Here is a 135,440-nt window from a genome sequence, read left to right as displayed (position 1 = left end):
TGAGACTGGAAGCTTTCTAGGCAGCAGGTGACACTTCCACCATTAAATGACAGAGTTTGATGTCCAGCAGTTCTGAGGTGCTGGGCTTGTAGAGCATCTTGAGCAATCAGCACAGCAAAATGTTGGTGATGCATCTTTGCTCAAGCTGTAGCACCAGAAACGCTTCAGCCTCTCACAGATCACTGACAAGTGCTGCTCAGGAGAGCACACCTTGGTTCTCCAGCTTTGCCACATGCTGCAGCAAGCACAGGGTGGCAGGGGTGGGAAGCCCCCTGCCAGAGCAGGGTCACCCAGGGCAGGGCACACACAACACACCCAGGTGGGGTTTGGAAGCTCTCCAGAGCAGGAGACTCCACAGCCTCTCTGGGCAGCCTGCCCCAGGGCTCTGCACCCTCACAGGGACAAAGTTTTGCCTCCTGTTCCCCTGGCAGCTGCTCTGCTCCAGCTTGCCCCCAGTGCCCCTGGTGCTGTCCTTGAGCCCTGAGCAGAGCCTGGCTCCAGCCAGTTTCCCCTCCTGTTCCCCTGGCAGCTGCTCTGCTCCAGCTTGCCCCCAGTGCCCCTGGTGCTGTCCTTGGCCAGCCCTGAGCAGAGCCTGGCTCCAGCCCTGCACATCTTTATCCCCAGCACTGAGGGCAGCCCTCAGGCTCCTCTGCTCCAAGCCCCAGCCCCCTCAGCCTGGCATCCCAGGGAGATGTTCCACTGCCCTCAGCAGCTCTGTGGCTCTGCACTGGACTCTTCCAAGCAGTCCAATGCCTGATTGTAGGCAAGTTCCCATCCCTTAAATCCTACAGATTTGGAGGCACTTGAAGAAATGATCATCCCTGTAAGCAGCTGGCTTGAAAGGCAGCATGAAACAAGGGAGCAGCCAGGAAGCAATTGTGTGAGCAGGAGGAAAAGTTACATTGTGAGGTCACTGAGAGAAACTTCTGACCTTGTTGGGTTTGTTTTTTCCACCTTCCAGGCCATGGAAAGCAAGCTGCTGGTGGGGGGCAAAAACATTGTGGACCACACAAATGAGCAGCAGAAAATCCTGGAGCAGAAACGGCAGGAAATTGCAGAACAGGTACAGGGGGCAGCAGTCCTTGTTCTGCACAGACAAACATGGTGCAGACCCTTGGGAAAGTCTCCTCTACCATCCTAGAATGGGTTGGGGTTGGAAGGGAGCTCCAAAGCTCACCCAGCCCAACCCCCCTGCCCTCAGCAGGGACATCCTGCCCTGCAGCAGCTTGCTCACAGCCTTCTCCAGCCTCCCCTTGCACAGCTCCAGCCATAGGGCCTCAGCTCCCTCCCTGGGCAACCTGCTGCAGTGTTCCAGCAGCCTCCTGGGGCACAACTTGTTCCTCACCTCCAGTCTCAATCTGCTCTGCTCTCATTTCAAACCCCTGCCCCTGCTGCTGTCCCTGCAGGCCTTTGGGAGCAGTCCCTCTGCAGCCTGCTTGGAGCCTCCTGCAGCTACCGGGAGGCTGCTCTGAGGCCTGCCTGGAGCTTTCTCTTCTCCAGGCTGAACAAGCCCAACTCTCTCAGCCTGGCCTTGCAGCAGAGGGGCTCTGGCCTCCTCTGGCCCCAGCCCAAGAGGTTCACTGTGGTCATGGGCACTGTGTCACCTTCTCCAGAAACGCCGTGAGCGAGAGATCCAGCAGCAGATGGAGAGCCGGGACGAGGAGACGCTGGAGCTGAAGGAGACCTACAGCTCTCTTCAGCAAGAGGTGGACATAAAGACCAAAAAACTCAAAAAGGTGAGATGGTGCCACGATTCCTGCTGGGTCAGGAGTGCAATCAGCTTGGGTGGGGAAGGGAAAGGAGCCTTGGCAAGTTGTGACTTTGGCTCTTGCCTGCCTGCCGCAGTTGTTTTCCAAGCTGCAAGCTGTGAAGGCAGAGATCCATGATCTCCAAGAGGAGCACATCAAGGAGCGCCAGGAACTGGAACAGACCCAGAATGAACTTACCAGGGAATTAAAGCTGAAGTAGGTGCCAGTGTTTCATCACTTACCATTAAGAGAACTCATGAATGGCTCAGGTTGGAAGGGACCTCAGAGCTCATCTGCTCCAGCCTCCCCCACCACGGCCACTGACACCTCTCAACTGGAATCAGCTGCCCAAGGCCTAAGCTACAACTTCAGCATTTAGCTGTCCCTTACCCCCCTAAAAAGAAGACCTTCCTCACCACCACCCTCCACTGCCTCTCCCATTTGTGACACTGACAGCCCAGGGCTTCTGCACCCCCAAGGGTGGCAGTTTGCATCACTCCCCCAGTTGTGGCCTTCCAGAATCTGAAGGGGGCTCCAAGAAGGCTGGGGAGGGACTGCTCAGGCTCTCAGGTAGTGATAGGACCAGGGTGAATGGAATGAAGCTGGAGGTGAGGAGATTCAGGCTGGACATGAGGAGGAAGCTCTTCCCCATGAGAGTGGTGAGGCCCTGGAATGGGTTGTCCAGGGAGGTAGTTAAGGCCCCAGCCCTGGAGGTGTTTAAGGCCAGGCTGGCTGAGGCTCTGGCCAGCCTGCTCTAGTGTGGGGTGTCCCTGCCCATGGCAGGGGGGTTGGAACTAGATGATCCTTGTATCACAGTATCACAGTATAACTAAGGTTGGAAGAGACCCCAAGGATCATCAAGTCCAACCTGTCTCAACAGACCTCACGACTAGACCATGGCACCAAGTGCCATGTGTGGTCCTTTCCAACCCTGACTGATGCTATAATCCTATGAAGGCCTCATCCAACCTGGCCTTGAACAACCCCAGGGAGCAACAGCCTCCCTGAGCAGCCCATTCCAGAGTCCCTTTGGATAGGCACTGGAGGGGCTGCTTTGCATGTGCTTGGGGAGCAAGATTGCAAGAGGAGAAAACTGAAACCCTCCTCCTTTTCCAGAGCTGTTTGAGGTCAGAGGGAGAGGAGCTGGGGGGAAAAGTCATCTGCTCATTGTGTTTCTGATGTCCTTCTCATTTTTTGTGGCTGCACCTAGGCACCTGATTATTGAGAACTTTATTCCCTTGGAAGAAAAGAATAAGATCATGAACAGATCATTCTTTGATGAAGAGGAAGATCAGTGGAAACTGCACCCCATAAGCCGTCTGGAGTAAGCCTACCTCTGACCTTTCCTTGGGGTGGGATTACAGAGTCAGGGAAAACCCTCTCCTGGGAACAAGAATCCCTCACAAAAGAGGGGACTGCAGTGGGCATTTTAAAGCAGCCCTCCAAAGCTGGTGGCTTCTTGCTGCACAAGAAAGTAAAGCAAGCTCTTAGTGGGTTTGAGTGAACCAGGGATGCACAGCTAGGGGGAGGCTGGGGGAGATGAGGCTTGGCTTGTAGGGGAGCCAAATAATGATGTGTGAAATGCATCTAATGGCATGGATTCCCCATGAAAATGGCAGCAAACCCCTGCCCTGCTTCCCTCCTGTGAGGGGAAACAAACTGCAGCCCAGGAGGTTCCATCTGAACAGGAGGAGAAGCTTCTTTGGTGCGAAGGTGCTGGAACCCTGGAGCAGGCTGCCCAGAGAGGTTGTGGAGTCTTCTTCTCAGGAGATATTCCAGCCCCAGCTGGCCATTGTGCTCCTGGGCAAGCTGCTGTGGGTGCCCTGCTGGAGCAGGGGGTTGGATGGGTGATGCCCAGAGGTCCCTCCTGGCCCAACCCACGCTGGGATTCTGGGATTCTTTCCTGCTCTAGGTTGGAAAGCTCTTGACAATAACTGTGGTGAGAGCTGTGGCTAGAGCCTGCCTCTCTACACAGAAAGTTCTCTGCAGCAGGTTTAGAAAGGTGGCTGCAGCTGTGGTCTGTAGAGTGGAAAGGTGCAGAAGTCCTGCCCTGTGTGCAGGGAAGAGGTGACACAGGGGCACTGTCTTCTCTTCTTGCCTCTGCCTGCAGAGAGCTCTTCCTGCCGCCGCCGCCGAGGTCCTTTCTGCTGCCTTGCAACAGCTTTTCTCTGTGCAGTTGGCAGATGTTTTAGCTCATAAATTCCAGGAGGAGTCTGCTTTTGGTGTGTAATACCCCAAATAATTTTCCCTAGGAACCAGCAGATGATGAAGAGACCAGTCTCTGCTGTAGGCTACAAAAGGCCACTGAGCCAGCACGCCAGGACCTCCATGATGATCCGGCCAGAGACTCGGTACAGGGTAAGCCTAGATGGGGTTGCACCCTTCATGTGCTCACCCTCACCACCTGGCCAGTGGAGTTCTGCAGGATTCTTTGTTCTCTGGCATGGGAATTGCTGGAGAGGCCCCAGAGGAGGCCACGAAGATGATCAGAGGGCTGGAGAACCTCCCCTGTAAGGACAGGCCTGGGAGAGTCAGGGCTGTTCAGCCCAGAGAAGGGACAGTTTCAGGGAAACCTTAGAGCAGCCTTCCAGGGCCTGAAGTGGGCTAAAAGAAAGCTGGGGAGGGACTTTTGACAAGGGCTTGGAGTGACAGGATGAGAGGGAATGGATTGAAGTTTGTGGAGAGGAGATTGAGACTGGGGATGAGGAAGAAATTCTTTCCAGTGGGGCTGGGGAGACTCTGGCACAGGCTGCCCAGGGAGGCTGTGGATATCCCCTCACTGAAGGGGTTCAGTGTCAGTTTGGATGGGGCCTTGAGCAGCCTGGGCTAGTGGAAGGGTTGAAACTAGATGATCTTTAAGCCCTTCCAACTAGATGACCTTTAAGGTCCCTTCCAACCCAACCCATTCTATGAGCCTATGAGTCTGTGATTCTTTTACAGGGCCCTGCATACATTTATGAGGTATAGGAAGAGTGGAACTGGGACTCAAGTTGCCCCAGGGGAGGTTGAGGTTGGATATTAGGAAAAATTTCTTCACTGAAAGTGTCATCAGGCTCTGGCCCAGGCTGTGCAGGGCAGTGGTGGAGTTCCCCATCCCTGGAGGGGTTTCAAAGCCCTGTGGATGAAGAGCTCAGGGACGTGGTCCAAGAGTGGGGTACAGGGAGGTGCCAGGTTATGGTTGGACTCAATGACCTTAAAGTCTGTTCCAACCAGGCCATTCTATGAGTCCATGATCACTTCAGACAGAGCTTCTGGAGGGAAAAGAAACAATTGTTCTGTAAATGAGCAGCCTTGGGTCCTGCTTTTGCTGTCTCAGGCAGAGAACATTGTGCTGCTGGAGCTTGACATGCCCAGCCGAACGACGAGGGACTACGAGGGGCCAGCCATCGCTCCCAAAGTCCAGGCAGCTCTGGAGGCAGCTCTGCAGGATGAGGATGAGATCCAGGTGGATGCTTCAACCTTTGAGAGCACTTCCAATAAAAAATCAAAGCCCAGGTGAGTTGGACTTTGAGGTGAGAGCAGAGCTGCTGCGTGTCAGCGTCGCTCATCAGGGACGTTAAGGGGAGCTGGGCTGTAAAGTAGAGACATGAGGGAGAGAAGAGAAAGCTGAGAGTGGGCAGAGAATAAGCCCAGGAAAACCAGCTCAGCTCTTGGAAGGTGATGTTTGGTGAGGCTCAGGTGACTTTAGACTGGAGATGAGGAAGAAATTCTTTCCAGTGAGGGTGGGGAGACACTGGAGCAGGTTGCCCAGGGAGGTTGTAGGTGCCCCCTGCCCGGAGGTGGTCAAGGTTGGGTGAGGCCTTGAGCAAGCTGTCCCTGCCCATGGCAGTGGGGTTGAAACTGGGTGGTCTTCAGGGTCCCTCCCAACCCAAACTATTCTGTGACTTTGTGAGGGGGGGGTTGTTTAATTTTGTGTTCCCATTTCTACTTCTCCAGGCCTAAAACTGGAAGGAAATCAGGGGCTTCCTCTGCAGCAGGCACCCACAGCTCTCAGCTCTACCCACAGTCCCGAGGGCTGGTTCCAAAGTAAAGCCAGCAAGGTCCTCTCCAGGGCACGGACAGCCTTTGCCTTCTGAGACCAGAGACAAGAACCAACCTGCAGAGTGAGCTCCCAGCCCCTTCCCCTGGAGATGGCCTCTGCTCTTTGACTGCCCTGTGCTGGCCAGGGTGCAGCAGGCTCCTGCTCTGCCACTCAGCCTCTGTGGGAAACAGATTTTAGTTAGGAAATGAGAAATGCATGAGGTACGTTCAAGTGTGTTAGAAGCAATGGGGAAGCATGGGGATCACCTCACACCATCACCATCCCTCCTCCTGCACTGGCCCTCTTCCTGCACTGGGCTTTTCTTGCTGTTGGGCAATAAGAAGAGCTGGAAGTCATCTCAGCTGAACTCCATGGTGAGAAGCAAGTGAGGCTAAAGCAAGCAGAGGACCTGTTCAAACTCGCCTGGGTGCTTAGTTTTGCCTCTTTCCCGCTCCAAAGCCTGGCGTCATCGTTTGGGGTGGAGAGGTGGACCTGGCAGGCAGGCTCAGCAGTCAGTGTGCACTCCCAGCAGACAGCTGTGCCTCCCTCTAGGGCTGTGGGACACACAAAGGGTCTGGAAAGCAACTTTGTGCTCTCTGGAAAGGCAGCAGCAGAAGCTGAAGGCCTTTCTTTGTTTACAAGCATAAGGAAGAGCTTCTCTAAAGCGACCTCCTACAGACCTCATCTGCACCAACAGGCAGCACCTTGTCAAAGAACAGACCTGCACACCAGTGCCAGCTCCACCTTTTCTTCTCCTCTCTTGCCTCCATCTTTACCCCTGGCATCTGAAACCAGTGGCCCTGTGCAGCCTCTCGGCCGTGGGCTGCTGCATGGCCGTTTTCTCACCCCTCCCACTGCTTAAATGTAGCACTGGCTCAGAGCCTTCACCCTGGCAGGCTCCTGGGGCTGGCTCTGCTCTCCCCTGTGTGCTGGGCAGAGGGTAGAGCAGTGCCAGGGGGAGCTGCCTCTGAGTGCACTTGGCTGGTTCCTTCCCTTGCCTTCGAGGGAGGTTCAGCATTTGGTACCTTTTGTGCCTCGCCCCTTCCACTTCGGGAGCTCTCCCTTGGCACCTCCCAGCCCCTGCAGAGCCTGCTGGGAGGGAAAGCTCATGGGGCTGAGTCTGGGTGATGGAATCTGGTATACATTCCAGGGGTTTTACTTGGAAAAACAAGGGAGGAAGAGCTCCTGCTTTTGACAGTCTCACTGCCAGGCTGCCCTAAGGCTCAAGCAGGCTCCTGGAGCGCTGGAGGCTCGTGTGGCAGGGTGTGGGGAGGTGGAACTGCCACACTGAGGACAGTAAGGTGTCCCTGGCTGGTGTCTCACAGCTCATTTCTTAAGTTTTAGTTCACTGTACATTGAGACCTGGGATTTTACTTTTCCTGGTTGCTGTTGGCTGTCCCCCATGGACTTTTTTAACCCATTTCCCTCTCTGCTGCCCTGTGTGACTGAGCAAGGGCTTGGCCTGCTGTTAGCAATGCTCTCATGTCTGGACTCTGCCTTGTGAGCTCCCTAAAGTGAAGTCACCCAGGCTGCAGGACCCTGTCCTGTGTGACCCCCAGGAGCAGAAGGCACAGAGCAGAAGGCTGGGCACAGCACAGCTCACCCCTGCATCCTGTGGGCACCGTGCCTTGGTGAGCTGGCTGGGCCTGCTGAAACCCTAACCCAGCTGCTCAGCTGCTTCTCTGGACCACAAGATTAATATATATATATATATATAGGTATTTGTACACACATCTCTGTGTGTGTGTAGAAATATATATACATATATTAGTTTTGGTGGAGGAAGGAGGAGTTTGCTTCTCATTGCAAGAGCAGGCAGCTGACAAATTTCTCCCCCCCTGAAGATGGGCCCCTGGCATCCCCTTCCTTTTTATAAAGCACTCTTGGTGCACCAAGAGCCTTTTAACTGCTTCATGTTGCATAACCTAATGTCACCTTCTCTTCCCTCGCCTCCCTCCTCTCTCTAGCACATCACCTCCTGTCCTTGGCCATGTTTTAAAGGATGATTGTACGGGGTTGAGTGCTCCAAGAATTGAACTGAAACAATGGAGAGGGGGTGGAGAAAGAGAGGGGCTGTGTCTAAAACCTGAAACAGCAACACTTTCCCCACATCCACACCAAGGCAGCTGTGTTGTAGGTGAATAATGCAGAGGCAGAGAGCTCTGTGCCTGCACAGGCACACACTTCTCCTTCAGACACTCCCAGTTCCCTAGGGAATTCTGGATTGGAGTGACATGCTGGAAACTCCCCCTCCAGGGCAGGATTGGTGCAGTGGAAGTGGCTGTCCAACCCCACACTCCTCTCAGTTTAGTGTTGGGGAGCTAGGTGGTGACTGCCTGGGAGAGGAGCTGCTTCTAATGCTGTTAGAAACTCCTTAGCAAGGTGAAAGAGATGTCCATAGGAGTGTGTGTGGGGTGGGGTGGGGGGTGCTAAAGCAATTAAAGCTGCATCTTTAGTCATTGTCTGTAAGGTGGAGATCTGGGTGGTGTGCCCTGGGCAGTCAGAGAAGCTTTGAGAGGGTCCTTCTGCTGGACTTGCACTGAGCCCGAGGGGGGGGGAGATGTCTTAAGCTGTACAAAACGTGCTGAGCTCTGGGCTGAAGTTCTTTCAAGACATCCCTGCTGAGTTTGCCACTCTCTGGGTTGTTATCTGACCCTGCTGGGTTTCCTGCAGCTTCCTGGCCAAAGGCAGGAAATCCAACTGCCTCCTGGAACAGGCCCTGGGCCACTCCGTGCCCTCACAGCCTCCTCACGGGAGCGTTTCACATCCTTCTCCTCTCTGCTCCGCTCCGGAGCCCGAGAGCTGCGCTTAAAGAGTGGCCTGGGGCAGGTGCTGGCCCTGGGCACCGCATGAGACTGAAGCAGAGAAATGAAAGCACTTTGTGAACTCTGCCCGCGGATCCGGCGCCTCCTCCGAACTCATCTGCATGCTGCTTGAGCCTTCTCGGAGACAATACCTCTGCCCCAGCACCTCGGGCTACGCCAGCGCCTTACACGGAGCACACCAGCCCCCTCCCCAGCGGGGTTTTGGTGTAGCAAAGCCTGCCCTCGCTGCACACGCAGCACGCCCCGAGCCTGGGGGTGAGGCTGGATCTGTCCTCTCCCTCTCCGTGCCATCCACACGCTCCACGCTGGGAGCAGAGCAGCGCAACCCCTGCAGGGCTGGGAAAGGACAGCCTGCAAAAGCCATAGGGATGGAAGCGAGGGGAGGAGACAGATCCAGGCACTTCCCACCCTCCTCAGGCCCCTCTCTGCCTGCCCAGGGCTCTCCCGGGGGCACAACCCGTCCAGATGAGACCCTGCAGCTCCTCCCAGCTACACCCATCTCCACCTCCTCCTAGGTGATCTAGAGACAAAAGGAACCTGTTGATAGTTCTGTCCATAGTTTTACAGCTTGTATTTATTTGTATCATCTCTTTTGTCTAGGAATGTAAAGTGACCCTAAAATACAACGTGTTAATAAAGTCAATCAAGATTTATTGCATCTATCCAAAGTGGGCCTGGTTTTCATTGTCGTTTTGTGAAGCAAGGGAGGGTTCAGCGAATTCAAACTTTACAGAGCCCTACGAGCATTTTTCTTCCCAAAATTGAGCGCCTGGGCAAACTGAATTATTATGAAGCAGTAAGATGTTAAGTAAGAGTTAAAAGTGCCGAGCGTCGTGCAGATAGGCGTCTGGCACATGGCCCTTGGGAAGCTACAAGCGCCCTGCCCGGGCCCTGCAGGCCCTGGTGCTCCTCACTAGAGGGAGGCAGCGAGGGCAGCGGCGGGCACGGGGCTCTGAGCAAGCGCTGTCGGCTTAAGTCCAACAGCGGCGGCCTCTGCCCTTGGCCCTGGGCTCCGCGGGGGGAAGAAGCACCTTCAGGGGCATCACCCGGCTCTTGAGACGCCCAGAGCCGGAGCCCTCAGCCAGGGAGCGGCGAGAGAGCAGGGCCGACGCCTTCGCTTCCCGCAGCACCCGCCGGCACCGCGGCGCCTCCCCCGCGGGCTCTCCCGCCCGGCCAGAGCCGAGGGCGCCGCTCCCACGGCCACCCTCGGCCCGGCCGCCGCCGCTCCCGCCGCCGCCGCCGCCCGGCCAACACGCGCCGCCGCCGTGACGCGGAGCCCGCTCCCGGCACGCGCCGCGCCGCGCGCAATGCCCGCCGGGAGCTGCAGTGCGCCGGCCGCGGCGCGCCCCGCGCCGGGCCCCGCCGCCGGCACTACGACTCCCGACAGCCCCCGCGCTTTGTTTTCCTTCAAACCGGCCCCGGGCCCCGCCCTGTCGCCGCCCGCGCGCGCGCGCGCGGGGTCCCGCCGTGTCCCGCCGCGGCCACCGTCGCCGAGCTCCGCCCACTTCCCCCCTCCCCCCCCCTGCCCCGTGCTCCCGGCCCTTTGACCCCGTTGTTATGTCGGGCCCGAACTGCCGCCGCCGCCGCTTCCCGTAACGCTTCCCGGAGACGCCTCCTCCTTCCCCCCCCCGCCCCCACCCCACCCCGCCTGGCGCCCCGCCCGCCCCGCGCGCTCCCGCCCCGCCCCCGCCGCCGCCGCCGCCCTCCCGCCACCCGCGCGCGCCTAACGGTCCGCGCCCGCCCGCCGCCGCCCCGCGCGGGAGGAGGAGGAGGAGGAGGATGAAGGAGATGAAGCAGCGGAGGAAGAAGGAGCGCACGTGGGCCGAGGCCGCCCGCCTGGTGAGGGGGGGGCCCGGGGTGGGGAACCGGGGAGCCGAGCCCCGCCGCTGGGGGCCTGGGCTGGGCCCCGGGAGGCGGCGCGGGGGCTCGGCTGGGCCCCGAGAGGCCTTCTCCCCCCACCCCCGGGGGGGGGCTCCGCTCACCGCCGCAACCGGCCGCACCTCGAGTAACGGGGCCGGCGGCGGGGACAGGCCCGGGGCCTGGGCTTCCCGGATCCGGGGCCGGTGTCGCCAGGTCCCCCCCGCCCCGGGTCCCGGGGCCGGCGTCTCCTCCCCGGTTGTTTTTCTTCCCGAGCTGAGTGGGAAGGAGCAGAACCCCGCTGGGGGGGGGCGCTGGGGCGGTTGAGGCGCAGCCCCCAGCCCGCCGGGAGGGGTCTGGAAGCAGCTGCCCGCTCCTGCGGGGGTCCCTGCGGCCGCCGCCTCCTTCCGCCAGGCCCAGGGCGGCCCGGGACGGGCTCTGCGGAGCTTCCAGCCTGCCCTTTGCTGTCTGCCGGCCGGCTTGCTGCCCTCGGCCGGGGCTCGGGGCGGGGAGGGTGGCTCCAGGCGGGGCGGGAGGCTCCGGCCTGGCCCCGGGGCAGGGCTCTGCCGCTGTCAAAACTTTCTGGGTTGTCTCCTGAGGCTTCTTCCATGCCCCAGCTGCAGGCCGGGGGGCAGCAGGGACTGCCCAGGCCACAGGGTCAGGCTGGCTGTGGGCAGGCATCGTTTGGTCCCTTGGGGGAGGGTTGGGAGATGCAGCTGTGGGGACGCTTCAGTTCTTTTTTTGTCTTTGAGAAGCTGCTTTGAAAGCTTCAACTTCCAGCCCCCAGCTTTGTGCAGGTCTGTTGGACACTGCTGCTGCTTGCCCCTGGCAGTGGGAGGAGGATGCTGGTGATTCCCCTCCAGGAAGTGTTTGAGCCATGTCTGTCTTCAAGCCCATCTATAGACTTATCAACCCCCCCCCAAAATAACTTGAGGGCTTCCAGGTGGTGAGTGGGAGCTGCTCAGAAGTTTTACCTAGGGGTGGACGTGGAGGTGGTTGGGCTTGTTGCTTGGCACCACCAGGTGCTGATGGGCACTGCTGCTGCAAGGAGCTTGCTCCCTTCAGCCTCTGCCTGGGAGTTGGGCACTCCTGGGGGCACAGACCTGTGCTGGGGCACAGGGTGAGGAAGGATCCCACAGGCTGTGGCCAGTGTGAGCAGCTCCCTGCAGTGTCCTCCTGGTGCTGGGCACTCCTGGGGGCACAGGGTAAGGAAGGATCCCACAGGCTGTGGCCAGTGTGAGCAGCTCCCTGCAGTGTCCTCCTGGTGCTGGGCACTGCTGGGGGCACAGGGTGAGGAAGGATCCCACAGGCTGTGGCCAGTGTGAGCAGCTCCCTGCAGTGTCCTCCTGGTGCTGGGCACTCCTGGGGGCACAGGGTAAGGAAGGATCCCACAGGCTGTGGCCAGTGTGAGCAGCTCCCTGCAGTGTCCTCCTGGTGCTGGACACTCCTGGGGGCACAGACCTGTGCTGGGGCACAGGGTGAGGAAGGATCCCACAGGCTGTGGCCAGTGTGAGCAGCTCCCTGCAGTGTCCTCCTGGTGCTGGGCACTCCTGGGAGCACAGGGTGAGGAAGGATCCCACAGGCTGTGGCCAGTGTGAGCAGCTCCCTGCAGTGTCCTCCTGGTGCTGGGCACTGCTGGGGCACAGGGTGAGGAAGGATCCCACAGGCTGTGGCCAGTGTGAGCAGCTCCCTGCAGTGTCCTCCTGGTGCTGGACAGTCCTGGGGGCACAGACCTGTGCTGGGGCACAGGGTGAGGAAGGATCCCACAGGCTGTGGCCAGTGTGAGCAGCTCCCTGCAGTGTCCTGCTGGTGCTGGGCACTCCTGGGAGCACAGGGTGAGGAAGGATCCCACAGGCTGTGGCCAGTGTGAGCAGCTCCCTGCAGTGTCCTGCTGGTGCTGGACACTCCTGGGGGCACAGACCTGTGCTGGGGCACAGGGTGAGGAAGGATCCCACAGGCTGTGGCCAGTGTGAGCAGCTCCCTGCAGTGTCCTGCTGGTGCTGGGCACTCCTGGGAGCACAGGGTGAGGAAGGATCCCACAGGCTGTGGCCAGTGTGAGCAGCTCCCTGCAGTGTCCTCCCCACAGCCCTGCCAGTGGCACTGGCTGGGGAGGCTGTGCTGCAGGGGCTGTGTGGCATGTGGACACCTGGAGGATCTGAGGCCCTGGAGGGGGTGCTGATCCCTTGGGGTTTTGCTTTTGTGTGTGCTGGGTTTGGTTGTGCCTGGCCAGGCTGTGCTGCTGGAGCACACACACATTGCAGGGAGCACTTGGGGTGGGTCCAGCTGAGACTTGTGGCTGGAGCTGGGGATCTTCAGGGTAGGTCTTGGTGCTCCTTCTGAGTAAGATTTGCTTGGCTGTCAGAGTGTTTTCCTAGGGCCTGCCAGGAGGAAACCTAAGCAGCCAAGCATCTCCCTTCCAGGGACTTGCATAATGCTTTGTGTGGCAGTGGCAGTGTTTTAGCCCCACATGGCTGAGCTGGGGAGACTGGAGAAGGGCAGGAGCTGGCCACTGGAGCTCCCCTGCAGGAGCAGGTGGCCACTGCCATGCTGCCTGCTCCCCTCTGAGGCCTCTGCTTCTGCCAGCCCAGCAGCCTGGCAGGGATGCTTTCCTCCCAGGTGACCTGTGGGGCAGAGGCTGTGCTAAGGTGACCTGGCTCAAAATCACCTGATTGGAATCAGATCAAACAGCAGATGGAGAGAGGGGATCCTGCCCCTCTGCTCTGCCCTCACCTGCAGGGCTGGGCCCAGCCCTGGGGCCCTCAGCACAGGAAGGACCTGGAGCTGATGGAGAGGGCCCAGAGGAGGCCATGAAGATGATCAGGGAGCTGGAGCAGCTCTCTGTGAGAACAGGCTGAGGGAGCTGGGGGTGTGCAGCCTGGAGGAGAGAAGGCTCCAGGCAGACCTCAGAGCAGCCTCCCAGCACCTGCAGGAGGCTGCAGGAAGGCTGCAGAGGGACTGCTCCCAAAGGCCTGCAGGGACAGCACCAGGGGCAGGGGTTTGAGATGAGAGCAGAGCAGATTGAGATTGGAGGGGAGGAACAAGTTGTGCCCCAGGAGGCTGCTGGAACACTGCAGCAGGTTGCCCAGGGAGGGAGCTGAGGCCCCATGGCTGGAGCTGTGCAAGGGGAGGCTGGAGAAGGCTGTGAGCAAGCTGCTGCAGGGCAGGATGCCCCTGCTGAGGGCAGGGGGGTTGGGCTGGGTGGCCTTTGGAGCTCCCTTCCACCCCAAACCATTCTGGGATTCTCTGAATGGTCTCAGGTCTAGCAGGTGAGAACCTCCCAGTGTCTCTGGGCTGCCCAGAGCAGCACTGGAGCCTTTGACTCTGAAGCAGCCTCCTCATCCAGCTCCTCACCCTTGGCTGGTGGCAGAGGGACATCTCCACACCTTTCCTATCACCTCTCTGGGCCAGAGCCTCAGGCAGAGTGGGTGCTTGAGGTGCCTAAGCCTCCACAGCACCTTAGGGCTGTGGATGAGCCAGAAATAGCCTCACCTCACACCAGCTCATCCACTTAGAGAGCCCTGCAGCTGCCCCTGGGGCTGTGGAGCTGCCCCTGCAGCTGCCCCTGGGGCTGTGGAGCTGCCCCTGCAGCTGCCCCTGGGGCTGTGGAGCTGCCCCTGCAGCTGCCCCTGGGGCTGTGGAGCTGCCCCTGCAGCTGGGATCCTTGAGTCCAGCCTGGTGAATTAATTCATAGGATTATAACATCAGTCAGGGCTGGAAGGGACCCCAAGGCTCAGCCAGTCCCAGCCCCCTGCCATGGGCAGGGACCCCCCCCACCAGATCAGCCTGGCCAGAGCCTCAGCCAGCCTGGCTGCAAACACCTCCAGGGCTGGGGCCTCAACCACCTCCCTGCACAGCCCATCCCAGGGCTTCACCACTCTCATGGGGAAGAACTTCTTCCTCCCCTCCAGCCTGAATCTCCTCACCTCCAGCTTCATTCCCTTCCCCCTGCTCCTATCACTGCCTGAGAGCCTGAGCAGTCCCTCCCCAGCCTGCTTGGAGCCCCCTGCAGATGCTGGGAGGCCACAGCTGGGGCAGTGATGCAAACTGCCACCCTTGGGGGTGCAGAACCTGGGCTGTCAGTGTCCCACATGGGAGAGGCAGTGGGGGGGGGGGGGAAGTCTTTTGGGGGGGGTAAGGGACAGCTGAATGCTGAAGTTGGAGCTGCTGGAAGGCTGCTGTGGTGCTGGCAGTGTCAGGATGGAGACTGGGCTGTGGGGGGGGGAGCTGCAGGATCATCTCTTCCTCCCCCCCCCCCCCCTCAGTTCTGCCATGCAGCAGCCTCTCCACTTTGTTGGCTGGAAATTGTTCCCCTGAGCAGAGATTCTTTTATCTTTATGTAAATGCTGCTCCAGGCTGAGGTTTTGGGGCTGGCTGTGGCTGTCACTCCAGAGGGGGCTTGCTGAGCTGTGGGAAGAATGCCTTTCTTTGCCACAACATGTGCCTTGTTGTGGCTCCCCAGCCTGGGGAGTGAGGAGCTTCCCCTTGGCAGCTCCCTGCGCCCTCTGAGTGGCAGGGGAGAGGTCGTGGGCAAGGCAGGAAGCATCCCAGGCTGCAGGGAAGGGAGGTTGGATGGGGGGGGCAGGGGGTGGGGGGGGGAAGTGCTGGAGCTGGATGGACTCAGAATGAGAACTGTTTGCTGCCTGGGAGGGAGGCTGAGTGCTTGCTTTGATCTTTGCTCTTCAGCCCCTGCTGGGGTTTATCTCGGGGACCTCCCACACTCTGTCCCCTTCCAGGGCAGCAGCAGCAGCCCCAGGCAGCCAGCTGGGAGCTCCAGGGGCTGCCTGCATCTCAGTTAAGAAATTGCTCTGAGAACACAGAACACAGAATCCAGCAGGTTGGAAAAGGCCTTTGAGCTCATCCACTCCAAGCCTCTCCCCCAGCACCATCTGAGCAGCTCAGCCATGGCACCAAGGGCCTCAGCCAGGCTAAACACCTCCAGGGATGGGGACTCCACCACCCCCCTGGGCAGCACATCCCCAGGGCCAATCTCTCTTGCTGGGAAGAACTTCCTCCTCACCTCCAGCCTGAACCTCCCCTGGCACAGCTTGAGGCTGTGTCCTCTTGTTCTGGTGCTGGGTGCCTGGCAGCAGAGCCCAACCCCCACCTGGCTACAGCCTCCCTGCAGGGAGCTGCAGAGAGCAAGAAGGTCTCCCCTGAGCCTCCTCTCCTGCAGGCTAAGCAACCCCAGCTCCCTCAGCCTCTCCTCCCAGGGCTGTGCCCCAGACCCCTCCCCAGCTTTGTTGCCCTTCTCTGGACACCTTCCAGCAGCTCAACCTCTTTCCTGACCTGAGGAGCCCAGAGCTGGCCACAGGACTTCAGGTGTGGCCTGAGCAGTGCTGAGCACAGGGCAGGATGAGCTCCCTGCTGCTGCTGGCCACACTGCTCCTGCTGCAGGCCAGGATGCCCTTGGCCTTCTTGGCCCCCTGGGCACACTGCAGGCTCCTGTTCAGCTGCTGTCAGCCAGCACCCCCAGGTCCCTCTCTGCCCCCAGCCTGCAGCTGAAGTGCAGCCCTGCAGTGCCCTGGCTTGGCTGCCTCTCCCCTTGCAGAGCCTGGAGGTGGCCTGCAGATGCAAATGGTTTCCTGCAGCCCCACTTGGGTGGGTTTTCCTCCTGCAAGTGGTCTGTTCCTGCCACTCCAGAAGGCAGCCTGAGGCTCTGGGCCTCCCCACAGTGCTGCAGTGACTCAGATCTGGATGGTGCTGAGAGAAATGTGGCATCTGGGCTCCTCTGTGGGCTTCTGCCACAGCTCAAAGTGAAAGGTGGCAGCCTGGCTGACAAAGGAAGTCAGGGCTCTGCATCCCCCTGGCCCTTGCAGCAGGGGAATTCAGAGCACAGCACCACCAGAAAGCTCCCAGGTGAACAGCCCCAGGCTGCTGCTTGGCTGTCCCAGGCCGTGTCCTGTGCCTTGGGGCTCAGCATTTGTGCCCCCTCAGGCCTGCTGAGTTCCACCTCCTTGGCATTCAGCAGGCAGCACTCTGCCTCCCTGGCAGGCAGCTGCAGGGGGCTCTGGAGGCACAGGGTGGCTGACATCCACTGCAGCTTATTTTGGTGCCTTGCTTCCTGTTTGTGTGGGAAAGCATCCCCACAGAGGGGTCCCCTCCTCCTTCCCAGGCCTTGGGCTCTTGCTTTGGAGCAGGCAGTTGCACAGCCCTTGGTGGAAAAAAGGCCTCTCTGCTTTCCTCTGATGGCAGAGGCAGCTCTCAGGGCCTGGGCAGGGGATGAGCTGCTTCCTGCACTGCCTCTTCTTGTGCCTGCTTTCAAACAGCCCAGGGCTGTGCAGAGTGTCTCCAGCCACCCCCTTTGCCCCATCCTTCACTGTCACTTTGGGCTGGGGCAGGGCTGCAGCTGCTGCCTCAGGGATGTGCTGATGCCTTTCCCTCCTCTTCTTCAGGCCTTTGGGGATCTTTCCTCTGAAGCTCTCTTGTCTTGCCTGGGCAGCTGCTGAGGGTCCCCTTCCCATCCATTTCCACCCAGGGGCCTGGAGCAGCTCTGGGAGCAGCAGAGGCTGAGAGCCCTGGGGCTGAGAGCCTGGAGCAGAGCAGCCCCAGAGGGGAGCTAAAGGAGCTGTGAGGGGCAAGAGGCTGGGGCCAGGCTCTGCCCAGTGGTGCCCAGGGACAGCACAAGGAGCAATGGGCACAGAGTGGCAGCCAGGAGGTTCCATGAGGAGAAAGTTGTTTGGTGTGAGGGAGCAGAGCCCTGGAGCAGGCTGCCCAGAGAGGCTGTGGAGTCTCCTGGTGTGGAGAGCTTCCAACCCCCCCTGGGCACTGTGCCCCTGGGCAGGCTGCTGTGGGAGCCCTGCTCTTGGGCTGGGTGATCCCCACAGGTCCCTTCCAGCCCCAACCATGCTGAGGTTCTCTGAGCTCTGCCCTCCTCTGATCAGAACTCTGCCTCCTACCCTCTGAGCTGAAGCAAAGCCGAATGCAGCAGGTCCAAGGCTGCAGCTGCTGCCCTGGGCAGTTGTTGTCCAGGAACACTTCCATGGGCAGGAAAAGAGATGCTGGCTGCTTCTGCACAAGGCAGGCAGCCCCAGGGAGGGCAGGGAGAGCATTCTGCATCCCCAGAGGTCCCAGTGGCTGTGACCCAGCCTGGGAGGCTGCCTGTGGCAGCAGCCTGGGCTGAAGCCTGGCGCAGAGCTCCTGCTGCTTGTGCGCTCTGGGGGCCGGGCCAGGCCCTGCTGCTTTTCTCTCTCCTCCTTGTTCCATTAAGGAGCAGGTTAAGGGCAGCTTTTGGGATGCTCAGCCTGCTGTGGTCCTGAGGTAGCCCTGAAGCTTGCAGGCTGCCTTCTGCAGTGGCTGACACTTGAAGAGGCTCAGTGCCCTGGTCTGCGGCGCCGGGAGCGCAGCGGGGCGCTCGCTGCTGACACCTGGCCCTGCCTTCTCTTTTCAGGTGCTGGAAAATTACTCTGATGCTCCTATGACCCCCAAACAGATCCTGCAGGTCATAGAGGCTGAAGGACTGAAGGAGATGAGGTTAGTATTGCTGCTGTTGGCTGGGGGAGGCTGCCCCTGGCGGGCTGCTTCGTGCGGCTGTGCTTCATCTCCAGCCCACTGCTCCTCTCCTGCTGCTTCCCTTGCAGGCAGCTCAGGTGGCAGGAGAGGCAGCTCTGCACAGGGGGGGCTGGGGGGCTCTGTTGGGTGCTGTTTTCTTTCCTTGGCAGTGGCTGGGAGCTGCTCTTCAGGTTTGCTGATGAGAGAGAGGGTCCCCTTCAGCCCCCTCCTGTGGAAGCAGTGCCTGCTGCCAGCCAGGCCAGGCCCCTGCTGCAGCTCCTGCTCTGTTGGTGCTTCCCACCTCCTCCTGGGGGTCTCTCCTGAGTGGCTCCTCCCAGTGCTTTCTGCTCCTCTGCCTCCAGTCTGGGCACAGTTGGATCCCAGGCTCACAGCATGCCAGGGGTGGGAAGGGACCCAAAGAGGTCACCCAGTCCAAGCCCCCTGCCAGAGCAGGAGCAGAGAGTCCAGCACAGGTCACACAGGAACACAGCCAGATGGGCCTTGAAAGGCTCCAGAGGAGCCTCCCCAGCCTCTCTGGGCAGCCTGTCCCAGCTCCCTTGCAGTAAAGAAGTTCCCCTGGTGTTGGGGTGGAGCCTCCTGTGCTGCAGTTGGAAGTTTTGTCTCCTGTGCTGCTTCCTTTCTGGAGCAGCCTTGGTGGCTTCAGGAGTCTCCAGCAAGTTTTGTGTCTCTCTCTGCCAGCTTCTGCTCAGATGTGTGAGCACTGTGGCAGTGCAGCTCACACCCTCCTGGCATCATGGAGGAGATGCCCATCCCAGGGGGGCTTTCCTGGCCAGCAGAACCTGATGTGGAGTCTCAGCCATGGCAGGGGTGGGAGGCTGTTCTCCTTGGTGAGGCTGCTGTGAGCTTCCATCTGCCCCTGGGACAGCTGTGGGAGACACCCAGGGTGCACAGAGGAAGCAGGCAGCTGTGGTGCCCCAGGTGCCTCAGTGCCATGTGGCCAAGACAGGAAGCCTGAGCAGCAGGGGCAGACAAAGCAATCTCTGCCTGCTGCCTGTGCACTGACTCTGCTGAGGCCTCACCTGCAGCACTGCCTCCAGCTCTGGGGCCCCCAGCACAAGAGGGACCTGGAGCTGCTGGAGCAGGGCCAGAGCAGGCCACAAAGATGGTCAGAGGGCTGGAGACCCTCTCCTGTGGGGCCAGGCTGGGAGAGCTGGGGCAGTTCAGCCTGGAGAAGAGAAGGCTGCAGGGAGACCTTAAGAGTAGCCAAAGGGGCTCCAGGAGAGCTGGGGAGGGACTCTGGACCCTTGGAGTGCCAGGCTGGGGACAATGGCTGTGAGCTGGGAGAGGAGACTGAGGCTGAGGAGGAGGAAGAAATTCTTTCCAGTGAGCCTGGCACAGGCTGCCCAGGGAGGCTGTGGCTGCCTCCTGCCTGGAGGTGTTCAGGGCCAGGCTGGATGAGGCCTTGAGCAGCCTGGGCTGGGGGGAGGGGTCCCTGCCCATGGAGGAGAGGATCTCTGAGGTCCCTTCCCCCCTGAGCCAGTCCTGGGTTCTGGGATTTCTTTGGTGGGCTCCAGGAGCAGCTCAGGGAGATTCTGTCTGGTGCCAAAGCCTGTAGGGCAATGTGCAGAGCTGGAAGGCTCTCAGCTGGGGCAGGAGGTTGGTGTCAGCTTCCCATTTGAGAAGGAGCTTCTCTGAGAGGCTTTGTGTCCATCCAGCCTCCACTTTCACCTGTGGCAATGAAATCAGCCTGGCTTTAGTGGCCCCTTCCAGGTAGCTCTGTGGCTGGTTGGCAGAGCCCAGGTGAGGTGACACTCAGGAGTGGGAGGGCTCACCAGGTGAGTGCACCAGAGCTGTTCTCTGCTGGTGCAGAGCCTGAGGCTTGCCAGGGAGCAGACCCCAGGGTCCCAAGGTGGTGGAGCTGGGAGCTGCTGCCACAGGCAGCCTCCCAGGCTGGGTCACAGCCAGTGGGACCTCTGGGGATGCAGAATGCTCTCCCTGCCCTCCCTGGGGCTGCCTGCCTTGTGCAGAAGCAGCCAGCATCTCTTTTCCTGCCCATGGAAGTGTTCCTGGACAACAACTGCCCAGGGCAGCAGCTGCAAGCCTTGGACCTGCTGCATTCAGCTTTGCTTCAGCTCAGAGGGTAGGAGGCAGAGTTCTGATCAGAGGAGGGCAGAGCTCAGAGAACCTCAGCATGGTTGGGGCTGGAAGGGACCTGTGGGGATCACCCAGGCCAACCCCTGCCCCAGCAGGGCTCCCACAGCAGCCTGCCCAGGAGCACAGTGCCCAGGGGGGGTTGGAAGCTCTCCACACCAGGAGACTCCACAACCTCTCTGGGCAGCCTGCTCCAGGGCTCTGCTCCCTCACACCAAAGAAGCTTCTCCCCAGCATGGGTGGGGACCACTGCTGCTGAGTAAATCTGGGTGCTCTCTAAAATCAATCCAGCTCAAAGGTTCAGGCAGACAAAGGGAGGAAATGGGTCATAGAAGTCAGAAAGGTCTGAAATGAGCTGAGAGCATCTTCCAAAGTGGTGCAGCATTTCCTGCCTGCTGCTGACTGCTTCACTCTGAGCCGAGGCTGGTGTCAGGTCAGCAGGGAAGCAGCTCTGCTTGGCCCAAAGAGGTGGTGAGGCACTGGCACAGGTTGCCCAGGGGGGCTGTGGATGCCCTCTCCCTGGAGGTGTTCAGGGCCAGGCTGGATGGGACCTTGAGCAGGCTTCAGCCAAGCTGCTTAGAGGGTGAGGGCCATGATCAAAGGGCTGGGGACCCTTCCCTGTGCAGAGTTGGGGCTGTGCAGCCTGGAGGAGAGAAGGCTCCAGGCAGACCTCAGAGCAGCCTGCCAGGACCTGAGGGGGCTGCAGGAGAGCTGGGGAAGGACTTCTGACAAGGGCTGGGAGTGCCAGGCTGAGGACAGTGGCTTTGAGCTGGGAGAGGGCAGATGGAGACTGGAGATGAGGTCACAGTGAAGGTGGTGAGGCACTGGCACAGGTTGCCCAGGGGGGCTGTGGATGCCCTCCCTGGAGGTGTTCAGGGCCAGGCTGGATGAGGCCTGGAGCAAGCTGGGCTGGGGGGAGGGGTCCCTGCCCAGGGCAGGGGGTTGGAGCTGGATGAGCTTGAAGGTCCCTTCCAACCCAACCCATGGGTGGAAACTGCAGCACAGGAGGTTCCACCTCAACACCAGGGGGAACTTGTTTGCTGTGAGGCTCCCAGAGCCCTGGAGCAGGCTGCCCAGAGAGGCTGTGGAGCCTCCTGCCCTGGAGCCTTCCCAGCCCTGCCTGGATGTGCTCTGTGTGACCTGGGCCGGATTCTCTGCTCCTGCTCTGGCAGGGGGCTTGGGCTGGGTGATCTCTTTGGGTCCCTTCCAAGCCCTGACATCCTGTGGCCTGCCCCAGGCTGTGTCCCTGCTGGGGCCCTTCCCTGAGGCTGGCTGCTCTCTCTTGCAGTGGCACCTCTCCCCTGGCCTGCCTCAACGCCATGCTGCACTCCAACTCCCGGGGCGGCGATGGCCTCTTCTACAAGCTGCCTGGACGGATCAGCCTCTTCACACTCAAGGTAGGGGCTGGGCTCCTGCCCTCAGCTGGGCTGGGAGCTCTCCTTGTGCATCACTGGCTGCTTAAACTGCTCCCTGAGCAGCCTCTGAGCTGCCTGTGAGCTCATCGTGGCCGAGAGGGTCTGGAAGTGATTGCTCTGTCTGAGCTTCTGCCCCGCAGCTGCCTGCAGCCCCTGGTGATCAGTTCCTGCTGAAGCAGCCCTGCTCATTCTGGAGTGCACAGGGAAGGTCATGGAGTCATGGCATGATTGGCCTTGGAAGGGAGCTTAAAGATCACCAAGTTCCCACTAGCTCAAGGCCACATCCAGCCTGGCCTTGAGCGCTGCCAGGCTTGGAGCCCCCACAGCTTCCCTGGGCAGCCTGTTCCAGAGCCTCCCCAGCCTCCTGGGGAAGAGTTTCTCCCCCATGTCTGATCCCAATCCAGCTCCTTCCACTTTGAAGCCATCACTCCTCACCCTGTCACTCCATGCCTCTGTACAAAGTCCCTCTCCAGCCCTCCTGGAGCCTCCTTCAAACACTAGAAGCTGCTCTAAGGTCTCCCTGGAGCCTTCTCTTCTCCAGGCTGATCAACCTCAACCCTCTCAGCCTGGGCTCGCAGCAGAGCCCTTCCAGCCCTCCCAGCATTGCTGTGGCCTCCTCTGGCCCCACTCCAACAGGTCCCTGTCTGTGCTGAGGACTCCAGACCTGCCCCAGCACTGCAGGGGGGGACCCAGCAGAGGGGCAGAATCCCCTTCCTGCCCCTGCTGTCCACCCTGCTGGGGATCAGCCCAGGACATGGCTGACTCTGGGCTGTGAGGACCCAGTGACAGCTCATGGAGAGCTTCTCATCACCCAGCACCCCCAAGTCCCTCTCCTCAGCACTGCCTGGATTGATGATTGGGAGCCAGCTGCAGCACCTCCTAAGATAAATCCTCTGGTTGCAGTACTTGGTGGCCAGCTCAGGTGGCTGCTGTATTGCTGCTGCTTTATTGCTGCTCCTCCTCTGCCAGGCAGGAGGCAACACAACCAGCCAGCAGATCAAACTGCTCTGAGAGCTTGGAGCTGCAAGGAAAGCCTTGCTAGGAAGGTTCCTCCTCCTGGCTGGTTGCTCTGTGTTCTGCAGCTGCTGTATATTTAGCACCACCATCTCCCTCAGATCCTTGAGGTCTCTCTGGGCTGTTTATTTTTGGCTGGGTTTGGGTTTGTTGTTTGTTTGGGGTTGGGTTTTTTGTTGTCCCAGCACTCAGAAACGTTGGCAATGTTTCTGCTCTGAGGCTCTGCTTCTGCTTTGTCCTGTGCTGCTGGCTTCCCTGCTGCACACCAGCTCGGTGCAGCAGCTGAGCTACCTGCTTTCTCTTTACACCTTTGCTTTGCTGCTGTCAGAAGGTGCTGCTGAGCTGCAAACAGATGGAAATGAAATGGCTTTGATTCCTACAAGTAGTAAACACATCTCCTCAGCTTACTACCTTAGTAGCTGGCTGCTCAGCTGCTGCTCTGCTCTTTCCTAGTAAGGCTGAGATGCTTCTCACCAGCACAGAATGGTGAAGGGTTGGAAGGGATCTCTGGGGACTGAGTCCCACCTCCCCCTGCCAGGGCAGGGTCACCCACAGCAGGTCACCCAGAGCACAGCCAGGTGGGTTTGGAATCTCTGCAGAGATGGAGACTCCACCACCTCCCTGGGCAGCCTGCTCCAGGCCTCCAGCAGCCTTCAGTTACAGAAGTTCCTCCTGATGTTCAGCTGGAACTTCTCATGGTGCAGTCTGTGCCCCCTGGCCTGTCCCTGGGCACCACTGAACCAAGCCTGGTGCCACCCTCCTGCCACCCAGCCTTGCAGTGTTGCTCAGCAGTGATGAGCTCCCCCTCAGGCTGCTCTTCCCCACACTGAGCAGCCCAAATCCTCTCAGCCTCTCACAGAGAGGCTCCAGTCCCCTCAGCATCTCTGCAGCCCTTTGCTGTCCCCTCTCCAGCAGTTCCCTGAGGTCCTTCTTGAGCTGGGCAGCTCAGACCAATTCCCTTCATCAGGAGCTGCTGCTGTGTGGAGCAGTGCAGTCAGGACCCTTGATGAGCTGGGATGTGCCTGGGGTTCCTCAGCCAGGAGGTGTCTGGGGAGCACACTGGCAGCCCAGCGGAGTTCTGCTCCACTCTGAGCCCCAGCCAGGGTTAAGCCAGGGGAAGGTTAAACCCCAATGGCCTTTACAAGCTCTGTGCACTCCCCCTGGTGGTGGAGGTGGTGCAGGGGGGGCTGCAGCCATCCCATGGTCTCTGCCCCCCTCAGAAGGATGCCCTGCAGTGGTCCCGGAATCTCTCGGTGCCAGAAGGGGAGGAGCTGGAGGATGCAGCGGATGCAGAGAGCTGTGGGTCCAATGAAGCCAGCACTGTGAGTGGTGACAATGATGGTAAGTGTCTGCTGGCCTCCCCCTGAAGCCACAGGGCTGCTCCAAGGCTCTGCCTGACCTCTCCTCTCTTTCAGTGTCTCTCGATGAAACCTCCTCCAACGCCTCCTGTTCCACCGAGTCCCAGAGCAAGGCACCAGCTGCTGCCAGGGAGAGCTACAGGACTGCCTCCCAGGTAGGAGAAAGTGGGAATGCTGGGAAGCACCAAGCCTCTGAGAGAGACCTTTCACTGCTGGGTGGTGGCTGGGGGAGCAGGATGGGTGCCTCAGGGAGTTACAGGGCCTGCTCCTTCGGTGGGGTTAGCAGTGTGGGCAGGGAGGTGGTGCTGCACTCCCTGCTGGGCACAAAGGTGGCACCTGAAGGGTTACTTCAGAGCCAGGCAGCTCCTCAGCCAAGCTGCTTAGAGGATGAGGGCCACAAAGATGATCAAAGGGCTGGGGAACCTTCCCTGTGCAGACAGGCTGAGAGAGTTGGGGCTGTGCAGCCCGGAGGAGAGAAGGCTCCAGGGAGACCTTGGAGCAGCCTGCCAGGACCTGAAGGGGCTGCAGGAGAGCTGGGGAAGGACTTCTGACAAGAGCTTGGAGTGACAGGCTGAGGACAATGGCTTTGAGCTGGGAGAGGGCAGATGGAGACTGGAGATGAGGAAGAAATTCTTTCCAATGAGGGTGGTGAGACACTGGCAGAGGTTGCCCAGGGAGGCTGTGGGTGCCCTCTCCCTGAAGGTATTCAGGGCCAGGCTGGATGAGGCCTGGAGCAAGCTGGGCTGGGGGGAGGTGTCCCTGCCCAGGGCAGGGGGTTGGTACTGGTTGATCTTTGAGGTCCCTTCCAAGCCAGACTGTTCTGTGAACCTCTGGTTTTACCCCTCCATAATGCCTTTGCTCCTCTGGTTTGTTCTTGGCTCCTCCCTGGGCTGCAGGCAAGCAAACAGAAGAAGAAGACTGGGGTGATGCTGCCACGTGTGGTGCTGACGCCGCTGAAAGTCAACGGAGCACACATGGAGTCTGCCTCCGGTGAGCCCTGCTCTTGGGGTGCTCCTCTCTACTGACTGCACAGGGAGCTTTTCATCACTTCTCCCTAATTACCTGCTGCAGTTTGCCTCAGGATTGCCTTAACACTTGCTGAGAATGCCTGGGGCTGTGGAGAGTTGTGCTGAGCTCCAGCAGAGGAGCAGCTCAGTGGGCAGCACCCTGTCAGGGTGCGTCTGCTGCCAGCAGATCATTCTTGCCTCACACCTCCTCTCCCAGCTGGGTTTCTGCTGCTCCTGGCATGGTTTTGTGAGGTTGGTTTGCTTTTAGGCTTCACAGGCAGGCATGCTGATGGGGAGAGCAGCAGCACCTCCAGCAGCAGCAGCAGCTCCTTGGCCCTCTGCAAAGCCTCCTTGCGCAGCAGGACGGAAATCAACAGGGACCCTCCGCAGCTGCTGAGGGGCATCCGAAAGCCCACAGCAGGTTGGTGCTCTGCCTGTGGTGGGTACAGGAGCAAATGGCCATGGACAGGGCAGTGGTGAGGTCCCTCCATAGCTGAGACAAGAGCCAAGGTTCTTTTCCTTCTGAAGGCAGAGGATGATCTCGAGGCTCTCAAGCCAGATCTCCCTCCCTGAGCCAGCTGAAGTTTGTCTCCTCCGGACTGCACCTGAATAGCATCAGGAGCTGTACCTGAATGTGCCAGGAGTGTGACCTCTTGTCAAGACTCCAGCTGCACAGCCCTTAATCACTGTGCTGGAGAGTCAGCTTTCATGGGATCAGAGAACTGCCCTCTGAGAGCATCCAGTCCAACCAGCAACTCAGCCCCACGTGGCCACTAACCTATGGCCCCAGTCCAGCCAGCAGCCCAGCACCACCATGGCCACTAAACTGTGGCCCCAGGTGCCATGGCCACACATTTCTTGAACCCCTCCAGGGATGGGGCCTCCAGCACCTCCCTGGGCAGCCTGTGCCAGCCCCTGACTACACTTTCAGGAGAGAAATTCTTCCTCATCTCCAACCTAACCCTCCCCTGGCACAACTTCAGACCATTTCCTCTCCTTGTATCACCTGAGACTAGGGAGAAAAGACCAAGCCCCACCTGGCTCCAGCCTCTTTCCAGGGAGTTGTAGGGAGCCACAAGGTCTCCCTTCAGCCTCCTCTTCTCCAGGCTGCACACCCCCAGCTCCCTCAGCTGCTCCTCCCCAGCCCTGTTCTCCAGACCCTTCCCCAGCTTTGTTGCCCTCCTTTGCCTCTCAATGTCCTTCTTGGAGTGAGGAGCCCAAAAGTGATCCCAGGATTGAAGGTGTGGCCTCAGCAGTGTGCAGCACAGGGCAATCCCTGCCCTGCTCCTGCTGGCCACACCACTGCTGATCCAGGCCAGGATGCTGGTGGCCTCCTCGGCCACCTGAGCACGCTGCTGGCTCAGCTGCAGCCGGCCGTCAGCCAGCATCCCCCACTTCACCCTCCGCTCCTGCTCCTCCTGCTGTTGTACCTGGGTTTCTTGCCTCTGGTGCTGCAAAGCTTCCACAGAGCCAATGCTCATTGTATTTCCCTGGCCTTGCACTGCAGGGCAGATGAAGAGAAACCGTGGTGAGGACATTGACTTTGAAACCCCTGGCTCCATCCTGGTCAACACAAACCTGCGAGCGCTCATCAACTCCAGAACCTTCAACGCCCTCCCCTCCCACTTCCAGCAGCAGCTGCTCTACCTCCTGCCCGAGGTCGACAGACAGGTAGGAGGGGCTGCAGCTAGGGGGAGGTCTCCATTCCCTGCCTTGCCTCTGGAGGGCTGGAGGCCATGCTGGCTGTGTCCCATCAGGTGGGGGCCGACGGCTTGATGCGGCTCAGCGGCAGCGCTCTCAACAACGAGTTCTTCACCCACGCTGCCCAGAGCTGGAGGGAGAGGCTGGCTGATGGTGAGTGCCTTTGCTTCTCCTGCAGGAGAGCTCCTCACTTCATGGCATCTTTCTGGGGGGGTTCACAGGCTCACAGGGTGTTAGGGGTTGGAAGGCACCTCCAGAGAGCGAGTCCAACCCCCCTGCCAGAGCAGGAGCAGAGAATCCAGCACAGGGCACACAGGAATGCATCCAGATGGGTCTGGAAAGCCTCCAGAGAAGCAGACTCCACAACCCCTCTGGGCAGCCTGTTCTAGTGCTCTGGGACCCTCACAGTGAAGAAGTTCCTCCTCCTGTTGAGAGGTGGAACCTCAGATAATGGAGAGGAGTGGCTGATGTGTTTCCATTTGGGACCTACAGAGCCAAGCAGTGGGGATGTAGAGAGTGCCAGACTTACCTTCATGGAATGGTTTGGGTGGGAAAGGACCTTTCAAGGTCATCCAGTCCAATCCCCAGGGACATCACAGCCCCAAAGGACCTGACCTGCAGTGGTGCCAGGCATGGGGCAGCTCCCAGCCCTCTGGGCAGCCTGGGCCAGGCTCTCCCCACCCTCAGTGTCAAACATTTCTCCCTTCTCTCCACACTCAATCTCCCTCTTGGAGTTCAAACCGCCACCCCTTGTCCTGTCCCAACAGGCCCCGCTCAGAAGTCTGTCCCCAGCTTTCTGATGAGCCCCTTGAAGCACTGCAAGGCCACCAGAAGGTCTCCCTGGAGCCTTCTCTTCTCCAGGCTGCACAACCCCAACTCTCTCAGCCTGGCCTCCCAGCAGAGGGCTTCCAGCCCTCAGTGGCCTGTGCCTTGCTTGAGGCTTTGTGAGCATTGCCTTTAAGGAGCTGCAGGCAGTGTGTGGATGTGTGGGGCACTGACAGGGAATGTGTGCTCTGTGCCTGCCCAGCTGCTGCAGAGTCACCAGAAGCTGCACCTGCAGAGCCAGGCCTGTCAGAAGCTGAACTTCAGTCTCTTGCTTCCTCGTAGGTGAATTCACTCACGAGATGCAGGTTCGAATCCGGCAGGAGATGGAAAAGGAGAAGAGAGTGGAGCAGTGGAAGGAGAAGTTCTTTGAGGACTACTATGGACAAAAGTGAGACATTTTACCTCCTCTGCCCTGGTTTCTTGGGGTTTTTGTCTCCTGTGCAGGTAGCAAAGTGTTTGTGCTTGGCAGGTCCCTGAGAAGACGAAGCTTAACCCCCTGGCCAGACCCAGCTTGTGGGGTTGCTGCAGCTCGGTGGAGCTGGCTGGCTGACAGCAGGGCTTGCATCCCAGGGAAGCTCCCGTCCCTGCTTTCCATCACACATCTTGCAAGGCCTTCCCTAGGTTTTGCTGGCTCCCTGTGGCAGTGGGGTGGGCTGGGAGGCAGTGGCTCGGGGAGGGCTCAGCTTCGCGATCGCTGCGTTCCCGCGTGGCGGGCTGCAGGCGGGAAGCCGCGCTGGCGCCGGCGGCCGGGCTCCGGCTCTTAGCTCCTTGCTTCCATTGCCCCCACAGGTTGGGCCTGACCCAAGAGCAATCCCAGGAGCAGAATTTGGCGCAGGAGGATGCGGAGAACAGGACGGGGCCGGCCGCCAAGGGGGAGGCTCGGGCGGCGCGCGGCCCCGCGGCCCGGCAGCGGGACGGACGCTTCCGCAAGCGCTCGCGGCCGGACCTGCGCTGCAGGGCCAGGAGGAGCCTCTACAAGCTGCGGGAGGCTGAGCAAGCAGAGGCCTCCAAGGAGGCTGCCCCTGCGGCCCCGGATTCCTCCCTCCACAGAGAGCCCCAGGCAGAGCCCAGGGAGGACGATCCGCTGAGCCCTCCGGCCGCGGCGCCGAAGCCGGAGAGCTCCGAACCTCCTCTCGCGCCGGAGGCTTCCAAGCCCGAAGAGCCCTCCCTGGCAGCTGCCAGCAGGATTCCCACCTTGCCCCAGGAGAGTCCTGCTCGGGATGCCAAGGAGCAGAAGAGGAAATGCTTTGAGGAGGCTGCCTCTGCGTCCTTCCCCGAGAAGAAGCCCCGGCTTGAAGATCGTCAGTCCTTTCGTAACACAATTGAAAGTGTTCACCCAGAGAAGCCACAGCCTACTAAAGAGGAGCCCAAAGTCCCACCCATCCGGGTAGGAAAGGGATCACTGATGCTCTGGGGAGGGCTTCTCGGGGCTCTCCTGCTCAGCAGCACCAAAACACGAGTAGAAAAGTGGCAGGGGGCTCCTTGGCAGAGCTGGGCAAGTGCCCTCTGCCCCCCACTGTGTCCTTCAGGCAACACCATTGAAGTGTTCAGCCAGAAGAGCCCCAGCCTGCTAAAGAGGAGCCCAAAGTCTCACCCAGCTGGGTAGGAGAGGGATCATTGATGCTTTTGGGGGTCACTCAGGGCTCTCATGCTCAGCACCTTGTTAGAACATGGAGTGCTGGCATCCTGAGAGAGGTGGCCAGGCTGGGGAGGTGCCCTCTGGTCCCCTTTAGGCAACACAACTGAAAGTGTTCAGCCAGAAAAGCCCCAGCCTGCCCAAAGTCTCACCCAGCTGGGTAGGAGAGGGATCATTGATGCTTTTGGGGGGCACTCAGGGCTCTCATGCTCAGCACCTTGTTAGAACATGGAGTGCTGGTGTCCTGAGAGAGGTGGCAAGGCTCTCACTGGCAGAGCTGGGGAAGTGCCCTCTGCTCCCCACTGTGTCCTTTAGACAGGCACAGAAGGGGAAAATCACTCCAAGGTCTTTGCAGGAGAGCTCAGGGTGATCTTGGCTCTGTTGGGTCACAGTTCTGTGGGTGCAGAAACCACTTGTCCTGAGCCTGGTGCAAAAGAGACCTTCCAGTGGTGGTCTTCATCCTGTGTAGCTTGGCAGTGCCTTTGGGGCAGACTCTTCTGACCTGCCCTACCCTGGCTGGAAGCATTCACCACCCCTGCAGGGTTGGTGGTCACCCTGCTGTAAAGATTGAATGAGAGGAAATGGCCTGAAATTGGGCTGGGGGAGGTTTAGGTTGGAGACCAAGTGAAATCTCTTTGCTGCAGGAGTGGTCAGGGCCTGGCACAGGCTGCCCAGGGAGTCCCCAGCCCTGGAGGTGATCAAGAAACCTGTGGCCATGGCACTTGGGGCCGTGGTGTGATGGCCATGGTGGGGCTGGGTTGCTGGTTGGATCTTGGAGGTCTTTGCCAGCCCGAACAGTTCTCAGGTTTCTATGATTTTGGTTTCTGGAGGTCCAAATCCAAACTGCTCATTCTGGAACAGAACCACAGAGTTCTTTGTGTGGGGAAAACCATCATCTAAGTGCCAAGTCTAGGGGAGTGTGTGTCCCATGGGCTCTGGTAGGCCAATCTCAGTGGAGCTTTACCTGTCCCGTGAGAGAGCACACACAGGCTCCAGGGACACAGCCTTGCTGCTCCTCTGCCAGAATCAGCTGTTAAGTTGGAATTCTCATTTTTGTGGAAGCCTTTGAAGCTGAGCAGATGCCACTCAAACATTTTGCCTGCAAGGGTTGGGGCTGCTCAGCCTGGAGAAGGCTCAGGGGGGGGACCGTAGAGCAGCCTTCCAGTACCTGAAGAGACTACAGGAGAGCTTGGGGTGGGGGGCACAAGGGCTGGGAATGACAGGGTGAGGGGCAATGGATTGGAGCTTGAGAAGGGCAGATGGAGTCTGGAGATGAGGAGGCAATTGTTGACAGTGAGGGTGGGGAGACACTGGCACAGGTTGTCCAGGGAGCTTGTGGCTGCCTCCTACCAGGAGGTGTTCAGGGCCAGGCTGGATGAGGCCTCGAGCAAGCTGGGCGGGTGGGAGGTGTCCCTGCCCAGGGCAGGGGGTTGGAGCTGGCTGATCCTTGGGGTCCCTTCCAACCCAAGGCATTGAGTGAGTCTCTCAGTGGCAGGACTGATGTGCTCTCCCTCTCTCTGCAGATTCAACTTTCACGTATCAAACCCCCCTGGGTGGTTAAGGGTCAGCCCACTTACCAGATCTGCCCTCGCATCGTCCCCAGCACGGAGCCCTCCGGCCGGGGCCGCGGCGGCGCCAGGACCCTCGCAGACATCAAAGCCAGGGCCCTGCAGGCCCGAGCCCAGCGAGAGGCTGCTGCAGCCGCTGCCATCGGAGGGGGTGGTGGCCCAGGTGGAGGGAGAAGCCCTGATGAAGGAGGTGGTGGAGGAGGAGGAGGAGAAGCCAGCGGGCGGCCCGGGCACAGGAGATCCAAGAGGACTCACGGAAAGCGTGCGGCAGATCTGCAGCGAGCACAACTACTGTCGCCTCGGCAGCTGAGGGGGCAGCAGCTGCTCCCCCAGCTGCCTGCCTGGGAGGATGACTCCAAGGCCTTCCTCTCTTCCAGACAAGGCTCCCTCTCCTCAGCCGGTGAGGGAAGTGGAGATCCGGAGCACGGTGCAGGCGCTGGCTCAGGGCCGCCTCAGCCTGCTGCTGGGTCACCCAGGAGGGTCTCTGAGGATTTGACTGGGTCAGCAGCTTGTGAGAGACAGGAGGAGGGCCCTGAGCAGCTCCCCTCTGACCCAAGGACCAAAACCCCATCCTGTGGAGCGCCACAGGAGGGGCAGAGCAGGGAGCCAAGCGGTGTGGTTCCTGCGGTGAACGGCCTGTGGTGTGCTCAGGTGCAGGGAGCTGCCGTGCTCAGTCCTGGGGCAGGTGGGCTTGGCTCAGAACTCAAAGCTGCTGGTGGTGCTCCTGCTGTCCAGCTGGCTCAGCACTCCAGCCCCAAGGGAAATGCCTCCAGCTGTCCTGCTCTGCTGCCAGAATTGTCACCAGCTGGTAAAGAATGCCACCAGCCAGAAAGGGTGCCTAGGTTTAGGTTGAATGGCTCTGAGACACTGGTGGAGCAGGGTGGCACTGGCAGTGGTGACTCCAGAGCAGCGGGGCAGGAGGTCCCTGTCCTGGGCAGCTTCGCAGACCTGCAGGCAGAGAGAGCGAGCGAGGGCGAAGTGTGGCACGAGGAACAGCAGATGGAGTCTGGGGTGGACCCTCCCCACGATGGCCTTGTTTCTCAGAACAGGATCAATACCTCTGACAATCTGCAGCTGAGGGCCAGGTGCCCCAGAACAGGACCAGGAGATGCCCATCGGGGAGAGCCTGAGGAGCTGCAGCCAAAGGGAGACGCTGAGGTGCAGAGCACCCACAGCGAGACCACAGACACCGCTTCCGACCTGGAAGCTGAGGAGAGCGCAGAGCTGGACGCCTGTGGCAGAGGTGGTGGCTGCAGGGAGGTGGCTGGGAAGGGCTCCTCCTGTGGCAGCAGCACCCAGGGCTGCGGCAGGATCGGCTCGGGGCCGCCTGTGGCAGCAGGGGGCCTGGCCTGTGCCGGGGGCTTCGCCGCGGCGCAGAGGTGGGCGCCGCACGCACCGCTGCCCCAGGACGCTGAGGGAACAGCAGGTCCTGCTCGGCCTGCGTCCTCCCTGGAAACCAGCAACCCCCTGGTGATGCAGCTGCTGAAGGGGAAGCTTCCTCTGGAAGAAGCCCTCCCAGGCCCTCCCGGCAGCGCCAAGCTGGATGCCGCGCAGCCGGCGCCGGACACGCAGTCGGAAGGCCTCTCCCTGCCGGTGGAGAGGGGCAGCGGCTGCTGTTTGGCCAAGGAATCTCCTCCAGGTGTGGGAGTAAAGACAAGTGCCCTGAGCAGGAGGGATGACTTCCACCCGGTGAGAGCTTCTGGAGATCCCCAGGAGAAGGGTGGGCCAGGGGCAGCGCTGCCCAGAGCTGAGGGTGCGGAGGACCAGTCTGTTCGAGATAAACATTCCAAAGCTGGGTCAGCTTCAAGCTGCCAAGACCAAGTGGCAAACGTGGCAAGTGCCTCTCAGAAGCCTGAAGACCTGGGACCTCTGGGAAGAACATTTTCCTCCTGTAGCTTCGAGGAGCAGAAGGAGTTGCCCAAGGTCCCTCGGGTGCCACAGCACAACCCCTTAACAGGCATCACCACCAACAAAAGCCCAGAGAAGCTGAAAGCATCTACAGAGCCTCAGTTTTTATCTCCAACTGTCCCTTCTCCTGGTCCAAATCAGACAGGGGGTGCATCAGGCAGTAAAAATTACGTTGGGGTTCAAGGCAAGAAGCTCTTTGGGTCTGGCTTCCCTTGCAGCCCCAGCGTCCGCCTGCAGCACCCCAGGGCTTTAGATCCTGCCTCAGCCCCCAGGAAGCAGAGTCCTCTGGAGAAGAGCTGCGTGCCGGGAGAAGGCACGGTGCCTGCGAGGGATGGGTGGACCTCAAAGCAGCACGGCACCCCCCTGGGGGCAGGCAAGACCGAGAAGGGCTCAGCGTGCAGCAGCCTGGCCAAGAGCAACGCCGAGAACAGGAGGGGCGCAGCCGGGGCCGCCGCGGACCCGCGGGAGGCGTCGCAGGGCGGTGCCCTGGCCAGGGACCTGCCCTTCCTCAAGCTTTCCAGGGAAGCGGGGAAGGCGCAGAGCCAGCCCTTGGAGCCTTCCTCCATCCCCTCTCAGCTCAACATCAAGCAGGCGTTTTACGGGAAGCTGTCGAAGCTGCAGCTGAATCCCGGCAGCCTGAGCTGCTCCCCGGGGGCTCCGGCGTTCCCCCGCAGCCTGGCCGGCAGCGTGGTGCAGCTGAGCCGCAGGGCCAGCCGCGGCGCCGCCCTCTCCGTCCAGATGTTCGCCGACAGCAGCAGCATGGAGGAGATCTCCTTCAAGTGCTCCTGCAGCCTGAAAGCCATGATCATGTGTAAAGGCTGCGGGGCCTTCTGCCACGACGACTGCATAGGACCCTCCAAGCTCTGTGTACTGTGCCTTGTGGTGAGATAATGGCTGCTGGCCCCGGGCCGAGCTGTGTGTTGTGTGGTGTCTTTTGGTAACGACCGACCCTGACCTCCCGTACACAAAATCCTCTCCCGTTCGTAGTAGAAACGCTGTCACGCCCTGGCCGGTGAGGAGAGCTGAGCTGAGCTGCCCTCCCGCCGGGCTGCAAAGCCCTTTCTTGCTCCCGGTGGAGGGATCTGGAGGGATCCTCCTGCTGCTGCTGCTGCCGCTTCCCGCTCCGGTGGAAATCCCGACCGTGCTCTGCTGCGCGCCCCCCAGAGGGGGAGGCCTGAGGAGAGGCAGCTTTGCTGCGGCCACCCGTGGAGCCTCTGCCGAGGAGGTGTTGCCATCCAGAGGAACTGGAAGGAGGCGTTTTCTACTTCAGGGCTGCGCTAGGTGAGGCCCTTCAGTCTTCCACTCTCCCCTCCTGCCAGCTCCATCCCTGGCCTGCGTGGGAAGAGCCCCGACCAGGGCAGCCTGCGAGCGAGGAGCTGCTCGGCAGGGATGGTTTGAGTGGTGCTTGGGGCGCTGCAGCAGGAGGTGGTGCCCAGCCAGCGGCGCCCTGCAGGGGGCTGCGGAGCCGGCCCGCGGCCGCCCCGTGCCGCACGGAGCCCCCCGCGGGGGACGCGAGGAGAACGGAAAGCAAAGAAGCACAGCAGGTGCCGACCCAATGCCTTCTGCTGGTCTGCAGGATGATGATGATGATGTGTGGCCCTGGCTGGACTCCCCGGCCAGCTGCTGGGACTGCCTCTTGGTGCTGGCTTCACAAACTGAGGTGAAACCTTAGGAGGTTCCCTCCCCTCCCCCCCTGCCCCGAAGCTCCTTCGTGTGGCGACCTCTGCACCGCAGCCCTGCCCACGGGGGTGGGGGGGAGGCCTCACCTTGCCCACCCTGGCTGTGCATCTGTGTGACCAGCAGTGACCAGCAGCTGACAACTTCAAGATTTCAAGCAGTGTTTGGGTTGTTGGTTTGGTTTTTTTTCCCTCTCCCTTTTTTTTCTTTCCCCCTTTTTTTAATGATTTTTTTTTAATGATTCTTTTTATTCCTTTTTTTTTATTATTGTTATTTCTTTCCTCTCTTTTCCTTCTCTGGATGTACAAAGTGAATCCTTTGGCTCCTGTAAGTACCCTCTCTGCATCTGTTGGGTCATGTATTTATATGTTGTACACAGTACTGGCCAACTCTGTAAATGGATGTGATGTACATAGGACATAAAGGGGGCTCTCTCTCTTCCTCTCTCTCTCTTTCTCTCTCTCTTTCTCTCTTTTCTTTCTCTCTTTCTCTCTTTCTTTTCCTTTCCCCCCCCCCCCCCCTTTTTCTTTTCTTTTTGGTTCCCCCCCCGTTGTTGTTCCCCTCCTTGGCTTTCCAGGCTCTCCAGCAGTATTGTATTAAAAGTGGTGGCAAAGAACCAACCTTGCACCCCCCGGGCTGGAGCTGCTCTTCTGCCCTGCCCGCCTGTCAGGCTCAGCACCACCAAGGAGCCTCTTGGTGTCTCCCCCCCGCCGCCCCGGGCTCCTTGCCGCAGGCGGAGGGTGAGGTGGGCGCTGCGGGGTGGGGGGGTTGTGGAAGCTGGGTGGACCTCCACCAGTTGCTCCTCTGAGCTTGCCTTGCGAGCTGCTGGACGTCGCTGCGGATGGAGAGCGACGCCCTGGCTGCTGCTCTGCAGAGCAGTTGCCGAGCAGGAGGGGATGGCTTCGGGGGCGGGTGGGGAATGGGGGTGGGGGTGGGAATCGGCTGGGTCGTGGCGGCGGCAGCAGGAGCGGTGGGGGGTTGATGTTTCGTTCCTCTTCTCGTCCCTTCTCTAGCTCTATCCTACCTCCCTTGACCGTGCACTTTTGGGTTTCTGGTTTAACCGTACAAGTCCCTGTCGGAGGTGCAGCCTAAGGGATGCAACGAGTTGTAGTCTGCAATGGTTTATCCTGAACACGTCTGACAGCCTCCGAGTGTGGGGGGAGGAGGGGGACCAAGGCAGCCCGGGCTGGACGCAGCCACGGCGCTGGCAGCAGAGCTGGGGGGTGTGGAACCTGCTTACCAAAGATAGGGGAGCGGAGCCAGGGTCTGGCTCTGCCTCCTTTGGGGCCACTGTAGTGTACAGCTGGAGCTGGGCTGGTCTGGGGGGCCCTGGGGGGGGCCCTGCTCTCATGTATGTCCCTTGTGGTATTGGAAAAATAAACACTCTGTAAAACCTGCAGCTGTGCTCTCAGTCCTTCCTGCAGCCCTCCTCGCTGCTCCGGGGGCACTGCTTCGCTCTTTGTCACCTGGGGGCAGGGGGAGGTTCCAGAGCTCTGCTCGGGAGCAGGGCCAGAGGAGGACACAAAGATGAGCCAAGGGCTGGAGCAGCTCTGCTGTGAGCACAGGCTGAGGGGGCTGGGGGTGGTCAGGCTGAAGAAAAGGCTCCAGGGGGGACCTCAGAGCTGCCTGCCAGGACCTGAAGGGATCCTGCAGGAAGGCTGCAGAGAGACTTTTCATGAGGGTGCCAAGGGGCAAGGCCAAGGCTCTGCTGGCTTCAGAGGTGGTGGGGAGAAGGCCAAGGGGCAAAGCTGGGTGTTGTGGTGTGAAGAAAGCTGTGTCCCTGGGAGAAGGCTTCTGCTTTCCACTCCACATGGCTCCTGTTGGGAGGTCAGGTTGAGCTCTGTGGCACCATTGGGCCCTGCAGTGGTGGGGACTGACCCTCGGCGCTCTGCCAGCCCTGGGCACCTCCAGCACCCGGGGGCACAGGGCAGGGGGCAGCCCTGGCACAGGCGCTGGGGCTGGCTCCTCCATCAGCTTTTGTGGAGTTTTTTTGGTAGCTCCTTGGTGTTCTGCTGACCTCTGGCAGGCTTCAGGGTGGTTAAAGCTCTCCAGAGAAGCCAAATATGCTAAAAATGAGGGATGCAAAACAACTCCTGAGGCTGCTGCTAAACCAGCTGCCAGGGTTTGTGTTCTGCTGGGGTCTGGGTGGTGATGTCAGGCTTGGTTGCTCTTGGAGCAGGGGAGCTTGGAGCTTTCAAGGGTCAAACCCAGCTAGAGGGAGGATGTCACACAGAGCAGAGAAGTGAATGGGGTTCTCTGAGTTAATTAATTTCCTCTCCCACAGACCATGCTGCTGGGGGCTGATTCTGATGCTCTGAAGTGTCCCAGCTGCAGGCAGAGGGGACTGAGCCATTCTGTGATGACTTTCTGAGCTGCCCCAGACCCCTGTGGAGCTGTGGAAGCAGCAGGAGCTGTGTGCCCAGGTACCAAAAGGTGGTTTGCACATTGGTGTGAGGCAGCACTGCCTCACCCCCACGGCTGCAGCCAGCTCCCTCCAGCCCTTGGACGTTCAGGAGCAGCTTATCCAGGGGCTCAGTGTCACCAAACCTGTGTCAAGGAGCTGCTTTGCCTGTGTGTTCTGCAAGCCCTCAGGTGAGCTCTGTGCACACTCTGACTGTGAGAATCACAGAATGGTTTGGGTTGGAAGAGACCTTGAAGATCATGGAGTCCAACCCTGAACCCAGCACTGCCAGGGCCCTCAGCACCACACCTCTGAAACCCTTCCAGGGATGGGGACTCCACCTCTGCCCTGGGCAGCCTGGGCCAGACCTTGACAACCCTCAAAGGGAAGAAATTGTTCCTCATGTCCAACCTAAACCTGCCCTGGGGCAACTTGAGGCTGTTTCCTCTTGTCCTGTCCTTTGTTCCCTGGGAGAAGAGCCCAAACCCCCCCTGGCTCCAGCCTCCTTCCAGGGAGTTGCTGTGGAAGGTCCAGCTGGGCCCTGCTGTCCCATCTAGAGACACCAACGTTCAGGCAGGGCCTTGGCCAAAGTCCTGCCCTATGCCTCCAGAAGTGAAGCAAATCCAAGCCCTCCAGAGCTGCAGCTGATGGCACTCATCCTTCTGGGCCCTGCTGACCACCAGGCACTGAGGCAAAGGAGGAGCTTTGATCTACACAACACCTTGAGGCAAGCACCTGCCGGAGGCAGAGATCATTCCCCTGGTAAGGAAAAACCCCCAAGGAATTCCCAGGAGGGAGAGGGAGACCTTCCCACAAACCTCAGTGAAAGCTCCACTGGTGCTTGGCTGGGGCTTTGCTTTCTTTGGTTGGGTTTTTTCTTTTCACAAACCCAAACACTTCACCAAGTTAACAAATCCAAGGGGAGCACAAAGTTGGTGCCCAGCCCCACCTGTGGGTGCTGCCAGCAGCCCTCTGAGGTACCCAGGGCTGTTGGGAAGGAATGGGAATCACAGCTGATGGCAAAAGGACCCAAAGGTGGGGGGGTGGGAGGAATGGAGTTTTGCCTTTTGGCATCTGAGCTTAGATCCTGCTCTGGTGACCACTGGGGTAAACCTCTCACTCAAGGTGTGGGGCTCAGGAGGGGCTGGGATGGGGTGAGGGGCAGTGGCTGGTGCTGGCTGTGGAAGGAAGAACCATGGCCAGAGGTGGAGAGAGGGGATCCTGCCCCTCTGCAGGGCTGGGTCCAGCTCTGGAGCCCTCAACACAGGAAGGACCTGGAGCTGATGGAGAGGGCCCAGAGGAGAGCCACAAAGAATCTCATGGGGGCTGGAGCAGCTCTGATAAAGGGACAGGCTGGGGGTGTTCAGCCTGGGGAAGAGAAGGCTCCAGGAAGATCTCAGAGCAGCCTCCCAGCACCTGCAGGAGGCTCCAGGAAGGCTGCAGAGGGACTGCTCCCAAAGGCCTGCAGGGACAGCACCAGGGGCAGGGGTTTGAAATGAGAGCAGAGCAGATTGAGATTGGAGGGGAGGAACAAGTTGTGCCCCAGGAGGCTGCTGGAACACTGCAGCAGGTTGCCCAGGGAGGGAGCTGAGGCCTGGAGCTGTGCAAGGTGAGGCTGGAGAAGGCTGTGAGCAAGCTGCTGCAGGGCAGGATGCCCCTGCTGAGGGCAGGGGGGTTGGCCTGGGTGACCTTTGGGGAGCTCCCTTCCAACCCCAACCATTCTAGGATCCCATGCTGCTTGTTATACAGTGTTTATTAAGTAGATTCAGTCTTATATATGATATACAGATCCAAAAGGAAAACAAAACCAAACCAAAACCAAACAAACAAAAAGAAAGGAAAGGGGGGGAGGGGAGGGGAGGAAGAAAAAGAAAACCAAACCAAACCAAAACTAACCCCAAAAAAAAAGAGTAGAAAGACCCAAAAAAAAAAAGAGAGAGAGGATTCCACATAAAAATCAGTGCATTTAGCAGTAATACCATGGAGAGAACAGCTTGATTAACAGCTCATTGGTCTTTGTTAAGTGAGGGGGAGGAGGGGAGTTGGCCTGTGCTAATCATTCCACAAGGAGAACAGAACTGGGTTGCATCACAGAGGGGATCGACACAAACGTCCTAAGGGGCAAAACCTTCAGCCACAGTTACTGGAGGAGTCCACAGGAGAGAACACAAAGAAGCTCTTCTCGAGCTCGTTGAGGAGGAAGTGCTCATCTGCTTAAGAGCCACGGTAAGTTGCATAGGTGCCTGGCTGCAAGAGAGCTCCTTTCCCAAGCAATCCACCGAGGGAGCAGTGAAGTGTCGCCTTCAGAGCTGGCCTAAGTGCCAGAAGCTTGCTGCCTGGCCCTGGGGAAAGCACAGCTTCCCAAGGGAACCACTGCAGCTTCCCAGGGAGCCACTGCAGCTTCCCAAGGAAGCATTGCAGCTTCCCCAGGAGCCACTGCAGCTTCCCAAGGGAACCACTGCAGCTTCCCCAGGAGCCACTGCAGCTTCCCCAGGGAGCCACTGCAGCTTCCCCAGGGAGCCACTGCAGCTTCCCAAGGGAGCATTGCAGCTTCCCCAGGAGCCACTGCAGCTTCCCCAGGGAGCCACTGCTGCTTCCCGAGGAGCCACTGCAGCTTCCCCAGGGAGCCACTGCAGCTTCCCAGGGAGCCACTGCAGCTTCCCAGGGAGCCACTGCAGCTTCCCCAGGAGCCACTGCAGCTTCCCAAGGAAGCATTGCAGCTTCCCAAGGGAGCATTGCAGCTTCCCAAGGGAACCACTGCAGCTTCCCAAGGAAGCATTGCAGCTTCCCAGGGAGCCACTGCAGCTTCCCAAGGAAGCATTGCAGCTTCCCCAGGAGCCACTGCAGCTTCCCAAGGAAGCATTGCAGCTTCCCAGGGAGCCACTGCAGCTTCCCCAGGAGCCACTGCAGCTTCCCCAGGGAGCCACTGCAGCTTCCCAGGGAGCCACTGCAGCTTCCCAGGGAGCCACTGCAGCTTCCCAAGGAAGCATTGCAGCTTCCCAGGGAGCCACTGCAGCTTCCCAAGGAAGCATTGCAGCTTCCCAGGGAGCCACTGCAGCTTCCCAGGGAGCCACTGCAGCTTCCCCAGGAGCCACTGCAGCTTCCCCAGGAGCCACTGCAGCTTCCCAAGGAAGCATTGCAGCTTCCCAAGGGAGCCACTGCAGCTTCCCAGGGAGCCACTGCAGCTTCCCAGGGAGCCACTGCAGCTTCCCAAGGGAGCCACTGCAGCTTCCCAGGGAGCCACTGCAGCTTCCCCAGGGAGCCACTGCAGCTTCCCAAGGGAACCACTGCAGCTTCCCCAGGAGCCACTGCAGCTTCCCCAGGGAGCCACTGCAGCTTCCCCAGGAGTCACTGCAGCTTCCCCAGGAGCCACTGCAGCTTCCCAAGGAAGCATTGCAGCTTCCCAGGGAGCCACTGCAGCTTCCCAGGGAGCATTGCAGCTTCCCCAGGAGCCACTGCAGCTTCCCCAGGAGCCACTGCAGCTTCCCAAGGAAGCATTGCAGCTTCCCAGGGAGCCACTGCAGCTTCCCAAGGGAGCATTGCAGCTTCCCAAGGGAGCATTGCAGCTTCCCAAGGGAACCACTGCAGCTTCCCAAGGAGCCACTGCAGCTTCCCAAGGGAGCCACTGCAGCTTCCCCAAGGAGCCACTGCAGCTTCCCCAGGGAGCCACTGCAGCTTCCCCAGGGAGCCACTGCAGCTCCCCAAGGGGCCTCTTGCTCCACAGGGAACGTGCTCCCACGCTCAGCCACAGCAGCAGTGGCCAGCCTGGGTGCTTCCATCTGTTGGCTCCAGTAGGTTCCCAGTGCTGGAGCTGTTTCCCACCCTGCCCTCACAACCCCCCCTGGCTCCAGTGCTCTCCTGCCTGGGTTGAACCTGCCCCACGCTTGCCCTCCCAACCTTGTGAGGGGAACTCTGAGCTCCACCAGCCCTGGGGCTGAGCCTCAGCCCAGCCCTAAATCACCTACTGGGGCAGGGGGGGGGACAAACCAAAAAACCCCAACCCAGAAAAGCCCCAACCCACCAAAAACAACAACTCCACCAGCTTGTGCAAAACCCAGAATTGCTTTGAAGGGCTCCTCAGTTTGGTGGGGGTCTTCCTCGGGGGGGGGGTGGGTGGCAGGGGATTGGGTGAAGCTGTGGCTCGGTTAAGCAGACGAAGCAGGTGGGGGGCAGCTTCCTCTCCAAGAGCAAGGTCTGGCAGAACACAGAGAGGGGGGAGGGAGGGTGGGGGAGGGGGGAGGTTGGGGTGGGGTGGGGGTGGGGGGAGTTCTGTACATGTAAACAGTACACTTCCACTGAGTCCAAAATGAGGAGCAAAAAATACAAAGGTTCACATTGGTCTTAGGTAGATCAAACAGGCGAAGAACCGAGCTGGGCAGCTCCCAGACCACCGAAACCAAAGGTTCTCTAAAAGCACCACTAAATGATATAAAAAACCAGAGCATGGAAAGGGGGGGGGGGGGGGGGGAGGGTCGAGAGGTTGGGGGAGGGGGGGGGGGAGGCTCTGCTACCTTGTAAAAAGTCTTACAAAATAATTACAAAGCAAAAGTCTTGTTACACCTTCTGAGTTCGAAGCAGCAGTGCTGGGGTTGTGGTTCGCCCTGAACCCGACGGCCGCTGGCGGGGGGGGGGGGGGGGGAGGGAGGGGGGGAAAGAGACCCTTTTTGGGGGCAGGGAGGGTACAAGGTTGGGTCTGCTCACCAGCCCATGGAGGAACCACCATGGGAACTGCACAGCCAGGCTCGGGGCGGGGGGGGGGAGTGTTTCCAAGGAGATACAATTAAATAAGGACAAAGCAAACTCTTCTCTTCTCACCCAGGGCTCAGCTGCGTCCCAGCCGGACCCCAGCGCACCCCGAGCCCGCTGCTGAGCCTGCGCCCTCCCCTCCTCCCCCTCACAGCACCCTGAGCAGCTGCTGCCAGCCTGCTCCTGCTCCTTCCCTCGTCTGGAGAAGCTGGACAGGCGCTTCCTGAGCCCATCCTGAGCCGGGGATGGGGCTGGGACGCAGTCCTGGAGCACGGAGGGACCGCAGCCGAGATGCCTGCGGAGCTCGTGCCGAGGAAAGCAGAAAGCTGCAGCTCGCCAGGGAGGAAGAAAAGAAGGGGAAGAAGAAGATCCCTGACAGAAACTTGCAGTCAGTCCCATTTGTCTCCTAATGGGTCACAGAGGTGCCTGTCCCCAGGGCTCTCAAGTCCTGTGGGGAGAGGGTGGGCTGGTGGCGACCTTCCTCCACAACCAGGAGCCTGAGCTGTCTTCTACAGCAGTTAACCAAGAGTGAGAGCTACAGAACTTCAGCAGGTGCTAAGAGGAGCTCAGAGGGGACCTGGGACCCACAGCTCAACGTGCACAGCTCCAGCTAACCAAGCTGTGGCTGGTGGTGACCTGTCCCTGAGGCCCAAGGGCCACCTCTGTGCCAGCAAACTGGACGGCAAAGTATGGCTAAACCTTCTGGAGGGGCTCTGCCAGGGAGGGAGGCACTGCCCAGGCTGGGAGGGTGCAGGGAGGGAGGAGCCCTGGGCAGGGATTGTCTCTGCCTCCCCTCCCTGAGCAGCAAAGGGCTCCCCCAGCCGGTCCCAGGTTTGCTACTTCATGGTATCCACACAAAAAGAACTATTTACAGAGATCCCCAGGAGGGGACGAGGCAGGGGGCAAAGCAAGCAGGCTCCTGAAGTGCTGGGGAAAGCCTGAGGCTGAGCCCTGCCTCCAGGGGGAACCAGTGACCCCCCCCCCAGAGCCCGCTGCAGGCAGTGAGGGGATGGGGGCTCAGCCCCCCATGATGCTCCCAGTGTCAGCATCAGCTGCACCTAAGGGCCAGGGGCCAGGTCCCTTTTCTCCAAATGCTATGGAAAGCTTCAGGTTTGGGGAAAGCAACCCAAAGGTGAAGGCCTTCTGCTGCTCCTCAGGGCTGAGGCTAAGGGCAGGGCAGAGCTTTTGCTTCTCTTCCAGTGTGGGGGGAGTGAAACAGGAGGGTAAAGGCTACTGAGGAAGCTGCCTGGGTCTGCTCCTGGCTGCCACCAGCTGCTGCCACTTCCCCCAGCTCAAGCTTACACCAGCAGCATCAGCTCCAAGGAGCAGCAGCCCCCAGCCACCAGCTCAGAGAGCCCCCAAAAGAAAGAAGCTGGATCCAAAGAAGGGATCACTGTTTAAAAGGGCTGTACAGGGGGCTGCACTTGGCAAGTCAAAACCTTGTGGTGAGGACTCCAGCCAGGGCAGGGGGGAGCTGTCAGGAGGAGCAGGGATCCCCAGCAGCTGGGCTCCAGGAGGAGAAAGGATTCCCAGCAGCCAAGCTCTGGGAGAAGCAGAATCCTCAGCAGCCAGGCTCCAGGAGGAGCAGGATCCCCAGTAGCCAGGCTCAAAGGAGCAGGGATCCCAGGAGCTGGGCTCTGAGAGGAGTGGAACCCCCAGCAGCTGGGCTCCAGGAGGAGCAGGACCCCAAAGCTGGGCTCCACATTGCATTGCCTGGCTCGGTCCCTGGTTTAGCAGCACTGGTAGCAGGTATTGCACTGAGCAAAGGGAAGTGCATTCTTGGGGGTGGGGAGGTGGGCAGGGCAGGACGGGTATCTCACTAGGGGGTTTCCACACTTTGGGGCTCGTTCCAGGACTGTGAGCAAGGAGGATCCTGGGCCCAAGAGGTCTGTGTCAGTTCTGCTGCCGACTGCTGCCCATCTCTGCGCTCTGCAGGGGAGGCAGCGGGGCCCCAGCCCTCGCCTTCGGGGCACCCCTGCTGCTCCTCACCGGTTGATTCTTCTGGTGCTGGCCCAGGGCTCGTTTCACAGGGACTGGAGTGAGCTGGGGACGGGGGAAGGGGGCGAGCTGCTGCCCAGCAGCAGGATCCCAGCGGATCCCCTGGCTCTGCCGGGTGGGTTCCAGCCTCCTCGGCAGGATCCGCGCGTCTGCGACACTCACCCTGCCCCCCCCAGGACCAGCTCGGCCGCTCCTGGAAGAAGCCCACAACGGAGCGTGAGGTAGAGTAGGGATGGTGACCACAAGACAGTGTTTCTCAGGTCCTTCCTTCCATCCTTCCTTCCTTCCTTTCTCTGCTCTGCGGGGGCTGAACCGAGCGTGAGGCTTCCTCCTGGCCGCAGGTCCTGCTGAGCTTTCCGAGTCGCCGCCGCGGGGAGGGCTCAGAGCCTGCCGCTGCCTGGAGCAAAGGGCTGAGCAGGACACCGGCTTGGGCAGCTGCCACCGATGCTCGCTGGGGGCGGGGATGAGGGGAACAAGCAGCCCCCTCCTCCCCCAAGGCTGGGGGCAGGGGGCTGGATGGTGAATTCGCTCCCCGTGGGGCCGAGGGCTGCCCCCGAGGGGCAGGCAGAGCTGCCTGGGCGTTAGCAGCGTGGGGCTATGGAATGTGTGTGTGTGGAGGGGGGGCGGGGGGGGGGGGCGGTTTGGTTGGTGGGTTTTTCACAGAGCAAAAAGCCTTCTGAGCAGACAGACACAAAACTGGCAACCTGTACAAACTCAACAGAATCCATTTTCAGAAAAATAAATTACTAAAGGGGGGGAGGGGAGGGGGAGGGGGAGGGGTCCATTTTTTTTTCTCTCAATAAATATGTGATTCAGCTCACCTAAGACTTGGAAATCATATCCGGGGAGGGGGGGGAAGGGGGAGGGGAGTCGGGAGGGGGAGGGGGAGGGAGGGGGGGGCGGGGACGGACGACGGGAATCTAACATTTGGGTCCACAAAGGTGATCCTAAATACATCTGCAGCCCCAAACCTCCCCAGGCTCCCTTCTGCCCTCGGCAGTCCCCACATCCTTCCAAGGGTTGGCTTCTGCTCGGGCAGTGGAAGGGGGCAGAACGTGTCCTTGTGCCTCAAGTCCCAGGTGCTTGGAGTGTAAAACAAAAGAGGTCTTTAGGGTTCCACCTTCTAAAACTACGAGTGCCCGCCGCTGGACGGTCCTGAGCAGGATGGGGGTGGGAGCCTGGCTCGAGCAGGTACAAATTGTCTTCTGGAGAGAGGAGGAGGAGGAGGAGTTGGAGGAGGAGGGAGGCAGCCCCGGGGAGTCAGTTCTGCTGCAAAATGAGGTTTTCCAGTTCGTCTGCGGAGCGCAGCAGGAACGCCGCCGACTCTCGGTAGCCGGCGATCAGCTGCCGCACGGCGCTGATCTCCGTAGGGCTGAGCTGCGCAGCCTGCATCCCCCTGCTGGTGCTGTTGGAGGCGGCCGTGCTGGAGGCCCCACCTTTCATGCTGAGATCGGTTGGACCTGCCGAGGGAAAGCGAGAGGGAAAGCTCAGGCAGGGCAGCTGCGGCCGTGGCCAGCCCGCTGCCTGGGCAGGGAAAGCAAAGCCAGGAGGCAGCCCCTGGGGAAGGAGAAGAAGAAGGAGAAGAGGAGAAGAAGAAGGGGAGAAGGGGAGAGGAGAAGAAGAAGGGGAGAAGGGGAGAGGAGAAGAAGAAGGGGAGAAGGGGAAGAGGAGAAGAAGAAGGGGAGAAGGGGAAGAGGAGAAGAAGAAGGGGAGAAGGGGAAGAGGAGAAGAAGAAGGGGAGAAGGGGAGAGGAGAAGAAGAAGGGGAGAAGGGGAAGAGGAGAAGAAGAAGGGGAGAAGGGGAGAGGAGAAGAAGAAGGGGAGAAGGGGAAGAGGAGAAGAAGAAGGGGAGAGGAGAAGAAGAAGGGGAGAGGAGAAGAAGAAGGGGAGAGGAGAAGAAGAAGGGGAGAGGAGAAGAAGAAGGGGAGAGGAGAAGAAGAAGGGGAGAGGAGAAGAAGAAGGGGAGAGGAGAAGAAGAAGGGGAGAAGGGGAGAGGAGAAGAAGGGGAGAAGGGGAGAGGAGAAGAAGAAGGGGAGAAGGGGAGAGGAGAAGAAGAAGGGGAGAAGGGGAGAGGAGAAGAAGAAGGGGAGAAGGGGAGAGGAGGGGGAGAAGGGGAGAGGAGAAGAAGAAGGGGAGAAGGGGAGAAGAAGGAGTCCCTGAGGTCGTTAATCAATGCAAGCTGCTGGAGCAGTTGGTGATGCTAGAGAAAGGCTTCAGGAGAGCTGAGCTCCTGCTGGGTGCCCTGACAGGGCACCAGGGACACCAAGCAGGGGACTGGGCACTGGCAGCAATTCCCAAACCAGGACAGGAGAGAGCAGCAGCACCCCCAGGCCAGATGGGTCCCGTGGGGGAGGAGCAGCTAGGAGAGGAGAGCATGGCCCCGGGGAGGGAAGGGTGAAGGAAAGGGTGAAGGAGAGAAATGCTGGAGCAGCCAATGCTGTGGGAGGAGTGGCACCAGCAGAGGACTTCCACCACAGGCTCATCAGGCTGTGAAGGAGGGGAGGAGGAGAAGGAGGAGGAGGAGGAGGAGGAGGCTGTCATGCGAAAGCAATTTCACTGGACAGAAAAGGCAGCGGAGCTGTTTCCTGGCTCACAGAGGGGGAAGGAGCTGGGAGTGGGTTTGAGCAAGAATTGCCTGAGGTGGGGGATGGAAGGAGAAGACACTCCTGGGCGGCAAACCCCTGCAGGCTTCTGCTCACAGAGGCAGGAGAAGGGACAGCTCCTTGCCGGCAGCTCACTCTTGCCGCTGAAGGAGTGGGCAAGAGCTTGGGCGAGGGAGGGGGGAGGGAAATGAAGGTGAAGCAGAGGCATGAAATGCATCAGCAAGGAGCCCAGCGCTGCTGTGGGCTACACCCAGCACCTCCTGCTCCCCCCCGGGGCTGCTCTGAGCTGCTTCTGCCAAGGAGCCCTCGCTGGTGGCTGGCTGAGAGCAGGGCGCCAGGCGGCGCGGGGGCCCAGGGGTGCCAGTGCTGCTCTGGGGAGGAACCGGAGCTGCCTCCAGCATGGCTGCAAGGATTAGGCCTCGGCAGCTGGAGGCCAGGGCGGGATCTTTATTCAGGGTTAAGAAGCATTAGGAAGGGATGATAAGAGTTAATCCCAGACAGGCACTGCTCAGGGCTCCGGAAATCACATCCTCCCAAATCCCACCTCCCCTCGGGGCGGGCAGGGACAGGCCAGGAGTCCAGAGTGGACTGGGGCAAGCCAAGGCAGCCCAGAGATTGCTGAAGGACCAGTCGAGGACCAAAGGACCAGCCAAGGGCCAAGCTGGTGGTCTCCAGCCCTTCCTGCCACCACTGCTGGGAGGACAAAGCCAGCAGGCTGTGATCTGAGGGCAGAGCCTTTGCTCCATCCCACATCTCTTTTGTCTGGGTGCCAGGGAGTCACCAGGCACCACGATGGCATCTCCCCAGGCACCACGATGGCATCTCCCCAGGCCACTCTGCTCTGGCCACCTGCTCTTAAACTCAGCCAACCCCTCAAGACCTCAGTTCTGTTCTATTCTATTCTATTCTATTCTATTCTATTCTATTCTATTCTATTCTATTCTATTCTAATTCTTCTTCAGCCTTCCCACCCTGTACCCTCCCCTGGACACTTCTCACAGGCAATCGCCAGTCCCTCACCACCCTCCCAACCTGTGCCAGGAGCTTGGCTGTGCCCTGGGTGCTGCTGCAGGGCCCCTGAACTTCACCAGCCCTGTCCCCATCCCTGTGTCCCTGTCTCCAAGAGCAGCCAGCACGGGAAAGGAAGGACTGAGAGCAGCCAGGAGCTGAGGGCAGCGACAGGCGCCCGCCCCTGTTAATTATTAATGGCTGCTAGAGAGTCTCTTCTTCCCTCAGTGACACTCCTTCCCTCCACCAGTGCCACCCAAACAGGCCTCCCCACTTCAGTTCAACAATTAACCACCTCACTGAGGAGGCTGGGCAGAGGCTGCAGGGGAAGAAGGGGTTTGGAGCAGCCCTGCGCAGCGGTGGCAGAGGCTCTGCCGTGCCCAAGCCTGGCACGAGCCACGGGAGCAGCCCCTGCCCTTCCCCCAGGGCCCAGGCTGCTGGGGAGCTCTCAGAACGGGCACAGGGCAGAGCTGATGGCTGGGGAGGGGGTGGGGGCCCAGGGCTGGGCACAGGGGGTGGGCACTCACCGTTACTGTGGTTGCCTGTCTGGAGGGAGGCAGGGGGCTGCAGGCTGCCCCCCAGGGAGCCGTAGCCACGGTAGCTGTAGTTGAGGCTGCCGTTGATGTAGACTGGGTCTTGGGAGTAGGATGAAGCTGGCAGTGAGTAGGAGGAGTGGGTGATGGCTGTGGAGTCTCTGGAGTGCTGCTTGTCCAGAGCGATCGGCTCGTCCTGCACAGGGCAAACATAGACTGGCTCCAGCCTGGGGCCCAGCTGGGAGGGAGGCACCAGCCCAAAGCAGTGTGCCCCCATCCCTGCCAGTGAGGCTCATGGGGCCCTGGCCTGCAGCCCCCCTGAGTTTTACAAAGGCTTTACAAAATGCTTCCCCCAGTTAGAATCCTGGAATCACAGCACAGGTCTGCTTGGAAGAGATCTTTAAGACCATGGAGCCCAACCCTGAACCCAGCACTGCCAGGGCACCACCAAACCATGGCACCACCAAACCATGGCACCACCAAACCATGGCCCTCAGCACCACAGCTTTGAAACCCCTCCAGGGATGGGGACTCCACACCACTGCCCTGGGCAGCCTGGGCCAGGCCTGGACAAGTAATTGCTCCTCATGTCCAACCTAAACTTCCCCTGGAGCAACTTGAGGCTGTTCCCTCTCATTCTGCCACTTGCTCCTTGGGAGAAGAGCCCAACCCCCACCTGGCTCCAGCCTCCTTTCAGGGAGCTGTGGAGAGCCAGGTGGTCTCCCCTCAGCCTCCCCTTCACAGAATCAATAAGGTTGGAAAAGACCTCAGAGATCATCAAGTCCAACCTGCCACCCAACAGCTCATGGCTAACTAAACCATGGCTCCCCCAGCTCCCTCAGCTGCTCAGAGGCATCTCTCTTCTCCCCTCCACCCCAGCCCAGGCTGCTGCTGGCTCCATCCCTCAGCAGCTGCAGCCAGCAGCACCGCACCTGGGACGTTTGGTAGATCTCCAGCCGCATCCTCTTGGCTGCTTTCCGCGTTTCGCTCTCGCAGGCGGCAGCCAGGATGTTCTCCGCCATGGCTGAGGTCAGGTGTGGTGGCGTGGGCCTGGTCTGTGGGGACACAGGCAGAGGGAGGTGCTCAGGGGTCCCTGCCGGCCCTGGGGGCAGTGGGCAGCAGCAGGGCAGCCGGGGGGAGGGAGGGGGGCAGCTCACCATCTCCATGCCGTTCTTCTTCATGCGGCGGCAGGACTTGAGGTAGGTGCGGATGCGCTTCCGTGCCCGCTCCTGGAACTCGGGGAACTGCCTGCTGCAGGACTCGATGATGGCCTGGATCTTCTCCTTGGGCTGCTTGGAGATGGGAACCATCCTGTCCAGGTTCTCATCCACGAAGAGGCGCACGAACATCTGCCGGGGGGGGAGAGCGCAGGCGGTGGAACACCGAGGCGGGAGGTGGGGATCGCCCTTCCCTCCTTCCCCACCCCCCCGGTGCTACCCTCCCTACATTGAAGGCTTTTAGCCTCTCGGGGTCCATCCCCTCCGAGTCGTTTATCTTGTCGTTGTCCTCGTGGTCATCGTGGTCATCGTCGTCCTCGTCGGCCGTGGGGGCCCTGCCCACGGTCAGGTCCTCGGGGCAGCCGCTGACCTCTGTCTTGATGGAGTCGTAGCTTCCAGAGCTGTATGGGGGGGACTGAGAGGAGATGGAGAGTTACCACCAGCAGCCCTCGCCTGCCTGCCCCTGCCCAGGTCACGGGGAAGGAGCCCTCGGTCCTTGGCTCGATGCTTCTCGATGTCCCCCTGGGAGAGGAACCCAGGGCTGGGCTGCTCTGAGTGCAGAGAAGGCTCCAGGGAGACCTCAGAGCAGCTTTCCAGCACCTGAAGGGGCTCCAGGAGGAGCTGGGGAGGGACTCTGGACAAGGGCTGGGAGTGCCAGGATGAGGGACAATGGCTTGGAGCTGGGAGAGGGGAGACTGAGACTGGAGATGAGGAAGAAATTCTTTCCAGTGAGGGTGGGGAGACACTGGCACAGGTTGCCCAGGGAGGCTGTGGATGCCCCCTGCCTGCAGGTGTCCAAGGCCAGGTGGGATGAAGCCTTGAGCCACCTGGGGCTGGAGGGAGGTGTCCCTGCCCAGGGCGGGGGGAGGGGGGCGGAACTGGGCGATCTTAAAAGGCCCCTTCCAGCCCAGCCCCTCACCGCGATTGCCTGCCCCGTGCCCGGCTGGGTGCCCGCCCCGCGCCCGCCCTACCTCGGCCGTGCTCTTCACGGCGTACTTGACCCTGCTGCGCAGGCCGTCGGCGCCGCAGCCGTCCGGGGGGTAGGAGGGGGTGGCGTGGGCGGGGGCCAGCTTGTCGCAGAGGTTGATTGGCTGCTCGTCGGCCGCCGCCGTGAAGTCCATGGGGGCCGCGGGGCCATTGCCGTTCATCTCGGGGAAGCTGCTGTCGCCCTGCGTGCTGCTGGAGGTGGAGGGGTTCAGGGTGGAGGAACCATTCCCGCTGCAGCTCTCTGACGAGGAGTCGTCTGCGAGGAAGGACACGCGGTCACCCCCCTGGCACCCTGTGCTCGCCCCCACTGGCACGCTGCTGCCACCCCCATGGCACCCTGCAGCCACCCTGTGGCACACCGTGGCCACCACTGTGGCACCCTGCAGCTTCCCCTATGGCACCCTGCAGCCATCCTCTATGGCAGCCTATGGTCCCCCTCTATGACACCCTGTGGCCATCCCCACTGGCAGCTTGTGGCCACCCCCATGGCACCCTGCAGCTTCCCCTATGGCACACTGTGGCCCCTCTGTGGCACCCTGCAGCCACCCCATGGCACACTGTGGCCCCCCTGTGGTACCCTGCAGCCACCCCATGGCACACTGTGGCCACCTCCCCAAGCGACACTGCAGGCCCTGGGTCATTGCCATGGCTCCATACTCTCATCCCTGAAAGCCCCCCTGGGTGCTGCCATGCCCCGGGTGCTGCCATGCCCCGGTGCCCAGGGCCGCTTGTCCCCGTGGCAGGTGACAGTCCCCACGCCTCCGCCCGGGGCTTGAATAAGAACTTTGGAATTTGGTCCTTTTGGGTTTCTGTTTGCATTGCAGGGAGGAGAAGAGGCACTGCCCCTCCCCGCCGTGCCCCTCGCCTCCTGGCACCCTTCTCCCGGCCCCCGCTGGGTGGCAGCCCCAAAGCTGGTGGCCTGGGGACTGCAGCGTCCTGGGGTGCGGGGACAGCTCACGAGGACACCGGGGTGGGCAAACTCTGTGCTGCCTGGGAGCAGCCTCAGGAGCTCTGGGCACAGTGGGCACACTGCCTGGCAAGCCTGCTAGCTGAGGGGACAGGGGATGCACCACTGCCCTACTCAACACCCCAGTGACCTCCTACACCCTCTGTGGGCACTCCTGTGCCTGTTTCCACACCCCCCAGAGTACCCCTGTCCCCCCTCATTGCCACCCCTTTCCTCCACCACCCTAACAGGCAGAGCCCACAGCCCACGGGTAATGCCCCCCGCCCCCTCCTCACACACAGCCTAGCTCCTGCTTGGTGCCAGTTCCATTCACACCCCCGGGCTCCTGGCACCATCCCCTGCCCGTGCCCTGCTCCCACCAACCTCCCCAGCCTCACACTGCTGCAAAGCCCCAGCCTGGCAGCGGCACACCCTGCCCGTCCCCATGCCCAGCGCCGCCAACAGCCGGCCGTGCCCGTGGCCAGCTGAGGAGCCGCGGCCCCGGGGCCGGGCAGGACGTTGTGGGAGCCGCCGAGGCCGTCGCCTTCCCTCCCCCTGGCCGCAGCATCGCCTTTATCTCGGGAGGTGCCTCCGCGGGAGGGCAAGGGCGCCGCAGCACGTGGGGAGCTCCCTGCGCCAGGCTGCACCGAACAAAGAAGCTGCCGGCGGCCGGGAGCAGATGGCAGGTCCCCACCGGCCGCCGCGCCGCGGGACAATGGGGGCGGCCCGAGAGGTGCCCTCAGCACCCCGACAACGCCTGCCGGCTGCCGGGGAGCTGCCAGCTCCAGAGGCGTGCGGGCCGCAGGGTGGAGGGATGGTGCCACCCATCCTCCTCCTCCTCCCCCCGCCCCAACGCTGGCACCCACGGGGGGAGCTTTAATGAGAGGCTGGGCGAGCGCTGCCGTGACCCTGCGGCAACCCAGGACTTTGTATCCCTTCGAGCAAACAGCCCTGAGGGCACCCGGGCTGGCCACGGGGCACAGCCGGCGTGTGCCCAGCCGCCCTGCTCGCTGCCCGGCCTCGCACCTGTGCCAGGGCTGCTGCCAGCCCCCTAAACGCCGAGGTGCCCACTGCAGCGCCCTGCTCGGCCGAGCTGCCTGCCCCTCCTTTCCCTGGCACTGATCCCCTCACTGTCTGAGCCGTGACCAGAGCTGGCCTGATCTCTGGCCTTGGCGTTTATGTGCCAGGGGGTCCAGCCTGGTGGCAGGTGGCATCTCCCTGGCATGGGGCTGGCTCCAGGCAGAAGGGCAGGGGCTGAGTGCTGGCTTCATGTGCCAGGGATCTTAGGACTTCTGGGGGAGCTCAGCAGCTACCACCACCACCCTGGGACACCCTCTGAGCCATCTCCTGGGACCAGCACTTATCTCCTGTCCCTGTGCCACAGCAACGGGGACTGGGCAAGTGGCTGCAGCCCAGACCATGGCAGCAGGGCTTCTGCTGCTGGCTCAGCCCTACCTAGAGGACCAGGATGCCAATGGCACTGCCAGCTCCTGCCCCACACCCGGGGGTTCACCAGAGGCTGGTGCTCTCGGGCCCCCATGGGTTTTGCTCCAGTGCCTGCTCCGTGGGATTCTCTGCTCCACACATGCCTTGCCAAGAGGGGCAGCCAGACCCAGCACCCTCGGCTTGGGCACAGCCAGACCCAGCACCCTCGGCTTGGGCACAGCCAGACCCAGCACCCTCGGCTTGGGCACCGCAGCGGTGCTGGCAGCGTGCTGGGGGCTGGGGGCCCTGCCCGTGGGATGGCAGCAGCCATCCTTGGTCCTTCCCTCCCTCCCCCTGCTCTGCTCTCCACGCCAGGCGAGATGGGGCTCCCAGAGGGAGGCTCCAGCCTCATCCAGAGATGCCTCTCAGAAGGATTAAGGAGAATTATTCCCCTGCACAGAGGCAGGAGGCACATGCCAGGCCCTGCCGGCAGCCTGGGCACAAGCACAGCAACAGCAGCGCAGCACCAATCAGCACTCGGGCCCAGGCCAATGGCAGCCACCCCCTGCCACCTCCTCGGGGCACAGGCAGCCCCCTGCACGGCTGCCTGTGCAGAGTGGGGGCTGGGGGAATCTCCACACCACAAACCCTCTGCCAGGCAGGGGGCACCGAAAGGGATGTCACCTGGGAGCAGATTGTACCAGTGCCCAGAGCATCCCCACCCTGCCCTGGGCATCCCTGCACTGCTCTGAGCATCCTCAACCTGTTCTGAGCATCCCCACCCTGCCCTGGGCATCCCTGCACTGCTCTGAGCATCCTCAACCTGTTCTGAGCATCCCCACCCTGCCCTGGGCATCCCTGCACTGCTCTGAGCATCCTCAACCTGTTCTGAGCATCCCCACCCTGCCCTGGGCATCTCTGCACTGCTCTGAGCATCCTCAACCTGTTCTGAGCATCCCCACCCTGCCCTGGGCATCCCTGCACTGCTCTGAGCATCCTCAACCTGTTCTGAGCATCCCCACCCTGCCCTGGACATCCCTGCACAGCTCTGAGCATCCTCAACCTGTTCTGAGCATCCCCACCCTGCCCTGGGCATCCCTGCACTGCTCTGAGCATCCTCAACCTGTTCTGAGCATCCCCACCCTGCCCTGGGCATCCCTGCACTGCTCTGAGCATCCTCAACCTGCACTGAGCATCCCCACCCTGCCCTGGGCATCTCTGCACTGCTCTGAGCATCCTCAACCTGTTCTGAGCATCCCCACCCTGCCCTGGACATCCCTGCACTGCTCTGAGCATCCTCAACCTGCACTGAGCATCCTAAATCTGCCTCAGACAATCTGCCCTGGACACCCCTGCCTTGCTCTGAGCATCTTCAACACACTCTTAAGCATCCTCAATCTGCCCCAGACATCCTCAGCCAGCCCTGGGCATCCCTACATTGCTCTGAGCATCCTCACTTTACCCTTAGCATCCTCAGCCTGCCCTGGACACCTCCACCCCTCCCTGGGTATCCTGCCCTGCCCTGGCCCACCCACCTCCAGCCTTCCCACAGCCCTCCAGCTCTGCCCTGGTCCCTGCAGCTCCCATCTCCACTGGCAGTGCCAGTCCTGCCCTGCCTGCTCCCATCACACAAGATCCTGGGGGTGAGGTCTGGGCCCCCTCAACCTCACACTGTCTCAGGGTTTTGGGGTTGTTTTGGTTTTGCTGCACAAAACACAGGGAGCAGCTGCAAACCAGGATCCTGCCCAACCCCTCTGCACTGATGAACTTTGGGGTTGCTACAGCCAAGAAGCAATGAAAGCAAAGGGGAGGAGGTGCTCAGAAACCTGTCCAGGTGGAATGGGAACATGAAACTGGAACCCAACAGAAGGGATCAGCACCTACTGCAAGAGCAACTTAGCCCAAGGATGAACAGAGGGAAGTAACAAGGTCTGAAACCCACTGGGTGCAGGTAATTGTCTTACTTCTACCTTTTCAGAGGTGCTGCTCCCCCAGCAGCTCAGCACAGGAAGCAAAGGGTTAATCTCACTCTGGCGGGCAGAGAAACAGCCACAAATTTGCAGTGCCAAGGTCCTTGGTCTGCAAGGGAATGGCCTCAGCCAGCCTGAAAACGCAGAGGGGCTCAGTGGGGAGCACTGCGCTCTCCTGGTCGCTGTGGATGGGATGCTGCCCATGCTGCTGCTGCTCCCCAGACAGCTGCAGCAGGACACCTCCAGCCCACAGCAAGCCCTGAGCAGTGCAGCAGGACCCTGGGGGAGAAGCAGCAGAAGCTGCCTGGGTGGCAGGAGCAAGGTTTAGGCTCCCGCTCAGCAGGACAGCGAGCTGCGCTGGCCACGCTCCCAGAGAGCCACAGCTTTGGTAACAAACCCTCCAAAACTTGTGAGCCTGGAGAGGTTTGGTGCCAGAGGGTGCCCAAAGCACCCCTGAGGAGCAGGGCTCAGCAGCAGCAGGTGTGCCAGGCCATGAATTTATTCATCATCATCATCATCCCCAAGCAGCAGGAGCCCGGTGAGCTCCCCGCTCGCGGCGGGAGCTGGGCTGCACGAGGAGCCCCTCTAATGAGGATAATTGGGAGCCCCCCTGCTCCACCCCCACGCCCTAATTGAAGCAGATGGAACTGTAAAAACAATGTCACTGGGAACTGGTTTGATCCTCCAGTTGGAATACTTCATTCCCCAGCCCAATCCTCCGGCGCTGGGGCTCCACGGGACGGAGATGGAGGAGACCCCAGCCCTGCGCAGGGGATGCTGGCGAGCCCAGCGGAGGCTGCCCAGCCCTGAGCCCCCTCCTTCCCTCCCCAGAGCTCTGCCCTCCTCATCCCCACGGGGGGTGGCCAAGCCAGCGAGGAGGAGGCCACCAGGAAGCTGCCTGATGCCTGTGCTGCAGCCTCAGCATCATCTCCCCAGCGGTGGCCCAGCCCAGGAGAGCGAGAAGCAAAATGGCTCCTTGGGCCGTGGCGCTGGGGGGGGGGAGGGAGGAAGAGGAGGGGTGGGGGGGGATCAGTCACTTATTAAATGAATTAATCAGGGCTCAGCGTTTTCATTTTGAAGAGGCTGCTGGATTATCCTTGATTTCTGTGGGGCTGGATTTGCAGGGATCAGGAGGGGAAGGGGCGATTCCCAACACCTGCTCCCGGGGAGGGGTTTCTATGGCGGGGCAGCGGTTCGGGCTCCAACGTCTCTGTCGGCGCAGGCCACCGCGCCGCTCGCCAAAGGCAGGGCCCAAGATGAATGGGGCAAATTGTTCCTCCTCCTGTCACATCTCCAGAGTGGAGACAAAACCTCTTTTGACTCGGGAAACAATGAGCTTATGCAAGAGCCAGCGGCCCACGGAAACCTCGCCGCAGCCCCGCGCCGCCCGGTTGGGCTGGGGGCTGCCCGGCCGTGCCCCTGCCCTGCCGCAGCCCGCGGGGCAGCGCTGGGGACGGGCTCCCTCGGCTGCTTCCCACCTGCCTGCGCGGCCTCAGGCACCACAGTTACCACCAGGTCCCACCAGTGACCCTCGGATACCCCGGGGACCGCCACTCGGCCGCCGCCTGCCCCGGCTCTCGCCCGCTCCGCTTGCCCACGGCCGGCGGGGCAGAGGCAGAGGTTGCTGCTCCCACACCTGAGGCTTCCCAGGGCTGATGGGAGGGGAGTGTCCCGGCCCCGGCCAGCCCGGCCCCGGCCAGCCCGGCCCCGGCCAGCCCGGCCCCGGCCAGCCCGGCCCCGGCCAGCGGGGGCTGGAGCCGCACGGCCAGCCCCGCAGCGGCTGCAGGGAGGGCGCAGAGCATCCCACCGCTGCCTGCCTGCAACAACAGCCAGGAGGATGAAAAGTGCCATAAATTATTCACTCACAAAAGAGACCGGGCGGGGGGGGAGGGGGGAGGAGGGAGGGATGGAGGGAGGGAGCAGGGGAGGAGGAGAGCTGCGAGGAAGGGACCCTTCTACAAATTACAGAGCCCTAGTGGCAACAGGGGCCCCGCGGGGCAGCACGGCTGGGGGGCAGCACCACCTTTGTTAGGCACAAGTGAGCAGCACCCCAGCACTCATGGCCAGGGGTCCTGCCCCCCACCCCCGAGAGCTTCTGGGACCTGGTTGAATGGCCACAGCGGCCCTAGGCTGCCAGCTGGACTCGGTGAAGTCTTTTCCAGCCCAAACGATTCTATGATCCTGCACCGTGGCTCCCACGCCCAGGATCAGGGCTCCTGCAGCTACAACTGGGCCGGGAGTGGCAGGAGAGCCATGGCCACCCTGCAAGAGCTCCTGGGGCTGGAGCGTGCAGCCCGTTTCCTCCAGGCCCTGCCCAGCTGATGGCCTCCAAGATGTGCAAGGAAGAAGAAAAGGAATGTTGCTGGGGGCCACGGAGCAGCGGGACTGGCCGGGGTCCAGTTCAAGCTCTCCACTTCCTGCCTGCCTCGGTTAATGCAAACCTCCTTCTGTCCCACACAGGGTGTCCACTGCTCCCTCCCCAGGCTCTGCCCTCACCCAGAGCCCTCCACCAGCCAGACATCTGGCAGGGCCGGGCACAAGGCAGCGCTGTGCGGCCAGCTTCCCCCTCCCTCGCCATGAAAGGTGCCCCTCGGTGCCATCTCCCCCCAGCTCCACTGCCCAGCAGCTCCCTCTGGCACCACCACCTCACCCTGCTGGCCCCACGGCGGTCACTGCCACGCACCCAAGCTTGGCAGCTGCCAGGGAGGACAGCAGCCTTGCCACCCCTGCTCTGGGTCTACCCTTCTCCTCCCCACGCAGCAGGGAAGGAGGAGGCACAGACCAAGCCTCTCCCTGTGCCACCCCTGCTGGCAGCCACCCCGGGCCCGCCGCAGGGAGGGGGCACGCCGTGGCCCGGCACTGCCTGGGCACTGCCTCTCCCCATGCCAAACAAACAAACAGGTTTGGTGGCTTTGGGCAGGCTCAGGGCTGAGCTGCTGCCTCCAGAGCAGCCCTGCCACCGGCACAGACGCTGCTGCTCACCCCCAGAGCGGGGACTGTGCCCAAGCCACCCCTCCCAGGCAAGGGACACACCGTGGGGCTCACCCTGCTGACCCCTGCCTGCCCAGCAGCCTGCAGATCCTCTCTGTTCCACACCAAGGAAGAGCTCCCCCACACCCCACACCCCCCCCAAAACCTCTGCTCCATGCACCAGCAGCATCCAACCCAGCAGAGCCTGGACCAGCCCCAAGCCCAGCCCAGAAGCCACCACGGCCCCACAGTGTCCCTGCTGCACTCCTCAGCCCTGCTCTTCAAAGGGCACCAAAGGCAGGCCCCTGCAAGAGGTGACAGGGGACACAGCCACCAGCCCAGACCCAGCCAAGGCAGGGTCGTGCTGGCTGATTTCTGCCACCAGGACAGCACAGCATGGGGACATCCAGGGAACAGAGGCAATCTGTGGCTGAGAACAGCAAGTTAAGGTCACATCCAGCTGCTGTAAGGGCTGGATGCTGGCCCTAGGCTTTGCTCAGGCTCTGAGCTGGGGCTTCCAGGAGGGTCAAACCCAGCACTAGGGCAAGAACCATCGAAAACTGTGAGGATTCCACCCCAAAAGCAAGCAGCTTGCAGGCCACCCTTGGCAGTGGCCATCAGACTGTGCCCAGGTGCCTGCTGGACCTTCCCTGGGGCTGGCAAAGGGGTGCCTCTGGTCACCTGGAGCAGGAATGAGGAGAGATGAGGAAAGCCCCAGGGGTAGAAGGGAACTGGGAGCTGTGATATCTGATGCTGCCCATGGTGAGGCACCCTGCTTGGGGGCAGCCAGGAGGGTGCCAAGGCTCCATGGGCAGATGCCAGCTGTCAGGGAGCTGCAGGTGTGGAGCGAGGCTGCCCTGGGGATGGAGCCTGGCAGGAGGCTGGGGAGGTCCTGCAGGTCCTGGCTGTGCCAGCACCAGCCTGGTTTCTGGACCATGCCTGCTAAGGGGCTGCTCTCCTCCCCAGGAAGCCCTCTGCCAGGTCAGTGGTGTGGGGATCCTGGTGCTGTGCAGCACAGAGTGGGCATCTCACAAAGGAGAATCACAGAATCCTTGTGGTTGGAAGAGGTCTTTAAGATGATGGAGTCCAAGCCTTACCCCAGGGCACCACCAAACCATGGCCCTCAGCACCACAGCTTTGAAACCCCTCCAGGGATGAGGACTCCACCACTGCCCTGAGCAGCCTGGGCCAGGCCTGGACAACATGTTCCTCATGACCAACCTAAACCTGTCCTGGGACAACCATTTCTTCTTGTCCCATCACTTTCCTTGGGAGAAGAAACCAATCCCCACCTGGCTCCCGTCTCCTTTCAGGGAGCCAGAAGGCCTCCCCTCAGCCTCCTTTTCTCCAGGTCTAACATAGGTGTGCCCCAGAGCTGCAGGACAAGTGCCACCAAGAGCCTGCTGTGCTGGGAACCCTTCAGCTCTGTCCCAGCCAGACCCAGGAGAGGCTGTCCAGAAGAACAAGGTGCCAGGACAGCATCCCAGAGCAATTCCTGCCTGCATGTCCTCCTTGGAGCACTCCCTGAGGGGTGTCCCCAGCACCCAGGATCCTTCCCAGCCAGCTGCCTCCAGGGATGCCCCTGAGCAGTGTTGTGCCTCCACTGCTAAGTAGGTTATGAAAGTCCTTTCTCCAAGGTCTGGATTAGCCACTGCTGCTCCGGGCAGAGCAGGCTCAGCAGGGACACTGCCCCTCAAGCCAGGACCTCAGCTGGAAGGGGACCTGTCCCAGCACAGTCCCATGAAGCAGCCCCACGCTCCTCATGCAAGGGGAAGCAGCTCCCACAGCCAGGAGCTGCTCTTCAGGAGGATGAGGCAGGATGGGTGGGGAGCAGCAGCTCCTGCCTGCAGGCTGAGCTCTGCTCCTGGGTGATGGGGCAGGGGGCACAGCCAGGGAGGAAGGAAGATGTGTCCTACTAGAGGACACCATGGAGATGTCTTCCTCATGAGCTCAGAGCTTTGCCCAGTCACTTCCACCAGGGTTCTGGGGCTCTGCTCCCTGCTTGCTTCCTAAGGGCACTGCACCCACCAGCGGGGCACAGCCTGCCCGTGGGGGGATTCCTCTCTCAGCCCCACACACCAGACCCAGCTGGGAGGTTTTGGAGCTCTGAGCTGCCCCCTGGATGCAGACAAGCTCTGCAGATGGACAGACCCCACCTGGGACCCGCTGCAGCCAGCCCAGGGCAGGCAGCAGGCTGCTGCGCTCCGCTGGGAGCGGGCACAGGACACCTCCAGGGGCACAGGGGCCAGCGAGACGTGGCAGCTCTCAGGGTGGCTCTGCTCCAGACGTGTGCTGGCTCCCACAGATGTGTCCTTCCAGGATGTCCTGCACAATAGCTCCACTCCAGCAGCAGAGAGCTGCTGCTGCTCCTGCTGCTGCTTCCTGCGGGCAGGGTGAGCAACATCCGACGGGGAAGGGCCGGAGCGGGGAGCTGCACGTGGCCCCTGCTGGGCCCAGGGCATGAGGAACAAAGGAAAATGGAAGGGGCCAGGGAGTGTGTGGGAGTCACTGCTCTGAGCTGGCACTGTGTCCTGTGTCCCACTGTGGGCCCTCCAGCCCTGCAGGAACCCGGCTCTGCTGCTGGACGCTGCCTTCTGCGTCCCCCTCCCACCAAAGTCCCTCAGGATCACAGCACCACAGAACTGTTTGGGCTGGAAAAGGCCTCTGAGAGCATCCAGTCCAGCCAGCAGCCCAGCCCCACCATGGCCATCAACCCCTGGCCCCAGGTGCCATGGCCACAGGTTTCTAGAACACCACCAGGGATGGGGACTCCAGCACCTCCCTGGGCAGCCTGGGCCAGCCCCTGACCCCTCTTCAGCAAAGACATTTTGCCTCCTCTCCAACCTAACCCTGGCACAACTTCAGGCCATTTCCTCTCACCCTATCACCTGAGACTAGGGAGAAGAGACCTATTAGGTCTAATTTCTTCTCCTGCTGGTCCAAGGGCTGGCACTGTGTGGCTATACTGGGCCAAGGTTTGTGGGCACGGTGCTGGCTTTCACCTGAGCTGCTTTTTAGCAGAGCCCTGAGGATCAGAGCATGGGATGGTGGTTCCCTGCTCTCCCACCTCTGCTCTGCTCTGCTCACAGGCTGCAGGCCCCCAGACCTGGAGCTGCTGCTTGGGTGCTTTAAGGGCTGTTTTCACCCAGCCTGTCAGACGACACCACTCGCCCTCCCACCAGGCAGCTCTTCATTAAAGCTTTATACTTTAGGAAGCCTTTCACAGAAGAACCACCCCAAGCATCCTGTCCATCCCCAGCAGCAGGCAGCAACAACTTAGGAAGTCAAAAGGATCTCCAGAGGGAGGAGAGTCCTGAGCAAGCTCCTGACTGAAGAGCTCAGTGTGCAACCTGCCCCCCATGTGCTGGGACACCTGGAGCTGAGTCCAGCTTTCTGCATCCCTGGCTGCACCTCCCATGGCTGGTGGAAGAAGGCTGGAGCTCTGTGGGGCTGCTGTGGGGCATGGTGGCCAGCTGAGTGCAAGAGACATGGCTGAACTTCCAGTTTGGACCTGGAGTACACCAAGCAGAGCCCTTGGGCTGCCAGGCTCTCTGTGCAGGGCACCTTGGCTGGCTGGGCTCTGAGGAGCAGCAGCTCACACAGGCTGGCTCCTCACATTTAGGTGATTCCTTGGGCAAGTCTCATGAGCACAGCCTCAGCAAGCCAGTGGCAACCTGGTAAAACACATCTGCTTCCAAACAAAAAGGCTTTCCTGGCTGAAGAGGAGGGGGAGCTGAAGAGTGCTCAACGCTTTGGCTCACGCACACTCCCTTCCTTGCCTTTCCTTGAGCTCCATGCTCCTTCTCCACTCCCTGCTCCTCATCTCTGACCACTCACTGTCCTCCTGGGTTGCTCCATCCTCCTCCTCCTTCCCTTCTCACCCCCCTCCTTCCCACTCACTCCTGAGAGGGAGTGTTGGTCTGGCAGAGGGACTGAGCAAGGCTTTCACCCCAGCAGCATTAACCTGTGTTTTAGAGCTCCAGTGCAGCACATGGACCTTCCCCAGAGGGACAACCACCCCTTTCAGGCCCATGAAATGCCTCCTGAAGGAGGACAGCCTGATGGAAATCCTAATCCAGGGCTTTTTCCTGATGGCTCTTGTTGGCAAGCCTGGGCTTGGCTCACTTACTCTTTCACTCCATCACTTCTGACCTGCCAAACCCACCTGGCTGAGCCTCCTGCCCACCCTGGGACGCTGGCATCCCACACACAACAGGAAGGGACTGCTTGTGCCTGAACTGCTCACCACTGAACCATAGAGAAGAAATGAAAGGAGCCAAGCAGGGCCTCAAAGAGGACACCTGTCCCAAAGGAAAGGAAAAAACCAACCACAGGGCATGGGAAATGGAAAACATTCCCTGAGAGGGCAGAGAGAGAGAGGACCTAGCTGGAGTGAGAACACCTTGACTTGCCTACACACACCAGGGCCTCATTAAATTACTCTCCTGTGGAGTAACAGTGTCCAGAGAAGGGATCCAGACCAGGCCATTCGAGGTGGGAGTGAGGGATGAGCCACCAGCCCAAACCTTCCCAATGGGAGAATGGCAAAGTTCAGGGAGGGGATGGAGAGACCTGGCCAGGCGGTGGGTACGAGGCAGGGCATGCCCAGGGCCAAGGCTGCAGCCTGGTCCTGAAGACCTGAATGCTTCAGATGGATTCCCTCCAAACCACCTCCCCTCCTGCCACAGCCTGCACCCTGCACCAGCAGGAGTGCCACCCCCTGGCCCACCAGACAGGGCCATGGTGCAGCTGGCTCAGGTTTCACATCCTCACCAAGGCTGCCTGCTCCCAGGGCTGGTCCCAGTTACTTCAAACCAGCAGCTCAGAGAAACTTGCAGGCACTGAAGTGCCACAGGGCAAGGGGCTGAAGGGAGCAGCGTCCCTGCTGCCTCTCCTGTCTCTGCTGGCCCTGCTGCTGACCACACAAGCAGCTGAAAGCCACCCCAGGGAGACCTGCCAGCACAAAAGCCCTTTCTTTCCTCCAGGGTGGCTCTCCAGTCCCCATCCTTAAAGCAGCACCAACCCAGCCCATGTTGTCCCTCGACTCCTCCGCTCCCTTCCCACTCTCCCAGCAGCAGCAGCTGGGCTGGGGACAATGAGGGACTCAACCTCTTGAGCAAAAGCCAGCAACAGTCCAACCACCAAACCCTTCCAAGCATCATGGAGATGAACCCTGACCCCAGCTCCTACTTCTGCAGCATTTATTTACTTGCTCTTTTATGTTAACCCAGTGTGCCTCACACAAACAACACAGCAGCTCCCTTCAAACTCTTCCACCCAGCCCATCTGTGCCACCCCCAGCCCCTTCCACCCACCTGCCCCCCAGCGGGGAGTGGTCCTCCCATCACTCCTGCCTCCTGTAGGTGACACACTTCTTGCCTGGGGGGGATCCCAGCCACCATCTAAGGAGCAGCTTTCGCTCCTCGGCACCCCTCCTGCACCCAGCTCACAGCTCAGGACCAGCAGGGCTCTCCTCCTCCTTACACCCAGACAGCAACAACCTGCAGCCTTAGCGGGAGGCTTTGGCGAGCGCTTGCCGGAGGAGCTGGGAGTCAGACCCCCCACGTGAGGACCACCAGCTCCCAGCAGGGACCCAAAAGCCCCAGGGGAAAGCCTGGGAGGCAGTGCTGCTTCCACGCTGACATGAAATCCACCCCACAGGTGGGACACCTGAGCAGAGGGCGCTGGTTAATGTTTAACGAGGCGGCGAGGCAGGGCGGGCGGGGGGCAGGGGCGGCGGGCGGGGGGCACTCACCGTCCTCATGGCCGGGCAGGGGCTGAGGGCTGCGCATGCTCTCGTCCTGGCTGGGGCTCAGGCTGGAGTTCAGGTGCTGGTCAGCTGAGATCCATGTGGAGTCGTTCATATCAAAGTCCTCGCTGCTCACCGAGGTCTCATCCTGGAGGCAAGCAGGAAAGGGTTAAGCGGCTGAGCTGTTTTCTTTCCTCCTTTCTCCGGCGGCTTTGGACATCTCCCTCTGCAGCTCTCCTTCCTAAAAACAATCGAGCGGCTCCTGCCTCCCCCAAGAGCGCTGCTGCTGGCCCCTCGGAGCTCGCCAAGGCCACGGGCCGGGCTCTGCTTCCTGCCTGAAGAGCCTGAGCAATGGCACTGTCTCTAATTGAGGACAATTAGAAAGAGCTCGCATCCTGTAGGAGCGGATGGCTGAGCCCTGCAGTTTACCCTTTAATCTCCATCCACCCCAGCCTGCTCCTGGCAAGGCAGCAGCGCGCAGGAGCTGGGGGCGGGGAGGGAGCTCCATCAGACAGCCCCTAACACACCTCAGGTTATTTGGAGATCGAGGCAGCTGCTGCAGGAGGCATCACCCAGAGGAGGGGCGCTGGTGGGGAGAGGGCAGTGGGGCAGATCTGGACAGCAGCACTGGGCCTGTGCTGCCTGAGCAGAGAATCAGAGGGCTCCTTGGGTTGGAAAAGCCTTCTGAGGGCATCCAGTCCAACCTTCACCCCAGCACCACCACGGCCACCAAACCATGTCCCCAGGTGCCACGGCCACAGGTTTCTTGAACCCCTCCAGGGCTGGGGACTCCACCACCTCCCTGGGCAGCCTGTGCCAGTCCCTGACCACTCTTGCAGCAAAGAATTTTTTCCTCATCTCCAACCTAAGCCTCCCCTGGCACAATTTCAGACCGTTTCCTCTCACCCTATCACCTGGTACTAGGGAGAAGAGACCAACCCCCCACCTCACTCCACCCTCCTCTCAAGGAGTTGTAGAGAGCAATGAGCCTCTTCTCCTCTGATGCTGCAGAGGCTGTGCTCCAGCATAGCCCCCAGGGACTGCTCCTCCAAAGGGCATCACTCCTGTGCCCTGATCAAAGCTGACAGCACACACCTTGGCAAGGGGCTGGGGGAGTGAGGATCCCAGCGAGCCAAGGACACCCAGCTGGGGCTCCTGGCCTGCTCCCTGGTGGCATAGATGACATTCCTCTCTCCCACTCCCGCGGCTGGAAGGACATTTTCCCCTCTCCCTCTCTCTCTCCCTCCTCACTAACCTTTACAGTACTTCAAGACACAGCCCTTGGATGGCTTCCAGCGCCGGAAAGGTCAGCCACAGGATTTCAAAACCATCATCAGAGAGGCAGCAGTGAGCTCCTGAATGAGAGGAGGGGCTGCAGGACCTCCCTGGGCTGAACTCTCCACCAGGCAGCTTGGGAGGAAGCAGATACGAGTTCCATGGTCCCGCTGCTGATCCTTTTATCTCCTTCCTCTCCCTGCTCTCCTCCCTCAGCGAGGGGCAGAGACCTCACCCAGAGCCCTGGGGTGCAGGGGAGCACCAAAAACGTTTCCAGAACCACTTCCAACCGCACTGTCCTCTGACTGAAGCATTTCCAAGGCTTCCAAACTCTCTCCTCTGAGGTTTTTTTTTTTCCCCCTGGTGTGTCCTTGGTTCTCAGATAAAACAGAGCCCCCTGCTCCTTTTCCATGTAAGAAGCAACTCAGGCACCCTTCAACCTGCTCTGTGCCTCATAAAGTGCCCTGCCTGCCCACTGCTGGCTGACAGCTTTTATTGTGAACAAACAAATGTCTTTCAAGACAGGTTTGTGCTTCTCCTCCCAGCTCCTCATCCCTGCAGCCACATCTGCTGGCTCCAGGCTCATGCCCGCCCCCAGCCCGGGGAGTTTCCTGGAATTTACAGCTTGTGAAACCTCTCAGGCACCAAGGGACAGGCAGAGGGACAGAGAGGGCTGGCTCAGCAGCCCCATGCACACCCATCAATGGAATGGGGACACAGCGACACCCCCCAGCGCCCTCCGAGACCTGCTGCCAGCCTGCTGCCCAGGTCAAGCAGAGCAGCAGAGGCAGGGGGACAGCGCTGCTGCCACTCCAGCCATGAAGCCATCCAGCCCCTCCAGGAACTCCATCTTGTACCCAGAGGAGCAGGACTGCAAAGGTCTCCCTGTTGCAAACTATAAATAGTCTCTTCATGGCAAGCATTTGCAGGAGGCAGCCACCCTAATATCTGCCCTTCTTCCCAAGGCTTACTCCAGATTACTGTCAGAGCTTAAGAGACAAATGCAAATGCCAAGGCCCTTGCTGCCCACAGTCTCTCACCTGGCCAGGGAAGGAGGCCTGGGAGTGATGTTTTTGGAAAGCCTCTGCCTCAGGCATGGGGGCTGAGGGGCTCAGCTGCAGAGGACACCCAAGCCTGGCAGCCAAACCACAGCCCAGGAGGCGTCAGGCTGCCCCTGCAGCGCTGGGCGGCGGGGACGGGGTGCCACGCAGGACGCCTGGCACACACATGCTCTGTGGAGTGCCTGACAAACCTGTGCACCAGCACTGGCCTATTATTAGAAAGACTCTGGGTATCAAAGCAGAAACTGATAAGCTGTAAGTGACTCAAGTCAAACAAGGCCATCGCACGTTCACCACTCCAGGATCCAGCCACCAGCAGAGCCTGCTGCTGCTGTGGGACCTGTCCCCACACCCCCACTGTCACTCCCTGCTTCCCAGCTGAGCTTTTGCTTCCCAGCACTAATATCCTTGGCCAACATGCCAATGGGACAAGCTCCCCAGAAAGGCACAGCTGCCCCAGCACAGCCCACCCTACCCCAAGGCAATGCAGAGCTGATCATTGCTGGATGAACCCTTCACAAAGTCAGTGGTGGGAACCGCTCTGGGGAAGTCCCCATAGCTCTGCCCACGTCAGGGTGCCCCAAGAGCCCCTCACACCTTTGTGCCCCTTCCCTAAAGCAAGAGAAAGGCCCTGACCTCGAGCATGACCCTGGCCACACTCATCACTGTGGCTCTGCCATCCTCCATTGCATCCCTCGCAGCTCGCTGGGACCAGAGGCCACCAGCAAGATCCCTCCTGAGGTCACCCCTCAGAGGCACCACAGGGTGAGCATTGTGACCTCTTCATGCTGCCCCTCGGTGCCAGTGGCAGCTGCTGTCACAGTCCCACTCACCCCAGGGCCAATCCCAGGGACAGGAGGCCCCAGAACACCCCAGGAGCAGCCCCGCTTCAGCCAGCCGGCGCAGCGGGCCAGCAGCACAGCACACATCCCATCATCAAAGCACAGGACAGCAGAGCAGGAACGAAAGCCCTGCCTGGGTGGGCAGCTCTGCACCCGCCCTGGGTGCCAGGCACCTGGCTGAAGGCTGAGCCTCCAACCACCCTGCCAAAGGAGGACACATTTCTCACAGCAACACCAGCCAGGACTCGGAGCAATACGGTAAATCTAATCTACCCTTCCACCCTCTTTTGGCTTGCAAGTCAGGCAGCTCATTCTTTTTCCTCTCTGGGTCCTCAGGAGAATTCTCTCTGCTAATTTCTTCTTTCCTGTAAACAAACTTCAAATGAAACTTTCATTAGAAAACAGAAGGCAATCCATTACCAGCCCCTGTCTCAGGACCCGCTGCCTCTTCCTTCTGCTCCACGCCACTCGTGGCACAGATGGCAGCGACAGCGGCTGCCCCGAGCTGCCAGCCCGGGGCTGAACCCCGCAGCCTGGCACTGCCGCCCTCCTCCTTCCTGCCTTGCCCAGCTCTCCACAGGATCTCCTCGCCCCGCAGTAAAGTCCCATGGCTTTGTTTCCAACGTTCACGGCGCGGAGCGATCAAGGGTCAGGCACTCGGTGAGCAGCTCCTCTCCTGCCAGGGGAAGTCAGGTCCTGATGGTGCATTCTCAGGCCACACCCAAACATCGGAGCAGGGCTCCCGGCACCGCGCAGAGTTTGGAGAACCACCACCCCTGGCTCCCCTCCTTAACTACAGCCCAAGCTCCGCCGCTGCTCCGCAGGCACCGGCAGCCGCCGGTCCCACGCAGCCCAGGCAGCCACTCATACGTGCAGGGCTCCCGCTCCGTGTTTCTGCCCCACTTCCCTCTCCCCACTCCCCGAGCTTCCAGCACCACGCGTGCAGGCGGCTGCTGAGCCTCTCTCCACTTCCCTCCTGAGTTAGGAAACTTATCCCTCCCATCACAGAGCTGGGAACCCCACGGCCTGGCAGCCTCCCTGGCTGGCCCAAGGACACAGCAAGTCGCTGGCAGATCCAGGAACAGCAGCAGGACCTCTGGACCGTGAGGCTTTAACTGCTAGAAACCATCAGCGACGTGTCTCCTTCCTGGAGAACAGCCTCCCACGGCGTGGGCTGGTGTGGGGCCGGGGGGGTGGGGGGTCAGCTGCTCCTCTGACCAACTGTGCCTGGTAAATGTATGCCAGGCTATCAGTGACCTCCTTCTTTTACACCCGGGCTCAGTTTCCCGGGGACTGCCTCGCAAAGTCTCTCTCTCTCTCTCTCTCCTTCTCCCTCCAGTCATTTACATGCTGTGCCTCACGCTTCGTATTCCCAGCTCCCAGTCTCAGGATGGTTTATTTTTCTCTTCTCTTTGAGTCCTTTCATTTTAAAAACGTGTCCTTTCATGCCACAGCCCAGCCATCCCGAAGGGATTTCCTTCCGCGGAGCAGGAACCTGTGTGTGCCGTGCGACCTCCCCGGCGCAGCCACGCTCAGCTTCCCACCAGAAGCAGCCTTGTTTTTAGAGTCAACAAAAGGCAACGCGTGACTGGCAACCCCCGGAGCCGCTCCGGTGCCGTGCCAGCCGCAACCTGCCCGGCACAGGCATCCCCCCCCCAGCCCTGCCAAACCTGGCCGGGGCAGAGCGGCTCCCCTCGCCGTGACCCTCGGCGACGAGCTTTGGGGAAGGGCTGCCTCATCTCCTTCTCAGCCACTGTTTAAACTCGGCCCTCTGAGCATGCCAAGAAGGTATTGAACCAGATTTGACCCTAACTTAACCAGTTCAGGCGCAGAGAAAGGCTGGCTAATGGAAGATAAAACACCCCGGGTCAAAGATTGACGCCGCAGCCACAAACACCGCCGTGCCCACCGCTTCCAGGAGCCCCCGAAAGCCTTGGTGCGCAAGGGTGGATGGAGGCTGGCCCTGAGCCGGGGGCTGTGCTGCCAGCTTGGCTGTGCGGTGCCCCCCGAGACAGAACATCCCCCCCAGCGCTCTTTGTCAGGTCCCTTAACGTCCCTTCGCTGACGTTTCTGCCAATTTCCACAGGACGCGGCAAAAAAAAAAAAAACCACCCCAAGCGAAACCCACCTCCAAAACAACAACAAAACCCCCGCCGAGCATTCGCCAGTTCTCAAAACCGGGCAAAAAGAGTTAATTGCAAAGACGAACGGCAAATGGGAGAGGAAGGGAGGCTCGTCACCCCCTCCCCCTTCTCCAAGAGCTCTTCTTATGGCAACCCCTCCCCAGGAGTGTTCCCACCGCCCCAAAGTGGAGGGATGCTGCGCAGGGAGGGGGGGAGCCGGCAGCCCCTTCCCCCGCGCTCCTGCTGTTCAGCGGGAAGGTGCTGAACCGGAGCGCCCCGGCCCCGTCTATGTGCCCCCCATCCCCTCCTTTCCGCCCTCCCCCCGCCCCCAAATCCCGGTACCCTGCAGCCGCCTCCCCTGAACTTGCTCCCAGGCGTTTGCTGCTCCACAGGCGGGGCTGGGGTCGTGATGCCCGGGAACGGCGCGGTGTGAGAGGGCACTTTGCCCTCACCGGGAAGGGGGGTGTCAAGGAACGGGGAGGGGGGAACTGGTTTGGGAAGAAGGGACCGAGCGGAGCAGCCCTGAGCAGCCGGGGATCCCCCACCCCCAAGGGGACGCGGTTCCCAGGCGGGTCTCCCCACGGCAGCGAGGTGGCGGGAGCCGGGCGTACATCCATCCCCGTTCCCCTGTCCCGCCCCCCACCCCCTTTCCCGGTAAATAAATAAATACAGCGGCGATGGAGCCGGGGCTCAGCGTGCGGCGGGGATTGACACGTAAGTAGGGCTTTACCTCCAGGGAGGCGGCTATTTCCAGCACAATCCCCGCCCGGGGCCGGGGCTGCTTCGACGATGGCGGCGGCAGCGGCGGTGCGGGGCCGGTACCCGGGAATCGCTGGGGCCGGAGCTCTCCCGCCGCCGCCTCCTCCCACTTTCTTCCTCGCTTTTGTGCTCTTCCGGGGAAGGGGGAGCCGCGCCGGGCGCCGGGAAGGACGCGCCAACCTCTCCCCCCCCCCCACCCCCCCTTCCCCGTCCCTTCCCCTCCCCGCCACCGGCCAGGCGACCCGCAACTTCCCGGGGCAGCGGGGGCGGGCCGGCCGCTCCCCCCGGAGTTGGGGCCGGGCCCCGCGGCCACCCCCCGCTCCCGCCCCGCCCCGCCCCGCCCGCCGATGCCTCCCCCCCCTTCTCCTCTCCCCTCCCCGTTTCCCTCCCGGTTTTCTCCCGGTCCCCTCCCCGCAGCACCGCGTGGAGCCTCCCGTGTATCGCATCACCTTCCCCATCCCCCTCCTCGCCCCCCATCATTAACCCAGCCCCGGTTCCACCACCGGGAGCCGGTCCCGGAGCCCCACCGGGCGGGCGCGTACCTGGAGCGGAGCCCGGGGCCTGCCGGCCTGCGCCAGCCCGGCGGCGCGGCGGGGAGCGCGGGGCGGGGGGACGAAGGCAGGGCGGGGGGGCGGGGGGGCCCGGGCTGGCGGCGCTCGGGAGAGGCTGACAACCAGCTGCTGCCCGGGGAGAGGGGCCGGGCTGCGGAGCGCGTCACTCCCGGCTCCCGGGGGTGGGGGTGGGAGGGGGGGGCCGGGAAAGGCGGAGGGGGGTGAGCGGGGGCCCGGCGGAGGGGGGCGGGGGGAAGGGGAGCGGGGCCGCGGGGGGCGGGAGCACCGGGCGGGGGGCGCGGGGAGCCGCGCCTGGAAGAGCACATTGTGGAGGGGGCCGGGGAGGGCCCTTCCTCCGGGAGCAGCAGACAATGTCCAGGGCCGGGCGCCTGCTGGAGAGCCTGAGAATGCACGGCTCGGCTCGGCTCGGCACGGCACGGCACGGTACCGCTCGGTACGGCGCGGCTCGGCACCGGGCGCTCTGCAACCCGCCCGGGCATCCTCCGTTCCGTACGGCACAGGGGGCCGCAACCTGCTCGGGGACCCTCGGCTCGGTACAGCACGGCGGGGCTGCAAGCTATCTGAGCACCCTCAAGCTCGGCACGGCTCGGCACGGCACGGGGTGCTGCAATCCGTCCGGGGACACCCGGCTCGGCACGGCCCGGTGACCCTCAGCCTGGCCCCGGGAGCTCCCGGCTTTGGCTGTGCCAGGTTGCAGGACCCCGGCGGTGGGTCCCCGGGAGCGGGCTGAGCCCCCCGCAGCCCCCATCCCCTGTGCCCAGAGGGTGCGACGGTGCCCAGGCCCCGCGCTGCCTCCCCTGCTGAATCCTTTTGTTTCCCTGCTTCTCCCGGCGCTGGCAGCCGAACAGGACCGGGCTCTGCCGGCAGCAGCCTCCACGCCAGCCGCTCCCGACGCTGCCTCTGGGCTGTTGTTAAATCAGCAGCTCCCTGACGTCGAGGATGCCACCGAGCCTGGCAGTGCCCCCAGCACGGCACCCTGCCCCAGGTCCCCGGGAGGGATGGGGATGCCGTGGTGCCTGACACTGCCCAGGTCTGCACCCTGGCATCCCTCAGGCTGGTATTCTGGCACCTCCCAGGTCAGCACCTTGGTACCCCCCACCCCCAGGTCAGCACCTTGGCATCCCACAGGCTGGTACCCACTCCTTGGCAGGACCCCAAGGCCAGTGGGTTGGTGACCTTCTGCTCAGATGGGGACCAGCGCCCTGGTACCCCTCTCGCTCAGCCCATCGATGCCCCTTCCTGTTCAACGGTTCTGAAGCCAATTTGTACCAAACAACTCCAGTGCCAGGGATTTGGAAGAGGGGCTGTGGTAAGCCAGTGCCAGAGAGCAGGATGGGCACTGCCAGGCTGGAGCTCATGGCTTGTCAGTGGGGCTATCCAGTCCTGATGGTCTCTACTCCAGCGTGAAGCACTCCATTGCCAGGGGATGTGTGTGGGGAGGAGGGGAAGCTCGGGAAAATCCTATCCCGGAGGTGTAAATGGGCATCAATCCATGTGGAGCTTCCATCTCCTCCAGGCTGATCTCTGGAGCTGGAGGCTGAGGGATGAGGGCAGAGCCACGGGGGAACCCCATGGGAAGCAGCCAAGACCAGAGGGCAGTGGGCTGCGAGCCCCCAGCGTGGGGGCCTGCTCTGTGCTCACTTCCAGCTCAATGGCTGCTGCCCCTCCCTGCAGCTAAAATAAAATCCTGACCATTTAAGGTGAACAGGAGACTCCCCGGACCTCGGTGGAGCAGCTTTTAACCCCTTCCCCTTGCTGGGCTTTGTTCAGTCCTTGTGCTCCCTTCGCTCCCAAGCCAGACCCAGCCTAAAGCTACCGCGGAGAGCACATCCCCCTGGGAGCGAGGTGCAGGCTCCCCCCCGGTTCGAAGAGCTCACAGGGGACCCAGAGCTGCCAGCCTGAAGCCCAGGGGCTGCTCTGCTCTGCCTCACCATGTGGACACTCTTATTTTATACTAAGTGCCTTTGTGTGGGTTAGGTTAATCCACTTTGGAAACGGATTAACCTAAATTTCACATCGGCAAACTTAAAGTGTCCAACGGCCACACCGGGAGCCGGGGAGAGGAGCAGCGAGGCAGCCAGGAGCTCTTCCCCGTGCTGGGGAGGGGTCCTGACCCCAAGGAGGGGGTCAGCACCGTTACAAGTGGGGTCATGAGCCCGACAGAAACTCGATTGTTTGTGCCAGCGCTCGGGGTCAGGAGGCTGGCAGAAGTGGGGCTCGCCGGAGGAAGAGCTGAGGAAATGGCTCACCAGGCTCCCCAAGCCTGCTTTTGGGGGGATTCAAATTAACCAGGGGGGGGTGGAAATAACTGGCAATTAGGTTTAGAATTAGTAATAACAATTTATCAGGCTGTCAGGAAGAGGGAGAAGTGCCTGATGGGGCTGCATGTTAGAAACCCCCCCCAAGAAAGCAGCCCTGCTGTTACTACGTTAGCTGCACAGAACACACAGCAGATGCATTATTTAGAAGTCACTTCCCTCTCCTCACAACTCCTTCCCTACCCCTTCACACAGACCTGCCCCAGCAGAACCTGAGCTCCCTGCCAGGCTCTTGCTGCCCAGACAAAGCCTCCTTGGCTGCTGCAGGTCCAGAGGAGATCCATGCCCTGGTTGTCACGGCCCCACACCACCCAGCCCGCCTGCGTACCAGGCAGTGACGCTTCCAAGGGCATCACAGCGATGCCCTGACCTCATCTGTCATCATTTCCTAAAGGCAGGGCTCTGCTGGAATAGCAGGGCTGCTGTCAAAGCCAGGAATAAGCCACATTTACAGCACTGTAGGAGCTTAATTGAATAGTTGTGCTGTTGGGGAGTGTGGGCACAGGGATCTAGCGGTGAGAGCAGGGGACTGCAGGACAGCAGGATCCAGCCGTGGTGCCAGAGGAGCCACTGACTCATGGGCGACCTTGTGCCAGTCACTTGATGTTCTTGTGCCTCTGAAAAGTAGGTTAAACAGCAAATGGGACCTCCTGGATTGGGTCCTCCGTGACCACCAAACCCTTCTGGGTAATGAGCATTAAAATGTGAATCTCTCACGGGCTGAGGCCAGTCAGGAAAGGGAAGGGCATGAGAAGAGCTGCTGGAGGAGGTCCCAGCTGCATGGCACCAGGGGGACACACAGCTCTCATCAGCAACGTGTTTCAACTTATCTGGCAGCCAGAGCACAGCCAGGAAAGAAAGGAGAGCAAAGAGGAAAGGGAATTTTATGACAGAGCAGATTGGCTGGGGGCTGGGGGCTGGGTTCTCACTGCCTCTTGGTCCCTCCATCTGCAGCTGTTAGCATCTGCCACAGGCTGGAGTGGGGCTTTACCCAGGGGCTAAGACTGAGAGGTGGGAAGGAGATAGAGCTCCGTACTTCATGGGCTACACCAGGCTGCCGAGGAAAGGAGCAGCAAAGGAGTTTCTGTGGATGGAATCTGCCTTCCTCTGGAGTACAGGGAAGAGGCTGATTGAAGGGATGAGTCAATCCCAGCCAAACATCCCTGGATGCTTCTTGCCAAAGCCTGAACCCACAGCACCAGCTGCCCAGGGAAGCTGTGGCTGCCCCCTCCCTGGAGGTGCTCAAGGTCAGCTTGGATGAGGCTTTGAGCAACATGCTCTAGCGGGGGGGGGAGGGGGTTGGAAGTGGATGATCTTTGAGGTCCCTTCCCACCCAAACCATTCCATGAATCTGCAAATCTCTTGGCCATCCAAACCGGAGTGAAGTCCTCTCCAACAGCACTACCACCAAACCCACTCTGGGCCTTCCTCAAGCCACACCACAGGTTGCAGAACCCACCCTTGCGAGTCAGAACAGACTCCCTCAGAGACACCACAGCCCTGGTTTGTGTGCACAGAGAGAGAGGGGGGGACAGAGAGGCTCTGCCACGGGCCCTGTGCCACCAGGCAAGGTGCAGACCTGCCCCTGCAGGCTGAACGGCAGCGGAAACAAAAGGGAGCGGAGGACTCAAGGTTAAAAAGCTGAACCACAGAGCTTCATCTGCCCTAGGAACGGAAATCATTAATAACAGTTCACGCTCGCAGAGTGGCTGCCATCCACGCTCCTGAAGAGCTTTATTAGTGAGCAAGACCTCAGAAGTCTCTCCAAGGTATTATCCCCTTTTTAACGGGGGAAGGCAATTAAGCAGCAGCCGTTTGTGTGACTTGATCAAAGCAGCGGCAGCGCCCGGCCTCGGGGAGCCGTGGGGGGGAACCTCACCGCGGGCCGCAGGGCAGGGTGGCTCTCACTGCTTGCATCAGGTTATTCCATGGATCTCGAAGGCTGCGTGCAGCACGGGCCTTCACGGTTTTGTTCCCCCCGGGAACGTTTCCTGGCCCCACTTTACAGCAGCTGAACCAAAGCTTTGCTCCCGGTTCTGCTGGGAACCTCTGCACTTGGCGCTGGTTAGCTCCCCGGGAACGGGCAGCACCTCTCCTCACCAGACACGGGAGGCACTGGGGAGAAACGATGAACTGAAGGCAGATGTGGCCCCCTCCCAGTCTGCCACACCCTGCCTCTGCTCGGTGGCAGCCAGCCCCCACCAGCACGCCAGCCACAGCTCCACCAGGAGTGAGATAAACCTCTCTCAACACCCTCCAGCCACTGCTCCAGCACCTTAGCTAAGCTGCACAACATCACTGGGGAAGGGATGGAAGGTGGGAAGGGGACCACTTCTCCATCAACACACAGCTACCTGTGAGAAAACCAGAGTGGAGCAGCTGCATGCAGCAAGTGACTGCACCTGGGCAGGCTGGGAGGAGGAAGGGCTCCAGGCGTGGCTGGACTTGGGCAGTGCCACCTGATTTAATTAACACCTGATCGCTCACAGGGGATGAGACCATTCCCCACACCCCAAACTGTGAGGAGTCAGGGCTTGGGCATCACACCTCAGCTGAGGATGAAGCTGCAGGGGCAGGATTTCTCCCAGCCAGCCTGAGTGGGGGTCTCAGGCTGTTTGCTTGCACTGAGCGTTGCCTTGAGCCAAGACAGAGCTCAGCTGGAGAGAGAAACTGAAGGGTCCCCAGGACAGGAGACAAAAGCTCTGAAGTTTTCACCATCTGGGCACCTCAGAGTTAACTCCACTGACAAAACCGAGCTGCCCTTCACTGAAAGCAAACCATTCACACCAGCCTGAGAGCCGGCTAAGTGGTTTCATCACCTGACCTCCTGCATCTCATGAGCCATTAAGGCCAAGGATGAAAGTCTGGCTGAACTATCTTCGCTAGGACGAGCCAGTGGTAGGACTGCTGGACTTTCCTCCTGGGCTCTGCCTGGACAAAGTCCCTCCTTTCGAGCTCATTTAAATGTCCCAGCCAAGCCCACTGCTGTGTCCCCGCTAGAGGGCTGTGCCGGTGCGGATCTCCCAGCCAGCCTCCATCGCACGGATCACATCCACCTCGCCCAGCCCACGGGGCACAGCCACCGGTCCATTTCCTTCTGCCTGGAAGGAACCTTCAGGGATCCTCTGCAGCGCTCCACAAACATCTTAAAAAACCAACAGCAGGAAACGAGATCTTCCCGAGCCAAAGAAAGGCTGAGAGTTATCTCATCAAGTTGATGGAGATGGTATTTATTCCTGGAGAGGTTTAACACCCTCTCTAATGGACTGGGAAGTAGCTTATCATCCTCATGTGATGCAAACACATCATCCCACTTCCTTCCAAACACTGCCTGCGTTGCTCCTGCCTTCTCTGCACATCCATCAACACACAGAGCATTTCTCCAGGATCCCTTCACGAAGCACTCCAACAGCTACACCCAGGGCCAAGACCTCCCCCAGCAGCTGCCAGCTCTGCCGGCGTTTTCTGTCTGCTCCGTGCACTACACGGAATGAGACGTCTGCAGCTCTCCCAGTGAACTAAAAGGAGGAGAATGAAAACCCAGCCTGTCCTCTTCTGCAGCTGCTCACTCCCCTCCCTGGCTCCCCAGTGCCAGCTCTGCACCCCCAGGACCAGCCTGCAGATGGATCTGAAGCAGAAAGAAGCAAACATGCTGCCAGGGGAAGATGCATCTGAGCTGTTCTGGTAATGCTGGAGCCTTCTGAGAAACTGAAGCCAGCAAGCACAAGAAGGGGTGGACCAAGGAGAAGGAGAGTGGAAGGAGGAGGACTTAATATTGCAAATCAACCTTTGGTTATGAGGCTCTGAGAGCTCCCAGATCCCACAGAGGAGGCTCAAATCACACCACCCCCCTGTACATCCATGGGATGTGAATCCTGCCATCCCCCCTTCCAGGATGTCCTGCTCTTTGGGTTAAAACCTGACCTGAAATCATCTTCTGAAGCCCACTCCACACCCATGCCCCTCACATGCTGCCAGGTTTGCAGGGAACTGCTGGGGGGGAGCATCTTGGGGTGCAGGACAAGGCTTTGTCCCACTCCAACACTCTCAAGTCAGCCTGGCAGAGCCACAGCAACCAAATGAAGGCTTCTGTTCTTGCCCCTCCCAGAGCAGCTCCTGCCACTCACTGTCTGCATGACCTTCAGCCAGCAAGGCACTGAAGCAACCTTCCCAAAGGTTTCTGTATCCTTTAAAGCCAATTCCTCAGCCTGGGATGGTGTCTGACAAGGCAGCAGCAAAGAGGGAGTGAGGCTGGGCAGGATTTTGTTTGTTTCAAGCCTAACTTTGCCACCAGTGGAAATCACACCCAACAGCGTGGCCTGAAAAGGAATCAAACCAGGGCTGTTTGAATAAGACAGGGAAGATTGTCTGGGAAATGATGGCAATAACCTCCCCAAAGCAATCATTTGAAAATGTTAATATTTAGTGTTTGAAAAAGGGAGCTGAAAGGATCATGAGGGAGAAATCTCCAATCTCTTCTATTCCTTCCTTTGCTGCTGCTAGATTGGGAAGGTCAGAAGTTCAGAGATGCTTTAATGCCTCAGTAGATACCCTGAAATGGGGCTGGAGCAGCACTCAGGGAGGGTGAGGGGCCTGATTTTCCTCACAGGGGTGAGAAGTGGTGTAAAATGGGAAGGGAGGGAAGCTCCCAGCCCAGCAGCTCCCTCCGTGCCCTGCTGAACCCAGTTGAAGCCATGCAGGTCCCAGCTGGTTTCCATCATACCAGCTCCAACTAACACTCAAGTACTGTCCCCAGGCACTCCTCATTTCGTGGGCAGCCACCTACAGAGCTCCTCTCCTGCCTGGTTTTTGCCCCCCAGCAAAGACAAAACCCTTTCTCCACAGCTCTTCTGGCTGTGCTTCCTTCTGGAGACATCACTGCCCTAGCACCCTCCTGCAGCCCCTGCAGGTACTGGAAGCTGCTCTAAGGTCTCCCCAGAGCCTTCTCTTCTCCAGGCTGAACAACCCTACCTCTCTCAGCCCTCTGATCATCTTTGTGGCCTCCCCTGGACTCTCTCCAGTGGCTCCAGGTCCTTCTTGTGCTGGGGGCACCAGAACTGGAGGCAGTGCTGCAGGTGGGGTCTGAGCAGAGCAGAGGGGCAGAATCCCCTCCCTGTGCTGCTGCTCTCCCTGCTCTGGATGCAGCTCAGCACACAGCTGCCTGCTGGGCTGCCAGGGACCACTGCTGGCTCTTGGGGAGTTTGTCACCAACTGACACAACCTCTTTGTGCCCTTTTCCAAGGGCTGGGAGTGCCAGGACGAGGGGCAATGGCTTTGAGCTGGAAGAGGGGAGATTGAGACTGGAGATGAGGAAGAATTCTTCCCAATCAAGGTGGGGAGACCCTGGCACAGGTTGCCCAGGGAGGCTGTGGCTGCCTTCTCCCTGGAGGTGTTCAAGGCCAGGCTGGATGAGGCCTTGAGCAGCCTGGGCTGGTGGGAGGTGTCCCTGCCCATGGCAGGGGGGTTGGCACAGGCTAATCTTGAAGGTCCCTTCCAACCCAACCCATCCTATGAATCCATGAAGCACTGAGGTGCTCAGCAGCACTCAGGAACAGCAGTCACATCCACACCTGAATAATGAAGTTAAAAGGGCACTTTGGCATCAATTCTGTCATCCTTACCCCAGGTGAGGCAAGCTCCTCCTGGTGCTGCTGCACACAGGCAGCTTTGGCAAAAGCCAAATGAATCCTGAGTCTGGTGCTTGATTTGTTCCTGCTGTCACCCTCAGGTGTCAGTGAGCATGAGGTGGGGACAGCCAGGTGGGCAAGAGAGGGACCAGGAGCCTTTGGTAGGTGTGGGTAGGTTAAACCCATGCAGCCTGCCTCTGGGCAGTGCAAACTTTGCAGCCTTGTGTTGTGTTTGCCTCCTGCTTTGCATCTGCAGCCAAGTCCAAACTCTTCCTATCATCTTCAGAGGACCTGGAACCCAAATAACTCCAAGCTGACCCTAAAGCTCTCACTGTGGGGAGTGGGAGAGCAGCAGCCCAGATTCCACAGCCCCTGCTCCACAAAGACAGCCAAGATCCCTCAGGGAAAAGGTTTGGCACTGCTGTGTGAAGGATAAAGAAGGACTAAAGCAGCTGGGGAGTGTGTGGTGGTGGAGGGCACTGCTGGGGAGGTTATTCCACCCCTTCTCCTCACACAGAACCAGTGCTGGCAGCTCAGGTGTGGGCACAGCTTGCCTTAGGAGCATGGCATTTGTTTCCCCCAGGGGAATCACACAGTGGCTTGGCTTGGGAGGGGTCTTTGAAGACCACCTCACCCACCTCTAAAAGCCAGGGATTGTCCTGGCTCATGGAGCTGACAGCACCCAAGTCCTGTTGCACCTCCTCCTCCAGAGCCAACCCTTTGTATCTCCTCCTCCAGACTACTGTGGTTCCCTCCAGACCTGATGGAAGGCTCAGTGCCTCAGAAGCCTGAGCACTGAAACTGCTCTGCTGCTGTTCTGCTCTTGGGAATCAGCTTCACCCTGAGCAGCAAATTTTACTCCTTCCGACTGCCGCAGCTCAAAAAGCTTTTGAAAGCTGCACTGCAACATCCTGATGAGAGCTCAGGAAAAGGAAAACTTTAGAGGCAGGGAACATCATCAACCCCTTTGATTGATGATCTAAACCAACAACTGCTGGCTGCCTCATCTGGTCCCCTTTTTGTTGTTGTTCCTGTATGACAACTGCTGCTGCTCCAATCTCTGCGAGCTTCAGGAGCGTCCCTGGCAGCAGCAGCTCAGATCTGTCCATCCAGTGACAGCTCCAGCACAACCCTCACCCAAATTCCAGGCTGTGAGCTTCTCAAAGCTCTAAACTACCAACCCAAGTTCTCCAAACAAGCATCCCTCAGCCTGCAGCCTCAAGGCTCAGGATTCGGGTGCCCCCAAGGCAGGAAGGGCATGGACCTGATGGAGCAGGTCCAGAGCAGGCCACAAAGATGCTCAGGGGGCTGGAGAAGCTCTGCTGTGGGGACAGGCTGAGGGAGCTGGGGGTGTGCAGCCTGGAGAAGGCTCCAGGGAGACCTCAGAGCAGCATTTCAGTATCTGAAGGGGACTACAGGAAGGCTGGGGAGGGACTGTTCAGAAGGGCTTGGAGTGACAGGGTGAAGGCAATGGCTTGAAACTGGAGCAGCGGAGGTTTAGGTTGGACATCAGGAGGGAGTTCTGCACAATGAAGGGTAGGCTGAGACCTCATTTATCCAAGAGTGGTCCTGAAGCAGCCATCAGCTGCCACACAGTGGCACAGACATTCACTTCCATGTCCCCAGCTCAGCCCAACCCTGCTTAGCCCAGCCCAGGTTAGTCCAACACAGCCTAGCCCAGGCCAACCCAGCCTGTGCAAGTCCAGCTCAGCCCAGCCCAGCCCTGGAGCTGTCCATAGTTCCACCATCCAGCCCAGCCCTGGCACACCACATCTCAGCAGCTCTTACACAACCTATAGCAAAGGAAGCCTTAAACCCCCTCAAGCCTCCAACAGAGGCAAAGGAGAGGCAGCTCCCCAAAGCCCCAGAGCCTCCTGCCCGCTGCCACTTTGTCCTCCAGCAGGAAGCTTTCTCCCCCTCCTGCCAGCAAACCCACATCTGGCATCTCACACCCTGGCAAGAGATGCTCTAAAGCAGGTCCCTTCAGGGTGCCAGGAGATAAACTCTGCCACCAGGTGCCAGCCCAAGCTCCCAGCAACGTTCCCCCAGCACTGCACAGTGCAAACTCTCCCCCTCCCTGCAGCTGGCAGTGATGCCTCAGAGCAGAGTCAGGTTTCAGAGTGCTGGAAAGGAAACCCAGCACTGCCTTCCAGTGCAGATTGTGGGGAGCAAGTAAAACATACTTGGCTTTTTATAGCCTGTTTCCATGGTGCAGAGGTTCCCACAGCTCATCCTGCAGCTGCAGAACCTCAGAGAGCTGCACAGCCTTGGGGATGATCCTCTGGCAGGCTGCCCCACCCATTCCCAACCCAAAATCCAGTGGTTTAACACCCCCCATGCAGCAACAGAGCCTTCTGCCCCTCGCACACCAGAGCAGAGTGGCTGTGGTTGAGCTGCCTCAAGTTGTTGATGAGTTGAAGAGAGCAACCAAGGGCTAGGTCTGGCTCTCAGAGCCTGCCTGCTAAAGCTCCCAGGCAGCTGGGAGGAGGCAAAGGAGCAGATTCCCATTGGCTTCTGGCAGATTCTGCTGAAGAGAGTTTCTTAAGTGTGTCTAAGGCTGCCAGAAGCCAGGACTGCAGCCCCTCCATCTCTGCGGCTTCCACCACCATGACAGAACAAGAGGAAATGGCCTGAAATTGGGCTAGAAGAGCTTTGGGTTGGGGATGAGGAAGAAATCAGTTCCTGCAAGAGTGGTCCTGGACTAGAACAGGCTGCCCAGGGGGGTGGTGGAGCCACCATCCCTGGAGGGATTCAAGAAACCTGTGGCCATGGCACCTGGGGACAGGGTTTGATGGCCATGGTGGTGCTGGGCTGCTGGTTGGACTCCATGGTCTTGGAGATCTTCTCCAAGCCAAACAGTTCTCTGATTCTGTGATTTTGGGAGGGTGGTGGTGTGACAGAGGGGCACTGGGATGCAGACAAACAGAGCTTTGGACTCCCTGCCCGGCTGCTCCTTGGCAGAAACTCCTCCAGACCTCTCCTCAGAGCCTGGGAAGAAGCAGGCTAGGAAGGTGAGGAAGCAAAGGAGGGAGCAGAGTCTGCTCCCTGTTTGCATTGCTGATTGCCACCACAGCAGCTCTGTGACTCTGCAGTCTCCCTGCTTGCTTCCCCTGAGCCAGCAGAGCAGAGGTGCTGCCCTCCCAGCCTCCACACACCAGCACTGGCTGTGCCCAGAGCCTCTCCTGCCTGGACAAAGCAAACCAAACCGTTTCCAGAAGCATCCTCCCACACTGGACCTGCCAAGCACCTCCATTCCCTCCAGCCCACACTGCCCCAGGCTCCAAGCACAACTCACCTGCTCCTGAGAGTTCATCACCCGCAGCTTCATCTGCTTCAGGTAGGTGGAGGTGAGGGGCATGTTGTAGTCAATGATCCCAGAAACCAAGGAGGAAGGTGGCTCACTCTCTGAGGGGGGGAGAGGGGAGAAAAACCTGATGCAGACACAGGGATATGGAAGCACAAACCTACCAAGTGTCTCCAGAGGCAGCTCAAAGCCCTGGGCAGAGCTGCTGCCTGCTGGAGCTGAGGCTCCCCCACCAACAGGACCCCACCAAGGCCGTGGTGACACAGCAGAGCAACCACAGCACTGCTGTCCCCTGCAGGGAAGGCTGCACAGGAACCCAGAGCCCTGGAAGAGGTTGGGTTGGAAGGGACCTCAAAGATCATCCAGTTCCAACCCCCCCCTGCCAGGGGCAGGGACACCTCCCACTAGAAGAAATAAAAGTTGTTCTTGGTAGCTTCCAACAAACACAGAGCAGACATCAGGTCCCTCAGCTGCTGGGGGACATGGCTTGGGGGTGCCCTGGCAGTGCTGGGCTCATGGTTGGACTCCAGCATCTTCAAGGTCCCTTCCAACCCATTCTGTGCTTCCATGATTCTCTCTGTGACACTTTTCAGGTGGAGGTAACCCCAGAGCCTGGAACTGGGTTGGGATTCTTCTCTCCCCCACACACACCCAAGGAAACTGGGAGCTGCTGGTTGCAAGACCTCTGAAATGCTCAGCTGGAGGCATCAGAGAAGCTTAGGTGGGGAGGGAGCTGAGGAGGCAAGGCTGCAGTGGGGGCATGGGGCACAGCATCACAGAATGGGTTGGAGGGGACCTCTCAAAGCTCAGCCAGTTCCAACCCCCCTGCCATGGGCAGGGACTCCTTCCACCAGCCCAGGTTGCTCAAGGCCTCCTCCAGGGAGGAGGCAGCCACAGCCTCCCTGGGCAGCCTGTGCCAGTGTCTCCCCACCCTCACTGGCAAGCATTTCTTCCTGGAGCAGCAGGGTGGACTCTGCTTGTCCAGCCTACCAAGCTGGAAGGTGGCAGAGGAAGAAGCCAAGTGGTGCTGCTGCTGCCTCAGAAGCACCTCCATGCCAATGGGACTCCTGCAGAGGCTGCTGAGCAGGCACAGGTCTGCAGCTTGCTTCAGCACTGCAGAGCCTGGCCAATTGTGCTGGGATTCCCTCAGGTAGGACTGAACACCCAGGCAACTTATTAAGTCTCTCTACCTGGTGCTGAAGATTATTTTTAACACTCTCATTAAACCACAAACTTCATTTAAAAGATCTTTAATTTAAATGGTTCCTCTTGCTTCCTTGGGCTGCAGCAGGCTGAGCCCTGGAGATCACTCTGCCTTCAGACTGCTCCTGCAGATCCTGCTGTGGAGCTGGGCCAGGAGAGACCCCCAAGGAAGTGAATCCTCAAGGATTTTTTTCCCCCCCCCCTGAATGCTCAAAGATTTCTCAGCTCTGCCATCACCACAGTGGAGCCTGGGAGCTCTCCACCCAGGACATGCCCACAGCATCATCTGCTCCACCTCTGAAGGCACACAGAGCCAAGGGGAGATTGGCCTCAAGTCTAGGTTGGACACAGCCTGCAATGGCTTTGGTCAAGAGAGTTGCCATTGGCAAAAGGAAGAGTTCTCTGCCCTGAGCACAGGCAGAGGGTGAACCCTGCCTGCCAGCACCCTGAAGGGGTCTGTGGTGTCCACTGGAAAGGGATTGGCACAGCCACAGACAGGGAAGAAAGGTTTCCAGGAGCTGAAGGTGAGCTGAGACTGAGAGGGCTCCACTCCTGCCTCTGCAGCTCAGGGCTCCTGGGGTCACTGTTTTCACAGGCACCTCTGCCACAGCCCCTGCAAAAAGAGCCTTCAGAGAATGCTTTCCAGCACCTGAGACTCCCCCCAGCCCCCACACACCGGAGCTGCACTCCAGACCTGCTGAGGATCACAGAACCCCCCCAGAACTCTGGGCCTGAAGAGACTTCACAGCCCTGGAAGCAGCAGATCCATCACACCTGCTGACCCCAAACCCATCTGCACCTTGCTTAAACACCACACAGGGCTTTGCAGGGCTGCAGCCAGCCAGCTCCAGCTGACTCAGACAGCTAACATCCTCTTCCAGGCTGAGGGAGCTGGGGCTGCTTAGCCTGCAGAAGAGGAGGCTCAGGGGAGAGCTCATTGCTCTCTACAACTCCCTGAAGGGAGGCTGGAGCCAGGTGGGGGTTGGTCTCTTCTCCCAGGCACCCAGAACAAGAGGACACAGTCTCAAGCTGTGCCAGGGGAGGTTCAGGCTGGATGTTAGGAAGAAATTCTTCCCAGCAAGAGAGATTGGCCCTGGGGATGTGCTGCCCAGGGAGGTGGTGGAGTCCCCATCCCTGGAGGTGCTCAGGAAGAGCCTGGCTGAGGCCCTTGGTGCCATGGTTGAGTTGGTCAGATGGTGCTGGGGGAGAGGTTGGACTTGGTGATCTCAAAGGTCATTTCCAGCCTGGCTCATTCTAATTCTAACTCATCCCTGGGCAGCAGAAACATTCCTGCTGTGGGGGCAGGGAAGGGTGAGCAGAGCTCCACAGACCATCAACTTGCTTGGATCAGAGGGTGCAAAGCTTGGAGGAGCCCTGGCACAGCCCCCCCGGCCCCCGCAGGAGCCCCCCGCAGCCCCCCCGGGCCCCCGCAGGGAGCCCTCCGCAGCCTCCCAGCCCTCGGAGGAGCCCCGCGCAGCCCCCCCGAGCCCCCCGCAGCCTCCCAGCCCTCGGAGGAGCCCCGCGCAGCCCCCCCGAGCCCCCCGCAGCCTCCCAGCCCTCCGAGGAGCCCCGCGCAGCCCCCCCGAGCCCCCCGGCCCTCGGAGGAGCCCCGCGCAGCCCCCCCCCCCCGCCCCGGGCCCCCCGCAGGACCCCCGCAAACGAATCCCCCCCCTTCTTTCCCCGTGGCTCTGTGTCACTGCTCTCTGCCATGCCTCGATTAGTTCAGGGCACTTCCACATCCCTCCAGATGAGGCACCCAAAATCAGCCAAACTGCTGTGCTGGGCAAGGAGGTTACTCGGTGATGGCGAGCAGCCAACCCCCAGCGCAAGAGGTGCTGCTGGGGTTCTTTTTTGCTGCCTGCTTCTGCAGAGAAAGGGGAAACAGCTCCAGGACCAACATCTGCCCCGCAGCCAGGCAGCATGGGAGCCTTCGAGGACAGCTTAGGACACTCTCTTAGCATTTGCTAACAGTGGCCGAGGCAGAGATGCTCTTGCCTTGAAGGAGAGGCATGGCTGACACCTCTAGAGGCTTTCCAGACCTTTCAGCCCTCTAAGGATGAGGATTTGCTCCTCTCCTGCCATCCCCCTCCTTATGGTGCAGCACTGCAGAAAGCAGGGAGGCCCCACAGCAGCCTCACGTGGGGAGGAAGAGGAAGGTAGGTGGCCTTCGGTGCTGGGAGTCTGCCTGGAGCCATCCCGAGGGGAATCTGGAGTGATGCCACCAGCAGCCTCAGTTTTGCTGTGGATTGGTTTCACTGCAACAGATAAAGAGCCTCCAGAACCCAGAACCCTTCCTCCTCTCTGAAGCTAACTGGGGAAGAAAGAGAAGCTCTGTTTGCAAAGGCCAGAGGGGCTCCAGGGCCACATCCTCACCTCCTGTGTCACAGGAGGGGGCTGCTGGGAGCCTTCAGCTTCACTCCTCAAGAAGTTATCTCCACCTCACATGCTGGACAGGCAGCTGGAAGGGGCAGGATGGTTTCAAGTGGGATGGGTTTGATCCCAGTTCCACACTTGCCTCATTCCACTGGAATTAGCCCTAATTCAATAACGGTGTGAGGGGCTGAGAGGGAAGCCCAGGGGTGGTTCAGAGCTTCCCCAGGAGCAGGACAATTTGCTCTTCTGAATGCCCTGCAGGGTATCTCTGGTGGCAGAGATGTTTAATGAGGGATTTTTGCAATCCCAGCTGGAATGTGATGAGATTTAATGGACAAGAGGAGGAGGAGGAGGGGATGGGAACAGCTCAATTTCATCTCACTGAGTTTAACTTCACCTGTGCCCTGCTGAGGCCACATCTGGAATACTGTGTCCTGTTCTGGGCCCCACAGTTCAAGAAGGACTTGAGGGAGCTGCTGGAAAGAGTCCAGCAGAGAGCCACAGAGCTGCTGAGGGCAGTGGAACATCTCCCTGTGAGCACAGGCTGAGGGAGCTGGGGCTGGGAGCAGAGGAGCCTGAGGGCTGCCCTCAGTGCTGGGGATGAAGATGTGCAGGGCAGTGTGGGGAGGATGGAGCCAAGGGCAGCACCAGGGGCACTGGGGGCAAGCTGGAGCAGAGCAGCTGCCAGGGGAACAGGAGGGGAAACTTTGTCCCTGTGAGGGTGCAGAGCCCTGGGGCAGGCTGCCCAGAGAGGCTGTGGAGTCTCCTGCTCTGGAGAGCTCCCAAACCCCACCTGGATGTGCTCCTGGGTGACCTGCCCTGGGTGACCCTGCTCTGGCAGGGGGGGGTTGGGCTGGAGGAGCTCTGGCAGTCCCTTCCACCCTCTGTGACTCTGTGCTTGGAAAAAGACCTTTAACACCCTGGGGTCCACCCGTGGCTGTGTCTGCATGGGTGTGCAATGCCTCCAGGACCTGGATGGGGTTTAGGTGATTTGCTCCTGATGAATTCCTGAGCACACAGCAGTGAAACCAGACACTCCCCCCCAGGAGAAGTTACCTTATCTAATCTACTCCACACATTTTCACAGGCACTTAGTCACTCTTTAGGTACTAGAGGGAGCAGAAGGGCACTCCTGCTCCTTCCAGGCCTGCTGCTAAGGACCTGGCCTTCTGTGTGAGATGGTTTTAAGAGAGCTGCTGGGGTGGGGGGGGAGGTGCCAAAGCTTTGAGAAATGGAATTGACCATTGATATTCATCTGTACAGGTGCTAAGGACAGACAGATCTCAGCCCAGGTGATGGATTCCACAGCTAGGACCACTCTGGGGAGGATGATCAGCACCTGGTGTTCTCTGAGCCGGGATGGTGCCAGGGCTGGGGGGGATGTGGGGGTGGTGGCTGGGGAGGAGGGAGCCCCTGAAGGAACAATGACCCTTTTCATCAGCTGCCTCCTGAAAAGGGATCCCAAGCTCCGGGGCAGATGGCTCAGAGAGTGCCAGGCTTTTAGTCAAGTGTCCTGCTTTGAGTCAAGCCAATGGGTGACATCCTGAGCACAGGAAGGGCAGGGACCTGATGGAGAGGGTCCAGAGGAGGCCACAGAAATGCTCAGGAGCACCTCTGCTAGGAGGACAGCCTGAGGGAGCTGGGGGTGTTCAGCCTGGGGAAGAGAAGGCTCCAGGCAGACCTCAGAGCAGCCTCCCTTGCAGGGAGCCCCAAGAAGGCTGCAGAGGGACTGCTCCCAAAGGCCTGCAGGGACAGCACCAGGGGCAGGGGTTTGAAATGAGAGCAGAGCAGATTGAGATTGGAGGGGAGGAAGAAGTTGTGCCCCAGGAGGCTGCTGGAACACTGCAGCAGGTTGCCCAGGGAGGGAGCTGAGGCCCCAGGGCTGGAGCTGTGCAAGGTGAGGCTGGAGAAGGCTGTGAGCAAGCTGCTGCAGGGGAGGATGTCCCTGCTGAGGGCAGGGGGGTTGGGCTGGGTGGTTTTTGGAGGTCTCTTCCATCCCAACCCATTCTATGATTCCATAAATAACCCAGGCTGGGAAACCCATGTGGTGAAGAAGCTTCCCACTGGCAGGGCAGCTACCAGGGACACCCTGCTGGTAGGAAATGCTGCATCAGCTCTGCTGGCAGAACTCATCCCCCTTACCTTTGGGCTCCAGGCCATTGGAGTTGAAGTGCATCCTCTTCTGGCACTCGGTGCAGCTCATCAGGAACCTGGTCACAGCCTCCCTGGGCAGGAAAGCGTAGGTCTCTGCGATCTGGGGAGACAGGGACAGGGCTGCATGTCCAGGAGGATGCCTCTGGAGTGCTGGGCAGAGGGCACAGCAGGCCACCAGCACCATCCCACCCCCTGTGCTCAGCCTGGCCCTGAACATCCACCACTCACAGCAATGCACTCTGCCCTCCAGGCTGGTCCTGGGGCCCCTGAGTCCCTCCCTGTGGAGCAGCTCTTGATGGAGAAGCAGCTGAGGGCGTTCAGCCTGGAGAAAATGAGGCTGAGGAGAGACCTCCTGGCTCTTTATAGCTCCCTGAAAGGAGGGTGGAGCCAGGTGGGGTTGGGCTCTTCTCCCTAGGGTCAGGTGATAGGAAATGGTCTGAAACTGTGCCAGGGGAGGGTTAGGTTGGAGAGCAGGAAAAATGTCTTTCCTGCAGGAGTGGTCAGGGATCAGAACAGGAGGTTGTGGAGCCTCCTTCTCTGGAGGCTTTCAAGACCCATCTGGCTGTGTTCCTGTGTGACCTGTGCTGGGTTCTCTGCTCCTGCTCTGGCAGGGGGGTTGGACTCGATGATCTCTGGAGGTCCCTTCCAAACCCTCATGTCCTGTGATCCTGATCCTGGGCTGGAGTCCCCATCCCTGGAGGTGTTCAAGAAACCTGTGGCCGTGGCACCTGGGGACAGGGTCTGATGGCCATGGTGGTGCTGGGCTGCTGGTTGGACTCCATGACCTTAGAGGTCTTCTCCAAGCCCAACAATGCTGTGATTTTGGGAGGGTGATGGTGTGTCAGAGGGGCACTGGGATGCAGACAAACAGAGCTTTGGGCTCCCTGCCCAGCTGCTCCTTGGCAGAAACTCCTCCAGACCTCTCCTCAGAGCCTGGGAAGAAGCAGGCTAGGAAGGTGAGGAAGCAAAGGAGGGAGGAGGGTCTGCTCCCTGTTTGCATTGCTGATTGCCACCACAGCAGCAACCTGAGGCATCCATTAATCTCTGGTGAGGGCAGCTCACTTCTCCCCACAATGCCAATCAATTGCTGTTAATCACACCCTGGGCCCTCCTGTGACATATTTTAGCCAGGGAATTCAGAAACCCTTTGTGACAAGGTGTAATGAATGGAAGTCTCTTGACCCTTGGTGGGATAGTTGGGTTTTACAGCCCAGGAGAAGCTAAGGATAAACACTGAGCAGTTGGCTGGCTGGAGGGGGAAACACCCTGGCCAGACCCCAGCACCCACCCGCCCCCCACGGTGGGCTCCTGGCTGCCAGGGTCCTGTTGCTCCAATTAATCCCTGCCAGCAGCAACCTGGCAGCGTTTCTAGAGATCAAGAGCAGGTTATGAGCAGAAGGGGAGGAGGCCATCTGAATGGAAGAGCTCCTTAAGGCCATAAAAGACCATCCAACTGCGGGGTCTGACCTTCTGTGTGCAGCACAAGTCGGGAACTTCACCCAGGTCCTGTGGTTTGCCTGCACCATCTTCCAGGAAGACATCTGGTCTTAATTGGAAGGCATTAAGAGGTGGAAAGCCCACCTCTCGTAGGCTGGGCTTGGTTTCCCTCTGGTTAATCGCCCATCCTGTTTGCTGCCAGTGACTTGTCCCGGCACGGCGGTTCCCAAACCAGGGGCTGTGACCCCTGCTGGGGTCACAGCACTTACAAGTGGGGTCATAAAGCAGACAGCAATTCAATTGTTCGTGCCAGTCCTCGGGGCTCAAGTGGGGCTGGGGACGGGAAGCCAGGCTGCAACAAGACACCTCGGTGGTGACAGGGGAGGGGGCTGAGGCGGGAGGACAGCCCAGGACGTCCTCATCCCCCACCCCCCACAGCGGGCATCGCCCTCCCACCTCGGCTGGTGACTAAAGCTAAGGATCCCTAAATTCCAAGCGGTTTTCTGCCTTCCAGGAAAGGGTGATGCAGGAGCTTGGGATGGAACGGGGTGGCAGCAGCAGTGGGATGGGGCAGAGGAGGGCTGGCGGGCGGGCGGGTGGGTGGCTGCAGCAGCCCATGACCCGTTGTGATGGCAGGGAAGAGACATTCATCTCCACTGAGCGGCAGCAGAGCCCGAGCTTTTCCATACCCGCTAATGCCAGATGGGTGGAAAGTTCAGGCAGGGACCTTGTCCCAGCCCTTCAAATGGAGGATGCAGCGCCTGGTCCTCATGGGATTCTCCTCCTACTTAGCTACCAAGCCCCAGCGAGCTGCGCTGCGCCTGAGCCGCTCGGCGCAGCCTTTCGCCTCTGCGCGGTGTTCAGCAGCACACAAGCGCTAGGGAGGCCCCCAGGAACATCAAGGGGGCACGCTGAAAATTACTGGTGGCAAACGTGGGCTGCTGGGGCGGGCAGGGACTGTCCCCTAGGGCTGCCCGCGGGGCTGAGCCCGCTTCCCCCCTGCCTCTCTTGCTCCAGCCAGCCCACGGTGTCTGCTGCAAATGTTGGGCTAATTTTAGTGATCCAGTTGTTATTTCTCAGCTGATTTGATGCTCTGCAGAGCAGGCAGCTTCCCTGATGAGTTATCTCCCATCCAAACTCCCTTTCTGATTGCCTCCCTCCGGAGGTCATGGACAAGGGCAAACTCTCCAGCGCCTCTAATCAGAAACGGTGTGGAAAAGGGAGAGGGAGAGGCACGGCAGGAGAGCCAGCCGAGCCGCCCGAGCTGGCCGCCCAGCAGTGCCCCTCTGTGCCCCTGAGCCGCGGCACTGGGTGCTCGGTGCAAGCATTTCACCCTCCGGCCCCGGCTGCGGGGAGGCAGGGCAGGAGCGAGGGCAGGCAGCCCAGGCAGCAGCGTCCTGCCAGGTCAGGAGGGGATACAGGCAGCTAATGTGATGATCTCAGCTCAAGAGGGAGACGAGGGGTGGAGCGTGGAGAGCTCTCTGACTGCTGTGAGCAGGCCTGGGAAAACAGACGGATCCAGCCTGCTCCCCCGGGGCTGTGCAGGGCACGGATTAGTCCTCCAGGGACTTGAATTGAAGGAATTAGGGGAGGGTCAGGGTGGTCTGCTGGGGAAATGAGTGGGAAGGGTTTGAATTGTGCTCCTGCTGGTGGGGCTGTCGTCCCCCCCTGCTCCTGGACCATAAAGAGGTCACCCAGCCCCGGTCAGGGAGGGTCAGCATGTGCCCTGGCCAGCAGCCTCACGTTCGATGGGGGCAGGAACTGAGTGTGCAGGGTGCTGAGCGGTGCCAGGAGCTGTGAGCACAGAGCCCAGCTCACTGAGCAGGGGGGGAGCAGGGGGGGGTGGTCCTGTTGTGCGTGGGGGGAGGGATGTAGGGCACTGGGCAGCTCCTCCAGCATGAGCAGCCGTGGATGGAGCCAGGGGACATATGCAGGACAGGCAGGGCAGCAGGACAGACTCCACCCCTGAGCCGGCTCTGGCAGCACACTGAGCCCTGCATAATCTCAGGCATCATCCCAGAGCCCAGGGCAGCCTGCACAGACCTCTCTGAGATGATGAATACACCAGAGACCCGAGCTGCCAGCCAGCCTCTCTTGTCTCTAAGCGACCTGGGTCCTTAGGGCTGTGGGATTCAAGGGAGCAGCTCGGGTTTGGACAGTAAATTCAGCTCTTCTTGTAAAAGGAAAGCCCCAAATGTTTGCATGGCAGGGCTGTGCAGAGTCAGGAGAAACAGCAAGCTCCCTGGAGAAGCACACTTCAAGCTAAATTATTCCTGACCTAACTAGAGTGGTTTCAGGATGGATAGAGCTGGTTCTCAGCATCCGAGGAGCACCTGATGAGACTTAGCTCAGTGCCTGCCTCCATTTTGTAAGGGAGGAAGCCCAGCCAAGGGCTGGCAAGAGCAGAGCATCCACCCAGCCGGGGAAGAGGAGCGGGCTGTGGCCGTGCCCCTCTCTGGCTGCTCCTGCCCTTCAAGGCCCGTGTGAGCCATGTCCCTCCGGCCAAGGGAGGCAGGGAGGCAGATGGCAGGGAGCAGAGTGCGAAGGGACTGGGCAAACATCCCCTTGCCCATCAGGAATACTGAGCATTGCTCTCCCCCCATCCCCCCCCCCCCCCCCCAGACACTTGTCTTTGTATGATTCACTTGGTCTCCTCTCCCGGCAGCCGTCCCCGCTGCGCAGCCGCTGCCGCTCACTCCCCAGCACAGCTGCTCTGCCTTCCGACACCTCCCCGAGCAGGCAAAACTGGGACTCTCCCTCTCCCCTGCCTCCCTCCAACCACTCCTCTTCCACCTGCCCTGCCTCCCAGCCCTGGCCCTGGCCCTGGCCCCCGGCTGCCCGGGGCTCTCACCGCTCGGTAGGTTTTCTTCTGCCCCGCATGCTTGGGTGCTTTGCCCGGCTCCGACGAGCTCTCCACATGCATGGAGTAGATGATGTCAAAGAAATCTTCCACCACTGCCACGCGTTTCAGAGAGATGCCCTCGGGCTCCGACAGTCCATCTGCCCCCTACAACAGCGCAGGCAACTCGAGTTAGTGTCAGTGATGGGTGACAGGGGTGACGAGATGGGCCTGGGGCTAACTGCGGTTGAAGGGGGCAGAGCTGCGGTGCTCCAGCCCCGGGCTGCCTTGGGCATGGGGGATGTGGGGGATAAATTAAGACAGTGCTCCAGGGAGGATCCTGCTGGAGCCAGGGCAGTGGTGACTGCTGCTGTTGCTGCTGCTGCTGCTGTCGTGCTGCTAAAGCTGACAGTGAAATTGGGCCAGGAACCAACAGAAAGAAAAAGAAAGGAAGAAAGGAAATAAACCAACAACGAAACAAACTAACAACCAGCCAAGGGAAGCGTCCAGAGCGGAGTCACGACCAAACAAGAAACTCCATTTTCATCATGTGGGGTGGGTATTTGTGCCACGGGCAGGGAACAGGCAGGGGAAGCTCTTTGGACCTGCACATGGTACCAAACCATCCTGGGAAGCCCTACAACGTGAGACGCCCTGACTGGCTGCAGTCCTTGAGCACTCGGTCTGCAGGACAAGGTCGCAGTGCGATGCCAGGATACGGCCCTGAAAGGAAGGAGCCAGCGTCGCCCTCCTTCCCCGCACTGACCTTTGCGGGGCCCCCTCCCTCTCCCTCTCCCTCTCCCGCAGACGCAGAGCAGCTGAGCGCTGGCAGCAGCAGCGGCGGCGGCAGCGGCAGCAGCGCAGCTCTTTGTGTGTTAGGATGTGCCGGGGAGCAGGAGGCTGTAATTCTGCCACACGGCAGTGGTGACAGACTGGTGGGAGTGGGAAGTGTGGGGAGCAGTGCTCCTCTGAGCTGGCTGGCACCGGCGGTGTCAGCTCCCGCTGGCAGGGTGTGCCAGGGGAAGGGGAGGCTGCCTTCGGTACCCGGCTGCCAGCCGCGCTCCGGCACAAAGCACCGGGGCGGGGAGGGCTCATGGGAGGTGGTGGGTGGCTACCGGGAGGGCAGAGCCGGGGGGGGGGGGGGGCCCAAAGAAAGGGCCAGGCTTGGGGAGGTCGCTGTGTTAGCTCCTTGGAAAAATGCCGTGCTGCACTGGATGGATACCAAAGGATAGAATCTACACACCCACACGTGTCCCTCAGGCCTGCCTCTCCAACTGGCACGCAGGGATGCCCTCCAGCTGGCACACACAGCCACCTGCCCACCTCGCTGACCTGCAAACCAGCCTCCTCAGGTGCACTCGGGCACCTGTGAGTGAGGGCAGAGGCTGGCAGATGTCTGCAGGCAATGGGAACACCCAGGCTCCTACCCTCTGGGTTTTGTTGCTGCTGGTGGCCAGGCTCTGTGTTATCTTCCACGGTCTATAGATTGAATAAATGCTGCTCCTAAGCCACCAGCCAAGGGACTCTCAAAAATCAATCATTCAGAGGGACCGCCTTCAAGACTAGCCAGCGTCTCGGGAAGCACGCTGCAAAGGCTGCCTGCTCAAGTTGGCACCTCGCCCCAGTTTCACAGCAGGCACTGCCCACACCGGGCACAGACCACGGTGGGACAGCTCTGTGTGCCCACCCCGGCCACAGACACCACCACAACCCCCCCTCCTGCCCTGCCTCGGGGAGCCCGGAGCTGTCTCTGAAGGTGGCCGTAACAAAGAGAATCTGGAGAGCGAACACAAGGGGCAGGGTGGCAGCGCTGCCGTGGTGGGGGTCGGGAAACTTTGCCCCGGGGGAGCATCTTTGAGGAATATGGATCTAATTCCTTCTGTCACCGTTCAGGGAGTTTCACTCTAATCGAGGGCATGGGTATTCCCCTGCCAAGGAGGAGCGGGCATTAGGAGGCTTCCTACTGACCAATAATCCTCAGAGCAGGGTTGAAATAAGGATAATTACAGAAACAGGACAAAGGAAAATGCATCAGGAGAAATGCACAGTCAGATGCCACAAGCAGAGCCCTCAAATTAAGGCTGCAGCCAACCCTCTACACAAATCACCATTTCCACGGCCATCCCAAACAACTAACACCCTCCTCCCTGCTCCATCAGCGGGTCCCTATTTCCTCCTCGGTTTCAGAATGGCTGTAGTTAAGCCTCTCTGCTTTCCTCTCTGCCCCAGCTGGATGCCAGAGCTGCCTCCTCGACATCCCATCCCCTGCAGCAAGCTTCTCCTGACTCCTTGCATCGCTCCATCCCCTCATCAAGCCTTGTGACTTCTCTCCCCGTGATGACTATTTAGCTCTGGGAAGCAGGTGAGATGCAAGCTGAATCAAAGCCACTGGATAGAAGAAGCTGTGTGCAGGAGTCAGTGCTTCTAGAATTACAGAGGTTTATACCTGGCAAAGGCTGACCCGGGATTCAAGGGGACACAAGTGCTCTGGATTACCTCCGAGAGGGCCCACACCCCTCCAGTTCCTCCTTCCACACCCAGTATTGCTCACGAGTGTTCAAGGCATGAGTCAGAGCCCATAATATCTCAGAACAGCTTTAAAACCCCTTAGGTTTAAAAAGCAATACAAATTCTGTTGGGAAGAAGAAGGGTGGGAATAAAGGATGCTTGCACCCCCTGGAATCACCTGCTCCCAAAAGGAGGAGAAGATTTCAGCAGCAAAGCTCAGCCTCGACCACAAGTGCTTGGAGTCAGGCAGCATTTCAGGTGCCAACGGGGAGGAAGCCTCTGCCCCCTCACAGCATCCTCTTTACCCCTGTATTTGCCCAGCGTTAGTCAGTCTCCCCCCTTTCCATCCCTGCGTACCCCACCCCACAGGTCTCTTTCTCCCTCCTGCCTCCTCCCCAGCAGCACCACCGCTCTCCCTCCTCTGCTCCAGGTTCCCATCCTGTCCTTCCCCTCCCCAGTAGCCTTTGTTTTCGGTCCCGCATTTCTTTGCTCGCCAGTCCTCACATCCCCCTGCCTCCCACATCCCGCTCCCAGCTGCCCCTGCCCAGCGCTTCGCTCCCTCCTCTGCCCTCCCCGTCCCCCTGCCCCTCCTCTCCGAGCTCTCCCCGCCAGCCACCCTCAGCTCCTCCGCCTCCCCCTCGCCCATCCCAACCGCCTCCCGCTGCCGGGCTCCGTTCACCGCCCGGAGCCGTGCCGGGAGCTGCCTGCGTGGGGCCGTGGCCTCCCCCACCGGCGGGGCGCCGGTGCCCGCCGCGGCTGCCGGGGCGCAGCGGGAGCCGACAGCCATTGCAGGCAGAGCCGTCCCGGGGCACGCCGAGCCCCTGCCCCGGCACCTTTGTTCTCGGCAGCTGCCCCAGCGCTGCCCTGCCCTGCCCGACCCCCGTGCCCTGCCCGCCCCGCTGCGGGCTGCCCCTTGCTGCCCGCCGCCGCCCCAGCGCTTGGCTGTGCCGGGCTCTCCGGGAGGTGGTGACCCGGCCCGGGGGAGGGGGGCAGGCAGCGCCCGGCCAGCCCCGGGCCCCGCAGCCGGGCGGTGACATCTGCCGCGGCGGCGGGGAGCGAGGGAGGGCCCGGGCCGGGCTGGGCTGAGGCCCGCCGGCAGGTAGCGGGTAACCATGGCAACCGCTGCCGGCGGTAATCCGCTCCCCGGGGCCGGCCCGGGCCCGCCGCCACCGCCTCCTCACCCCCGGCACGGCCGCGCCGCGGCCAGGGCCCCCGGGGCGAGGGCAGGACCCGGCGGCGGGCAGGGTCCCCCCCCCGTGTTGGGGCCTCAAGCTGCAGGCAGGGGCTGGATGAGTCCGGCCCCCGGGATGCAGAAACATGGGGGGGGCTGCAGCAAGACGGGAGGCTGCAGCCCACAGACACCCAGGGGTGCACCCTGCAGACCCAGGGTCCTGCACCCCACAAGCACCTACGGTTTTGCACCCCACGTCCCACACCCCACGGGCATTCAAGGTCCTGCAGCCCACAGGCACCGAGCATGCTGCACCTCACAGGCACCCAGGGTTCTGCACCCTAAAGGCACACAGAGTTCTGCACCCTGCAGACAATTAGTGTCCTGCACCCCACAGACACCCAGGGTTCTGCACCCCAAAGGCACACAGAGTTCTGCACCCTGCAGACACTTAGGGTCCTGCACCCCACCGCCCCTGTATGTGGGCAGACCCCCAGGGACAGCCACCTGCCACCCCCATTCCCAGCCATCCTGCCGGCTCCCTGCTGCTCTCCTCACCACCATGGCATCCCTGTCCTGCCTCAAAGCCTGACAGCAGCACCCACACTCCACGGCTGCCCTCCTCCACCTGGCCACCTCCTGAAGGTGACCCACTGCGTGTCTCTCAGCAGGCTCCTGCAGCCATCCCCCAGCTGCCCAGCCTGTGTGCGAAGGTCTTTTGCCACCTAGACGGTTCCCTGCCTCTCTGAAAGCTGGCATCGCCGGAGGGAGTCGCAGCTCAGCTGCAGCACTGAGGAGCGATCTGGGTTTTCTGCAGCAGGGCAGCAGGTCTAAGGCCAGCAGCTGCCATCCGATCCCCTCCACGCTGCCCCGCGGTGACCTCTAGCCAGAGCCCCTGCGAGCTGCCACCGCCCTGCAAGAAACCAGACTCCCAGCCCAGGGCAGCTCCTCCGAGAGGCCAAGGGACGAGCAGCAGGCTCCGTGCGAAGCGCTACCTGCAAGCCTCCGTGCAGGCTCGGTGCCGAGCGCTACCTGCAAGCAAGCCCTTCCCCATCTTGGATTTTGATTTGGGAGAATCTGAGCAGCGAGCCAGGGAGCCAGCTCGCCAAAGTCTGAGCACTCCCAGCTCTTCTTCAGGCCAACTGGAGTGGCTAGGCTGGAGGACCTCAACAGCCTGGAGGGGTCCTGGCTCTTCCCCAGCACCAGCTGGCAAGAGGCAGTTTCTGCCTCCTCCAGCCAGGCTGAAGCTCTCCTGGGGCCCAGGAAGCTGCCCTCACCTCGTTGCTCCACAGGGAGCCTCCCTTTTCAGAGGGGGGGCACACTGGAGGGCTGTGGGGCAGGGGTGGTAGAGCAGCAGTGGGACGAGCTGGAGCACCGACTGCTTCCCCATCTGCTGCCTTCAACGGCAGATAAAGAGCTGCCCTGGCCTGGGAGCGAGGGGCTGATACCAGCCCGGTTCAGCTTCCTGTGACTCAAAAGCCTTTTCCTGCCAGCAGCCTGATAATGGCTGTGCTCTGTTCTCTGCCCGGGGAGCAGACCCTCTGTCCTCGCCCCTCCTCACCCTTCCCACATGAAAGCCTTCATCTCTCTATCTCCCAACCACAGCATGTGTTCCCCCCCCGCCATCCCAGGACAGAGGATCTCAGCACATTAAACCCCCTATTTCCTGCTGCCTTCTGGAAGGGTCACTGTCACCTCCATCCTGGGACACCCAGATGGGAAGGTTTGAGGCCAGCTGCATCGAGCTGCCCCTCAAGGTCACCTCCCTTACACACAGCATCGTTCGCTCCGCCTGAGTCCTCGCTGCCCAACAGCTCTGGGGCATGGCCAAGCTGGGTCCAGGATCTGGGTTGCCCAGTCCCAGGCTGGAGGCAGCTGCCCCACGGCACGGCCGCAGCTTCCCCTGCAGGGGCAGCGTGAGCCCTGCGGCAAGCGGCCGTCCCGTGAGCCCTCGGCGGTTTGCTCGGGGTTGTTTTATCTGAGCACTCTGCTGCTCTTTGCTCTTTCAGCTGCCTAATTTCCTGCAAGTTGTGCCTTTGTTCTAAGGCAATTTCTATTCTCCTGGGGGAAAAAAATCATCACCAGGGAGTGGATGTGCAGAGGAAAAAGAAGTTGGACAGAAACTAAGCCATACAGCAAGGGATGAAATCCCACTGTGCTGCCAGGGATATCCCCACCAGGGGCCCTAGAGATGATAGCTCAAGTCAACCTTCCAGGTGCTCCAGAGGTGATACCTCAAGTCCACCTCCCAGGTACCTTAGAGGTGATAACCTCAAGTCCACCTCCCAGGTACCTTAGAGGTGATACCTCAAGTCCACCTCCCAGGTACCCTAGAGATGAAAACCTCAAGTCCACCTCCCAGGTGCTCCAGAGGTGATACCTCAAGTCCACCTCCCAGGTACCTTAGAGGTGATAACCTCAAGTCCACCTCCCAGGTGCTCCAGAGGTGATACCTCAAGTCCACCTCCCAGGTGCTCCAGAGGTGATATCTCAAGTCCACCTCCCAGGTACCCTAGAGGTGATACCTCAAGTCCACCTCCCAGGTACCCTAGAGGTGATAACCTCAAGTCCACCTCCCAGGTACCCTAGAGGTGATACCTCAAGTCCACCTCCCAGGTACCCTAGAGGTGATAACCTCAAGTCCACCTCCCAGGTACCCTAGAGGTGAAAACCTCAAGTCCACCTCCCAGGTGCTCCAGAGGCGATACCTCAAGTCCACCTCCCTGAGCATCCCACCACCTTCTGGCTGCCTTCCTGTGCCTGGCACCGTGGGCACCACAGCCCACCTCAGCGCTGCCTCCTTGGGCACCGGCTGCAGAGCCGACACAGACGTTTCATTCCAATATGGACTCTTACAACTTTTGATCAAGAAAACTGTTTGCTGGGTACTTCTCATCTCTGGGAAGTCAGCCCTTGATTGGCTTCTATATTTAGACTTCTCCAGGGCTTTAGGAAGTTCACTCCTCTTGGTATTTAGGTGTAGGATGAAAGCAGCTTTTGCGGGGGATATGTTAAACCACAGCAGGCTCCCTCTGCTAATGCTGAGAGGAGAAAGAAGAGCTCAGTTCCTCGAACTTCCCTCTTCCCCTGCTCCCTCACGCCAGGGGCACAGTGCACACCTTGGGAATGGGCACTGGGGAGCTGCTGGGCTGAGGAGAAGATCAGCTGTACTGCTCCTGATAGGAAGAACCCAGCAGCAGGAGCATGGGAAATGCTCTCCCTTAACAGATTTGGTTGTTTTGGGGGGGGTTGATGTTGTTATTGTTTGGGGGTTTTTTTGTTTGGCTGGCTGGCTGGCTAGGTTTGGTTGTTATTGTTGTTGTTGTTGTTGTTTTTCCTGGAAATATTTTGCTGGGGAATGTTTCTGATTATTTCTGGATGAAGAAAACAAAACCAAGAGGAGAAGTGGCTGCTGAAACCTTGACGCCGTTTCTCCATGCTCAGCATTTCTCTCCTCGTCTTGCACGAGCCACCAAGCACACACCAAGCCCCATCCTGCTCTCAACAGCCACAGTCCTACTTACTGCAGCAGCCCCAGCCCCTGCTCATCAGCTGAGCCTCGCTCCAGCCCGGGAGGAAGGAGATCTCCCCCTTCTCCAGGGGACAGCCAGGCACAAAGAACCAGCCCTTGGCGCAAAGCGATGCCTTGATCCCCAGGAGCCAGGGGCTGGCCCTGCTCCCCAGCCTGCCCTGGGTGCTCTCCCATTGTTTCTCACCCCAGGACTGTACACGGACTGGCCCTGGTCCCCAGCCTGCCCTGGGTGCTCTCCCATTGTTTCTCTCCCCAGGACTGCACACAGGACTCTCAGTGTGTGTGTGCAAAGTAAACACTTCCCTGGGAGGGGGAGCTGGGCGCTGTGTTTTCAGAGGGCAAACAAAGCTGAGGTGTGTGTGCGTGGTTCAGTGGGAGACAGGCACCTCTTAGGAACGAGCCACAGCTGAGCCATCGGGATGGGGACAGGCCTTCTGGTTGTTTTTTTGCTCTGACCTCATCTTATTCCTCTCCTAGATCCCAAGCCTGGGGAATAAAACCGCAGCAGCCTGGGAGGGGCGAGCCTGGAAGTGGCAGCGGCTGCCGAGAAGGCCCAGGTGGGCTGTGGGCACCTTGCCCAGGGGAGGTGGGTGGCTGCCGGGGCTGGGGGATGGCTGCTCCCTCGGGAACGGGGCTGCCCTCCACACAGGAACTGCAGGGGGGAGGGAGGAGAAGCCAGGCAGGCAGAGGCTTGCTGGGGTGCTGGCTCAGAGGCTTGCTGGGATCCCTGCTCAGAAGCTGGCTCGGATGCTGCTCTGCCCAGCAGGCAGAGGACATTTTGCACCGCGCAGGAGAGCAGAGCTGCCTCCTGGCCAGGAAGCAGAGGAGCAGCTGGATCTGGCAGGCAGATACACCCCAACAAACATGATCCCACCACACCTGCCTGCTGGGAAGGAGTGGGGAGCTGGTGCTGCGCCTGCAGGCAGGGTGGCAGGGTGGGGAGCAGCCTGTTCCAAAGGTCACAAACCCTTGGGTGCCGCAGGGCAGCCGCTGGAGCACCACTTCCCACCCTTTCTGGTGAAAGAGGCTTCTGTAACCTCCTGAGCAGGACACCTGAGTGAGCTGCCTGGGGAAATGACCTCCCCTGGGGCCACCCATCAGCTGGGCACTGCTGGGCTCTGCAGCAAGCTGGGGCCTGCGTGGGACAAGGGCCAGGCCACGTCTCGCTACCAGGGATGGCATCACTGATGCTGTTATTTGGGGATTGTTACAACACTGCAGCGTTTCTTACTGGTTTGAAACGAGCAGGGTGACAATGGGGGCAGTTTGGAGGTGTTTCTCCAGTAACCCTGCAAAGATGGGCAGCCATTGCCTCATGTCATTTGCCTCTTGCTTTGAGGGAGCATGTTACCCGGGGTGGGGGGAAGAGGGGGAAATGCTAGAGTGGCTTTCTAGTTAGAAGAGTGTTCATGTTCCATAGCATCCTGAGAGAAATCTAAGGCTAGAAACCTAAAAACCAGGGACAAGAGAGAGCTGTGACTCGGAACATGCTGGGAGCTGGCTCTCCCTTGAAGTAACTTATCACTGAGAGCATCTCCCCAGCACCCAGGCACTAATCTCGTGAAGATCACCACCAAAGCAAAACCTTTCGAGTGGGAGGGGGCCAAGGCACTCTGGAGAAGTGATGAGGTCACCTGTCCCTGTCCCAGCAAGGTGACCCCTGTCTCCCTGGGAACGGACCCAGCAGCGTTAGGGCAGCCGGGTGACATCGTCACACCTCCAGCGGGGACTCGCTGGTGTCAAAGTGAAAGTGAAGGAGGAGGAGGAGGAGGAGGCTGGGAGCAGCCCTGGCAGCTCAGCTCAGCTCAGCTCAGCTCAGCTCAGCTCAGCTCAGCTCGTCAGTGGCAAGCAAAAATTATGTAAAAGAATTTCCAAATGATGCTCCAGTGAATCAAGGTCAGGCTGGGCTGAGAGGCTGAGCCCTGGGTGCTGGCAGCCTGGTGTCAGCTCCCTGCTCCCTGGCTATGTGGGCCACAGCCGGAGACTCCCAGAGGAACAGCAAGATGTGCCTCTAGGAAACACACTGACAGCTCAGCAGCCCTTCCATGGGGGGGGGTCAAAGACCTGTGTGCCCTCCCCTGCCAGCCCCAGCCCCTGTGCCAGGTAAGGGCACTGCAGGACCTGAGCTGTGTCACCCCACCATATGGCTTTCCATACAGCTCATTCCTGATGTCAGAGCCTGGAGATGCTGCTCCGCTCCACACCCAAGCACCATCACCTCCCTGGCTGCTGCTCCCCATGAGCGAGAACATTGCACCTTAACTGTGGATGGTCTTGGACCATGATGCTCCTGCCAGACTCTAGCACCCCCTTCCCGACATGGGAACCCAGCAAAGCCCACAGTGAGAGCAGGAGCTTCTGTTGTGGGCTGCACACATGGCTCTGAAAGGGTGTGGGGGGTCCTGCACATGAGTTTGGGGGGGTGGGGACACAGGGGAGAGATGCTGATGGAAATCTCTTTGGTTTCTCCCTGCCTTCAGGTAAAGCCTCTCTGTGTTCTGGCTCTCTTCCATCAAAACCACACTAGGTGGACCTCAACCCTTGCAAAAGCCAAGTGCTGACTTGTGAATAAGGCCCAGGAAGGGATCTCCATTCCTCTGGGATCACCAAGTGGATTTGTTTTTTGAGCTCCTGACTGAGACCAAATGTGGTGGGGCAGGGGGGGACATGACACAGAAGTCAAGCAGGTTGAAAGCTCTGTCAGGGGTAATCCATCCACTGAGACCCCACCTGGAGTACTGCCTCCAGTTCTGGAGCCCCTAGTACAAGAGGGATCTGGAGGTGCTGGAAGGTGTCCAGAGCAGGGCCACGAGGATGAGCAGAGGGCTGGAGCACCTCTCCTGTGAGGACAGACTGAAGGAGTTGGGGCTGTTCAGTCTGGAGAAGAGAAGGCTCCCAGGTGACCTCATTGTGGCCTTCCAGTATCTGAAGGGGGCTACAAGGCTGGGGAGGGACTGCTCAGGATCTCAGGTAGTGATAGGACTAGGGGGAATGGAATGAAGCTGGAGGTGGGGAGATTCAGGCTGGAGGTGAGGAGGAAGTTCTTCCCCATGAGAGTGGTGAAGCCCTGGGATGGGCTGTGCAGGGAGGTGGTTGAGGGCCCAGCCCTGGAGGTGTTTAAGCCCAGGCTGGCTGAGGCTCTGGCCAGGCTGATCTAGTGTGGGGTGTCCCTGCCCATGGCAGGGGGGTTGGAACTAGATGATCCTTGTGGTCCCTTCCAACCCTGACTGATTCTATGATTCTATTCTATGATCCACTGAGACCTCCCCCCCCAGGTCTGCCACAGGCCAGTGACATCCCATCAACATCTGGTCCAGCTGCCACACCACTGCAGGTTGGACACGTGGGCCATGCAGAGCAGCCACACAGCTGGGTCCTCCTGCTTTCCTGGGAGCCTCTCTCTCCAAACGGGGCTGCTCCCGGGAGCAGGAGGGAGGGAGGGAGGGAGGGCAAAGCAAAGGGGGCAGGGAAGGCAGACAATTAATATAACCTGCCCTCTGCGTGAGGAATAAATTGGCAGCTGACAGGTTATAATCTGTGCAAGCAGGAGCTTCACGGGAGAGGTGAAGGCTCCATTGGGGGCCAATTGGATGGTTAATTAGGAGGACAAAGCAGAGGATTCGCGAAAATGTTTATGAAGCAGCACTTGGCGAGGGAGCCCCTGAGAAATGCTCACCAGAGAGGAGCTGCTTTTGGTGAGGAGGAGGAGGAAACACGAGGGTGAAGCAGCAGAACCCAGCACCGGGCAGGGGGCGGGGGGGGGAGGGGGTGGGGAGGGGAGAAACCGGCAGTGCACGGCCCGGGGATTCCCGAGTGCGGTGCAGAGGAGTTCAGGAAAGGACCTGGGGACGTCTAATTTTTCTAGAAATACATGGGCCGCGTCCTCTCTCTCTTCCCCCTCCCTCCTCCGTCTCCACCCCTGTGCCCAAAAGCAAACCCAAACCCCTCCGGGGCAGAGCAGAGCGCAGCGGCCTCGGAGGTAGCTGGCAGGCAGCCGCGGCGCCAGCCGATCCCTCTGCCATCGCCGTGCCGAGCAGGGCACGAGGAAAGCAATTAAAGCCCAGCTTTGATTAGGACTCACAGATGAGTGCTTGTGTTAGAAATGCCTGAGCTTCTCTAAGCGTCTTGGCGGTGGCTGGAGCCGGGCTGATCCCCCCCCCCCCCCACCACGCTCCCCCGGCCCCCCCCATCCCCTCCTCGGCGCGTTGCTGCTGCAGCAGGAGCGTGACTGATGCTCCTTGTCCCACACACGGCTCCGAGAGCTCAGAGGTAGGAACCAGTTGCTAAGAGACAGGACTGTACTTTCCAGCCCACATCCAGACCTTTGTCACCAGCTCAAGGGCTTTCTGCTGGATCCCAGCGCCCGGCGCAGGTGCGCGGGAAGCAGGGAGGCCTCCTCCCAGCCAGCGCAGCGCCAGGGGCTCGGCATCCAAGCCATAGATGGGGGATGACAAATCCCAAAGCATCCCCAAGGGAGCAGCTCCTCTGGGCTGGCTGCTTGTCCCAGCGCTGGGAGGCTGCGAGCGGGGAACGCCCTGCTGGCGGCCGGGCAGCAGCCTGCATGGGGATGGTCCTCGCAGCCACCAGAACCCAGAAGGTTTTGCATGTCTCGGCAGCAGGGATGACTCAGGGTTTGCTCTGAGATCCCTCTGCCATGCCAGGAATCCCAAACTTTATTCTCCTCTCTCTTTTTATTGGGGGGGAGTAGGGGTGGGGAGGTGGGCAGGGTGCCTGCTGACTCTGAATTCATTTCTAACCCACAGCACAGACCCAGCACTGCAGCCAGCAGCCTCTGAGCTACAGACTGGATTACCCTGTCCCCTTCAGAACATCCAGCAAGGAATGGACCCATCACTCTATCTGGCAAGTGGAAAACCCCAACTCTAAGCCACAGGCAGCCAGTGACCCCCACCTTCCCTAGGACATCCCCCCCCCAGCCAGGAACAGACCCATCTGAGCCACGAAGCAGGAGGGAAAGGCATCCTCCTGGGCTGCCGAGCCAAAGCAGAGCGAGGACAGAGAGAAACCACTCACACAGCAGCTCAGTTCCCAGCTGTCAGCCTGTGAGAGGCCCAGGGCCACACTGCTAAGACACAGGCAGCCTCCACTTCACTTCCAGTGACCGCTGCCCTAATCTCAGGCAGGCAGGAAAGAAACCGTTACACCAAACCTCTGCTCCTGCATCACACCCGGCAGCTGCAGCCTTCACCTCAGAGGAAATGCTGCTCCTTGGCGCTGGCCACAACAGTGGGAAGTCAGCAGCATTCCAACAAAGCCCACAGCCTTGGCCAACAGGTACCTGCCCTGCCTACAATCAGCTGATTAAAGCAGACCCCGAAGCTCGGTGGTGGCTTTGGCCCATCTTGATGCAGCTCTCTATAGAGGTGGGCACAGATAATGTGAGAGCTGGGGAAGGTGACTGCTGACTTGCACCAGAGGAGGAGATAGGAATCTGCATTCCTCTGCCACAGCAGTGCAGACAAGGGCTTGTGAAGCCAGAGCACCGGGGAGGGGTGGACACCCCATCGATGCTCCTCCACACCACGGTGGTTTCCCTGATGTCTGTTTGTCTGCAGGGTAAGTTCTCAGCCTGCTCATAGCAGTAACAGCAAACCCAAAGCTGAAGAAATGATATTAGCAGGAGATTGTGGCTGAGAATGGTTTGGACAAAGGGGTTCTTGAGGAAGTCCTCCCTGAAAAGAGCTCTGTGGAGCTCTGCTGCTGCCCCTGCTCAGTGACTGAATTCCCCTGCTCTGCTTGTGGTCAAAACCAGCCACTCTGAGTCACAGCCTGTGAGGAGGGGTGAGAACAGCCTCCCCACCACTGCTACAGACAGTCCTCAGCTCCTCCTCAACTCAGAACCCCAGGTGCTTGAAGCCCTTTCCATAGGTGGGACATCACCTGAGGAGCTGGACCCACGGCACCTCCTCAGACCTAGGTTCTTTCCCTTCCACTTCAGCTTCATTCAGCAAGGCCCTGCAGAGCTGTGCTTTGCTTCTCTGCTTTGTTTTAACCTTCTGCAGAGCAATGCCCACCAAGAACCACAGATCTGAGAGCAGTGGTGGGGTGAGGGAGAGAACTTTCAGATGAAAGGTAGCCCCAAAAATGCTGCTGTGGATGCTTCTGGAATCATGTAGGATGGGACAGTGGAGATGGCAGAGAGATTGCTCTTTATAAACTCTTCAGCTGGACGTGTAACCCAGTCCCAGCTGGCACCAGGAGGAGCAGGGGGACGTGGGACCTTGGCTGATGCAACTCCAGGTCTCAAAGCCAGTCCCAGAGGCTGAGCCTGCTGGGGCTGCACCGTGTGTGCCGTTGCCAAAATGCTACAACCGTGGTGGGGCTGCCTTAAAGTCAGGCTTGCAGCCTTGGCAGAAACCAAGCAAGGGCTGAATTAGATGCTGGTTCCCTCCCTTATCCCTAGAAGCTGCTTCAGCAGGCTGTCCCAGAGGGGTGGGAGTGGGCAGGAGCTGGAAATGGGCTCCGCTGCCAGATCTCCTGCTTGGCAAGGAACTTCACTGTGCCAGGCTGCATAACTGCAGATGGCCAGAGCTCTTTAGATTCACCTTGCAAAGGTACTGGAGGCTTCTGCTGCTGCTTGGTGAGCCCCAGGCAGCTCCCCAGACCCAGAGCACTGAGTGTCACAGCTGTGACTTTACCACAAGCAGCTTCAGAAGCAAAAACTGCAGCTGAGGTTGTGTAAAGTGGGAGCTGAACCTGGCAGGGAGGTTGATGAAGCTTTTCCCTAGAGTGGAAAGTGGCTGGGACCACACACCCAGGGGCAGCACCACACCAGCCTCCTAACTGCAGGCTGCAATGCAAACCTGCCATGGATTCGGCTCCTTGGGAAGCCAGCGCTGCCCTGTGGCTTGGGGTTGGCTGTTCCATGGCAGGTGAAGGCTCTGCCTGCTCCGGGAGAGGTTTGTGTGATAGAAGTAAGAGACAATTTCCCAGATCATCCCCTCAGGCAGATTTGCCTCCTCAAAGGCTCTTCTGAATGGCCTCGATTTATTCTTTTTTATCACTTGGAAGTCCACAGAAAGTCTAAGTGGTTATTCACAGAGTGAAAACCTGCTGTTGCCTGATGTTCTTAGAGGTTATAGATGTGCAGCTTTTTTGGGGGCTCTGAATATGAGCATTGAAGGGTACTTGTGCAGGAAAAATGTGGCCTCTATTAGCCGTGGGAGCAGCATCTTTCCAGCGTGCCTGGCTCCTCAGCTCCAGCCCTGCCACTGCTGGGCTGCCCCCAGCCCTGGCACTGCAGCTCCCACAGCACAATGCTCCCTGTCTCCAAAGCTAAAAAGTGCTTAGGGATGAGCTGTGCTCTGGGGTTTATCTGGTGTCCTGAGTGAGGCTGCTCCTCGTGTCACTGAGCAGCTTCCTCCATCCATGTTGCTTTCTGGTGCCATCCACTCCCTCCACAGCATTCCCCTGACCCCAGCACCTCTCCTGGGGTGGGTGTCACCAGGCACAACTGTGAAATCACTCCAAGCACCTGGCTCTGGGGAGCCAGCACGGGGAAGCTGTGTGTGTGCTACAGCAACCCACCTGCACACACCTCCTCAGCCTCCAGCAGTGCCTGCAAGAACCGCAGCACCCTGTGTTCTCTGCGGGGACAGGGAGAGCACAGGACGGCAAACCCCACCAGGGGCACCCTCAGCCCTCCAGCAATGCCTGCATGAGCCCAGCACCTCGTGTCAGCAATGTGGGGACACAGCAGCAGAAAGCAAACCCCACCGTGGGCACCCTCAGCTCTCCAGCAATGCCTGCATGAGCCCCAGCACCTCCTGTCAGCAATGTGGGGACACAGCAGCAGAAAGCAAACCCCACCATGGGCACCCTCAGCCCTCCAGCAATGCCTGCATGAGCCCCAGCACCTCCTGTCAGCAATGTGGGGACACAGCAGCAGAAAGCAAACCCCACCGTGGGCACCCTCAGCTCTCCAGCAATGCCTGCATGAGCCCCAGCACCTCGTGTCAGCTCTGCAGGGGCAGGGAGAACACAGGAAAGCAAATCCTTGCATGAGCAGTGCTGCCAAGCCAATCCCCAAGCCCCCACACAGCCCCCAGGGGCCAGGCTGGCTGCAGGCCCACCCTGCCTCACCCTGCAGCCTGCACCACAGGCTGCCAGGATGAATCTGTCCTGCCAGGCTGGCCAGCGCTCGGGAGCTGTGACAAGCTCCCACCAGGCATGGCGAGGTACAGCAGGGCTGGAGAGCTTGCAACTGCTCCTGCAGCTCATGCCCGAGCTCGGGTCGGAGCCTAACCCTCCCCTGCACACCCCGAGCCACAGCCAAGCCCATCTGCATCGCTGGTTGTCACCCAAGCGCTGTCACCACCGGGCTGTCCCTTTCGCCGCGCCGCGGTGGCCTCTCCCTCTCACTCTGCATTTGCCGGAGAAAGACTGTCTAAATGATGCTAAATGCTTGGGACAAGAGGGACACGGGATTATAACGAACCACATCTTAGCACCTTGTCACCAACAAATCCTCCCACAGTCCTTAGCAGATCTCGGGGAGAAGGGAGAGCGCCCAGCAGCTGGCACCGGGGTTCAGTCCAGGGGCGTTCCACAGCCCAGCACGCCTCAAGCCACGGGAAGGAAGGGCAGATCTGGGCACTTTGGGCTGGAGCCATTGTCTGTGCTGCAGCAGCACACAAAGATACCCTCCTCCTCCTCCTCCTTCTCCTCCTCTTCGGTACAGCCCAAACGCCTTTTTTTTCCCCCTGTTTCGCCTTTCCCCCCCTCCCCTAACTCCCTGACCTAAAGGCTACAGCATCCAGCCCCAGCGTGAAGGGGGCTGGCAGACAAGAGCCTCCCGGCGCTGCCCAGCCTCCCGTGCTGCTGATCCGCTCAGGGCTGTTGGTTCGGGGTTTTGGTTGGTTGGCTGGTTGGTTTTGGTCGGGTTTGTTGGGGTTTTTCGGGGGGGGGGGGGGGGGGGGGGGGGGGGCAGGGAGGGGTTTAAATCGTATGTGTTAAATGTCCAGCATCTCTGGGACGTTCAGCTGGGAAAAAGAAACGTGAAGCAGCCTCCGTGCCAGACATCCGTCCGCGCTGCTGCTCCTATTCCCAGTGCATTCTTTGAGAAGACCACCATCTGCTCTGACCACCAAGCCCAGGCAGATGCCCCCTTCTCACTGCACAGCCCCAGCTCTCAAGCCACCCAAATCTGATTAGGCCTGTTCTGATGAGAGGCCTGGAGGAGGGAGGGCAAGGGAAAGTTGCTCGGGAGGGAAAATAATCAGCGCGCGTTCATTTCCCTCCTCGCCAGGGGCGCACAGGGAGATGCCCGAACCGGCTCGGGGTGCCGGAGCCAAAAGGAGCAGCTCTGCCGGGGGTTATTATTTTGGGGGGGATTTGGGATCATTATATCATTTATTTTTTTTCTCCAGAGGAGGAGTGGCCTCAGCCCTGTCAGGGGGAGGAAAGATCTTATCCTTATCCCCGCTGCTGCCCTCTACACGCTCTGTAACACCTCTCGTCCAGCTTTCCCTCCCAGTACCTCGGATTTCCTGCAGCGACCTGCAGATAGAGCCCAGCAGCTCCCCCCTCCGCCCCCTCCTCCCAGCCGCCCCTCTGCCTGCTCTCCCTGTCCTGCCCCTGCAGCCATGGGACGGTCCCAAGCGTGGTCCTTCCCCAGCTGATGTGCTGTGAGGAGGAACGAACGGCCGGGAGCAGCCAGCTCGGGCTGCTGAGGTGCACGGCCAGGAGAAAGCCACCGAAAGGCTGCTCCAGAAGTATTTGGGGAGAAGCAGCTGAAGAGGCACTGAACCAGAATATTGGCTCCACTGCCGAGCAAAAGGCTCAGATCTGCTTCCTGAATTATTTGACTGCCTGCATGAGAGAAATGAAATCCACCCACGAAGCCAGCCCGAGCCACCGAGGATGGGGAGAGCACTGAATTGTGAGGAGAGGAAGAAAATCCCTGTCAAGTTCTCTCTAAATTTGGGAGAGCCTCTCTGGGCAAAACCAGAAGGCAGCGACTGCACTCGTCTGAAATGGGATTCCCAGCAGAGAAAGGGCTGGGGAGGGCTGGGATGGAGGGACTGGGAGGCACCAACTTCCACGGGGACAGCACTGGGAGATTTTGGGGACCTGGTGAGGGGTTCCCCCCAACGGTCGGCGGCTCTGTGAGCCATTCCCAGCCCCAGGGTCCGGCAGCTGGGACAGAAGTGGGATTGCCCCTTGGAAAAACTCAGCTGTCCCCGGGGGCATGGCTGCTTTTTGTTTGCCTGTTCCAGGAGCCTGGGTGTATCTCCTGTCTGCAGCCTGCAGGGACTCTGCCACGGAAGATGCTGGGGGCCTAGACACGCTCCTGGCTGAAACTTCATCTGTGCAGGAGCCCTTGGGGAATCTGCGGGCTTACGCCGGCCTCGTTGAGCTGCTGACCCCAGGGACTCCCTCCCGGACAAAGGGGAGGGGGCGTCTAGCGAGCAGCAGGGTCGAAGGAGTCTGGCTCGGCCTCTCAGGGGTACCATGACTCTGCAGCATTTGGAAGATCTGGGATAGAGTCTCTGGCTGGATGGAGAGGAGGACCCGGGGGAAGCGCCTCGGGGTACCGCTGCCCACCCACCTTCGGCAGGGCGATTTGGGGCTGGGGGGCAGCGGGAGAAGGGGGCTGGGGAAAGGTCTCTACAAACAAACCCAAAAACCAACAAAAAATTGCCGAAAATTTTTTTTTGGGGGGCATGGCATGGGGGAGGGGGGGGGGGGCTGCAAGGGGAGAAAGAAAGGAGCCTCTGAGCACCACGAAGGGAAAGGGAGAAATAATGACCCTTCCCCCTCCCCCCAATAATCAGGCAGACCAGATGGGAGGTAAATAGTGCGTTTAGAAGCATTTGCCACAGATGGGCTGCCCTCAATGGAAGCATCCTCCAGCCACATCAATGCTGGAGTCTGTGCACAGAAAACACTGCACCCTTTAGAGCAGCGGCAGCAGCAGCAGCAGCAGCAGCGGGGAGAGGAGGGGAGGGACAGGGAGAGGAGGGGGGGGTGAGGGAAAAAAAAAAGAGAAATCCCTCCCGGAGCCCTTCTGTGCCCGCCGGCCCGCAGCGGGCCCGGGCGGGGCAGCGCACGGTACCCCCACCCCCCCTTCTCCCCCCTCCCACCACCACCACGGGCAGAGGGGGGCGGCGGTGGGGCCCGGGGAGAAGCAGGCGCGGAGCCCCCTGAGCGCAGGGGAGCGGGACTGGAGGGGGGGGGGGGGGGGGGACGACCGCGAAAGTTGCGCGTTCGCCTCCGCGCCGGGGGAGCGCAGCGCGCTTGGGACGGGAACAATGGGGCGGCGGGGCAGAGCCCCGGGCGGCGGCGGGGCGGGGAGCGGGCAGGGACAGGCAAGGAGCGGGCAGGGACAGGCAGGGAGCGGGCAGGGAGGGAGGCGGCCGGTGCGCCCCTTGCTGCCGGCCCGGCGGGGCACCGAACAATGAGGCTCCGGCGGGGGAGTTTCCCGGGACGGCGGCCGGCGGGCGGGCAGGCGCGGAGAGGGGAGGGGAGGAGAGAGAAGGGAGGCGGAGGGGGGGGCCTGCCCTAATCCGGGCTCTGCCGCTGCCCGCACCCCCGCGGGGCACCGGCTGCAGCGGCCGCGCCGGGGCGGGCAGAGCCGCGGGACGCCGGGGCCGGGCTCGCCGCAGCGGGCCGGGCTAGCTCCGCTCCGCTCGGTGCGGCGGGCAGGGCGCGGCGGCGGCGGGGGCGGGGGGTACCGGCGCCCCCCTCCCCGCCGCTCTCTGCCCTTGACTGCAGCCCCGTCCCCGGCCGTGGGGCGGATGGGAAATGCCGGGCGAACGTGATCGGACGGGGCGGGGGGAGAAGGGAGGGGGGGTCAGCGGGGCCCGCACCGGGCGGCGGCGCGGCCCCCCCGCGGGGGCAGGTGCACAGTGGCCGGGCACAGCCGCCCCCCTCCCTCAGCCCCCCCGCCCGCCGGCAGCGGCCGCACCGGATGGGACAGGGACAGGGATGGAGCGGGGGGGGGCACACGGGGCGGCGGAAGGTGCGAGGCTCCGGGCGGGCGCCTCTCCCCATCCGCATCCCGGGCGGGCCGGGGCGGCGGGGCGCGGCGGCTGCCCCGGGAGCGGCAAGGGCTGCGGGAGCGGCCGGGCCCCGCGTCGCGCCCCGCATGGGGCATGCGCGCTCCCGGCGGCCGGCGGCGCGGCGGGGCTGGGCCGCCCGGTGCTGACGGGACAGGGCCGGCGCGGCGGTGGCGGGGACAGGGGGGCCCCGAGGGTGCCCGCTCTCCCGCCCCGGGCAGCCCACCCACCCCTCCCTCCCGCACCCCCGGGAAGGACAGACAGACACGGACAGGCAGGCAGACAGACAGACACAGAGCCCCCGGGGCACGGAGCGCACTAACCGTTCCCGTTTTCACCGGCACATATACCACCACTTGACCCATCTTCGTCGCCTCCCTGGTGCCGTTTCCCAGGCGGAAGCCCTTGGACCGGACCCAGAACTGGAACTTGCCTTTCTCCCCCCCGCCGGAGCCGCCACCGGAGCCGGATCCCCCCTGCAGCACCTCGGCGATTCGTTGATACTTGCTCCGGGTCACCGTCTTGGTTTTGGCCGAGTCCCCGTAGGTGCGCAAACACCAGTCCCGGAACTGCCGCCCCAGCTCGCTGTCCCCGGGGCGGCTCCCCCGCAGCAGCAACGGCGGCTTCGGCATCGCCCGGTCGGCGGCGGCGGCGGCGGTAACGGTGGCGGTGGCAGCAGCAGCAACGGCAGCGGTAGCAGCTCCCGGTCCCGCTCCCTGTCCCGGAGGGGCAACCGGGGCGGCTCGGTGAACCCGGCCAGCGGCCCGGGACGGGGTTTGCAGAGGCGACGACCGGGATGGAGCTGGGATAAGGGAACGGGATGAGGAGCTGGGATAAGGGATGAGGGGGGGGCGGGCTGTGAGCCGCGGTAAGGAGCCGGGATGAGGAGTAAGGAGGGAAAGGGGGATAGGGGGGGGTGTCTCTGGTGCTCGGACAGCAAAACCGGGCGGAGGGAGGCACCGGCGGCTCCAGCAGCAGCAGCAGCCGCTCCTGTCACAGGATCACAGGCGGCTCCGGCTCGTCCCCCTCCCTCCCTCCCTCCTCCCGCCCGCCCGCCCGTTCCTGCCTCCTCCGCCCCCTCTCCGGTCGCCTCCTCCTCTCAGCGGGATCCCACCTGTTAGAGCAACCGCACCGACACCACCGGGACACCCCCCCTCTCATTCCATCCCTGGTTCACCGTTTCATCAACCAGACCACCCCGGGGATGCTCTTCCTCCCCCTCCCAGTTTGTCGGTGGGATGCGCGACAACCGGGGCTCGGTCGGTTCTTTCCTCCTCCCTCTCCCCCTCCCAGTTGCCCGGCTCCGGACGGGGCTGGGGAACGGGGACAGGGCGAGGAGGAGGGTAGGAGCCCACCGAGCCGGGGTTAGAATGTCGGAGGTGCCGGTCCCAGACAAAGGACCGGCGGAGCTCGGGCGCACGTGTGCGGCGGGACGGGCCGGCGGAGGCGGGCACCTGCCGAGCTGCCGCCGCAGAGCCGGGGAGGAGCCGCGGGGAACGGGTTTGGGGGGTTGGAAGGGTGATTAGACACCCGCCGATAACGGAGCCTCAAAGCAACGGGACTAAAAACCGGGATTATCCCGTAGCGCCCTCAGTAGGGGCTAACCGGAGAGGTTTGTCCCGGGTTGAAACGGGAGAACGGAATCCCCCCCCCCCTCCTCTCCCCCCAACCCCGCACCGGCCCCCTGGGAGACAAAGGCTGGGGCCCCGTTCCTGGTGTGTGCCCCCTGTGCCCTCCGTGCCTGGTCCTTGGGAGCACGGAGAGCATCCTCCGGGGGCGGGGGGAGATGTCCCGCGGTGTGACCGGCGGCGGGGGAGGGGGGAGGGGGGGGGCGGGGGCTGTTCGGGACATTGTCCTGCTGCTACACCTCCGAGGGCCCCCGGTCACGGCTGGCCCCGCGGGGGGGGCTGAGACGGGCAGCTGTGGGTTGGCACAGGCTGCTGCTGGTGGCACATGTGTGGTCCTGGTCTGTCCGTGGGTGCCACATGTTCTCCATGCCCCCCCAGCAGAGCCAGGCTGATCTGTCCGTGGGTGCCACATGTGCTACCTGCTTGTCCATCAACGTCACACACGTGGTCCCAGCCTGTCCGTCGGTCCCATGTGTGTGCTCCTTGTCCATCAGTGCCATCTGTGCCCCTAGTCTGTCCATCTGTGCCATGTGTGTGCTCTGTGCCCACCCAGCAGTGCCACACATGCTCCTGGGCTGTCCACCAATGCCATGCACGTTGTCCCAGTCTGCCCCTGGGCCCCATGCTGTGCTCCCCATCTCTCAGTGCCATGTATGCTCCCAGTCTGTCCATCAGTGCCACACATACGGTGCCAGTCTGCCCACCAGTGCTGTAGGTGTGCTCCACTCCCACTCAGCAGTGCCACATGTGTGCTCCTCCTCTGCCCATTGGTGCCACATAAGTGTTTGCCCATCAATGCCACACATCTGCTCCTTCTCCAGCAGTGCCATGTGTGCTCCCAGTCTGCCCACTGGTGCCATACCTGTGCTGCCTGCCTGGCCATCAGTGTCACACACGTGCTCCTGGCCTGTCCAGCTGTGCCACACATGTGCTCCATTGCCAGACTCGGTGTCCAGAACCAGCTGGCACCGGATGGGCTCTCCTGTGAGAACTCTATGGAGAGGCTTTGGAGGAGGTGTGGTGGCAGCTGGCTGTCCAGCAGTGCCAGGGAAGCAGCCAGTGCTGGAGTTCAGCTGCTTTGCAGGAGCTGTTGAGTGGGGAGCAGAGCAAAAGGACACTTGGCTTCTGCTGAAGGAGGTGCTCTAGCCAGGGCTGGTTCTGCTTTCATCACCATGATCAGAGCTCCTGGCTGAGATGATCATTGGGTTCCCCCTCTTGCAGTTCAACCCCTTGGGAGCCAAGAGAATGTTCTCTTGCACCACTGTAGGTGTGGGCAGGAGTCTTCCCCTGCCAAAGCCCAGCCATTAGAAGCTGATGTAGGAGATTAGAGGCCCACTGGACCTGGGCTCTTGCACATCACAGCACCAGTCTGAGTTGTGTCACTGCCAGATCATGGTGACCATCAACTGTTAGCTCCATCAAAGCAGGATGATAAGGATGATACTGGTTTGGATGATTAATTGACACCCCTTCCTTGGCATGAAGGACACTCTGCTGAGTAAGACCTTGGCTGAGGGGCCTGAGTCTGTCCCAGGAGGAACTGGTGGAGGGAGGCTCTGGGATGAGCAAGGGGCCCTCCATGGTGGTCTGTTGGTCAGACTCCAGTGTATTTGGGTGGCCACCTGTTTGGCAAGAGCTGGCCAGCTGCTCCAGGCATGGTGGGCATGGCTGATGGAAGGGAAGGACTTCAGTGGTCTTCTCTCCAGCAGTGACCATCCCTGGTAGAAGATGGAATGGAACCTGCAACATTTCCAGTGGATGACCTCTGCCTGGGGTGCAGCACCGCAGGCAGGGCTTGATGTCTTTGCTTCTTGGTCCCTCTAGAAGTGGTGAGCTGTGTCCTGCTACTCTTTGCTTTGCCCAGGGCTCTGGCCTGGCTCCCTTCTGCCTTGGTTTGTTGACAGTGGTGGTTTCATGTCTTACCTTCTCTTTGAGGTGAGTAACTGAGCCTGTCCAGTGCTTCCGTCCAGAAGGTTTGGGGGAGCCTCCTAGAATTCACCACTGAGAGTCAGTGTCTGGAGAGCAGGATCAGGACTTGCCCCAGCTGGGGAAGGCAAGGCCAGCCAACCAGGAGGTGTTACCCTCTGAATGAGGGCTTTGGGAGACCACTCCCACACATGGCCCAAGTGTTCAGATCGTTATTGATGTCCCAGTCCAGCATGGAGCCAGCAGGGGTCCATCAGGAGCAATCTGGTGGCGTGTGGGGTTGTGGCCTGTGATGCTGGAGCCACCCCTGCCCTTAAAGACAAGGAGTGGAAGAGTTTGGTGGAGCTGGACCTCGAAGAGTCACTCCTGTGGGACAGATTCTAGGTGGTGGTCAGCACAGGGGCATCTGCTCCAGGCTTATTCATAGGTGAATAAGGGACAGCTTCAGGTCTGATGCTGTTTATATCACAGAATGGGTTGGGTTGGAAGGGACCTCAAAGATCATCCAGTTCCAACCCCCCCCTGCCAGGGGCAGGGACACCTCCCACTAGAAGAAATAAAAGTTGTTCTTAGTAGCTTCCAACAAACACAGAGCAGACATCAGGTCCCTCAGCTGCTGGGGGACATGGCTTGGGGGTGCCCTGGCAGTGCTGGGCTCATGGTTGGACTCCAGCATCTTCAAGGTCCCTTCCAACCCATTCTGTGCTTCCATGATTCTTTCTGTGACACTTTTCAGGTGGAGGTAACCCCAGAGCCTGGAACTGGGTTGGGATTCTTCTCTCCCCCACACACACCCAAGGAAACTGGGAGCTGCTGGTTGCAAGACCTCTGAAATGCTCAGCTGGAGGCATCAGAGAAGCTTAGGTGGGGAGGGAGCTGAGGAGGCAAGGCTGCAGTGGGGTCTGGAGAAGGTCCATGGAGTGTGTGTGTAGAGGTCTCTGCTCAAGGTGCAAGGAAAAGGAATGATCCACTCCTCCAGACTGATAAAAGCAGAACATTTTGCCCCTCTGATAGCCAGGGACTGGAACTCATCCCCTCTGTGCTTGCAAAATGACCAGGCACCTCTTTGGAGGAGACACACCTGGGGAGGTGCAGGTGTGGGAGAGAGAAGGGTGAGATGAGCACCTCAGGTATGATCCACCAGCAGGAGAGCTGGGGTCCACCAGCAGGAGAGCTGGGCTAAGGGCTTGGTGCAGCCCCAGCTGCTCTCTGGTCCTGGTTGGCCATAGTGGGAGAATTTCACCTGAAATTTCACCTGAAGTTGCTGGGTGAAGGTGAGGAGAGAGGAGAATGGCTGCCAGGGGTGGGACTGAGCTCAGCAAAGACAGTGCTGAGAGGAGATGTGCTGGTGGACAGTCAAGAGAGAGACACCGGGGAGGGCACAGACCAAACTCCAGCACCACCTGGGCACAGGAGCCATGAGGAAACCCACACTTGAACTGAGGAATGAGTAGGACAAAAGGCACCATGTGTAAAACCAGGCTGGGAATGGGGAGGGGACCCTGACCAAGCACTGGAGCCAGCAGCCTCTGCAGGAGGGACCTTGGAGGAGGAAAGAGAGAAGCCAGCTGCTGTGAAAGCAGAGGGAGTTGGGGCTGTTCAGACTGGAGAAGAGAAGGCTCTGAGGAGACCTAATTGTGGCCTCCCAGTATCTGCAGGGGGCTACAAGAAAGCTGGGGAGGGACTTTTTGGGGGTGTCAGGGAGGGATAGGACTGGGGGGGATGGAGCAAAACTAGAAGAGAGTAGATTCAGATTGGATGTGAGGAAGAAGTTGTTCCCCAGGAGGGTGCTGAGAGCCTGGCACAGGCTGCCCAGGGAGGTGGTGGCAGCCTCCTGCCTGGAGGTGTTTGCAGCCAGGCTGGAGGTGGCTGTGAGCAACCTGCTGTGGTGTGAGGTGTCCCTGCCCATGGCAGGGGGGTTGGAACTGCCTGAGCCTTGAGGTCCCTTCCAGCCCTGACAGTTCCATGGTTGTGCCATGGCACCACGTGGCTGCTCTCACAGTGGGGCACTGGGACCCTCTAAGGTCCCTTTTGAGGTCTCTGTCCCAAAGCCAGAAACTTGGTTTCATTCTGCTGCAGTTTTTGCTCACTCTTGCAGCTGAGCACGAGGAGGTTGTCCCGGGCAGAATTATTCCTGACTTTAATCACAACCTAATTCAGATCCAGGTCAGATTAGGAGCCAGAGCAGCCAAGGGTAGTGAGCAAGGAGCAGGGATTCCTTCCAGAGCCTGCTGGGTTTCTGTCCCTGCCACAGCCCCAGGACATCACTTGCTGTGGCTCTTGCTTGGGAGAGGCCTGGGGGAGCAGCAGCAGCGCAGGAGCTGGAGGTACAAATTGAAGAGGGATTTGGGGAAATCAGGGATATTTCCCTCACCACCACCTCCTGTCTCCAGTGTGGCTTGCAGAGGGCTGGGAATGGAACCACGTGGACATGGAATTGATGTTCTTGGAAGGGGGGGGGGGGGGGGGGGGGGGGGGAGAGAAGCACAGAAGGAGTGCAGGAGCCTGAGCGGTGTGAGGACCGAAATACCTACCAGCTGCCAGGGCTGAGTGGGAGCCTGGGCCAGGAACAGCCAGGGAGCTGCAGATCAGGGCTGAGCTCCATTTCCAGAGCTGCGTGGGGAAGGCTGATGGCACCTGCCCACATCCTCTCTGACTGCACATGATGCCACATCTCCCTCACTTTCAAGATCAGCAAATTTACCCTGCTCTGCTGGGTTGGGTTGGGGTGGGGGGTTTTTTGTTGTTGTTGTTGTTGTTGTTGGGTTGGGTTTTCCCCCCCCCACACCCCCTTTAGGAGAAGGAAGGAAAAACCCAACTGGGAGAGCCCAGATGGAAGCTCTGGGCTCTGCTGCCGCGGTAGGAGCTGTCACCAGGCAAGCTGGAGGAGCTGGGATGCCCTCTGCGAGCCGGAGCTCTCATTGTCTGCGTGGCAGAGGACGAGAAGGGAACTCATCTGAACCAAAACCAGCCCCTGGGGTTTGGGAAGTGAAACTCTGCTCCTGTGACCTCTCACACTGGTGCTGATGTGCAGGGCAGAGTCGTTTTGCTCCCGGTGGGGAAGGTTCTCTCCTCCCTCCCTCCAGGCACATCTTCTGGGGCTGGCCTCCCACCCCACTCCCACCCCCCTGCTGTGGAATCCTCGCCGTGGGTGCGCTCCAGGAGCACCTGCAGCTGCAAACATCTGCCTGGGGCTTTCCTGTCAGCCTGTTTACGCTGCTCTGAGGTCAGGGGATTGCTCAGGGCTCTGAGGAATCCCCACTGCCTCCGTGGGACCTCTGGGCACAGCTGGCATGGGAGGGGGGTGGGCAGTTTGGACCCTTTCAGAAGGGAACTGCGAGGTGGGAGCCTGACCTTTAGCACAGAACCTTGAAGTGCTGGCGGCTGAGGTGGGGAAGGGAGGAGGCAGCAGAGGGGAGGGAGGGCTGCCTGCTCCTCAGGGCCTCTAGGTGAAGCTGGGTTTCCATTTTTGGGGTGCAGGGGGGGCATGAGGGTCCTTGTAGGGATATTTCTGGCTGGGACTTCATGGACTCAGGCTGAACCCTGGAAATGGGTGCAGCAGTGGGATACCAAAATGCTGCTTCCTCTTCTGTCCTGGCTGCATCCCACCTCCAAATACTTTAACTGCCCTGACACTGCTGTTATGTTAGCCATGGATGCTCATCCATGTGGCTCATCCATCCTCTTGCCTGCCCAGGTGGGTGCTCAGCATGGTCTCTGGATGCTCAGTGAGGTGGCTGAGTGCCCAGTGTAGCCTCTGGATGCTCAGTGTGGTCTCTGGATGCTCAGTGTAGCCTCTGGATGCTCAGTGTGGTCTCTAGAAGCTCAGTGAGGAGTCTGAGTGCCCAGTGTAGTCTCTGGATGCTCAGTGTGGTCTCTGGGTGCTCAGCATGGTCTCTAGAAGCTCAGTGAGGAGTCTGAGTGCCCAGTGTAGTCTCTGGATGCTCAGTGTGGTCTCTGGGTGCTCAGTGTGGTCTCTAGAAGCTCAGTGAGGAGTCTGAGTGCCCAGTGTAGTCTCTGGATGCTCAGTGTGGTCTCTGGATGCTCAGTGAGGAGTCTGAGTGCCCAGTGTAGTCTCTGGATGCTCAGTGTGGTCTCTGGGTGCTCAGTGTGGTCTCTGGGTGCTCAGTGTGGTCTCTAGAAGCTCAGTGAGGAGTCTGAGTGCCCAGTGTAGTCTCTGGATGCTCAGTGTGGTCTCTGGATGCTCAGTGTGGTCTCTGGATGCTCAGTGTGGTCTCTAGAAGCTCAGTGAGGAGTCTGAGTGCCCAGTGTAGTCTCTGGATGCTCAGTGTGGTCTCTGGGTGCTCAGTGTGGTCTCTAGAAGCTCAGTGAGGAGTCTGAGTGCCCAGTGTAGTCTCTGGATGCTCAGTGTGGTCTCTGGATGCTCAGTGTGGTCTCTAGAAGCTCAGTGAGGAGTCTGAGTGCCCAGTGTAGTCTCTGGATGCTCAGTGTGGTCTCTGGGTGCTCAGTGTGGTCTCTAGAAGCTCAGTGAGGAGTCTGAGTGCCCAGTGTAGTCTCTGGATGCTCAGTGTGGTCTCTAGAAGTTCAGTGAGGAGTCTGAGTGCCCAGTGTAGTCTCTGGATGCTCAGTGTGGTCTCTGGATGCTCAGCGTGGTCTCTGGGTGCCCAATATGGTCTCTGGGTGCCCAAGGTGGTCTCTAGGAACTGACCAGAAGGAAGATGCTGCTAGTGGCCATCCCTGAACAGGCTTCCCAGTGCCATAAGTCTCCAGAAGCTCATTACCACCAGACTTGGGGGGCCTCATCTGCAGCACGGTCGCAGCAGAGGCTGGGGACAAGCAGAGCTCCTTCCCAAGGACAGCACGAGGGGCTCCAGGGGCTGTGGGGCACTCAGCAGGGCCTGGCCACCATCCCGTGGGATGCTGCTGCTTCCAGTCAACTTCTGTGGCAGGCAGTGGCTGCCCGGGGAGCAGGGCAGGCTCTGTTGGTGGCATTTGGGAGGTGAGTGGTTGGGGGGGGGTTGCCCAGGTCCCTGGGATCCTCTCGCGGGGTGCCGAAGCCTGTTCTGGTCCGGGAATGAGGCTGATTCTGCGTCGTGCTGGGGCCGAAGGGGTTAATTTTTGTGCTTCTCTCCCCAGCTCTGCGGACTCTGGCTGGGACAGCACATCTGTCTGTTGCTATGGCTGCGGTACCCTGGCAGGGATGGCTGGAGAATCACCGCCAGCCTCCCCTCCTGCCCGACCTGCTCCCGGACTCCCCCCCGCCGCTGCCCGGGGCCGGCCCCTTCCCAGCCCAACTCCGGGCCCCGGGATCCTATCTCGGGATGCCGCCTTGGCAACACCTTTTCATTTGCATAATTAATGAGGCCGCGGCTGCGGGGCTCCTGGGAAATGCGACGCAGAGCAGCAGGAGATGGCACGGAGGGCTCCAGCCTTCCCGCTGGCTGCTCCCAGCCGCTCCCAGCTCCAGGGGGGCTGTTCTCCCCTCTCCCTCAATTCGCCACCCACCTCTCTCTGAGCAGATTGCTCTGGGCACAATCCTGCCGCCCCCCTCCCCCTGCCGGGCCTGCCTGTGCCAAGCAGGATCTGGCTGGGGTGGTGCTGGTGGGGCACAGACATCCACTGGTGCCAGCCCCGGAGGCCAGCTGCACCACTCGGGGCCTGGGAAGCTGGAGGGTGCTGGGTCATGGTGTGGACCACAGGCTTCTCCCTGCTGGGTGGGCTGCTGCCAGCAGCGCTGCCAGGACCCCCTGCCCACGCTGCCACCGCCTGCAGCTCCATGACTTGCTGCATCAAGCTGTGTGTGCTGCTTGCCCCTGCAGTGCCCAGGCACCATCCTGCGCCTGCAGCCACGGTGCCAGCGCTGTGACTGTGCTACCGGAGCCGTGAGTGTGGTGACAGCAGCATGGCTGCAGCACCAGTGCCATGACAAGCTGGTACAGCCCCAGGGAGAGGCACTGCCAGAGAAGGGTGGGTGGTTGATCCACAGGATGAGCCTCCTGACTGGTCCCTGGTGCCAGCTGCTGCCTGGTGATCCAGCCAGGATTCCTGGCATGTGCTTTGCCAGCAGTGTCCTTCTCCTGGGGCATGGCACCTCCCAGTAGCTCCTTCCTCTGCTCCTAGGAGCCAGCCTGCCCCTTGGCCTGCCTGAGCCACCCATGTTTCCTTTGTTCCTGGCGTTGCTGCTGCCCTTTTGCCTACTGGCACCGAGCCCTGCCCTGAATCCAGGCCTGGAGTGGGGGTGGGTGTTGAAGATCCAAACCCAGACCAGTGTCCCATGGGATGTCCCTGTTCCAGCAGGTCCCACCTCTGAATCCAAAGACCAAAAACTAATGCAGAAGTTCTGTTTCCACCCAGACCCTGCTGAGCTGTGCTCAGCAATGACCTTCAGTGCAGCCATGGGACGTTTTTCTTCTGCTCATCACAGCACTGGGGTTGGAAGTCTGAGTGGAGCTGGGCCCACAAACCATCAGCCAGGACCCTCCAGCAGTGCTGCAGGTGTCAGGGCAGGCTGTGCAGGACAGGGCTGCCCCTGGCTTTCCCCCCCCCTTCTCTCTAAAACAGGCAACAAAAGAGAAGATTCTCCTACAGCCCTGGGCCTCTGCAGAGCACCCCAGGAGCTGCAGCTGGTGGGAGCAGCTCCAGAGTCATGATGCTCACGCTGGAGGCTGGTGGAAGGTAGAGCTGTGGGCTGGGCTGGTGGGACTCTCCTTCAGGCACTGCTGCCTCTTTAAAGGAGGAAGGAGGATGGCAGGGAGAGAGAGAGCGAGCGAGCTGTGGGCTGCTCCCAGGTCCTGCTTGATTCTTATCGTCCCTGCATTTTTGTGTAGGATTCAATAAACTTTGCTTGCTCAACCTGCTCGATTCTCATCGGCATGACTCAGGTGCAAACGTTCTGCCCACAGCACTGAGTGGCAGAGTTGAGCCCCGTGGCTACCAAACCTTCAGGAGATCCCAGTCTGGGTCCCATCAGCCTGGAGGGCAGGGCCAAGAGCTTCCCTCTTCGAGACACTTGCAGGGGGCACGGGGCAAATGAGGCTGGGTTAGGGGGGCAGGAGGCCACAGTAGCTCTGCCAAAGGTCCTCTCAAGCATGGCTGAGGCTGGCATCTGTGTGAAGCCTACAGAAGGTTCAGGTGGCTTTGGGACCTCCTCTTCCCCCAGGAGCTGGTCACATCCAGCTGTCCTGGGTGCCTGGTGGGATGCTCGTTGCTGCCCAGAGCTGGCTGCAGGATGTTGCCGGCTGCTCAGCACCTCTGAGAGTCCAGTGTGAGGATGCCCAGCTCTGCCAGGAGGTTGCTCACTCTGGGTGCCAGTGTTTGGAGGGGACTTGCCTGAAAATGCAGGGGGCATCTGTGAGTTGCAGGGGTTTGGGAGAATCCAGGCAGGAGGCTTGCCAGGGAGGAACACCATGCCACTTTCTGCTCACAGGAGGGTCCTGTGTCCATGGCATCCTGGACTGTGGAGAAGCTTCACCTCTGGCCCCAGGGCTGCAGGGCTTTAGGGGACAAGAGGTCTGCACCTGCCCCTCCTCTTCTTAATTCTGGGGAGGGGTAGCAGGGCAGGCTCTGCCCAGTGGAAGGGTGCAGGTTGTTATTTCCTGACTGTATCCCAGCACTGGTCTAGTGGTGACTCGTGTGTCCCTAGCCCTCAGAGGGTTCTTGGGGACAGCTTCAGTCTCCCTCCTCCCCAAGACTGCAGGCGGGGAGGAGGGCAAGTGAGTCACATCCACAGCTGAACCGTGGAGCCGTGCCCGGCAGCCTGGGCAGCGGGGCAGTAGCTGCAGGGGGAGGAGGGGGAGCGGGTGCCGCGCTTCCCCCCACGGCAGGCATGGAGCTCGAGGTGGGGACTGGGGTGAGGATGGAGGTCTGCCATCTCCCCTACCTCCTGGGCTTGGCCCCGTTTCCAACGTGTCTTGGCACCATATGGCGCTTGCTTTATTTGTTCTGCTGCGACTTGGGAAGGAGGGCAGTGTTTCATTGTCTGGCAGAGGAGGTGGGACGCAGGCACAGGAACATGCCCGTGTCCCGCGGGATCCCCGCGGGAGCCAGGCGCTCCGCGCCTCGCCCCAGCTGCGGCAGGTCACTGTCCTCGTCCCTGCAGCCCTTCGCTCCAGAGGGGCCGCGCTGGAGCGCAAGGAGCTTCACCCACCCACGACGCCCCGGAGCCCAACCGGCACCGCCTGTGCGGGAGCATCCCGGTGCCGAGCACGACCCACCCGCGACGGGACACGCTGCCGGGTAGGAGGGAAACGTGGCAGTGCTGCTCCTGACTCATCAGAGCACAGGCAGCGATTCTGCGACAGCGATGCCGGGCTTGCCCAGCACCAAAAAAGTGACAGCACGCTCCACCCACCCTGCTTGCGGGGCGCAGGAGCCTTCTCCTCATGCCCGCTGCCTGGAGCAGCCTCTGCCCCACGCACACCTCCCCGTCCTGCCCCCTGCCAGCCCAAAGCTCAGCCTGCAGCCTCCCCACGCTCCCCCCGGCCCTGCCTTCCCCTTCCCTCCACGCTCAGGGCTCAGCTCGCCCCACGGCAGCGCAGAGCTCGGGGGGGTGGAGGGTGGGGGGGAACTGCGGTAGAGGCTCAGAGGCCCAGCCCTGCTACATTTGCATGCATTTTACTGGCCCCTACACCAGCCGTTTCCAGGGGGAGGGAATCCATCAGCTCCTGGCCCCCGGGACTCTGCGTGCTGGGACAGCAGCCGCTGCCCGCGGAGGGGTCCCAGCGCCCACCCGGCCCCGCTCTGCACCCTGCAGGAAAAGCTTTTTTCTTGGTGGTTTAAAAATTCATGGGCTTTGACGCTCCTGACCCGGGACCGGGTCCTGTCCCTCCTCTCTCGCAGGGGCTCCTGGAGGTGCCCGGGCCGCCCAGACCCCCAGGTTTCGACGTTCTCGCTACAAATTTCCAGCGCGTCCCTCCCCTCGCCCTGTGGTTTAAGTCGCATTGAGAAGCCGTGCGAGGAGGGGAGAGGATGGGGAAACTTGCAAAGTCAGCCATGGAGAGGGAATCTGTGTCAGAAAGCATTACAAAGGGAGCTGGGGGGATTGGCTCCAGTTGCTTCCAGTTGCTGTTTGTTTGTGCCAACCCCTCAGGAGCTTGCCCAGCGCAACGCGCGGCTCTTTCTTTCCCCGCTGCCTCTCTCCCTGCGCTGCAGGCTGGGCTGGGACAGCCTCCTCGCCGTTGCCATGGCTGCGGTGTGCGGGGAGCCTTCGGCCGGATAATCACCGCCGGGGAAGCGGCTCCCTCCTTCCTCTGCCCTGCGCTTCCCGGCCCCGCCGGCCGGCCCCGGGAACGGCTGCGAGCCTTCCCCCGGCCAAAGCCGCAGAGTGGATTTTATACCCCGCGGGATTAGACAGGGCAGTGCCCGCGCCCGGCTGCGGGAGGAGGAGGAGGAGGAGGAGAGCAGGGCAGCTCCGGGCTGGGCGGCAGCCAGCGGCCCCGGGGAGGGCCGGGAGGGGCGGCGGGCAGGTAGGGCGGGCAGCTCCGGGGCCCGGCAGCCTCGGGCGGGAGGTGCCCGGGGAGGGGATGAATTGGGGGGGGGCAGGGGGAGGATGGCGGTGCCCGGCGCCACCGCCCCTCCCCGGGGAGCGGCGGGAGAGGGGGGTGGGGGCCCGGAGCGGAGTGCAGCTGATCCCCGGTCTCAGCGAGCAGCTGATCCGCCCCCCGCCAGCTGCCGCAGCGTGGGCAGCGCAGCCGCGGTCCCGGGTGTCCCCGCCGGCACCGGGCAGCCCGGCCCAGCCGGCAGCAGAGGCACCGGGGCGGGGATGAGGATGGGGACGGGGCCGGGACAGGCAGAGCCCCGCCGCGGGGAGGGGAGAAGGGGCAGCAGGGAAGGGGGAGGGAGTGCGCAGTGGGCAGGACGGTGCCCGGCTCCCCCCCGGGACGGAGGAAAGCGCCCGGTCCCTGCCCGCTGCGGGGGGCGGGAAGAGGGGAGAGAGAGCGGCGGTACCGGGTGCTGCCTCCTCCCCGTAGTCCGGGACCGGAGCACAGCGGGGAGGGGCGAGGCGGGGGCTGGCTCGGGGGGTGCGGGGGGAGCTCTGCCAGCTGCCCGCTCCCTGCCAGGCTGTGCCCGCCTGCACAGGGGCTGCTCTGCAGCAGGACACAAAGGCAGCAGCCGGGCACCGGAGAAGTCCCGGGCTGCGGGGCTGGCGGGGCTGGGAAGGGGGGGTGGCAGAGCACGCTAAGCCCTGTCCCGCGAGGGTTCGGTCCAGTCCTTGCCCTGGCAGCCATCTCTGCCACACTCTCGTGGCTGCCAAGGACTGCAGCTCGCCAGGCTGTGGCTGAGCCACGGTGCCATGCCCTGCCACGAGTGTCCTGTGCCCGCCGGGTTCCTCCTCTGTGCCTGCCCAGGGACATGACAGCAAGGGTCCTTCCAGGGCTGGCATCTGGACCAGGGGCAAAGTCCAGGGCAGGTCCTGCGCACCCAAGGCTCAGTGGGCCCCTGTGCTACGTGGGGTTGGGGTGACAACGTGACCATCACTCACATGGGACCCCGATAGTCCTGGAGCAAGTGTCATGGCCTCAGTAGTGCCACCAGGCCAGACCTCTGCCACCCTGCAGCACCGCGGTGTGGGCACAGTGCCTCCCCATTACCACCGCCTTTGGAGCCAAGGCAGCTGTAATTCGATGCCCTCGGAGTTAGTGTTTACAAGGGACAAGGCAGCCATCAGAGAGCTCTTCTTGTTCTCCCTGTGAAAGGATATTCCACTCTCCATGGCGTGTGGCTGCTCCGTGTGCCAAGCACCGCCCGGGCATCTCGCAGAAGCACCTTACAGGGTCACCGCGTCCGGGGCCACTGCGCCGCCCGGGCTGGGGGGTTCCCAGCCCCACGGCGGGGTGCTGGGTGGCACAGCGGGGGCGGCCTCTGTGTCTGCGGGGCGCCAGCCTGCTGTCAGTGCCCGTGGCTGGCAGGAGGCCGCCCAGCAGGCAAGGAGATGCTGGGAGGCGGGCGGGCTGGCAGCCCCGTGGGACTCATCAGCTCCCTGTTGACAAATCCTTTCACTGGCGAGCGAGCGGAGCGAGACGGAGCCCGGCACGGCGCTTCCCAGCACCGCTCCAGCCCTGCCACTGTCCTCGCTGGGGCACGCTGGTGTTCCCATCGCCCCTGGCACCCCACAAGGCACCCACCATCCTGACCTGCGGCTGGGCTGCTGAGCTGCCCCCAGCCAGAGCCCCAGCACCATCCCAGGCTGCCCCCACAGCCCCACCCCGCAGGGCTCTGCTACAGAGCCGCGGAGGGTGCCCCTGGCATCTGTGCCCTCCTCTTTTCCCCGGGGCTGAAAATCGCTTCGGTGACCGCCCTCAAACCCCGGTTCCCGTGCGGATGCCCCAGCGGGGTCCGGGCACTTTGGCATCGCTCCTGCCGCACAGCATGACACGGGGCTGTGCCTGCTGAACAGATGGCACCAGCGCAGCCAGCGCTGCCGTAGCCGGTTTCGGTGACAGAGGGGTGGGTACCTGCTGCCCTCCGGCCGCCCTGTCACCGCCGGGAGCGGGGAGATGCACCCCTCGGGAGGGCTGGCAGCAAGAATGGCAGCTCCAAGGGCAGACTCTGCTCCAGGCAGCTCTGGGGCAGCAGTGCAGGGAGCAGCAGCAGCAGCAGCAGAAGCTCTGTGAGCCCTTTGTGCTGCACCGCGCTCAGGCAGCGCTGTCACAGGGCAGCAGATCCCTCATTCGGGTTGTGGTTTTTTTTTGTTCGCTTGTTTGTTTGTGCCCCCAGCTCCAGGGAGTCCTGCTGGGAGGAGAGTGAGAGAGAAAAGCCAAACCAGCTGCAGGAAGGAGAAAGCCTTAATGGGGCAGCCCTTGGGTGGAGGGATTGGGGATTGCAGGCACCTGAGCCAGGGCGGGAGGCTATAAGGCAGGCTGGAAATCAGGGCACAGCGTGGCAGGGAGCAGCTTCGGGAGGGGATGAAGCTGGAGGCAGAGCCAGAACATGCAGCCGGCTGGGAGGTTGCGGTGAGTGAGCTGCAGTTGGTCACGGCACCATTGCCACAGCCCCCGCCCCGTTCCCGACACCCTGGTGAGGTGGGAGCACAATGTGCTCCGGAGAAACGTGGCTGCTGGGTCCTGCCCCTTGGCCCGCTGCTCGCCCTGCTGTGCGCACGGAGCTGGCACAGCCTCTGCCTCGCTGCCTGGAGGGCGAGCGAGATGGCGGAGGGGGAGGCAGGAGTCGTCCTCCTGCTGATGGGGAGAGCAGAGGCAGCTCCTGGGCTGGCTGCAGCGCCTGCCCTCCCTCCCTCCCTCCCTCCCTGCCTGTCCTGCTCTAGCCAGGATGTGCTTCCCCCCCCTTCTCGGGGTGGAAGTGGCGCTGGGCTGTGCCACCTGCGAGGGAATGGATGTGCCACCCTCCAGCCGCTCTGGTCAGCGGTGCTGTGCTTGGGTCCATGATATCTCCTAACGTCCTCTGTGGGGTCTGGGGCTGGCCTGGCTCTTCCCTCCCATCTCTCTGCTCCTGGCTGGAAGGTTGGTTTCTAGGCAGAGCCTTAACCCCCTCCCCGTGCATGCAAGGACTAAAAAAAGCATAATTGTATTGAATAACTCATTGTGTGCTCACAGTTTGCTCCGATGGGAGACGGAGCAGGGAGGCAAGCTGGAGAAAAGGTGTCTGCTCCCCCTCCCTACACCCTGCTCCGGCTCTGCCAGAGGGGTTCCAGCTCTGTGGGCTCAGCACCACGGGCCCTGTGTCCCTCCCAGTGCAGTGGGCTTGTGGCTGGGCCAGCCCAGCAGGGTTTGCCTGACCCTGGAAGTCAGACCCTGGCTCTGCACTGAGGGTGGCTGTGAAGAGCCCAGCACCCTGCAAGCACCCAGCTGTGCCCTTGTCCCACGCTCCTGTGGCCTGGCCCTGCAGCTGGGGAGCCACCAGTGTCCCACCCCCCCACCCCCAGAGATGCTGGCTTGGTGACTTCTGTAGAAGCACAGAACCACAGGCTGCTCTGGGTAGGAAGGGACCTTTAAAGGTCACCTAGTCCAGCCTCCCTGCAGCCAGCAGGGACATCTGCAACCAGAGCAGGTTGCTCAGAGTCCCAAACAACCTGACCTGGAATGATTCCAAGGGATGGGGCAGCTCCCACCTCTCTGGGTGAGCCTGGGCCAGGCTCTCCCCACCCTCAAGGGTAAAAAAAATTTCTTCCTTCTCTCCAGCCTTGAACCTCTCTGAGTTCAGGCCCTGTACATGCACACATCTGCATGTGGCAGCTAAAAATACCAGCCTGGCTGGTGACCAGGTGCTGTGGGGGTGGCCCCCAGCATGTTTCTCCCTATTATTATTTCATTATCATCATTTTCAATCTGCTGTTAGCCAAATCTACCTGAGTGCTTCACTGACCCAACGCAGCACAGCGTAGGGGAGGACAGGGAGGACAGCTCAGGGTGGTGGCAGGGGATGGGCACCCTTTGGCTTCAGTTTTATTGCTTTTGGAGTTAAGTCTAGGAGGGGATATGGGGGGGCTGTGCTGCCAGGTCATGGTTCCTGGGAGTGGCAAGTGCTGGTGGGAGCCTGGGGTAGGACGATTCAGCCAGGTGGGGCCGTGGGGTGACACTCGGCTTTGGGAAGGGAAGGCCCGGGGTGGTTCTGGGGCTCCCAGCTGGGAAAGTGCTTGTGGGGACTGCGGGTGAAATGGTGCCGCTGGGGGCGGGACGGAGGGGTCCTGCCTGCTGGGAGGGAGGGGGCAGGGGAGGGAGGGGGGATGGCGGATTGGGGCACGGGAGGGGTGAAAGGAGGGATGCTCGGAGGGAAGGGGGTTGGCCAATAGAGGGAGAGAAGAGGAGGAGAGATAACCTAGAGATGGAGGGCTAGATCCCGAGGGATGGAGGGCGGGATGCCCCGGGAAGCGATGGAGGATGGGAAAGGTGGATGCGGGGAGGGGTGCCCGGGCGACTGGGTGTCCTGGGGACCGATTGATGCGGAGAGAGATGCCCAGCGGGTGGAGGACTTGGGATGCCCCGGGAAGGGAGGGAGGACAGGATGGAGGACGGGAGGGGTGGATGCAGGGAGGGAGGGCGGGAGAGAGTGGTAGATGCAGTGAGGGAGGGAGGACGGGAGCACGGATGGAAGATGCCTGGGGGATGGAGGATGAAGGGCGGGACGGCCCGCGGATGGAGGATGCAGGGATGGAGGGCGCTGGAGCGGGGTGGATACAGTGGGGTGACTGGGGAGGGGGGAAGGGGAGCAGAGGATGGGCGTGGCCGAGGCGTGGCCGCGGGGTGCGGGCTGCGCGGTGCTCTGGCGCCCCCTGCTGCTCGCAGCTGCGCACTGTGCGGGGGCGGGGCCCGGGCCCGGCTCTCTGCAGTGCCCTGAGTTTGCGAGGGCTCAGCTGGGGTCTGATGGGGATGGATAGATCAATAGATGGAGGAAACTGGAGGGATCCTGCCTGGGGACCCTCACAGCAGACTTCTGCCTGCAGATCCCCAACCCATCCTTACTTGGGGACCCCAACCCCTCCCTGGAGACCCACACTCCAAATCCTTGTCTGGGGACCCCAGCTCTTGTCTGTGGACTCCTACCCAAACTCCTGCCTGCAGACCTGCACCCCAAACCTTGTCTGAGGAACCTGACCCTTGCCTGGGATCCTCAACCCCTGTCCCAGGGGGATGCTGAGCTGGGGAAAGGATGCTGGTGCTCCCCAGGGGGTGCTGCCTGCACTCACCTCTTATCCCACCCAGCAGCCACAGCCAGCCCTGCCTGGAGCTGTGGAGTGCTTCCTTGGGGACAGGCCCCATGCCAGGGGCACAGCAGGTCTGGCCAGCCTGGTAGTGGAGGGAAGCAGGGTCCCAGCAAGGGAAGGGCCTTTGACTGTTTCTGCAGCCCCCAGGTTTTGATGTAGAAGCAGAAGCAGTGCCATGGTGCCTGTGAGGAGTGATGCCCCCCACCCTGCTTTGGGCAGGCCATGGCTCTTGTTCCCCAGCTGGCTGCATCCCCCTTACCGTTCCCCATCCCACCCACCCCTGTGAAACAAAGCTGGGGGAAGAACTTGGACTCGGGGGGTGCACACAGAGTGCTTCCTGGGGTTGCTCTGCCCCACAACCCCTCCTTGATGCCCCCAAACCCTGCCTGAGGGTGCTGTGCACAAGGGCTGGGGCTGTCTCGGGGCTCCGGGGCGGGGGGATGCTGCAGTTCCGGGGCCGGCAGGAGGGCTCCTCGCCTGGTGTTTTGCAGCAGCAGAGCACCGCTGGGGCTCGTTAAGAGCCTGCTGTCAAACAAAGCTATTCCCCAGTGCCTGCAGCAGAAGGGTTAAGCGCTGCGTCCCTCTTCCCACGGAGAACTGGGTGGCTGGTGGGGGATAACCTCGTTAGCAGCTACAGCAGCCATGCCCCTGGGACAGAGCAGCCCTTTAAAATGGAGCTGAGTGCTGCGGGAGCTGAGCTGCCGGGTGGGCAGCTGGCGGGGTGCTCCCCGTACCGCGCATGAGCCTGGGGCCGCTCGGGGGCAGCGCAGAGGGCAGCAGCTGGACCTGGCTGGTGGGGACGCGGTGGGTTTGTCGCAGAGGCTCTGTGTGCTGGTCGGGAAGCTGTGCCTGCGAGGGAAGCCAATCGCAACCGGTCCCGGACAGGGCTGTCCCGGGCTTGTGGGGCGCGCTGAGGAGCTAGCCCAGCCCTGACCCCTCACTCGGGGTGGGGGGGAGATCCTCTCTGAACCCTGACACTCGTGGTCCTCCTCGAGTGGTCCTCAGGGCTGCCCACGTGGATGCGGGCAGGGACCTCGCCGCCAGCCATCAGGGGCACCAGTGCTGACCCCAGCCCCAGCAATCCTCTCCCGTGTCCCATTCTGGTGAGCTCTTCCTCCCCCCGCCCCCAGCCTCCTCGGGGCTGGTCCTGGCGCTGGCACCCGGGAATTGTTTGCTGCCTGTGCTGTTTGTGCCACAGGTCCTGTTTCTGGTGGCCACCTCCCCGTGCTGGGGGAGAAGATGTGTTCCTTATGCCTGAGCATTCATTGCCTCTGCTGATCGACAGCCTGCGGTCTGGCTGAGCAGCCCCAATTGTTCCCAGTGTGCCTGGACAAAGAAGTGCCTAGAGAGATGGCAAGGCTTGGGAGGAGAGGACATGCTAGGAATACTTCCACTGCCTTGGACACCACCGGGATGGTTCCCCCCCCCCCCCCCCCCCCCCCCCCCCGCAAGAATGAGAGGCAGCAGCCCCAGTCCGGCAGGCAGGGTGGATGCTCTGCTGGTTTCCCCTGCGTGGTGTTCAGCTGCTGGCTGGGCTAAACCCACCAGGGATGCCTCCCTGCCTGTCCTGAGCAGGGAAGGGGGAGGAGAAACATGTCCCAGGGCATGCTGTGAGGAGTCCTTCCCGGGGAGTGTGTCCTCAGCAAGGCTGCAGTGCTGCACCAGCACAGAGCTCACCCTTCTCCTCCTGGTAAGAGAGGCAGATGCTGAGGGCCTCTTCCCACAGGACCCTGCAGGTCCCTGTCCCCAGGGATGCACAGGGCACTGCAGAGTGGTGGCACTGCCCTGGGGCCTCCCTCCTGTGTGCTGGGGACTGCAGACAAAGCCCTTCTGGGAGCTGCAGCTCTTAGCTGCTGTTTTTGCTGGGTGACAGCCTGGGTGCTGCATGGCTGGGGAGGAGAATGGCAGGGGGTGAGGAGGGGCAGGGCTGGTGCTGCAGGATGAGCTCTGTGATGGGGGGCAACACCTTCTCCTTGCCCCAGGGATGGCTATCAGCCAGGCCAGGCAGGACTCTGCACCCTCACTGCACGCCCTGGGCTTTGCCTGGCACTGGGCTGTGCTCTGGCAGCTGCTGGTGGTTCTCCCAGCTCGTCTCACCCTGCCATGGCTCCTTCCCAGCTCCTGGCCAACGCTGAGGTTTTGTCCCCTGTTTTGCAAAGGGCAAAGCTTGCACGGAGAGAAGGATGGAGGTTCCGAAGCCCTCAGCACGGAGCAGCTCCTGGCAGGGTCTGTGAAAGGAAGGAGATCCCACGGGAGCTCCCTGCTGGTTCCTGCACGACCTGCTCAAGGTCAGGCAGAGCCGGCAGTGAGCCCTGGTTCCTTCCTTCCCCCTGGCTTCAGGCGGGAGCGGAAGCGGCGCCCAAGCCTGCTCTGCTGCCCCGGAGCAGGGGGAGGAGGGCAGGGGGAGCTGCTTTTGTTCTGGGGCTTGGAGGGTCCTGCACGTGGACCGGGAAGGGCATCGGCGTCTCCAGAAGGGAGGAGCCGCTGCCTCCGGAGCCACCCCGGCTGCCTTGGCCGCTGGCAGCTGGCATGGCTGCCACTGTAGCAGCGCTGAGCCGGTGTGGGAAGTGCCAGCCCCTGCGAGTGCAGCCCCTGACTGCCAGCCGCTCCGATGCAGCTTCGGGGGAGGCTGGCAGGGTTGAGTGGGGGGTGCTGGGGAGCAGCCTGGCTCCGGGGGGCACTCTGCCATGCCCAGCTGGCAGTCGGTCGGTCCCTGAGCTGGTGAAGGGTCCCCGCTGTGGCGAGCAGGGCTGCAGGAGCATCTCTGCGTGCAGAGGGGGACGACTGAGCTGCTGCAGGGGGGGCGGCGACTGTGCTGTGGCCTTGGCTCGGTTGAGCTGCTGCAGCCTCCCCCTCCCCGTACTCAGGGCCAGGCTGCAGCTGGGAGGCTCCACGTGTCCCCTCCCTCCCACCCCCTTAGCGGGAACCGGGGGGCTGCAGCACAGCCACCCCCAGGGGAAACGGGCCCAGAAAGCCCTGGAGGAGGGCAAACCACTGCCGAGAGCAGTTGGCTCCCCCCCGGGGCTGGCGGGAGGCCCCCGTTTCCCCCGCGCCCGCTGGCCCCTGCAGATTAGCTCTCGGCTGGCTGCGCCGGGCGGGCAGGCGGAAGGGGCTGTGCACACCCAGCGCCCCGGGGGAAACGGGCACCGGGGCGGCCCCTTCCCTGCCCCCAGGCCCCCCGTGCTCAACCCTCCCCGTGGCTGTGCCAGGCTGCGCTCACCCTGCCGCGGGGGGCTGGCTGATTGCCTTCTCCCAGCGGCTGGGGGCGATGGAGCATAGCTGGGGCCGTGCCCTGCCGGCGAGATGTGGCCCTCGTGGGGCATTTCCCGGCCCTGTTGGTCCCTGACCAGCCCGGTGTGGAGGGTGACCTGGTTCCCCCCCGTGGCTGGCATCGCCCGGTGCCGCCAGAGACAGCTCCCTCTCCGTGCCCCTTCCCTGCCGGGGCTGCCAGCTCAGCTCATGCTCAGCCAAGGGGATGAAAGGGCTCTTCCCGGGATCCCAGGGAGAGCTGGTGGCGGCACGAAGGTCATGCCACATCCTGGCTGCTCAGAAGTGCCCCTGGGGGCTGCAGGAGCAGCATGGGGGTGACCTCTGCGCTTGGGGTCAGTGAGCCACGGCCCGCGGCAGCCCTGAGCAGCTTCATCCGGGCAGGGGGCGGAAAGGAAGGTGGATTCCTGACCCAGAGCTCAGCCTGGCATCTTCTCAGCATTGCCATGGTCCAAGCTCCTGCTGTAACCAGGTACAGCTGAGTGGTGCTGCCCTGGCAGTGAAGGGAGAGGAATGGCAGGAGCAGGCAGCAGAAGAGCGGGTGCTGGGTGATGAGCAGCTCACCATGAGCTGGCAGCGTGTCCTCACAGCCCAGAGCCAACCATGTGCATGGGCAGCAGGGGCAGGGAGGGGATTCTGCCCCTCTGCTCTGCTGTGAACCCCTCTGCAGTGCTGGGGCCAGCTCTGGAGCCCTCAGCAGAGCAGGGACTTGCTGGACTAGAGCACACAGCAATGCTGGGAAGCCCTCTGCTCTGAGGCCAAGCTGAGAGTTGGGCTGCTCAACCTGGAGAAGGCTCCAGGGAGACCTTAGAGCAACCTTCCAGAGCTTGAAGGAGGCTCCAGGAGAGCTGGAGAGGGACTTCGTGCAGAGGCATGGAGTGACAGGGTGAGGGCTGATGGCTTCAAAGTGGAAGGAGCTGGATTGGGATCAGACACTGGGGAGAGAAATTCTTCCCCAGGAGGGTGGTGAGGCTCTGGAACAGGTTGCCCAGAGAAGCTGTGGAGGCTCCCAGCCTGGGAATGCTCAGAGCCAGGTTGGATGAGGCCTTGAGCAAGCTGCTCTAGCAGGAGGTGTCCCTGCCCATGGCAGGGGGCTGGGACTGGCTGATCTTTAAGCTCCCTTCCAACCCAAAGCACTCCTGTGATGATTCTGTGAAAATGCAAAGCAAAAGAAGATTCCTTTTGCCTTGCAGGATCCCCTCAGACTGCTGCTTCCTCCCTGAAGCAGCTTCCCCCTCCCCCCCCAAAGGCAGATGGAACATTCTGCAGGGCATTATTTCAGGGGGTTTTATTTTTAACAGTTTTATTTTTAACCCTCATCATCTGACAAGGCTCCAAGTGCCTGTGAATGGCCTGAGAGGTAGGAAAATAAACAGGCAAATCCTGCTCCCAGGTTTGCCAGCAGCAATCCCAGAGCTGCTTCCCAAGCACAGCTCTCAGCCTCTGGCTGCAGCCACTGGCCCAGCACCAGGTGAACTGCAGCACAGAGCAGTGCTGGCCTGGCACCAGCTCAGGACCTGCAGGTCCAGCTGTGAGCTGAGCTGTGGGCAGCTCTGTGGGGCCCTTCCCACAGAATCCAGCTTCTTGTGCACAGCTTTAACTGGCAGCAGACGAGGAAGGAGCTGCAGCACTGCTTGTCCCACAGCAGGATGCTCCAGGCAGTGAAGGGCTTTCAGCTCAGGCTGGAAAAGGAGAGAGGCTCTTAGCCCCAGTCCTGCAGTTCAGTGCCTCCACTATGACCACTGAGTGTGTCAGGGAGGTGGAGGTGCCTCAGGAAGTCCTGGTGCTGCAAGAACCAAGCTGGAAGAGAGAGGTTTGCTCAGCTCTGTGCTGTGGGAGGAGGCTAGAGAGAGAGCTCAGGCTGCCAGGAGGCACCAGGCAATTAAACCCTCTGTGCACAGGAGTAGCCTCGGTGAACAGAACCTTCCCCTGGCCCCAGGCCAGGCCAGGGTTCCCCCTGAAGATCTCATTCTCACTGCTGGGCAGCTGAAGAGTGGAGCTGAGGGTGCTCCACGGGGTTTGGCTGAAAGCCCACCAAGAAACCAGGCTGGCTCTGACTGTGCAGTGCCCCAGGAACCGCCGAGGGAAGAGCTGCTCCCTGGAGCCCAGCACACAAACTGCATCGATCTGCTCAGCCCCTGAGCTGTTCTTTGGAGGCAGCTGTTTGGTTGCTTCGAGATCTTTAAGCCACCCACCCCTTGGGATCTTTCTCCAGAGCAAGGCCTCCCTGGGAAGCCTGGAACCCATCCATTCCTCAGAGCAAGAGAAGGGACAGGCTTGGAAGGCAGCAGTGACTCTCCAAGGTCAGAACTCTCCTTGCCTCCCCTGTCCTCTCTGTTGAATTTTGACAGGATTCAAAAGGATTCTTTGCCCTTTTATTTCCCTCTCCTCCCCACCCAAACAAAAATCAAATTCTGATAGCAATGGAGCAGGATGGGAATGGGTTTATTATCTTTGCTCTTTTCATGCCAATAGCCACACATTGCTGAGCAGATGCTCACAGAAGTATGTAAAAAACCCCCACAAACAAAAACCAAAGGGGAAGAGGGGAGAAGAGGAGGGAGGAAGGGAAGGGGAAGAGGGGAGAAGAGGAGGGAGGAAGGGAAGGGGAAGAGGGGAGAAGAGGAGGGAGGAAGGGAAGGGGAAGAGGGGAGAAGAGGAGGGAGGAAGGGAAGGGGAAGAGGGGAGAAGAGGAGGGAGGAAGGGAAGGGGAAGAGGGGAGAAGAGGAGGGAGGAAGGGAAGGGGAAGAGGGGAGAAGAGGAGGGAGGAAGGGAAGGGGAAGAGGGGAGAAGAGGAGGGAGGAAGGGAAGGGGAAGAGGGGAGAAGAGGAGGGAGGAAGGGAAGGGGAAGAGGGGAGAAGAGGAGGGAGGAAGGGAAGGGGAAGAGGGGAGAAGAGGAGGGAGGAAGGGAAGGGGAAGAGGGGAGAAGAGGAGGGAGGAAGGGAAGGGGAAGAGGGGAGAAGAGGAGGGAGGAAGGGAAGGGGAAGAGGGGAGAAGAGGAGGGAGGAAGGGAAGGGGAAGAGGGGAGAAGAGGAGGGAGGAAGGGAAGGGGAAGAGGGGAGAAGAGGAGGGAGGAAGGGAAGGGGAAGAGGGGAGAAGAGGAGGGAGGAAGGGAAGGGGAAGAGAAAAGGGAATGGACTTGGAGCTGCTTCCAAGCCCTTGCTGAAGTTTCAGGCTCTGAGGGCTTGCTGGGCCCTGCTGGGTGCTGCTGGGCCAGGACACCACTGCTCAGCCTTGCCTACTGCCCTTATCAGGAGCAGCTCTGCAGGGCCAGGGGAGAAACCAAACATCCTGCAGAGATGTGAGGTCAGGCCCAGGCAGTTTCAGCTGAAGCTTTCCAGGCTGGTTTTGACCCTCTCCATTTCATGCAGAAAACTGTAGAACTGGGGCAAAGTTAACTCTGCAGGGCAAAAGAGGCAGCAAAGGTTGGAGGTCACACTTCCAACGCTGGAACAGCTGCCCCAGAGCAGCCTAAGCTGGGCAGGAGCAGGCAGCTCTTGGCAACTGTTTCCCCACACTTGCTGGGCTGGTGCTGGGCTGGGGTTCTGCCTCCTGACAGCTACCAGCACTTGGGAGTTGTTTCCTTTCCCTCTCCCCTTGCTGCTCTGCTGCTTTTCACAGCTCCACGGCAGATCTGTGTTTACTTAGGCAAGGCTGTGAAGGCTGCCCAGCATTCCTGCATCCTTCCAGAGCAACTGCAGCAGGGAGAGCCCAGGGCAGGAGCAGCTCCAGCACCCACCAGCACTGCCCCCTGGGCACCCTCCCACCTCTGGCACAGCCTTGGGGCTGCCCCCTGGGCAGGTGCTGCTCCTCTCCCAGGCCCAGTCACTCACCTATGTAAACGTTTTCTGTTTGGTTCCCTTTTTTAATCACCAGCTTCAGCTTAAGGGGAGGAAAAAAGCAGAGGAGGTTTAGTTCAGAGGGACCTGAGCACCAGGAGAGAGAGGTGCAGGAGCCTGCTGGGAGTTTGGGCCAGCAGAGTGCTGCAAGCACACACATCTCTGCCAGGCTTTTGGGGAGGGTCCCTGGAGGAACTGATTCCTCAGGCACTGGGAGGATCTCTGGAAGTCCTCACCAGTGATCCCATTTCCCCTCCCTGTGTGGCTTTTGCTAAGCTGAGCTTTGTGAGCAGCTTTGCAGAGTGCTCTGTGATGCATGATCAGAGGAGC

General features: G+C 60.8%; 4 protein-coding genes across 8 annotated transcripts in view; 2 read left to right on the top strand and 2 right to left on the bottom strand.

The window, feature by feature from the left end:
* KIF3B (kinesin family member 3B) overlaps window positions 1-7,488 on the top strand; it is a 9,211-nt gene extending 1,723 nt beyond the window's left edge. The window contains exons 2-8 of the mRNA XM_009901789.2: window positions 962-1,063; window positions 1,614-1,736; window positions 1,846-1,964; window positions 2,959-3,072; window positions 4,001-4,106; window positions 5,065-5,243; window positions 5,685-7,488. Coding sequence (XP_009900091.2) covers window positions 962-1,063; window positions 1,614-1,736; window positions 1,846-1,964; window positions 2,959-3,072; window positions 4,001-4,106; window positions 5,065-5,243; window positions 5,685-5,778 — 837 coding nt within the window. The 3' untranslated portion in view covers window positions 5,779-7,488. The remainder of the gene's footprint in view (window positions 1-961; window positions 1,064-1,613; window positions 1,737-1,845; window positions 1,965-2,958; window positions 3,073-4,000; window positions 4,107-5,064; window positions 5,244-5,684) is intronic.
* Window positions 7,489-10,285: 2,797 nt separating this feature from the next.
* ASXL1 (ASXL transcriptional regulator 1) lies at window positions 10,286-33,867 on the top strand. Of its 2 annotated transcripts, XM_054173597.1 has the most exons (12): window positions 10,286-10,433; window positions 17,839-17,921; window positions 21,340-21,448; window positions 23,701-23,821; window positions 23,896-23,993; window positions 24,735-24,828; window positions 25,114-25,266; window positions 26,353-26,516; window positions 26,603-26,699; window positions 27,654-27,759; window positions 28,161-28,758; window positions 30,531-33,867. In XM_054173597.1, the coding sequence occupies exons 1-12, from the start codon at window positions 10,374-10,376 to the stop codon at window positions 33,372-33,374; spliced, it is 4,527 nt and encodes a 1,508-aa protein (XP_054029572.1). In that variant the 5' UTR covers window positions 10,286-10,373; the 3' UTR covers window positions 33,375-33,867. The 2 variants fall into 2 exon arrangements, 1 of the variants encoding a protein (XP_054029572.1); XR_008462889.1 differs by lacking the exons at window positions 26,353-26,516; window positions 26,603-26,699; window positions 27,654-27,759; window positions 28,161-28,758; window positions 30,531-33,867 and having other exon boundaries at window positions 23,701-23,802; window positions 25,114-25,225.
* A 10,327-nt stretch (window positions 33,868-44,194) lies between these two features.
* On the bottom strand, window positions 44,195-110,826 carry NOL4L (nucleolar protein 4 like). Of its 4 annotated transcripts, XM_054173451.1 has the most exons (11): window positions 110,154-110,826; window positions 90,612-90,767; window positions 86,312-86,423; window positions 80,585-80,694; window positions 62,719-62,860; window positions 49,637-49,908; window positions 48,895-49,080; window positions 48,606-48,797; window positions 48,381-48,503; window positions 47,443-47,644; window positions 44,195-44,765 (listed from the first exon to the last, which is right to left on the bottom strand). In XM_054173451.1, the coding sequence occupies exons 1-11, from the start codon at window positions 110,460-110,462 to the stop codon at window positions 44,566-44,568; spliced, it is 2,004 nt and encodes a 667-aa protein (XP_054029426.1). In that variant the 5' UTR covers window positions 110,463-110,826; the 3' UTR covers window positions 44,195-44,565. The 4 variants fall into 4 exon arrangements, with proteins under 4 accessions (XP_054029426.1, XP_054029428.1, XP_054029427.1 ...); XM_054173453.1 differs by lacking the exons at window positions 80,585-80,694; window positions 86,312-86,423; window positions 90,612-90,767; window positions 110,154-110,826 and adding an exon at window positions 69,315-69,412; XM_054173452.1 differs by lacking the exons at window positions 80,585-80,694; window positions 86,312-86,423; window positions 90,612-90,767; window positions 110,154-110,826 and adding an exon at window positions 68,744-68,982.
* A 23,672-nt stretch (window positions 110,827-134,498) lies between these two features.
* Window positions 134,499-135,440, bottom strand: part of COMMD7 (COMM domain containing 7) — a 7,252-nt gene continuing 6,310 nt past the window's right edge. Inside the window, exons 8-9 of the mRNA XM_054173520.1 lie at window positions 135,105-135,153; window positions 134,499-134,671 (exon numbers count right to left, since the gene is read on the bottom strand). Coding sequence (XP_054029495.1) covers window positions 134,595-134,671; window positions 135,105-135,153 — 126 coding nt within the window. The 3' untranslated portion in view covers window positions 134,499-134,594. The remainder of the gene's footprint in view (window positions 134,672-135,104; window positions 135,154-135,440) is intronic.

Source organism: Dryobates pubescens, chromosome 26 (genome assembly GCF_014839835.1).
Source record: "Dryobates pubescens isolate bDryPub1 chromosome 26, bDryPub1.pri, whole genome shotgun sequence".
NCBI classification, from domain to species: Eukaryota; Metazoa; Chordata; class Aves; order Piciformes; family Picidae; genus Dryobates; species Dryobates pubescens.
Note: the sequence above shows the minus strand (reverse complement) of the source record. Positions and strands in the feature narration are given on the sequence as shown.

Bases quoted from the DNA above. Each gene is read 5' to 3' on its own strand.
- NOL4L (XM_054173451.1), bottom strand. From the start codon at position 110,462: ATGCCGAAGCCGCCGTTGCTGCTGCGGGGGAGCCGCCCCGGGGACAGC. The intron at 80,695-86,311 runs GTAAGGGGGATG...TCCCCCCCTCAG, and splicing joins CAATGGCCTGGAGCCCAAAG to AGAGTGAGCCACCTTCCTCC. The intron at 62,861-80,584 runs GTGAGTTGTGCT...GCTTGCCTCCAG, and splicing joins TGATGAACTCTCAGGAGCAG to GATGAGACCTCGGTGAGCAG.
- ASXL1 (XM_054173597.1), top strand. From the start codon at position 10,374: ATGAAGGAGATGAAGCAGCGGAGGAAGAAGGAGCGCACGTGGGCCGAG. The intron at 23,822-23,895 runs GTAAGTGTCTGC...CCTCTCTTTCAG, and splicing joins TGTGAGTGGTGACAATGATG to TGTCTCTCGATGAAACCTCC. The intron at 27,760-28,160 runs GTGAGACATTTT...TTGCCCCCACAG, and splicing joins GAGGACTACTATGGACAAAA to GTTGGGCCTGACCCAAGAGC.